This window comes from Pleuronectes platessa, chromosome 4, assembly GCF_947347685.1.
Source record: "Pleuronectes platessa chromosome 4, fPlePla1.1, whole genome shotgun sequence".
NCBI classification, from domain to species: Eukaryota; Metazoa; Chordata; class Actinopteri; order Pleuronectiformes; family Pleuronectidae; genus Pleuronectes; species Pleuronectes platessa.
Window position 1 is genome coordinate 5,650,296 of NC_070629.1, and position 144,179 is coordinate 5,794,474.

The following is a 144,179-nucleotide window of genomic DNA, read 5'->3' on the forward strand; positions in this document are numbered from 1 at the left end:
ACTGCTCATATGCCTAAAGACAGTATGCTACTTCTTTGCACTTTGTAAATAGTTTTCTAGTATTATTTGAATAGCTTGTGTGTGGCACCTTGTTTGTATGCAAAGTAGAGACTAAATAAGTCAACAAATGGGTGTAGAAACAGTTGTTTATTTACAATTGTAAAAGTCAGCATAACTGGTATCATCAGGGCCCAAGTTTGCCACGGGACACTGTCGTTCTGCCATGTAACCGCTCCCTCTGGTCTCAGAAAGAATTGCGAAAATTCATTCCTCACAGCCATAGAAATTCTGGTGCCACTCACCAGGCTGTACCGATCCTCCTGAGTCTGCATCAGAGAAACTGGGTGGGATGTAGCGCCTTCCGGGTGTGTTTGCCTCATCTGTATAGGCCAGGTAATTTTGTAGAACAACACAGGCCTTGACAACATCCCGAGCTTTGTCTGGCAGGAACTCAATTGCCCTGCCAAGAATCCTCCAACGTGCCGCCATGATCCCAAAGGCATTTTCAATGACCCTTCGGTTGAAAATCTGCTTCTCCCCGCTCAGATTTGCCCCTGATAATACAACAAAAAAATGCAGAGTGTTACTGAATAGAACATCATAGATAAGATACAACGTTCTGTCAAATCTATGCAATTCATTTATGGTTTGTGACATACCTGGAAATGGACGCATGATGTGGTTGTGCAGGGGAAAGGCAGCATCAGCAACAATGACGTGGGGGGGCATCGATCCTGGTCCCGGAAAGAAAAGCTGATAGCGGCAGGTTCATCTTGCTGTCGAGCAGCTGGGATCCGAATGCGCTCTGCTTATTAATGCCACCGTCGCTCTCCCGTCCATATCCCCCGACGTCCGCAATAGTGAAACGATACGTTGCCATCAGGCGAATACAGTGACCACCTTTATAATTGAAGTAGTCACTCCCGGCATGAGGTGGTACCTTGATGCTAACGTGCTTCCCGTCCAGGCTTCCTACACAGTTTGGGAAGTTCCAAAGTCGCCAAAAATCCGCTGCTACCGCTGTCCACTGGCTTGTTGAAGGACAGGGCAGGTAATCTGGCTGCAGAGCTTTCCACAACGCCTTGCAGACTTCGGACACAGTGCAGGACGCCAGTTTGTAGCTTGCCGCTACAGCCTGTTGGCTTCCACCAGAGGCTAAATCTCGTAGCGGCATCAATTGGCATGCTGTGTGTGCCACGATGCCGTATGTGTGGTTGCACACGATGACTAAGGTCATCGAATCTGCCAGCAGACATTCGAAAATACTGGAAGTGCATTTCTTCGTCCATATCCCTCAGCAGTCGAACAACTTATAGGAATTCCTCTGTAAATGAGGAAAAAAAAAACGCAAATGGTTGAATTACTGTATGATCAGTTGTTCCATGCGGCCACCGATCTGTGTCGTTGTGGAGAGCTTCCATAAACTTGGGCAAGGCTTTTTCGTGCTGCCCAACACGAGTTCCTTGGGATGAAAGCGCCTGTCTGAATTTCTCAGCATCTGAAGGGGTCCATTTTGGCCAGGTTATTCTGTTAGGATTTGTTGTTCAGTTGGACCCCAAAGCAGACGTTGACTGGTTTGTAGCAGTAATTTCTACTTAACTACTACTACTGGTGGCTGAGCTCGGTTCTGATTGACGCGTGAATAAAAGATGAGGAGTAGAGGTGAGTGCGCATTACTAACAATATCACATACTTCTGCTGTTATCAGCCTGCAGTAAAAACGGCAGTAAATAATTTTTTTCAAGCATATGGAGCAACAAGCAAGTATATGCAACAGCGTCCCAACATGTGTCGTCTTTATACAACATATGCTGAGAATCATAGAACTCAAGTTACTTCTCCACTTCAATGATTAATTTAATGTCATCCATGTTGAAGAACTTCTCCGCTGTTTGCTCCGTTAAATGTCGGGTGTCTTTTTATCTTTATCACTGCTTGTGTTGCTGTAGTGGTTGGGCAGAGGGGGACATTTAATAATGTGGTTGGTAAAAGTGGTAAAATTAAAACTCCAAGACAACAGAAGGTGAATACCAAGTATGGGATGCATATTTGATCATATAAAATATCGTTTAAAATCATTTTTCAGTGTGTTTCCTGTCGCGATACGATCGCTTCACGGCGCTAGGCAGCCGCGGCGCGGCAGCGTCCGGTGTGACCGACACAAAGGTTTAACATGGGAGTGGATGGGAGCCAGAGGCTTGGCGCTTACGCCACGCTTCGGCGTCCAGTGTGAACCCGGCGTAAGCCTTTCCCCTTGGGCTCCACCCTCAGCCTCTAAGTTTCCAGTTCAAAACACCTATGGACACAGTGTCACTCATTCACACACACTAATAAAGAAAGATAACAAAGGTTAATTTGGCTCCTACAGGGTTTATTTGCACGAAATCACAGATGAAGGCAGATATCCAAGGCGAAGCGAGGACGAAGCAGAGCGGCAGGGTCTAAGCATATGGAGGAAAATACACGGGTTAGTAATAATACGGGTTAGACACGAGGGCCGAGAGAATCTATGGAGCGTGCTCTACCGGACAAGATGCAATAATCTGGCAGCGTAGTGGTGAGCAGATCAGGCTTTTATTATGAAGATGATTAGTTGAAATGAGAGCAGGTGTGCCTCGTCAACTGCAGCGAGGGATCCTGCAAAGGGGGAGAGAAAGAACAAGCTAACAGAATCATAACATTGGTGACGTTAAAAATGATTACACAAACACAGGCTCTCGTGAACACAATGCCATCAAGTGTCTTGTAGCATGCGGAGGCAGATTTTGTATCTATCTGCATTCGTATGCTTATTGCTGTTGCAAATGTGGATTAGACCTTAAACGCCCACAAAAACAGTTTGTTTTGTGTGCAGAAAGGTTCGACCTGTATGTACTCGTTGGAATGTAAACACCGTATGCCAAATGGAGGACAGAGTAATGGCCTGGATATCTGTCCCAAAGGCTGTTCGGTGCCAGGCATTAGCTAAAGCACTCTGTGATTGAATGCAAAGACATGCATTTTTTTCTTAACACATAAAATAAGTTGGAGGAATAATTTGTTTTACCCATTGATGAATTTGGGGGCTACAGCTCCATATGCTCCCGTTAATTTTGAAAGTGGAAGCTCTTCCTTAAATGGAAAAGTTCTACTGTGTCCCTCTCCAGTGCTGGACACGCAGCGGGAAGGCAAAGGCTAACATGTAATGACACTTTTATCCAGAGGACATCTCGGGAGTGAGTTTCTCCCAGTGCTGTAATCTGTTCTTTATGTGTTGTGCTGGGGTTTTATAGTGTGTGGCTGCCTGAATGGCCACTATGTGCAGTGATCCATCTCAAGATTGGAAAAGAGAGCATAGCAAGCACAAAAAATTGAAGACAATACATGTAGGATCCTATTATGGACACTAAATCATACAGGATGTGTGCAGCAATGTGCATGTAAAGCTTTTAACTGGCATCCTTGTATGTGGAAAGCCAGCAGAAGGGCATCTGGCTCAACCAGAAGGACTTACACGTGCATAGTAGCCTGAGGAAGCCTGAAAACTGTTTGCTCCCTGTACCTCCTCTGTACTATATATATATATACCAGCTCCCTTCCTTTGTTCCTGTCAGTTTACCTTCCTGAGTGTTGGCTTCCATCCAACATTCTTTTATTAAGTCAAGTTTAGCACAAACCCTAAGTGGACTTTGAACAGATTTATCCTCATATGTATTAGATACCTCTACTCCATATCTGGCAATGCTGTAAAGACGTGTGTTATCAATCAGAATACAGAAGTTAGTTTCTGATGAAGTTTGCGTTGTTCAAGATGTGATCAAATTAAAGCTAATTTATTTAATGCAACAAGTGATAAGTCAATGTGTTTTTAAAATAAAAATCTACAAATGGGCAAAGACAATACTATACTATTGTTAAAAGAGAATAAGATGGGAAGGTAATATTTTATTGAACGTTATGTACTATATAACCTGTTAAAACAGCCTTAAAAATCGAATGACTGAAGACACCAATAGCTGATAAAAAAAATATATATAATGGTGTTATTTAAGTTCTCGAATCTGACTGAGAAGGGAAGCATCTAACTTTAGATACAGTATATATCTGAGATGATATAAGCCAAGAGTTTTATACATATGGATATGTGCTTCTGGCTGTTGAGATCACAGCAGGGTTTTTGGGAGGCACTCTGGGTTTTATAGACACTTCATTCACCAAAGCCTCAGGACAAACTAAAACATCTCTCTTGTCGTTTAATGAATGTGCCCGCTGGGCTTCATTCAATCTTGCGAGACTGAACTACACTAACATGTTACAACACTTTAGTGGTGCATGGCAATCACAAGCATATAAATGTGCCGTCTCTTTTTGGAGTTATGGACTCAAATTCCTGAATAAAAAAAATCTGAGGTAAAATGTAACTTGTGTATGTTCGTGTTTGATTTGCTCTTCTTCGGTTGCTGGTTTGGCTCTGTACTGGTTGTGGAAAGATAAATACTGTGGTAGTCTGCGGAGCCTGATTGTCAAGGCGCTGTTAAGTGAACCATCATCCTCCTGCAGCATAAATAACAGGGTGTAAGTTAATTGAATAAATAAAATCTCTGTTTAAATCAGATTGTTCTTACATATGTATATTGTGTGGTAGGTATATGATTGTCAGTGCTAGTTGGGGGCGACATTTACAGTTAGCAACGTGATTTAAATGCTTGGTGTGTGAATTGTATTTCATGCTGGTGAGCGTGGTTGTCATGAGCTTTAAGCCAAGCTTGTTCCTACTATGTGCATGGGCTACATGTGTAACATGCCCTGATAAGATCTGTTATGCAATATTAGCTGTAGCCTCTGGGATTAAATGTTAATATGTAGACATTCATTTAGTTTGGGATGTGGGCATTGACAGGGATTGGGGGCCTAGGATGGATCATAGGAGGCTCTATTGAAAAAGAATAACTCAGAACTTGTTTTAAAAAAAAAATATATATATATATATAAAATATAGTTCCAAATGGTTAGTTATGGATGAGTGTAGCATCTCAATGCTCTTCTGTGTTTGTTTTTAGTATTTAACTCTGTTTACTGCGACCCTACTCGGATTACTTTCACGACGGACGAGCTTCTTACCATCAGGGACACAACACCATCCGATTTATGTCCCAACTTTCTCGTCTCTTCCGTGGATTTACTGATCAAAGGTGCTGCGGTCTTCGGTCACTCGGAGAGGTAAGCGCGCTGGGGCTCTGGTGCGCTTCAGGGAGCGAGGGGTACGCTCACCTCTCCCAAGCATTCTCCTCTCCAATGTTCGTTCGCTGTGCAATAAGATGGACGAACTGCGCCTTCTCATCCGGACAAATAGAGACTTTTCCCTTTCTTCTGTCTTGTGTTTCACGGAATCGTGGCTGACCGAAACTACACCGGACTCCGCCGCAAAGCTGACCGGCTTCCAGCTGATACGCACAGACCGCAACCCGATCCTCTCACGCAAGGCAAAAGGCGGAGGGATTTGTTTTTATATAAACCATGGCTGGTGCAACGACGTGAAAGTAATTTTACACTCCTGTTCTCCGGATCTGCAGACCGTTCTACTCTCCCCGTGAATTCATCTCTTTTATCCTGGCTGGAGTTTACATCCCACCGCAAGCTGACGTGCGCGAGGCTCAACGACAACTCGCGGAGCAGAGAGAAGGAGAAAGAACACTTATTCCCCCGTTATTGTTCTTGTGGACTTTAATAAGGGGAACTTATCTCAGGAACTCCCAAAATACAAACAGTTAATCAAATGCCCGACCCGGGGGGACAATACTCTGGACCACTGTTACAGCACCATCAGCAAGGCGTATCATGCAGTTTCCCGCGCTGCCCTGGGTCTATCCGACCACGGCTTACAAACAGAAACTAAAACTTTCTAAACCTGCTTTGCTGAGATCAAAGGACTGGAGCAGCAGAGAAGCTGCGTGACTGCCTGGAAAACACTGACTGGGACATTTTAAAAACTGCTTCTAACAGCCTGGATGAATACACAGATGCTGTGACGTCCTTCTGTGAAGACCGATGTCATAACTCACCCTGGTGCGTGTCGGAATACAACGCCAAGCCCTGGTTCACAGCAAAGCTAAAATAGCTTCGTTTGGAGAAGGAGGTGGCCTTCAAGAGTGGGGACATGGATGGTTTCAGACTGGCTAAATACTTGTTTGCCAAGGACATTAAGGAGGCCAAACGACAGTATTCAAAGAAGCTGGAACAACAGTTTGCAGCCAACGACCCCCCCCCACAGGTATCACAACTCTTCTTCCCAGCCTGGACAAAGACACTGGCTCCATCTCCCCCCTTAAACACATCAATTCAGGAGAGAGATGTCACCAAGAGACTGAACCCCCGCAAGGCAGCTGGACCAGACGCTGTCTCCCCCTCCACACTGAGGCACTGTGCGGATCAGCTTTCTCCAGTGTTCACGGACATCTTCAACACCTCGCTGGCTGAATGTGTTGTACCCGCCTGCCTCAAAAAATCTGAAGTTTGCTGACGACACCACCCTAATTGGATTAATCTCCAATGGGGACGAGGCCGCCTACAGAGAGGAAGTTAACAGCCTGGCTTCCTGGTGCAGCCAGAACCACCTGGAGCTTAACGCTTTGCAAACTGTAGAGATGGTAACAGACTTCAGGAGGAGCCCAGCCCAAACCACCCCCCCCACCATGTTCGACTCCCCAGTTAAAACAGTGGAGTCTTGCAGATTCCTGGGGACGATCATTGAACAGGACATCACCTCCACCATCAAGAAGGTCCAGCAGAGGATGTTCTTCCTGCGGCAACTTAAAAAATTCAAAATGCCGCGGAAAGTTATGGTTGAGTTTTATACAGCCATCATTGAGTCCATCTATCACGTTCTGGTTTGCTGCCTCCACTGCCAAGGATAAGGGCAGACAGCAGCGGATCATTCGGTCAGCTGAGAAGGTCATCGGCTGTGACCTGCCGGCTCTCCTAGATCTGTTCCACTCAAGGACCAGTAAGAGAGCACGCAAGATCATAGCTGATCCTTCCCATCCCGGTCACCATCTTTTCCAGAGACTTCCGGGTCATTGTTGCGGGTGGAAATCAAAGGAGAGGAGACGTCGTTCAAAAGTTGAAATTAAGCAAGTTTATTCAGTGGTCACAGGTCAGGAAAACGCGGTGTCCAGCAATTGTACATGCATGGGTCTCTAATTCTACGCAGCAGGCTGCACAGGAAAAGAGTGCGCACATAGGTTATGTGACAGGGGTTCTTCTTGGATTGGTCAAAACTAGATGGAGGCCGCTGCATCTAGATGGGACAGTGCCTCATCCTCTTGGAATGTCGCGTGATGAAGATATCGTACGTGCACTCCGTTTTCGTGGTTACCAGAGGTCATAATGTTCCTGTCTCAAAGCAGCTGCCTTAGTGTGTTGTGGGGGAGAGATTTTAGGCGAAGTTCTGCTCATTATCTGCTGTTGGTGTTCTACTTTGTGTGTGTGTGAATTGAAACGGGAGCTGGGATGTGTTGACTGTTCTACAGAGTGTAATAAAGAGGTCAAAGGAATGTATGTGGTATATGTCAATACCATTAGGGCTAAAACCTTGACGCAAGGTTTTTGAACAGTTTTTTCCCCATGGCAGTGGGGCTCACAAACAAGCCCACTGCATAGCTATTTATCTTAACAAAATAAACTCTTTAAAGTGATGAAAATGAAATTATTCATCACTTTATAACATAATCCATATGACTCGCATCAAAATACAGAGTTCCAGCATATTGATCTGTCTGGGTGCTCAAAGTGTCACCATCAATGGAAAAACATTAAATGCAAAATATTTTTGCGATACGTGGAGATCTGATCATTTTGGCCTTATTCTATCAGCAGGCGGTGTTGGAAAGCGACAGTGATGAGGATTGCAACGCCGATGAACAAGCTGCTCCACTGGCAGAGAACACACCCACCCGCAAGTGTAAGAAGACTGGCACCACAGCCTTCATTCCCTCAGCCGGCCGAGTCTTGTGTCACTGGCTACACCAATGCAGCAGGCTGCCTTCACCCGCGGCGTGATTGAGGAGTCAGGTGGCAATTTGGCAAAGGTCTCCACATCCTACGCAACAGCAAACTGAGCGCACCGCCACACGCTGCAGGCCATCAGTGAGGAAAAGCCCGAGCAGTGGACACCAACTCCAATGTGCACCCTGCACTGGGACAGCAAGTTGACGCTGATGCTCACCAATGTGCGCCAGTTTGAGGAGCATCTGACAGTGGTGGTCGGAGATGCGGAGCAGCTCAAACTGCTTGGTTTACCAGCATACATGAAGGGAACTAACGAGCCATGCGAAATGATCATCGCCCGGCTGACATGCATGGTGCTGCAGAGATCAGGTTGTCAACATGGCATTTGACACCAACCTGTCAAACACTGGCAATCTCACAGCAGCCTGCATTGAGATTGTGAGGTCGACCACTGCTCTGGTCCGGGTGCCGGCAAAACATCGGCGACGTGCTTCTCAGCCACATTTTCACTGAGAGCACACCACCTCCAGGAGCACTGCACATGGCGCGGTGGATGGCCAAGCTGCTCTACACTCTCAAGCTGGCCTTCATGGAGCAGCACTTTGCGTTGCTTCCTCAGGTGACCATCACACCGTGGCAGCAGGTGCGGAAGATTAAGACGTTTGCCAACTTCATTACGCACATCTACGCAACGTGGTGGCTGACCTGTGACGTGGCCGTAGATGCCGCATGGGATGACCTCACACTCTACCAACACCTGTACGCCTACAAGTCTGTTGAAGAGTGCATTGCAGCATCAGTGATCAAGGCACTGGAGTGGCACCTATGGTTCCTGACAGGCGAGATGCTGCCCCTGGCACTCTTCAGCACCAAGGTGCCAGTTGGGGAGCGGGGCGCACTTGCAGATGCCATCTTGGAGCACAAGCCGGCGTACCTCACAGCTCCGTTTTGGCACTGGCTTCGGCAAGCCGAAGTTCACAACCCTCTCACCGACCACCAGCTGCACATCGAGCCAGTGTTTCTCTCACTGGATGTAGAGGATTGGGCTGCCAGTGAAGCATTCCAGATGGGTGCTGTGAATGTATGTGGCAGCAGCCAGGAGCGAGGAACACCTGCAGAATGTGTTACGGGCAGTTGAGTATGACCGCTCTTAAAAGCCAAATCTGCGCCACTGCAAGCGCAAGCTAGACTAGGACTCAATTTCAATGTTCTTCTTTTTGTTCTTAAATTAATACATGTTGTTCTATTGAAAATATATGTTCTCAAAAACAATTTCTTGCGTTTTTTTTTAATTGCCTAGGAAACCCCCCAAAACGGCCAATTTTCATATTTTTCACATGCTGTGTTCCACCTCTAAATCTCAATGAATTTCCCAAAACTTTGCAAAAGTAATTTTTATGTGTCTGAACAAAATGCCAACCCAGACGGATTGATATGTTGATTACATTTTAATTTGATCCTTACACTCAGCAAAACAACTAATAGTAATGATTTTTATACAAAGAGGCACACCTGCCATTTTACCGATCATTTTCGTTTTTTGGGAACTCTTTTTTTTCAAAACAAAAGTATAACATTTCTCATTCCGTTCACACCATTTCAAACCAATAGGGCATCTATTTTGCACAAAATTAACGCAGGATTCAGAATACATTCTAACAAAAAATGTACAATGAGAACTAGTTGATTTTCATCTTCTTGAACTGAACTTTGAGCTAGCTCTTGGAGTGTGAACTTCTCCTTCCCAGGATGCATTAATAAACATAGATATACTGACTAGCTCCTGCACAGAATACACATTTTTTTTAGGGGTTGATTTTTCTTTCTACACACAAATCAAGGTTGACAAGTGAAGACCTATAGTTTGCAGACTGATTACTGATGACTATGCATCCCAGTAACAATAGTGTAGAATGTTTGAATATTGCACTGCAGGAATTTATGGGCGTAATTATAGCTACTGATGGAGATTAATAAGTGGTGACACTTTAGAGCACAGTATGAGGACTTGCAAAAAAGTCTATTAAACATTAAATTGTCTAGTCTTAAACTGTCCATATGAGGATTACACTCATCCGACTGATGATTCACCACTGCCTCATCCCTGACAGTGGAAATCCCATTTGAGAGGCACTGTAGGGCAAATAGTGGCAGGATTTACAGCTGGTGATTTTGCGTAGGCCTTTTTATGGAATCCATCAAATCTCCCCTGGTCAGATCCAGCTTCCAGGAAGAAGAGTTGTCATTGAAAAAGGAGGCTGAGTGGAAGGTTGAAGTTGCAGCAAACTGTATTTCCAGTCCCTGTCCCACGTCTATCCTCTTCAGGCGTCAGATGCCTGCTCCAGTCCCTGCCCGACGTCCCTTGTTTTCCGGGGTCAGAGGTCCTTGCGTCGCCTGCTCCAGTCCCTGTCCTGCTCCGGAGGCTCCCGGCTGACGTCTCTCCTCTTCAGGCGTCAGAGGACCTTGCGGCACCTGCTCCAGTCCCTGTCCCGAGCTAGAGTTTCCCCGCTGGCTTCCCTCCTGTTCCGGCGTCAGAGGTCCTAGCAGCGCCTATTCTGGGTCCTGCTCCACGTCCAGGGCTGAGGTCTGCCCCCTGATCGGCCACGCAGCCGCCCACCGGAATTTATGTTTCCGGCCTCCGGGCCGTTGTCCCTGAACGGCCACGGAGCCGTCGGCCCGAGACCCTGGGCACGTCCCGGAGTCCTCCCTCCCGTCGCAGTTCACGTTTTGGACCGTCTGGGATCCAGTCCCAGGGTGGGGTGGGTACTCTGGCGTTTGGTGATTTCAGTGTCTGTGTTTTATTTTGTAGTCTCGTTTTCCTTGTGTGTTTTCAGCTTCTCGGGTGTGTCACTTCCTGACCTGGTGATTGTCCTCATTTGTTGCACCTGTGGCTAATTACCCCTTCCTTCCCTGTGTCTCTTTAAAAGCCTCTGTGTTCCCCTTTGTCGGTTCGTTACTCGTTTTCCCCTCCTGATCTTCTGTGTTCCCTGTGCGCCTTGCCGCTCAGCTTCTGCTCCCCTGTTTTTACCAGAGTAGTTCTTGTCATGATTCATCGCACACAAATGTAGACCAAACAAGCAACGTATTCCAAGTGGTTTCTTCCCTGGCCAGTGTCTCGGCTCTGAACCGTAGTTGGGAGCTCAGCTCACTGTCTTGCCGTTAATCAGGAGGAGGAGACGTTTCTTTACATGGAATGTGGCCACTTTATTTCTCGGATATACAGCAGGATCAACACTCATCACCTCTAGGTGGTCGTTCAATTCTTGTTATACACACACTTTGAGTGCCTTTTCCCACAATACCACAGTGCACTACAAACTTTCCTTAAAGGGGCAGGCCAAACCTGCAACACAAGACAACAGCTCTCGGTCTCATAAAAATGGCAAGTGAAAGCAGAGACTCAGCGACCACAATAATAAAAACATTTTAGGAATTGATACATATGAAGTACAGTTTTAGGCAAGGGGTAGTGATGGATAAAGTTCTTTCAAAAACAATTTAAGTCTCCCTTTCCACCTTAAAACTATGAAATGAACCGACACAGTATATGCCCTGACAATATAAAATATACTTTCCTCCATGTTAGCTAAATTATCTTATGTTTAAAAAAGGCATTACAATTGAAGCACAAGGATTATATCTGCAAAGAAAGAAACACTTGAACTCCCGGCAGCATTGTTGTTTACCTCTTGTATGTGAAATGAAAAGCTCCTAGTTCTAAGTGAGATACGATTCCTGATGAGGTTTGTGCTGATGGGTTATGAGGATGATGATGTAGCAGATGAGAATCAGTGATTGAAGTGTCTCTGGGCTGAATGAGACCAATGCTGCTCTTAGTCAATATCCACCACTCTATTCCTTTCAGTTGCTCTCACTCACACACAGACATACAGGTCTTTATTAAGTTGGGAGGACCACCACTTCCACTGCGAATGGAAGAGAAGAAAAGCAACTTCAAGGTTTGAGTTACTTTAGCATTGTAAGTATTGAGGATTAAGAACACGATTGGACAGTTAAAAACAATTACTACACAGGAGCAGAAGGACATGATAACAAAAGAAGTTTACCTGTCTACTTTGGCCTTATCTGAGGCTTTTGCAGATTTGTGCTTTGGACTTAAAATGACCGGTGCGTCTACAACGAAAGAAACTAATACATACAAATAGCTATGCTGACACCAATTTGAATCTTGAGCTATTTAAAGAGCCTTTTGGACCCCTTTCCTTAGGAGGACTATATTACTGGAGTGTGACTTTTTTATAGTTGTATAGCAAATCCTTGCCGCATGTATTTTTCTCTAACATAAGAGTTGAACGAAACATTTATTTCACATTTTTTTTTAATTCCACTACATAGTGATGAGTCCATCTCAGGTAAAGGGAACATACCAGTATTTTTTTTTATTAAAATGACACCTCATGATCTCTAAATAGATGCACTGAAGATAAACAGGACACCTGGGCAAACGGAAGAAAAACACACACTTTAGCAAAACAAGAACACCGAAAATCGCAAGGAACTCACTACCGAACTAGACGGAATTATCTGGCAGAGCAGTTGAGTCAAGACCAGGCTTTTATGGTGAGGTTAATGAGAGCAGGTGCGCCTTGTCTGCTGCAGAGGATAAGCCAGCCACAACCCCTGCCACACACAAACTGCAAGGGGAGACAGAACAAAGAAATACAACAAATTAACCCTAACCATCACAATCTTAAGTATTTTTTGTCAGTCAACACTTATTTATTTTAAATTCCGGCAGTTATTCTGATGGTCATATTTTACTTGTAGTTGAGTTTTTCATTTTCTTTTCAAAATAACAATTCTAGTGAAGTCCTGTTTTCTCTTTCCTTTAGAGCAGGGGTGTCCAAACCTTTTGTCCCGAGGGCCACATAAATAAAAAAATAAAAAGGACTGGGCAACTCACAATTTCTTCAAAAACAAAGTGGTATAAGTAAGTGCCATTTAAGTTATACTAAATTGTTAGTTTTTTTGGGATATTATATTTTGTCATTGATTGCGGGCCAATTAAAAATGGATGGACCGCAGTTTTGACACCCCTGCTTTAGAGCAAATTTGGTGGACGTTGAGTTGTCAACATTGGTCATAATTAATTATATTGACAGATATTGAACACGCCCACGACAGTTAATCCACAGGAGCAGGAAGACACAAGGATGTTTACCTTATCTTATCTGAGGGTTCTGCAGTGTCAATGTTTCTCCTACAACTGAAAAAACGTATTTTACCTTAGTATCATGTAGAATGTATGGTAAAAGCCTGTGAAACCGCAACAGTAAAAAAATATATTACTGTAGTAGGTTAAATTCTGCTAAACAAAGAAACAGTACACCACCTTGAAATTTACAGTTACAACATGTAGAAAACTTTTTTACTGTAATATACCCTTTTTGTTAAATGAATGAGAAAAAACCCTAATTTCAAAAGCATGTAATTTGTTTCAAATTAACGGTCTTATTCTATTTATATTCCATACGTTTCCGATAATTACCTTTTTAAAATTACAGAACAAAACCCTTCACCATTCAGCAAAAACACACCTTCATTACTACAGACAGGGGATGTTGAAAAGTTAAGTTGCTGGACGTTGTTCAACGTAAAACATAGCTTGTGTTAAAATGATACACAACAAAAAGGACACTTTAAAAATAAATTATGTCAAGGGTGACCAATAAATACAAAAGGTTTATCATGTAGCTTCATACACATTGTGGTAGTGGGGCATGGTCAGCGTCGGATGCAGGATGGAGGGTTGGGGTTCTGGGATCGGTGCCAGGGAGAGAGTCTAGTTGTACACAGGTGTTCCAGTTTTAACTAATGACTCTCCTCTTTATTAGCAGTAGCGCGCTGGGGATCGCCAGGAACCAGATCACTCCCGGACTCAGTAACTGAGAGACGCTAGTTGCTGTATGTTTGCTTGTTGACATGCATGTGTAAAGCGAATAAAGACAATTATTGAAGACACCTTCCTGATTCCCGTTGTTTCTCTGACGAGGAACTCATGGTAACACAGAGGCATTGTTACACTGGCGCCCAACCAGACTCATCATGGACCAAGAGCCGGACCAGAACCCGACGCAGCCGACGGGAGCACTCAGATTATTGGGGATGTCGCGGCCATGCAGCAGGAGCAGGCGGTCTTTAATAGGCCGTGGTCCACTCCCCGTTGGCAAGTATAAAACCCCACAAGATGTCGGGGGCGAACGACCCTCAGTCATTTCTTGAGATGTTTGAGGCAACGGCTGTGAATTCCAGATCCAAGGCAAAGTCAGTGCCACAGTCACTGACAATGGTAGCAATTTTGTTAAACCATTCAGTGAATATGGAGGGTGTGAAATGGAAGATGATATGGATAGCACAGATGATGTGCAGTTTGCTGTTGTCTCTTTTTTTGCCACCTCTCCAGCGGTGTGCCGCGCATACTTTGAATCTTGTTGCCACAACTGATCTTGACAAAGTTGCCTCATAGGGTGCTTCTCGAAAATTATACAGAAGTGCAATGTCAATCTGGAACAAGGCTCATCAGGTGCTGCTGAGCTCAGAGTATCACGCAATCGAGAAGTTAAGGAGGCTCAGTGAGAGTCAGCTCAATGGAATCTGTGACCATACTGCATCCTCAAGAGACAATGTTTCTAAAAGAGTACACAGCCATTCTGAAACCTCTTGCCCACTCAATTAACGTGCTACTTTGGATACATAGTTCCCACCATTCTTAGCCTAAAAGCCAAGTTAGCTGAAAAGTTGACAAGTGCAGTTCGCAACCCAAATCCTCTCAGCTGTTTATAAAAGCCATTGAAACTCGATTTGAGCAGGTTTGCGGTGGCTTGCTGATGAAAAGAGCAATGGTCCAAGAGACTCGTCTTCTTCACACAGAGCCTTCTGAGGATGCCGACGATCCAGAAGATGACAACTTCTTTACTTTTGAGAGACAGATAACAAGATAAGTTATTTGATTGCAGAGTTAAATCCAAGATCCAGACAAGTAATTGGCTTCATTGAAGATGTATCCAATCATCAGAGCCCTCTTCTTAAAGTACAATACTACTCTGCCATCAAGTGCTCCTGTCGTGCGTCATTTTAACCAGGGAGGACTTAATGACAGATAAGCAGGCTCTCCTGCTGCGGTACAACTGCACTTTACTTGGTTGTGTTGACATGTAGAGTAGGTGGGTCAAATATGTAGGTAGTTGGCTCAACACATACTGGTCCTTAGGTTCACAGGCATTGACAGCCTCATTATTCTTGTAAAACCAATTGTTATCTTTTTTCATTTGAGATTCGTATTAATGCACGTTTTGTCACCCTATTGTCACGGATATGGTGAGGACCCAAAAGCAGCACAGGCAGACGAAATACCAGTCGGTAATGACCTTTATTGTTCACTGCAGTCTTTAACAGTTCAAGCAGTGGCAGGGTGAAAAGTCTTTGCTCGCAGGAGCGAGCCTGGTGTCGCTGACTGAAGGTAAAGTCCACAGCTGATGGGTTACCTAACTGGCAGACAGGTCCAGTGGTGAGGAGACTCCGTCGGAGGATGTGGTCTGGTTCTGGACGTCTGGGTGAGGTTGCGTCGATGGAAGTCCCTGATGAGGGTGTGGTCCACGATGTTCGACCCAGGACCTTTCTTCAGGGCCGTAACCCTCCTAGTCCACCAAGTACTGGAATCCCCTCCCACGTCGGCGAGACTGCAGGATGCGACGGACAGTGTAGGAGGGACCTCCATCGATGAGGCGAGGAGGCGGTGGAGGCGGCGCGGCAGGGACCAGGGCGCTTTCTTGGACCGGTTTAACTTTGGAGACGTGAAACGTGGGATGAACCCGCATGGATCTAGGGAGTTTGAGCCTCTCTGCCACCGGGTTGACGATCTCCTGGATCTCGAACGGGCCGATGAAGCGAGGAGCCAGTTTCTAGGATTCCACCCGGAGGGGAATACCCGGGGTGGAGAGCCAAACCTTCTGACCCGGCTGGTAGTCTGGGGCCTTGGAGCGGTGGCGATTGGATGCCGCGGAGTAGCGGTCAGCAGCCCGGAGTAGAGCCGCCCTGGCTCGCGTCCAAGTCCTGCGACAACGGCGGATGAAGCTCTGGACAGAGGGGCAGGATGCTTCTTTCTCAAGTGCCGGAAAAAGCGGTGGCTGGAACCCATAGGCGCACTCAAAGGGGGAGAGACCGGTGGCCGAACTGGTCAAGGTATTGTGGGCGTATTCTACCCATAGAAGTTGCTCGGACCAGGAAGTAGGGTCTTGAGATGTCATGCAGCGTAGTGCCGTTTCCATCTCCTGATTCTTGCGTTCGGTCTGGCCGTTGGACTGGGGGTGGTACCCTGAGGACAGGCTGACGGTGGCTCCCAGGAGTGAGCAGAACTCCCTCCAGAACACTGAGGCGAACTGGGGACCCCGATCAGAGACCACGTCCACCGGGATGCCATGGAGACGGATGACGTGGAGAAGGAGTAGTTTAGCCGTCTCCTTGGCAGATGGAAGTTTGGGCAGGGGCACGAAATGTGCCATCTTGCTGAACCGATCTACCACCGTCAGGATAGTAGTGTTGCCGCTGGATGGTGGTAGACCGGTGACAAAGTCCAAAGAAATGTGCGACGATGAGGTACAGGCAGAGGATGTAGAAGACCGGCAGGGGCATGGTGAGCCGGCTTGTGCTGGTTGCAGGTGGGACAGGCATTGACGAAACCCCGACTGTCCTCATCCAGTGACGTCCACCAGAACCGGCGCTGCACGACGTCCTTGGTCCGTTGGATCCCTGGATGACAGGTAAGTTGAGTGCTGTGGGTCCATTGTAGAACCTCGGACCGGAGGTCAGGCGGGACGAACAGACGATTGGGAGGGCAAGCACTGGGTCCAGCCTGGTCTTGGGCGGCGGCCCTGACCCTCTCCTCTATCTCCCAGGTGAGTGTGGCCACCAGACGGGAAGAAGGCAGGATAGTGTCTGGGTCGGTCCTGTCCCCCTCCTCTTCCAAGAACCGACGGGACAGGGCGTCGGGCTTGACGTTGCGGGACCCCGGTCGATAGGAGAGGGAAAAGTTGAAGCGGGTCAGGAAGAGTGCCCATCGAGCCTGGCGGGAGTTCAGTCTCTTAGCGGACTGGAGGTTCTTATGGTCTGTCCATACCAGAAACGGCAGTTTAGTCCCCTCGAGCCAGTGTCGCCACTCCTCCAAAGCCAACTTGACGGCGAGGAGCTCTCGGTTCCCAATGTCGTAATTCCTCTCTGCCGGGGTCAAACGTCGGGAATAGAAGGCGCAGGGGTGCAACTTCTGGTCGGAGGCTGCTCTCTGGGACAAGATGGCCCCCACTCCTAAGTCGGAAGCGTCCGGCATTCGGAGGATGGGGGCCGAGGTGAATCGTGTTTTCAGGGCCTGAAAAGAGTCATTGGCGGCCGTGGACCACTGGAAACGTTGAAGATGCTTGCGGGAATCAGGGGTGGGCCAAGTGGTGACGGCAGAAACCTTGGCTGAGTCCATCTCCACACGACGTACCCCAGGAAGGAGACAGACGAGGCGTGAAACACACACTTCTCAGCCTTGACGAACAGGGAGGACCTTCTGGACGTGATGCACATGTTCCTCTCTGGAGCGGGAGAAGATCAGAATGTCATCCAGGTACACGAAGACGAACCTGTTGAGCATGTCCCTGAGCACGTCATTGAATGACGTGCTCAGGGACGTCATTCTGCAAGTTTTCAGGGTTTCCCCCAGAAAACTTGCTAAGCCTGGTGGTAGGGCCGCTAGAGAAGCCGACCGGCGGCCAACCGTGTTTTTGTAAAAAAAAAAAAGTTAAAAGTTGACAGGAATTTTGAAATTATGACAATTGTTATTGTAAGACATTTATTAACATTACATAATACAGTTTACAAACACAAAAATAATAAATAAAATAAAAATAAATATTATCAATTCGTTTTCAAGTAAAATCTAAAAAAACAAGCCATTTCTGGTCACATTTAAAAGTAAAATAAATTAACATAAATAAAAAGTGCAAACATGGCCAAGGGGGAACAGGGAACTCAGGGCCTGAAGAGGTATGCTGTGTGACCTCTTTTACTTCTTGCACAGGGTGCAGGTTGGATCACTGCAAGTGATCCGTCTCGGGTTCTGAAAGAACTCCTCCAGAGCCTTACTGTAGTCAAGATCAGCCACAGAGGGACCATTTATTTTTATACGGAGGCAGGCAGTTAGGCTTTTCCCCTGCAGCCTGTTCCTGAGGTCTTTGGGTTAAACTTTGGGTTAAAACGCTACTTCGATGTTTCCCATCGCGGCTCGCAGCAGGCTGCTCCGACGCGCTAACATCCGACGTGCTAATATCCGACATGCTAACATTCGAAATGCTGACATCCGACGCGCTAACATACGCGCTAACTAGCTCTGGCTCTGCTTCATCATCGAGCCGCGGCTCGGTCGGCTTGCTGCTCCCCCGACTCCGGAAAAAGAAAGAGTCCAAGGTTTTTTTACCCTTTCTCCGTGAAAGTTGTTGCGTGGTAGAGACAGGTCGTGTTTTGGAGGTTCAGGTGATGGGAAATACACCTGACCTCTTACCTTATGGGTTCACATACTGACCATAAGATGTCGCCATTACGGTTTCAACCGTATCACCAGATGCGGTTAAAAGCGCAATGCCGTCTTTGGTATCATGTTTCTGGTGCATAACATTTTTTTTTTTAATAAATAAACAAGCAACGCTTAGCCTGGCGGGGGGGGGGGAAGAAAAACCTGGCGTCCCGCCAGGCCTATAAAGCACTGGGGGAAACCCTGCATTCACCAGAGCCTGGAAGACAGCAGGGGCGTTGGTGAGGCCGAAGGGCATCACCAGGTACTCGTAGTGACCGGTGGGGGTATTGAACGCCGTCTTCCACTCGTCCCCCTCGCGGATCCGGACCAGGTGATAGGCGTTGCACAGGTCAAGCTTGGTGAATATGGTGGCCCCCTCTAGGAGCTCGAAAGCTGAGGAAATGAGAGGCAGGGGATACCGGTTCTTGATTGTCATGTCATTTAATCCACGATAATCAATGCAGGGGCGGAGTGTCTTGTCTTTCTTCTCAACGAAGAAGAAACCGGCTCCAGCCGAAGACGAGGAAGGGCGGATGATGCCCGCCGCTAGACCGTCATTGATGTATGTCTCCATCGCCCCCCTCTCAGGAACGGACAGGGAATACAGGCGTCCTCTGGGCGGCGTGGCACCGGGCTGGAGGTTGATGGCGCAGTCATAGGGCCGATGTGGGGGAAGGGAGGTTGCCTTGGCCTTACTGAAGACCTCCCTGAAGTCCAGATACTCAGCCGGGACCCCCAGCACATCGGTTGAAGAACTGGTCCCGGCAGAAGATCGTGGTGCGGCGGCTTGCTTGAGGCAGACCTGGTGACAGGAAGAACTCCACCCCAGGATCGCAATCAAGGTGTGGATTGTGACGTCGGAGCCATGGGAACCCCAGAAGGAGAGTGCAGGATGTGAAACTGGAGTGTTTCATGGTGGTTCCCGGAGATTAACATCCATATAGGCGCTGTCAGGTGGGTAACAGTTCCCAGACGTCGGCCATCCAGCGCGTTGGTGGAGACTGGAGCTGGCAGGGGAATCTGACCGACACCCAGCTGCAGAGCTATTAGACAATAAAATTGCACTTTCAGGGAGACTTGGGCCTAACACATTCAACCAGATAAGGCCTATTTAGTAAGCAGGATTTGATTGCCGCATTCCTACACTTATAAAATGCAAATTCAATGTGGAAGTAATCATTCTGAATACGTTACAGATTACATTTTTGGGAATGTATTCTGTCATGGAATACGTTTTGAAAGTATCCTTCCCAGCACTGGACACCAAGGACAAAATGAAGGTGCTCAGTGTACAGACAAACTTCAGCCCAGAGGAGGTAGAAACTCTTATAAAGTGCACCTACTACTCCCAACGTAAAGATGTAAACGACGGAAAAGATCTGCATTCTCTTTTGGAGGAGTGGCCATTTTTGTGTCATGATATTGGCATGACAGTCAACTTCAAAGAGCTCACTGGAGTATCATTGTGAGAGATTTTTATCTGTAGTGTAGAAAAGAAGGGAAAACGGCTTCTGGACTTCATGAGAACCATTTGTGCTGGCAAGTGGAAGCGGGTTTTGGTGGCGGTCACAAAGCTGGAAATTCTGAGAGGACAGTTAAAGGGATTCTCAGAAGATGTGAAGGATATGGTGCTCCTCCTTCTGGCCTATTTTGATGAAAACGAGGAAAACCTCTTCCACTACGTTGAAGAAACATGTCTGGTAAGTTGATATTCAGTTTTGTAAAGACACAAATTGAAAAAGAAAGTAATCGTTAGCTGCAGCACTGTAACATTTATTACATCTGGGAAGATAATGGTTTGTGTGCTCTCCCCCATATATATTTGCTTGCGGCTCCTGATAGACCTTAAGGCAGTTCATGCTGAGCATAGACCGCAGAGTTGTGAACGACCAAATCCCAACCTTATCTCTCTACCTCAACACGGACTTACTGCAGTTACACTTTTTATATTTAATTATTTATGTACAACAACGGTAACTTGGTTTTCTGTCTGTGTGTATTTTTATTTTGTTTTAACGTTTAATCTTACCAGAGATTTTGTGCTCTCCCCCATATATATTTGCTTGCGGCTCCTGATAGACCTTAAGGCAGTTCATGCTGAGCATAGACCGCAGAGTTGTGAACGACCAAATCCCAACCTTATAATCTCTCTACCTCAACACGGACTTACTGCAGTTACACTTTTTATATTTAATTATTTATGTACAACAACGGTAACTTGGTTTTCTGTCTGTGTGTATTTTTATTTTGTTTTAACGTTTAATCTTACCAGAGATTTTAGGTCTAATCCGGACAAGTTTTTATACATTTTTTACCAAATTACATTCATCCTGCTACGGAGCACCAGTGACTCTGTGCATCTATTTTAAGGACTGCTATTTATACAGAGGATACTTGTACTTTAAAGGACCACAACAGTGGTTTTGCACGTTTGATCCCTTTACTAACCAAATGTCTGCAAAAGCTTGAAAGAGTTTTTTTTCATTATTGTGGTAAAAACATTTTTAAACAACACTCAAATCTTCCTCTGGATCAAACTCAAAGATAAAGGTAAAATAGTTAAAATACATGTACTACACAGGGGGATTTTGGTTTAACTTTTTTGAATCAATGTAAATAGGCACTAACTGCCAGAAATAAGGTGAGTTTGCAGGTAACTCAACCCTCTTGAATAGTTTCTACCTCAGTTTGTATGGTTTGTCGAGTTTGCACAGGATTAATATGTGGAAATGACAAATGAGGTATTTGATACCTAGAAGAGTTGTTTTATTTATTCATTATTTATTTTTATTTTATTCAATCCCAAGAAGGCTGTGACTTAAAGTTACATTTTTTTGTAGATACACTGAGACAAAGTCTAAGTTCCAATCACTAAGGCATTGTACCAATTTTTTCCACAGAATTTTCAACTAGCTTGAAGAGTTTTGTCAAGAGGATCATTTGTGATGTGTACATTTTCAGAGTGTGCTTGTTCTATTTTGGACCAAAATAAACAAAGAAAACAATCTGAAGTTGCCATGATTTTACCGGCCCGGCCCACTTGAGAATAGATTTTCCTCCATGTGGCCCCTGAGCTAAAATGAGTTTGACACCCCTGATCTACACACAGGACTAGTATCACATCTGGTATTGTTCAATGTTACTCACGCCAGTAGGATGTGGACCAATAGGATGAGGTGGTGAAGACCCAAATAAACACTTCAACGTTAGTACACAGTCTCATTAAGTGACCTCGACATAGTTTCAGAAGTGATGTGTAGCTAAAGCAGGACAAGTAAAATGTAACCCATATTAATATCTCCCATATTATACATAAACTTGACATATATAAATATGCCTTAAATGTATACTAAATAGTCCAAATTAATGTTGCCCTCATTAAATAGTAATTACAGATAAATGTGAAATAAATAAGTGAAAATAGTGACACTTTCCCTTTAAGAGAATTGCCTCTGCGGAGGTGAGAGGAAGTAGAGGAACATAAGGGGGGGACGCAAAAAAAGGAGAAGTTTTGCTGCTGAAATCAAGTTTTAAAAAAAGATATGAGGACCTTAAAGCAATACCCAAAGTTTGTTTAAAAGTGCATTGCATAATACCTGAAGAGGTTCTGAGAGGAGGCACCTGTGTGTGTTGGAACGATAAACACGCAGCACAATAATAAATAAACAAAAATCGTATTCTTATTATTTACAGTTACTTTAAAAATGAATCCACAAAAACATTAGTAATTATTCACACACATGCACATTAGCAACCTCATACTCTGTTTGTGTGTCTTACTTAGCTAAAAACGGTCAAAATGCACACAACATCTGTTGCACTTATGCTAACCTCATGCCACTCCATGCCTACCACTGGAAGAATGGAGTTTAATCAGATGCATAACGGTATATAATTATCAATCCAACAAGTCAAAATGGTAACAAAACAACTAAGCAATCATATTTCAACGTTCAAGAGCATAAACAATCATTCCGTAACTGAAAAGGGAAGATATCAATAAAGATGCTCGGACACGATGTTTCCTCTTTGGCAGCTTCATTTAGAATGGCACCGTGGCCGAGAGCTCACCATCCGGCCTCTGCAGGTATGACTAATCAATCACCAAATGTCACCTCTCAAACAGGCTATACCAGTAGATCACAGATTAGCTCATCTGGCAGTTAGAAATCCTTATTCTCTTAACACAAAGGCTTTTATCTTTGTTAACCCTTTTTGTTTAAAACTTAAACATTTTTCACAGTACTCTGTTCTCATAGTCTTAACCCCTTTGTAAGACTATAAATGAATTCCATTTATTTTAATGTCACTATAACTTTTATTGCGCATTGAATTTATATCAATAATCAGCTTCCTAATTAAATCAATCTATCACATAGGGGCGTAGGTAAAAGTTCGGAAGAAGTGTTCGGTGAAGTTAGATGAGTGATAACGAGCAGGACCGGGAAGCAGCTAACTTTAGCATGCCGGCTAACGCTGCCAGTGCTACGTTTAACATCCAGCCGCCGGAGCCCTTTGATTTTCCAAGCATAACAACGGGACTAAATGGATTCGGAGATTTTAGAGATTCTGTCAATCAAGTAATATGTCTGCAAGCTCCGAAGACAACCAGGTGAAAACCTTGATATACTGCATGGGAGATGAAGCAGATGACGTCTTGAGTGGCTTAAAACTCTGTGCTACAGACCAGCATGAATACACAAAAGTGAGAGGCGGATTTTAGTCTCTTCATTGTTCATTGTATATGAGCGCGCATGTTTTTAACATGCGCAACAGGAGATAAATGAAACAGTCAACGTTTTGTAACGTAGATTACCGTTCATAGGTTTTTATTCCAACAGTTACTATAAACCGGTTTACATTTTTTCATAGTACAAATTTTGTACCAAAATGCCTAACCCTAACCATCAAAGACATATTAAGAGCTGGCGGGTTTCACACAATAAATCAGTTACCAAACTACTGTACAGTTTTTTAACCTGACCTACAACGACAATTCTCATCACAACACTCAAATCATAAAAAATTATTATATTACTGCAAATACGTTCACTGTTCCCATTTCATAAAGTCCTTATGTTGCCTGTTGTGCTGACACAGGTATCAGCCCCCTGTCGTGTGATTCGCCAAACATACAAAGCACCTGTCAGCTACGCCTCCTCCTCTTACCTGTGTGGAGGTTCTTAAAACAAACTGTAAAACTGAGCAACTAGTGTCTTCAAGTATGTAACTGTACAGAACTCATGTTAGAGCCTAAAATTGATCAGAAATATGAGTGTGGACGACACGAACATCCACAGCTACAAAGATTACAGCAGGATCGATCAGTAAATATTACTCCCATTATCTGCAGGACACAATTAAAGTTAAAGTATGTCATATCTGCTCCCGTTAATCGTTATATACTGTATGTGTTAAGAGCTAAAATGCAGGGTCAAGTAGAAACGTTTGTCTGTCAGGATATACATAAACATTCCTTGTAAGAAATCATTATTCCGGGACCAAATGACTAAAGTTAGAAGCTCTGTCAGCAATTTGTATGCTGCCAATAACGCCGGGTTCACACCGGACGCGTATGGCAAGCCGATTTGACATAAATTCGCTAGACTGGATATGTGTTGCAGATATCTGCAATTCAGTTTCGCCTAGTCAAAGAGAACATTTTGGATATCCGCAACTACATTCCTCCTATCCACAACTGTCATTTCAGATATCCACAAAGACATTCCTCCTAGGAGAAATTACGTCATTTTTGCCATTCATGTCTATGGGGTTTCTCATTACAGATATCTACAATTCAATTGCGGATATCCACTATGTGAATTACGGATATCTGCAACTGAATTGTAGATATCTGTAATTTGATTCTGACTAGTCATAATTCCAGTTCAAGATATCTTTAATTCACCTCAATTCAAGATATCTACATGTCCCTTTTCAGATATCTTAAATTAAGTTTTGACTAGGCGAAATTACATTGTAGATATCTCTAACTGGAGTTAAGACTAGTCAAAACGACGTTGTAGATATCTCAAACTGGAGTTAGGGATAGTCATCATTTAATTGTAGATATCTATTATCAGGTTATAGATATCTTGAAATTAATTTTGATTAGAGATATCTAAAGTTGTAGATATCTGTAACTTTCATTCCGCCTAGTCAAAATTGAATTACAGATATCTTAAATTAGAGTTTTGACTAGGCGAAATTACGTTTCAGATATCTGTAATGACAAATTATAGGACCGCCTCCCACTTTAGACGGGAGCGGAGCAGGTCGTTGTCGTTCATCATCATTCACACAATACACCTGTGTTCACTGATTACATCGGTCCACGGATCAGTTTAGTACCATGTCACAGCAGCCAGCAGTCGAGGGGGTCGGATTTTTAACCGTCTTTTTAACGCTGCAGCCCGTGCCAGGCAGGAGCTGGCAACGAGCAATGAGGATTCCCGATTACTTTCTTCAACGAGAAGACTATTTCGCCGGGAAGTTCCACGAGTTCGGGGTAAGTTTGGCCATTTGCTAGCTAGCAGAATTTCGGGGTAACGTTAGCTGTTAAATATGTTAACCTATCTTGTTTTTCCGGGTTGACTATCGTGCTTCGTTATCGTTACTATAAAGTTATTTGCAGCATAATTCACAGCCTCATACGTATTTAAGTGTAACGTTAATTCAGCTGCTACCTCAGGGATTCCCAATCTGGTACGTGAGCTGCTAACTTGCTAGCTGCTAGCAGGGGGGTCATCCCTATGTTCCCCGTTTTTTTTTAAAAAAGGCTCCTATGTTCCCCGCTTTTCCCAAAAAATGTGAGATGAAAAGGGCAATGTCGGAAAGGTGTTAAATTTACTTTTTAAATCTTATTTAATTACTGCACTTTGATAACATTTAATGCTGGTCTCTCGACTTTATCCTTATAATGTTGGACTTATTTGCACTACCACCATGACTGGCTATTGCTAGACCAAGCTCAACTGTAGCATGTGCAAAAGCTGCAGGGCGAAATCAAATCGCCGGAAGATTGGGCTGGGGGTTACACGAAGGGGAAACGCAGATATTTCCACGGGGTTTGGCCTCTAATTTACACAAACACTTTTTCTTCTTCTCTTTTTTTTTTAATCACAAAACTATTCTCAAAATGAGCGTCGGAATTACGGCATGGCACCATTATAAAAGGTATACACTACAGTAAGCGGTAATATGGTGAGCCGTTCCAAGAGATCCGGCTCACTAAAAAGAGCCGAAATTCCCATCCCTAATTCCCTGGTTGTTTTTATCATTGGTGTGACCAGAATTTGGCTGAGAGTACCCAAGCTCAAAGTGTGGTTGCAAATCGGGTAACAAATTTTGACATTAAAGAATCTATTATTTTAAATATGTGTAGGCCTATTTGATGGTGATTGGTGAGAAATGCCATTTTTGATGTTTTACTTTAGGCTCTTCAAGAATGGCAAGCAATACGTGCCCAGCAATATAATGACAATTTGTTGGTGGATCAGGAGAAGGTAAAATTTCCAAGTTGTCATTTTGTATGTTTTACATGATATTACAGAATGCATAAATAATTTTAATGTGGTCTTTTAATAGGAGAGGAAGAAACTAGCCTATCAGGCCTGTGAGGAAAGGCGTCAAAAGGTTTGTTTGTAATATTCGTTTGAATGAACTAGCCGAAGATTAATTTGAATTTTCTTTTTAATGAGAGCAATAACATTTCAGGCTATTGAAGCAAGACATCAGCGTCTATCTGCATGTGAGGTACCCTCTGATGGGGTGTTGATCAAATTTAAATATCCAGATGGACACCTCAACATGAGGAAATTCAGCTTGTGTGAGCCAATTCAGGTGATGTGTGTTCAGCTTGAGAAAATATCAAGTGTCGTCACAGTGGGTTGTCAAACGTCACTGGTGTAACACTGTTTCACATATTTTTAGACCTTGTTTGACTTTGTGGGACAAGATGAAGGTGCCAGTGAAATCTTTGTGGTACAAGAAGCCACATCATCAAGATCAATTGAGAGCAGTTCCGCCGGGTCAATAATTGATCATGGCATAAAACCATCCTCAACTCTTTACGTACTTTGGTTTTCAAATCACCATGTACAGGTAAATGTATATTGCATTGTATTTCCTGTCTCAAATGAAAAATTGTTTTGTTTTGTGCAAGCTCATGTATTGTGTATGTTTGTCTTCAGGAAATTCTCTCAGGTCAACAAAATGATGGAGCTCATGCCCTAAACCATACATCTCCTGGTCAGTCGTCGCTGTCTGAGCCCTCAACCCAGCAAAGTCTCTCTGTGCCCTCTCTCCAGTCTGAGCCCTCAACCCAGCCAAGTCTCTCTGTGACCTCCACCCACTCACTGCTGTTTGAGCCCTCTCTCCAGCCTCTGCCATCTGAGAACTCTATCCAGCCATCGCTCACTCTGATCTCACAACCGCAAGAAATCCTGACTGATGAAGAACCATCACTCCCTCCTTCACCTGTCCAGGAACCAATCATTGATCTTGATGAACAAGAGGAGACGGTTTCACAAAATCAGTCTCCTGTATCAACACATCACCTTAGAGGACCTGTGGATGAGTATGTGTTTCTCATTAACTTGACATTGATGTTTTTGGTGTATGTAAATATTACATTTTCTATACCATAAAAAGGACTAGCACTAAACCAAAGTCAGTGTGATGCTTATATCCTGTAACATTTAAGCAGGTGGTTAAAACTTAGAAAACATGGTACATATTTGGCATATGAATAAAATGTATGAACTTCTTTGGTTGCAGGATTGATCTACAGACCATATTGAAAAAACTGGTCAGCAAAGTAGATGACTGCTTCTCTCCAACAAGCAACCAAATAAATGTGTGCAGGGACAATGTTTTACCATGTAGCCTGCGGGCGTTTAAACGGAAGTCCTTCGACCCTGAAGCAAGACTGGATGTTGTCTTTGTGGATGAAGATGACAATGGTGAAGGGGCAGTTGACGAAGGCGGCCCGACCAGAGAGTACTTAAGGCTGTTGATGAGGGCCGTCCACCAATCAAACATCTTCGATGGACATGAGAAAGACCGGCAGTTGCGTCTTGATACGCAAGGTAAGGAAGCCCAAATTCTTGGGGCTGTCTTCATTCAACTGGCATAATTCTAGAAATGTATACACGGAAACCTATTTAAATTATTGCACTCCCTTATTTCTCCTGTCTTGATTTATTGTGTTCATTTTAGCTTTACAGAGTAAACTGTACACCTGGGTGGGGAAATGATAGCTGTGTGCATCATTCATGGAGGAGTTGGTCCGCATTTCTTCTCGGAAAGGCTTTTCCGGCAAATCTGTGGAATAGAAACGACCCCGGCCACGGTCGATGAAGTTGGCGACCATACTTTTAGGGAGCAGTTGATGAAAGTAAGAAGGAGAAAGGTGTTATACATTGAATGTACAGTCTACTGTGACACAGCCCTCCAGTTGCTTTCTATTAACTTTCTATTTATGAAATGCTTCCTTTCATAGTGTACAACTATTGACATGTAATTTATATAGGATAGGTGTCCTTGTAAGCCAAGTTTGGATTGTAGACTCCTGCACATTTTAATTATCCTTGTCTTTATGTGCCACTCACTATCTTTCATTCTGTCTTTTCTTTCTTTTTGTCTTTCTTTCTGTCGATTTGTCTTCTTTTTAGATACAGGATGCAACAACAGTCAGAGAGGCAAACAATGCAATAACAGAGGCAGCAGATAGTCTCAGTATTATAGGTGCCTTGAGACATGTGTCCAGCCTGGAAGAGAAGGACTACCTTGTCCAGTCAGCTGCTGACTTCTTTGTCAACGGCAGATTGGCGACTGCCCTGGACCAGTAAGTAATTGCCTCACCTGTCTTGTCTGTCCGAGAAATTAAACTCACTAGCCCAGGACAACTCACACTGTCACATGTTTTCATAGGTTTGCTGATGGGTTAAAAACCCTTGGATTACTCCAAGAGATGAGGGAGAATCCGGCCGTGTTCTTCAACTTCTTTGTCAATGAGGAAATTCCCCTTCAGGCGAAGGACCTGTGCAAGTTATTTGTTCCAGACTTCTCAGCGCAGGGCAGCAACCGGAGAAACCGAGACAATCTGCTTCTGGCGTGACTGGTTGATTGACATAGAAGGTATACTAATTATTCTACCAGTAACAATATTGTATGTGAAAACATTTGATTTATTTTAAATTAACTTTTCTCCAATTCTATCAAGGTGTGAAAGGCATCACTTAATCACCGTTTCACACCACTTTCTTGTGTTACAGAAGGAGAATGCAGTCCAGTCACCCTTGAGAGGGTTTTGGAATTTTCGTCTGGAGCCTCTGTAGTCCTTCCACTGGGATTTCCACACCCTCCTCAAATACAGTTCATTCATGAGGAGAACCGAATCTTCCCTGAAGCAAACACGTGTATTGTTACACTATGCCTGCCGCTGCACTCTTCTTATGAATGGTTTAAAAAACATATGATGGAGGGAATTTTGCAAGCGCCGACCTTTGGTCTTGCATAATGTTACCGTGGTTGTTTTTGAAATTGTTCAGTGCAGGTTGTTACAGGGCATGCCTCTATTGTTCCCAATTGTTTTCTACATTCTAGTTTTACAAGTGCTCTTTAACTTGGCACTTGTTGTTCTAATCACAACCCCATCACCAGATTTGTGCCCACCCTCTGCCACTCTGCCAATGCTGGGCCCACGACACAGGCCACAATGCCTGTTAGTTGGGCATCAACCACAGCTGCCATCAAGTGCCAAGTGCACTTGCACCTTCACTTTTAATGATGTGGTACTCTGTTAATGTTATGTCCAATTTCATGCACTTTTAAATATTTTCTATGTCCAAATCTTACAAGTGCTCCTTGCCTCTGTGGCACTTGTTGTTCTCTTTACTGTGGTCATCCCCACTTGCTGCACTCTCAATAAAGTGGTCAGTGCTACAATGATGCATTGTTGAGTGTATTTATATGCAGGGCCTATAATTTAACAAATCCTTTAAATCAGCATCCCAATAGCAGAAGGCCTAATAGACATAAGAATAAATGGCTTCTAGGCAGAATGGAAACATTCTCACACAAACATGGACTTTTGATCAATACTCGGACTAACAAGACTTTATCACTTTAGATCAAGCGTTTGCAATAATACACATTTGTTCCGTTTGTTTTGAAGACGTATGACCATGCATGATGCCAGCCTCTTGGGCACCTGTGGGCAGGACATGCAAATTAGTTAGACATCAAATGTATATTTATTTATTGTACAATGTTGACCAAGCACAATGGGAGCAGTAACGCAACTATACAGCCCATCCCCCTACACAGAGTAGCCTAAACAGAGTCAGGCAGGGCGTGTCGGCGCTTGTCAACCAACAATAGGCCTACAATATGACATGACAACACTTGTTGCTACTTCCAATGTCTTGACTGGCACACCCGGCATTAGCTACATCCTGGATAATGTATGCAACCAATAAAATGTCTCTGGGCTTGGAATTGGACTATACCTGATCAGTTTGCAAAATACTGACAATTGCAGTACAGCAAGCCTGATATTTAATCTTCAGATCAGAAAAGTGTTGGATTGCATTGTGCACAGATGTCTGTTGTTGCCGAGTGAGGATGAGTTGAGGTGGCTCTACCCTTACAGCTGGGAACTCTTCCTCGTCAAGTGTAGGCAGTGTTTGAATTCCGTACTGCGCTAGGATGGCCTCAATGTTTTGGTCGCTGTAGGGATTTTCCCCAAACACATTGTTGACAGCTGTGCTGTCTGTGGCAATATTTCTGAGCATGCCCTCTGTCCAGAGTTGAGTTGGTGTGCGATTATTTTCTGTTCTCAACGGATGGAGGTTCCAGGCCTGTCTAAACTGCTCCAGTCTTTTCTGGATCTCCGGAAGATAAACAATATGCAGTGATAGTCTGTGGACATCATTATCTGGGTTTAGAACCTCTGAATCCTCTAAGGAGTAGAACATATGGTAAAAGTGCTGCAACACATGCAAAAATACATCACGCCAAAGGCGTTCAATTCTCTGATTGTGAACTGATCGTCCGGTTATGAAACCTCTGTGTTCAAGTCCTTGAACTAGATGCATGAATAAAGCCAGGATGTTTTCACCACCATGGTCAGATCTAACTCTTGATGGTAGGGCGTAGAGGCAGGTTGCTTTCAAAAACTGAGAAAGCACTGTTGTGGAACGATTGTCTGTGCTGCAGCTGAGGTAAGTAATCAGACGGGAGTATCCATCAATTGCACCATGAGTGACAAAGCCCCATCTAGAAAGGTTGAAAAACAAATAAAATGATTACTTGAAATTATAATACTATTGACAGTAGTCTTGAAACAATATAGCTGTGAACTCCAGTTTTTCACTTGCTGAAGTTCTCTTCAAAATATAAAAGAATATATTGACAAGTCTGGTAGTAAGTATGACAAGTCTGGTAATAATAACCTTATCAGACGCATGTTCCCATCAATGTGCCACAAACTGTTGGGGTAAGGTACATGATAAACACGTCTCGCAACTGTCCGGCTCCATCTCCTTGCAGCAGCAGTAGGATTCACCCGTGTCAACATCTCACGCACTCTGGACCGTGTAACAAAGACACCCCGTGTGCGCAACAGGGCTCGAATAATCTGAAACACATTTAAGAAAAGATCTACATTTTCTTGATATTCAAAAAACAATGGCACACAAATGTGAATTAAATACAGGCTAAAAATAAAGGACACCAATTACCTCATTTCCAGAATTAGGATATTGGCCCTGAAGTTGCCTCACATGTTGTTCTAGTTCACCATCATCTATTGCAGGCCGCATACTTCTGACAGGTATACCCATCAACTTTGACTTCTTGTACAGAAATGATGAGGAACATCCAAGCATTTCAGCAGTTTTTGCAATTGTATTGCCTTGCGCCAGCAGAAATTCTATCTGTTCTCTGGTAACATCAATAGCTGGTCGGCCTGTTCTCCCTACAAAAAGAAAAAGTCAACAAGGTTTAAGTGTTGAGGCAGCATTGGACTGTTTATTAATTATAATTTAAAGTAGGCCTATATATCAGCATACCAATTCTCAAACATGCATTGAAATTGCATATTGTTAATGAATAGGCCAATAGGCTACCCTGGGTGTGGAGAGGCTTGAGGATTTGCAAAAATACTGTATTTATTGCTGTGACCAGTCAGTGGACATAACAGTAAGACCAATACATTTAATGATTGCTGAAATAAGCACATGGATCAGTGTGCGAAATACCCATCAATATTCGGGGGGTCCCCATCTCCCCCGATTGTTGCGCCATATCGATCTAAATTTTCTCATGCAGTAGGCCTATTACATTACAATATTTCATGGATGCAAGCCAAGATAATCAGTCTAATAGGCTACATGACAAACACATGCACACACTTAACAATTTTGCAATTTTGCAAACTGAAATAAACATTTGACAACGGTTTACAACGGTGAAAAATCATTAAAAACACTGAACGGGAGCAAGTGTGCGGACTTTCCACTCTTTTTCATTTTGATAGTTATTTTTGTCCAGTAGCAATTGTTTTTTATTTCTTTAGTGTGACTTCTCAACATTACATCTTCTGTTTGGCGCACATGGCTAATTTGCATACGCGCGCACAGGACTGGCTGGCTCCGCTTGGCAAAAAATAGAACATTTGTGAATAAATGTTTAAAATTCTGAATACTGGACATGGTGAGCTTAAACACATTGAAATTACCATTAGTGACAATAATATATATATATATATATATACGAAATTTGAGACCCCTCTCAAATTTTGCTTTTGAGGCTTTCAGGGGGTCTCATGGGATAGGGGATAGTCGGGGGGTGCCCAGCCCCCCCGACTACTATTATTTTTTATTGACCAATGTACAAAATCCATAACCACTCGGTTATCGGGTCACCCATGCAGGAGCGATAGAGCAAACTCCATGGCTCTGACCCATGCAACTTGTTTTTGTATTTTCACAAACAATCAGACGTGGTCTGAACCGTGCACCTGCATGTCCGTAGGAAACACTATCGCCACTATGTCGCCACAACTATTTTACGTAGCGAACTAATGCATATTATAGCCTAATATATGAATGCAGTGATAAACGGACACACCTGAACGAATGCGCCCGACAGAGAAACTTCGGTCTTCCCCAGCCTGGAAATGTGTGCCTACTAGATTTTTCAGTTCAGCCAAACTGCTTTTGAGTTCGTTGTTGGTCTCTGGTGATAGCAAATCTTCAATTCTTCCGAGATTTCTTTCACAGCTTTCAATCGAACGACGTTCTCTCTCTCCACAAATCCCGTGTGAGGGCTCGTTCAATTTCATGGCATTTTCTGGTGATTTTTTCGATTACAGCCAACGCCATATCTGCTCCTTTCTTATTCCCACTTCTTCTTTGATTATGGCGGCAAACGGAAATTACGTATTTCTAAAATTATCTAGAAATACGTAATCTATTATCTATTATCTAAAACGTCATGCCCAATAATTCGCACTCAAATGACGTTTGAGATATCTTTAACTTTAATTCTGCCTAGTCAAAACTGAATTACAGATATCTGCAATTGTCATTTAAGATGTGTGACGAGTTGAATGTCGTTTTCTGTGACATCATTGCAGATATCTGTAATTCAGTTTCGCCTAGTCAAAACTGAATTACAGATATCTTTATCTGTCGTTTCGACTAGTCACAATTACATAGATATCTTGAATGAAATTTCCAACTATTCAAAATGTAATTACGACTAGTCAGAAAGAAGTTGTTGATATCTACAATGTTAATTCCGGATAGTCAAACGTAGTTGATAAATGACAATTCGGCTTGCCATAGACGCGGAAGCGCTAATCCCTATCGCGCAGGCACTTGACTGTTCACACCGGACGCGGAAGCGCCGGGCAGCACTAATAATATCACCTGTTGATCCAGTAGTATAAAAGCATATACTTACTTTTTGCTCCAACATTAAGCAACAGCGTCCCAACATTTGTCTTTCTTGGTGTTGTCTTTATACAACAGGTTCCGAGGATCATACAACTCACTTGTACTTCTCCACTTATTATTATTAATTTAATGTCATCCATGTTGAAGAACTTCTCCGCTGTTTGCTCCGTTAAATGTCGGTTGTTGAGGGTAAATTACGTATTCTCCACTCAAGCCTATGTGGAGAATACGTAGCCCCCCCCTCTCTTTTTTATCTTTATGACTGCTTGTGTGGCTGTAGTGGATGGGCAGAGGGGGACATTTAATAATGTGGTTGGTAAAAGTGGTAAAATTAAAACTCCAAGACAACAGAAGGTGAATACAAAGTATGGGATGCATATTTGATCATTTATGTCATCAATATCGTTCAAAATAATTTTTCAGTGTGTTTCTTGTCGCGATACGCTTGCGTCAAGCGGAAAAAATAGACTCGTCGCCGAAACGATTGCTGCACGGCGCTAGGCAGCCGCGGTGTGACCAGCACAAAGGTTTAACATGGGAGTGGATGGGAGCCAGCTGTTTCTTTTAAATCAAATAAACATTTTGGACTCAGATTAATTCATTCCATCCCAGTCTCGAGGTTGTTGGAAAAATTTAGCACAACTTTCTCTGACTTTTGTACTGTCCTGTTTCAGAGACAAAGCCTTGTTTTTAATAGATCACGTACAAAACACATTGTTTATTTGTTGCATTCTGTTTAACTGCGAATTAATTATAAATACCAAATTATTTTTGTGTTTATAATTATAATCTGAGCAAAAATAGTCGATTGTCGATGCGTCTATGTTTTAAGCAGAACTACTGCCCCCACACAAGATTTTGGTCGCGAGTGGTGGCACGGTTTGAATCGTGATCATGCTACAGCTACACCAATAAGGTAGCTGCTTTTTGTCAAGAGAGTGGCAAGATGGCAGCCACCATGACTTCATTGAGCAGTACGGACAACGAAGAAAATACACCAGAGTGTAATAAATCGAAAAGCAAACAGTTATATGCATGTTACATGCATGTTACTTCAGTAAAGCAAGAGGAGGTAAATTATTTCACCACTACTCAATGGAATTCATGCAGGACAAGCCTACAAAAGTGGCTCGGGTTGAAGGGGCAGTCTCAGGACGTGGCTGAGAACTTCAAACACTGCGTTGATGTGGAGTTTGACTCTATTCCCGAGGATGCTGGTTTCCATCTCACGTGCTACCATAGATTCACAAATTCCATCGCAAAGGTGGAAAGACAAGAGAGAGACAAGAAGCTACAGAAGACCACAAGGACTTCTAGCAGCACAAGTCCAACAAGCTACAGATAACCACAAGGACTTCTAGCAGCACGAGTCCAACAAAGAAACTGCGAACCAGTTCAGGGGTCAAATTTATAACCGTTGCGTACGCACAAAACGGGCCTTGAAACGTGCGTTCGCCACTTGTCACGCCAAAGTTGGGATTTATAAAAACGAACTTGGCGGGAAAATTTGCGTATTTCTAAGCAAACTCTGACCCATGCATACAAACGTTTTGGAGACAGGAAAGTGGCGATGCAGACATGAGGTGTTGAATTGAAGCAGATTATTGATCCACTTCATCATTTACATTAAAACCAACACCTTAGTTTTGCTGACGCGACACATCTGCTCCACCCGAGCCTTTTAATTTAAAAATATATAAAACAACTTACAGCAAATTACGTTCATATTCTATTTGACAGTGGAGTTACAGAGCCGAGTCATTAATAGTTTTTAATAATATCTTCAGTACTTCTTTTCACTGCAGTGAACGTGCCACAGAGCGCACAGGAGATCACTTAAAGGGGACATATTATGCCCATTTCACCACATTTGATATGGTTCCTTGGGGTCTTAATGAAATGTCTAACATTTTTTGGTAAAAATACCACAAGGATCATTTAAAACAGCACCTTTTTACTCTGTCTAAAACAGCCCTCCTGAGATCAAGCTGTTTTGAGGGCCCCGCCCCCCTCTCAGCCCGCCCCCATCTTACCCCACCCCCTTCTCACCCCTCCCCCCTCTCATGGAGGTGTAGGACATAACGTTTTTTACCTCCATTAATTAGCCTGTGTGTTTGAATGTGTTCTCACTACAGAATGCATTCAACATCTATAGGGCAGATTATGGGCCTTTATGTCTAAGAGGAATAGAGCAGTAAGTTTTGTTTTTTTTATGCATGAGATATCATTCATTTCTGCAATACAAATATGACTGAGGAATAAAATACATAAATTACTCTTCCCTGTGTATTACTTTGCTAACTGCTCATCTTACACGTGTCAATTGTTAACATGTTACATATGAAACATTAAAAGCACACAACTGTTTCTATAAACTTTTATTGTCAGAAAGATTGCTAGAAAGAATGCCACAGAGCTTTTTAAAAATAGTTATTAAATGTACTGGCTGGGACAGAGGTAATAAATACAAAAAATACCAAGTATAATGAAAACATTGATTTCAAAAATACAATTTGTGCCATCAGTAGCCATACTGTAAACAAAGGAACACTTTATATTTGTCTGTCACCTTTATTCTCTAAATACAATGTAAACTTTGCTCAGCCGTTACAGGTGTTTGTCGTAGAGAAGCTTTGTGAGCTGGTGTTGAGGCCACCTGGGCCGGAGAATCAGGGTGGTCCTGCCCTCCTGCTCGGTGCTCCAGATACGCTGAGTGTTCCCTGATGCTCAGGGAAGTTATACAGGGTTCAGACCTGCCCTTGATTGAAACTCGACACATAGCTGGCTATAACTTCCTGCTTGTCAGGTTTCTCATACTAGGCAGAGAGATCCTCAGGTTTTGAGATCTTCAGCACCTCATTCACATATGGGGCCGGGTCCTGAAAAACCTCGTGAAAGATGAGGTCCAACAGGTTATCCACGTAATCTGTAATACAAATTGGGGGAAAAGTTGGACATTTTGCACTTTTTTGTATTTATTATTTTCTTTTTATAATTATATTATTCTATTTATCGTGAAGACGATAAATAAATGGTGAAGACCATTTAAAGACAGCAGTTAATTGATATGTTATTTATGTTTCACATTGTTTGGCTTTTAAATAGAGCCTGTAAGAATCACGGAAGGTTGCATCTGCTTTCACCGGCTTTTCTGTGCACTCGCCCTTCTTATATATTACATCTGTCCCCCGCCGACACACAGGACACACCTCAAACAGCTCCAGGAGGCAGTTTTCATAGATAATATATGTGGGTGTCTTATGAACAGGGTTGGAAGATTCCATTCTATTAGAACAACAAAGATTTCACCAAAAGGCTGCAACAGCTAAAAAAGTGTAGGATGGTAATCTATCTGATTATTGAAATGTTTAGATTAAATATTGAGTCACATCTTGTCCTCTCCCTCCTCCAAGCGAGGTCTCTTACAGCTGAGGTCCCAACACCAACATCAGTGCAGCACAGTTTTCTGTGTGCCTATGATAAAACAGACACAGTATCCATGGAGTCACAACAAATGAGATGCTGTTACAACTTTAACACGGAGACACAATCAATGACATGAAGAAGTAACTGAGGGTAAACCAACCTGTACTTTTGTAGTGAGGTCGCAGTGTTTTCATAGAAAGCTGCGTTCCATGTGTGCGCATCTGTGGTGGGTCCGTCTGGCATGCTACGTGATGTAGCCTAGCACCGTGAACAGATGTGCTTGCCTGAACACCAAAAGCAGCAATGTTATTCATGTTTGTACTACTGTCATGCATACAAGGATACAAGGGCACATTTCCCCAACTAGGGCTGGTAATGAATAATCGTTCTAGTCCCGCACATTATGACAACAACATACTCCGGTATCTTGAACGAGCGCCCGTAGCAGCAGCTGTAGCTGGAAGTTAGGTTCGTGAGTGTTGTGCTCTCCACGCTTTCTCCCCCTGCTCGCGTGTCCTCCCGTTAGTACTGTGCCGCTGATTTTTTTTCCCACGGCAGCACTGGGCTGGAAGTTCGCTACGGCCGACACTCGTAGCAGCTACTACAAACTTCCGTAGCTAACTTCAAGCTCCAGCAGCTACAACCGGAGCTCGTAGCAGCTACTACAAACATCCGTAGCTAACTTCAAGCTCCAGCAGCTACAACCAGAGCTCGTAGCAGCTTGACCGGGGTTCGTAGTAGCTCCTAAGGGGCTCGTAGTAGGTGCTACGGCCCCTCGAGCGGAGGGGGTGGGGGGGGGGGGGGGGGGGGAAGCGTGGAGAGCACAACACTCACGAACCTGCCATGTGATGCCACCGTTCACCGTGGACTCGCCAGCCATCCTCGATTAATGAAAACTCCTGTAAAGTCCCTACCTATCCCCCACCAATACATACTAGCCCCCCACCCCCTCACACACACGGCACAACATGCTAACGGCACTAGCCTCCACACAAAATGTCTAAAAGAAGCAAATACCAGAATTATAAAAAAAAAAATACTTACATTTCCCTCGTCTTCAGTATTGCCATGGAAAGATGGCACCGACCCTCTTTCAATAACAACCTTTTAGAGAATCCAGCGTTATATTGGCCCAGGTTGATAAAAAAGTCAGATTCAAAGTGGTGGCAGGAACGTTGCCATCATATATGAACTCAATCCATCTCAATCTTGTGTCTTCTGAAGCTGGAGTCACATGAAGACATGTTTGCAGCCGACCACCGATCCATGCTGCTGTTAGCTAATCCAAGGTTTTCCAAGGCTTGCAAGAATGAAATGGCGGATACCGGTGGACCGAGCTTATATAAAGTGGGAGGGTCCATCTAGGGGTGGGTCGAGTGGTAGTGGGGGAGTGCATAGAGCTATGGGGGAATGTACTAAATGGGCATTTTTCGACTATGACGTCTATTTCGGGGGAAATTCCATTGGACGCACTTTAGCACATAGTTTCTGAAATAGAGGAACCACAACAAATCGCGGGAGTGATTTTTTTCCAGAGTTTTTGGGACGGTAGACATGCCAGATACCCAAACTAATGTGTAGAAGCACTACAAAAGTGGAATTTTCATAATATGTCCCCTTTAAGAAATGAAGACACTTTCCCAAAAAAAAATCCCAGTTGAGGTAAGGATCCACTGATGTGAGGGAATCGGTCCGATTCTCTAAATAAATACTGCCTTGACAGTGGTGCGGGGTTCTGCGTGATGTGTGCATGTGAATGGAAGAAGCGAGGGTTCAGCGATTTCTGATCTCACACATTGCGTTATCCCCAGCATCAGCAGAGTGTCAGTGTATTTTCTTTATTAGTGACATCACTGCTGTCCCATGAAGTCACTCTTCATCCTCACTAACGGAACAGCTCGATGTCAGTGTCAGAAAGTTTCACCTCCTCTTCACATCGCTTGATGCCGTGCCTCCGTCAGGACTCACGGTGGAAACCCATTGGTCAGCGGCATGATTTAATGTTCGTGCCGTGCTTTGCATTGACCATTCATGGTTGACGGTGGGTGTGTGGAGGGCGGATTTGGAGGCAGATCCACGTACGAATGTTTCCAGGTGAACTGTGAACATTGCGTTCAGGTGTGCGTACGCACGGTTTTATAAATCGGAATTAGCTTTGGCCAACGCCATTTCTGGCTTTTGTGCGTACGCACACTTTTAGTAGGAATCCTACGCAATCCTTTATAAATCCGACCCCAGGGCTGCCAATCGCAAGCTCTGGCCCAGTCCTTCCTTCCTGTGCATAATTTGCCAAAAAAAGGAGAAGTTAATCAACCGAGCAGGCAATGACAAAGGGATCCTCTGTCAAAGGCTGAAACATTAACAGCAGGTAAACACAAACACACACACAGTGGTAGAGGTACAATTATGTGTGAGAGATATGTCAACAAACTCATTGAGCTATCCTTTTTGTTTCATTAAGGCCAATTGCAGAAAGCTGCCGAGTTGAAGGAAGACCAAAGTATTCTAATACATATAAAAGACACTGTGTGGCTCTGGAGGTGCAGTACCACAAAGGCTGTTACAATCAATAAACCAGGTTTTTGACGAGGCCTGAAAAACCAGAGAAAGAACAGTAAGTTATTTATTATATTGCATTTCAAGGAGCTACTAACTTAACATTATATAAGTAAACATTCAATCTGCATTCTGTTGTATGTGCACACAATCGCAACACTTATTCATGTCTTTACCTCTCAATCATATGTGTTTTAGGAATGAGCCCATGTTTGATGTCAGCTATAAGATATTCTGTGAGAGGATCATTCGCCACAGGCTGCTTGTCAACCAAGAGGTGCTGAGAATGGGCCAGCTGAGGAAGGCCTTTACTGAACTGGTGAAAGCAAATGAAGGTCTTGATGCTTCAAACCACAGGTAACTGCAATGCATTTTTCTCTCAAGTCTTATTATTTGTCATGTGCAAGGCCAGCTTTACACAAAATGTGTGTGACAGGCCTGTTTGGAGAAACAGTTTTCAAGTCTTGCTGTTTGCACAGACATGTACCAGTTGGCAACAAGGAGAACAGCTGATGTGCAGTGTGTGTCTGTGGTGTGATTTGTGATGTTGTGCCTTTCTTGGGCATCTTTGGTGTTAAATGTGCTGTATGGCAGATAGGTTCTAGCTTGTAATGTCTTGTACCACCTCCACCCCTCTCTGTTTTTGATGGTACTCCTGTGACTCTTAATTGTCACGGTTTTGTTGTGTTGCAGACAGGATATGTTGAAGAAGAGACTGACTCGTGGTGTTCCACATCCCAACCAAGCGCAACGTCTGCGAGCTGGATTTTGCATAGACTCTGTCAACAGATACACTCGTGGACATGCTACCTTATCCATCAGGTGGGGAAACCACACTGTTTAGTGAGTTGAGCCAGACAGACAGAGACTGAAAAAGGGACAACAAAGTGCCAAACAACACGAGGACACTATATACAGCAGTATCTTAGTGACACTCATGGCATGTCATGCCCATGGCCTCCAACTTCTGAAAATGTGAATGTCACTGAAGCACAAACTGTTGTTCCTCTTGCACTATACAATCTAGTTAGCTGGATCATAGGCGCCACTGAGGAGCCAACACTGGATCATTATGTCAACATTGCTGATGACTTGCATTTGAAAGTGTTGTCTGTCAAGACATTGTGTACCTTGCTTCCAGGGGCCGTAAGCAGACACCTGGATGACCAGAAATCCGGCCCCTGACAGTGTTTTGCATATAATACACTGCGGCTGCAAAAGTGCCAGTGAGACAGGCAGTTGTTCCTGTTTTTCTGCAGGACTGTGTTGCACAGACGCATGTCGTTGTTGTAATTGTAGAATGTGTAGATGCCAGACTGTGGAGCGGGATGAAACGATAACAGGGTTCACCTTACGGCCTATTAAGGGCTTTGCCTTTTCAGACTTCAGGTCTGAGTTCCATTGCCAACACTACCTTGCTTGTGTTTGCAACATAGACTGTATATATAGAGGGATGTAGTGTCCTTGACGTCACCCGTTGGTTTCTGAAGAGTGAAAATGAGGCTCGCAGTGGGCATTCACCCGGTGCCATTTTGCCAGTGCTGACTCCTAGTTCCTGGCTAACCAATAAATTGGCAAAGAGGAGGAGCGCGAGTGAAGACTGACAGCTGAGACACGCCCGTAGAGCTCACTGTAACAGCTTGCAATCTGGAGTGGGTTTTCTATTAGCAGGTAATATTCATGATGAACCTTGAATGTCATGTCCCCTAAAGTTACCAAGCTGATCCAATTCATTTTCTTTCAGGTTCAATATCTGACTCAATGAAGCCAGATGTTTCCTGAGCTGGGTTGATGTTTCAGGTCTCGTCGCCATACTTGTCGCTGCATACTTCCTGAAACAGTCTGAGGCATGGAAATGAGAATCTGAATTCTGTCTTGCAAAATCGTATTAATTGCTGTCCAAAATAAGGGCTCCCCCCCACACACACACACACACTTTTCAACGAGAACGTCAAGCGATTTACTCATCTCTGTAAGAAGCACAGACACTTTTCGACCCCTCTTCCCTCGGATCACCAACCAGGTTTACTCATAACTCAAATCCTATTTAAGTTTTGAACGACAGTGTCCTCGTTTGGCTCTGTCCCTGTAGGTCTGCAGAATGTTTTTTGCTGCCTCACCCTGCAGTCTTCGGTTGAAAAGAATGCACTCACTGAGAGTCCTGTATACTGTTGGGTTAAGTCCTTCCATGAGCTTCTCTTTGGCCTCCTCTTCTGTAGACTTCAAACATGTTTGACGCTTTATCACATCTTGTGGTATTATTTCTAATTTGTGATCAAGGGACTTGGCAGCAAATACAAATATCTCCAGCTCCCTCATCCTTTGACTAACATGAATATCTTTTGATGCATCACTCTCAAATCTCTCCAGCAGTCTCGCCAAATTCACATATCAATTGGTCACTTTTCGTTCCAAGAGACACCTTATCTATCATCATTCTGCAAACAATCTTTAAGCACCGTTTTGATGTCTGTATGGCAGAAGAGCTGAAGCAGCATTCTGAGCTGTTGACGCACTCTCATTTATGTCTCCATAAATCAAATTTTAAAAAAGCACACGTTGCAAGGTAAATAATCATCTGCGATTGCATTTTCTGTCGGCAGTTGTTACAACCCGGCTCGGTAGGAATGAGGTGGCAACGTAAAACCAGATGTTTTTGAAAGCTGTTTAAACCTGGTTTTAAGATTGCAGGACAACGCAAGAAATATTTATTAACAACAAAAAACAACAAGGTGCTATTTCGAATATAAAAACAAATATAACAAAGGGATGAATCTTAACAAGAGCTATTTTGAGTAAACCAAAACGAAACTCACTTATAACACAACAACAGTTTCAAATCAAAACTCATACATTTTCCAATAACACTTCCAGTCTGACTCAGTCAAAGTCAATTCAAACACGATCTCAGCTAGTTTGGCAAGCACACAGGACAAACATCTGCCCCGACCGATACAGCTGGACAGATTATATACGGCCTCCTTCCTTAAGTGCTTCTTGCTGATTAGTGTTTTGGGGTTGATGCTGCTCCAATTGGAATCCCCATCTTTGACACCCGGCCGTAAGGAGGACGAGCATCTGCAAGGCTTCCATGTGCACAGAGAGACACACACACACACAATACATACCAACACGGACAGGGGATGTCTGCAGCCGTAACAGCGTCCTATATGTAACTATAATTAACTCATTAATATTTGTCGGGGTTTCTTTGATTTTAGTAGATTACATAACTCTTGCCACACACACACACAGGTCTAATGTGTCCTGATTGACCCCTACTCTATGATCTATACCTGGAGTTCAGCCCAATTGACCTTTGCTTGTTTGTGTGTGTGTGTGTTGTGGTAGACAGAGAGGAACAAAGAGAGTGGGGGGACTTCAGCTGCAGAGAGGCTGAAGGAGGAGAACAAACAAGTTAAAGGTTAATCATGCTGACAGCATTCATAATTCTTCTTGTTTGTTTTTTTACAGTGAGACATGATGAAGGAGGCCATCTTTCACTGAGACTAGAAACCTAAAGGCTCAGTTAAATTACATATGTCAACTGTATTCGTCCAGGTCAATATATCTAAAATGTTAAAAAAAATGCACTGCATGATTTTACTGCTAGCAATATCAATCATTCATTCTGCCTCAGCATCATGTCTTTGGTACGGGTCAGGCAAAAGGACTTCAGCTACGTCCAATGCTCTCCCTCACTAAGGAATGAGGAAAAATCGTTAGCGTGTCAAATCCAGCCATGAATGAATCCAGATAGAATAGATCCAATAGATCATACATCATTGCGTCTGCATCCACTGGAGATTTCCCTGGGTACTGGGGTTTTGGTCATACACTTTCCCCTGTTTACTTGTTACAACCACTTCCACTTACTGGACTTGGCTTTGTAAGCCAGTCCTCCTGTTCCTCCCCTCAAATGACATTGATCTAGATCTTCTGCACTCCTTCACTGTCGAGACTCTTTTCCTGAGACATCCAGTAATTATGTACCTGGGGGCTGCATGCTTCTACTCACACGATGCATTCACTGAACTGAATTCATCCTACAGCTTTGTGGTGTCCTGTCATTTTAGTTTGTTAATTTCAGTCTCTTCTGTGTATTTTCTGTTTCCTGTTTTATTTTGTAGTATCTGTCCCTTGTGTGTGGTTGCTATCTTCACTTCCTTTCGGTGATTGTCTTCCCAGTCCTCATGTGTTTCACCTGTGGGTAATTGCTCCTGCCTTCCCTCTTGTGTCTATTTAAGCCTCTGTGTTCCCCAAGCCCTTTGTCGGGTTGTACTAGTTGTTTCTCCACACTTCGTGAGATATGGTTTGTCTGCTCCTGCTGTCTCGACCAGCTTCCTCGTTCCCCGTGCGCCTTGTGTTAGTGTTCCTGTTTTGTTTTTTGTCTTGTTAAAGACCTTTTTTTGTATATTAAAATCCCTTTTTGTTATAACCTCTACATCCTGGGTCCATCTCCTCCACCAAACCGTAACAAGCTTTGCTTGACTCCATGTGTGTCTTCTCATCATCAGAAGGATCCTCTCTGAACACAAACATTCATTTCCTTTTTTCCTAAACACTATGAAATATTTTCCATATCTCTTCTGTGATAGAGCAATTAAAATATGTAATAGCTCACTAAAAACTGATAACAGCCTGCAGTTAACTCTACCCCTTGCTATTGGCCCTTCCATTTTTACCCTGTTGCTGTCTTCTCGACCAGATTATCTTGAATTGTTTAATGCAATATTAAAAAGGTTATTTATTCATGTATTTGTAGAGTTAAGAAGCTGAAAGTCTTTGCCTCTCAATGATTAACTACAGTTTTCGATTAATACTGAGAAAAACAATCAAGGACAGCCTCCCTGATTGGCCACTTATCTAATCACTCTTGTATCCTTGTTTCGTTGCTTTCAATGTGCCTATCTATGCCCATTGGATTGAGGATCAGGAAAAAACATGATGTTAAGCTGGAGCGAATCAAACGTCTGCTGCAGGGACGATTATGAAAGAGAAAGGAGACACATTTTGGCTAAATAATGTTACAGTGTCTGCACCAAAAGCTTCTGATCTGTTTTTTTAATGTGCAGTATGTGGACAACATAAAATATATAGGCACTAGTAAAGAAGATATATTTAAGCCAAGGATGCTACAGGTGGTTACATAACAGGATGCTTGTATCATGATCCCTCCTGACCACTGTGGGAGGGATGCAGAACGAGAGAATCGGTCCTTTCTCAACCTGAAAGATCAAAGCCTATCTGCTGCAATCTGCCAGCAGGTCCTGGGAGATAAGGGTGGATGTGCATGGGAAGGAGTCTGCAGCTCATTGAGGTGGTGAACTCTATGTCCAGACTATTGTGGTCAACCAAAGACCATAAAATAAGTCTAGTTGAGCTGATGGTGCCATGAGATGAGGCACATGAAGAGAACTATGGCACCTGAGGGTAAGAACAATGGTAGGCATGGTTTGATCTGAAGAATGATCTTCTTGCTGGATAACAAGCGAACGGGAGCAGAAGGGCAGTGTTGTGGTTAATGGTTGAAATGTTGGTCTCCACATAAAGACATTCTCGCCATATCTGGAATGCTACAGTTATGTTGTGAGGTGACCACAGAAAGCTCTTCAACAGATATGTCATGAGTAAACAATTAGATACAATTCTCATGAATTTCTTTAAAACTCTTTAAACACAGAATTGCACAATTGGTTTATTTAGTGACATCTATGTTGGGAACTGTTGAGATATCTATGTTTCTCTGTATCTTGTGACTATATTTTACCTGTATCCTATGAATAATTTCAGCTGCATATTCCATATTAAGCTTATGCTACAACTGTTTCTTTTTGACTCAGACGCAGGGTTTGCACAACAGGCACGGGTGCTCAGGAAAGAGAGAGGACATGCCAGAACTAATACAGAGAGGTGCTTCATAAAACGTGGTGAGAAAAATATAGGAAATCCTCCTCTGTGTCTAATCTGCTGTGTCCGTCCGCTGTAGCAAACTCCCTGTTTGCCAAGGCCACAGTAGTGGGGCACCTGGTCGGTTGAATTTTCCCTTACAAGTGATGTGCTTGCAAAAAACTGCACTCTGAGGAAACAGTATACATCTGGCCAATAACTGAATTCCCTCAAAGAAAAAGACCTGCCTCTGTGCTGCACCCTGTGTCTTGATAAATACTGTGGACTTAAGATGTGTGTTCGCTTCTTCTTGAAATGATCCAGTGAACCTGGTGACGTGTCCGGCAGAACCCCAGAGACTCTCTGTAAGTATTGTTCTTATACAATAAACTTATTACTGTGAAACTTTTGAACATTGAATTTGTCTACTCATTGCCTTTCCCATCTGAACCTCAAATCAACGAACAGGACGCTGTCCGGTCGGGACCGGGCTCGACAGAACCATTGGTCAAGGTTAAGTTCAAAACTGACTCCCAGCACTGTGTTCAGAGAGAGACACTTCCGCCATAACTTAAGGGTGAAGTTCACTTCAAACTATTGTTACACATGGGCTCATGTTGTGCAACAAGAAACACGGAAGGCCACAAAGTTCTGCAGTTATAGTATTTTTTCTATAAAGAAAACTAGAAAGAAAACCTCCACGTGTCCATGTGGAGGTAGACCCGGTGAAGGAGAGACCAGAGACCAGTCTGCAGGCCTCTTAAGTATTGTTCAGCCCAGGTGTGCCTCATCCCTGCTGATCACTAGGGTCTGACTCCGCCTACAGGAGCCTGAAACACAAGCATAAGCACAGCTGACAACTCCAGGGTTTCACCTCAACCTCTCTACAATTATTCATCACATGCTGGTTACTGTGCTGCTGACTTCAGTGGGTTACAGTTTCCCTGTATGCCACTTGTGTGCATCAGTGCGTGGTGAACCACTGTCTGAATCTATTCAGTGAACCCATAATCAGCGTAAACATCCATGTGCTTTTGTTTGGTCCTTACCTTTAAGTTGTTGAACGCAAACGGGGACTTCAGTACGATTGTAATGAATCTTCCATTTTATGGCAGTAGCTAACAAACCAGTCGCCTCTGCACATATGTTGCATTTATCTGTTCAGTTAATAATAACATTTGTTAATCACAGAGGAGCCTCGATGCATATTAGCACTTCAAGATGCCTTTATACTATGTACATTAAAAAACAGTTTGCCAGAGATTCAGAAGGACTAAGAAAAAAAGGAAAAAATTATTTCATAAAAATAATGAATATATATGTTTGACAGCCACACACACCAAACGTCTTTCTTCTCAGCCTAAGCACTATGAAGTTTCAGATTGCTTCAAGCACTCCACCTTTGATGGCTATTGCTCCTTCTCCCCTGTCCTCGCCACCCAACGCCCGCTGTGTGTTCATGGCGATGCACACTAATGCTTTTAAATAGTGTTGGTCGAGAGATAGCCCACCTGGGTCAAGAGGATCTTTCATCTCATGTGGGGTGGAATAGAGGGAGCGAGCTCAGGCCCAGTGATGTGTAGTGTGTTCATATCTTCGCAAGCGCTGCATGGCGTCAGGTATGTCCAACGTACAGCGTTACTTTTGTCCATTCTACTACACAGACAGGGAAGCCTTCCTCTAATTAATTGTATTATCTTTACTTCCTGAACCCTTCTCATGCACCCTGTGCTCCGGATGCAGAGTGAGCTCCTGCACAATAAGTTTTTGATGATCCCAGTCACAGAAGGTTTCATCAGCTAAGCATGACGTACAAGCCTGGAGGCAGCTTAGAGGCAGGATCAGGTCTGTTTCTGTAAGTTCCCACTATGACACGGAGTTGTGGCGGCGTCAGAATGAGTGAAAGTGTTCATTAAACCCCCCGAATATCCCTAATACTCTCTCTTCCTGGCTGAACAGCCAGAGGAGGTGGTAAGATTATTTCATTTATTATTTTGCTCTCAACCTCCTCTTTTACGGGGCATTCTTATTATCTATTCTTATTTTTTATTTAAATATATTGACAACAATTACATAGATTAATCTGGAATTTGAAACATTGCGTCATATGGCCAATAAATATGATGTGTCCCTGAGAATGAATTGCTTGTTATCACCATGAAGCTGCAGTCATGATTTCGAGTACAATAGATTATCCATCCATCCTTCCATTCCTCACACCTTGTGGCACACAGTGGGGTTGGAGCCATCCCTACTAACAGTGGTGGGGTTCACTCTGGACAAGTTAACAGTCTATCACTGTGCATATAATGAAAAAACAACCATTTACGCTACTTGCAGATATCCATAAGTCATTCTATAATAAGGGTACGTTTCTTGACCATCGGTTATTATTGTCAATTTGACTAAATATTCTCTTCAAGCAATGATCAAATTGATGTTGGGGTACATTTTTCTTCCATTTAAAACAAAAAGTCAACAGGTTCCATTATTTATTTTACAGGAAATCTGTATACTATAGTTGAAATTTTTGTGCTGTCCGATTTATTAAATTTCAACTTTGGCTCTTGACATTACCACTAGGATAAATGTTTTGGAATATTATTTTCATCATTATGTTTGTAAAATAATCACTAAAACATGACAGGTTTATGCCAAAACTGTTTGACTTATTGATATACATTAAATTATTCACTTTGTGTGTCCGAGTAATCTCTGTCAACTATGTTAAAGAATTACAGAACCCATGTAACTCAGCAATGTTTTGCTCAAAAGTAAAATGTCCAGCACCATATGATATCACTTCAAATCTGAGGGGAATGTTGAATTCAGTGAGTTAAATTCGTGTTGAAGTAAACCTTGAAATGTTTTTTCTTACATTTAAAGAACTTACTATAATCAATCAAATTTTTGGCTGTAACGCTGTTTACCCCTGAAACTCCAAAGGTTTTTTGTGGATTCAAACCCCCACCCCATCAGCATGGTGGTGAGTCGATAATGAGTGCGTTTCAATTTTTCTGTGAACTATCCTTTTAAGTGTTGAAGAAATTAAGTTGAAAATACATTTTTAAATCATTATTAGAGGTTTCTCTTTATCTTCCTACGTGTCCTGTCAATTGTGTTATTCGTGTCAACTATTGTAACTTTGTCAACTGTGTTTTGTTAGATTTTTGAAAATGATCAAAAATTATGGGGACATGTCCAGAGAGAGAGGTCTTAGATAAGGATGTTGAATAACTCTAAATTCAGTTTAATGTGGATTTGTGTTGAAAAAAGCTTTATCCCTGGTGACAGCAACCCACAATATCTGTTATCCAGCGCAAAATTCATATTTTCAAATCAGTTAGACAACAATGGTTGACAAAATGATTAAAAAAGCTAATAGAGCTTAAGCTTGCCAAATGATGAATTTGGAACACTATGGGGGTATATTATGGGAACAACTAGATTTTTTTGCATAGAAGCACTCTTATTTCTTCACTTTTTGGCTTATATGAAATGTACACCTAATTATTGAATGACTCATCATGGGCAAATTGAGTGTTCATTCAACCAAAACCTGGCAGAGTACATATAGAGGAGCTGTGGAGTCCAGGGCATGTCTTAAGCAGCTTATGTCTTTGGACTGTGGGAGGAAGCTAAACATTAGCATGTTAGCATTGCCACAGAAGCACTAGTGTTTATAGTCTGTCATTTTTTAGCCTTCTTTTTATATTGTGTTTAACATGTCCATTGAAAGAAGAAGAATGTGTTGTTTCATCTTTCAAGTTTCTGCTGCCTACTGGGTAGAGCCCTAAATCTTTATAAAGTATGAAGGACCACTCACTCAATAACAAGACAATGACACAGGTTGTGTAGGACTAATGTTTACTAGAAAAAAAAGGAAAAAAAATTAACAAATTATAACTAATTGCGATACAATCACAATCCTTTGTTTGTAGTTCAGATACAATAAGTCGTCACCTTCAATTTAAGTTCCATCTTTAATTTCTATCCTAAGGAAGAACCCAAAAGCTCATCAAAGCTACCCAGATATATTTGTAATTTTTACTAGTATCAAAATCACCAGATACAGTAAAAGTAATTGCTTTCTACTGTTAACTAGTAAACAAGATTTTCTTTATCAATAACCTTATTGTAACATCAATCACTCGTACAGTCTTTATTGTCTGCTAGTCTGAGAAAGTTATTCAAAAATCCAATGCTCAGTTAGGTGACTTAGAAGTTGATGCAAAATGAAACAGACATTACATACACATATTATTGTCCTTTCTTCTGAAAATACAATCACAGCCCCCACTGGAGGTGTCAGGGTAATCAAAGCAGCATAATCCATCATCCTCATCAAACTCAAATCACACTTCCAACTGAGCCCTTGCAATCTTCATGGAAAGAACGTCAAAAGCAGCAGGGGGTTGCAACAATGCTTTTGAAAGCAAGGGGGAAGGTATTCACAGATCAATCTGTTGATTTGTATAATTGTTCTCAGGAAATGAAAAGGGCTGTTACAGCGAGACAAATCAAACTGTGTGTCGCTTGCTTGTTTAACTCGTGTACTGGATTATCCAAATATGAATACAAGACATCACGGAGGCCAAGATATCTGTGTAAACATGATATTTGGTTGTTATCTCAAAGTTGCCGGCAACCCACCAAAGATTGCCATGGCTGTTATAGCTTGACTCTCTGCAGGTCTCACTGCTTGACTCCTTCAGTGTTAGGAACATTATCTTACATGAGGTCTCCTGCTTCCTCCACAGCCCATGTGCACCATAAAGCAATATATTTTCTATTAAGAATTGGCATGAAGCGCAGAGGGGTTCAAATTAAATAATTAGCATTGAGCTATGGTTGCTCTCTGATTAAATGGAGTTTTAGCTTTTTCTCCATTTTAATCTCATTTTGGTTTTCATGTTTTACAGCACAGACATGAACTCCAAAGAATGTCCCCACAAGAGATTCTTGACATTCATTTCTGAGAACGCAGCAGGAGATTCTTGGCCTCAGACACATTCATAACAGCACAGAAATTTCTGGATCGTTCAGGGGAGGGTTGGGGCATCATGAGGAAGGACACATATCTATAAATTCCCCTGTGGAGATCACATATTTTTGTTTAAGCACATCAACCCCGGCGGGGCACGTTTTACCAAAAGCTCTTGATTCTCTAGGCGTCTTTCCAAGTTGACATCTTCGTCTGTGTTTTCTACATCTGTCACCTCTTTTTCATCCTGAGATGTTTGTATTCTTTTTGTCTGTTTTTTCGGTTTTGCATCCTTCGTGAGCTAGAAACATCATCAATGGGCCCTCTTGCAATGAATCGTCCAAATATTCTCCTGCTGCATTCTCATACTCGCTCATTATCTGCCATTTTTACTAGGGGGCTGGCCCGAGAAACTTTGAAGAAGGTCGGGAGCAGCAGACTCACATGCATTCTCACATACAGCCCCTCCGGATAATTAATTCCAGGAGATTACCGAGTTCAGTGTATGTCTCATAGGAGCGTGTAACACCTTATCCATAGCTTACATGTAGCCAAAAAAGAACAATAATATTAATTTATAATACTAATAATAACCTAACCAGTTGGTTAGAATTTAACAATGTTAAAATGTATATGTGACAGAAAAATCTAACAGAAACAATTAACTGATCTTTTTGCAGCATGGATTTACTACTTTACTAATGTAATGTACTAGTAAGCAAGCTGATGCTAACTATGCAGCTTATGAGCAGCTATCAATCATTTTACAACGCTCAGAGAGTCGAGTATCAATTGATCACAACCTCAAGGAGAATTCAATGAGCTTGATGAATCTCCCTTTTCTTTGTGAAGGAAACTCATTATAAACCCTTCAGGCTCGTGTCAATTCTGAGTGTAACTTGCTATTGAATCCAACACAGCAGCAGGATCAAATATATAGACTTAAGATGCACTTCCCACATTTGAGCAGGTGTGTTATTAGGCTTTGGGGGAAAGGCTTCACTTAAACTCAAGGCAGAGGAGGAAGGGGAGACAAACGAGTCTACGAGTGCTAGACTTAACTCCATTTGAATATTAAGGAGCCAAGCAGTGAACAAGCTGCATTCTGCTGCCTCAGTCTTCCATGTATTTCTCACTTTGTTTTTGTCCATCATCAGACAGCACTCATTAAAAATCTAAGGTATTACAGACTAAAAAATACCTTGAACAATGTACTCCATCCTGTACATTAAAGAAATGTACTAAAAACAGGACTCTATTGCTACGGAAAAAAGATTTGCAGATCGGCAGATGTTTTAACAAATACATATCTACATGAAGCAAAATCATAGAATGAACAACAATTTCTAAAGACAGATTGATTAAGTGAAGAGATAATTAAGCTGCCAAGACAGCAAATGTCATGAGCTACAGTCAGGATGTGATGTTTCTCATACACCTTTAAATGTTCTATGATTTTAACAGGAATGGACATTAAATTCCTTTTGAGGTTGTATCAAGACTGTTAACATGCAAGACCATCAGCAAGAATGTCTACTGACTGTGTGACAATGAATACAATTCATATAAAACGTAGATAAATTGTTCGAGGTGGAAATACTGGTACTAGTTCACACAATAATTTCAGCATTATATACATGATCAGATCACTAATTCCATCAGTAGAAAAACAACATACCTGCAAAGATTGTAAAACATTTTTGTTAGAAGTGTTCAACTGACAGGATCAGTGATATACCACGAACAGAAGATGCTAATTGGAAATAAATACTAAATTAGTTTTTGTAGTTGATGTAATTGATTCTCTATTCACTCGTACTCACTGATGGAATTACTGATGTGTAAATGTAACACATTTTATTGAGGCAATGAATTTAACTGGTGAAAATGTTTGCATTTACAGCAAACACCGAAAGTTTTTTATTATAACACTCACAACTATAAGTCATTAAAGACGGGAATTTCAAAATAAAGCTCTGATTCTAATATGAGCATGTCTCTCTGCACTTCAGGTAATTAAAGGTTCCGTGTGTGAAGTTTAGTGGCATCCAGTGGTGAGGGTGCAGATTGCAATTAACTGGAAACTCAGCCTCTCACCCTTCCCTTTTAAGTGTTGGAGAGCCCGTGATGACTTAATGTAAAAGACAAGAGTGTGGTTTGTCCATTGAGGGTTACTGTAGAAGAAACATGGTAGTCCAACATGGTGGACTCTGTGGTGAAGGACCCACTCACAATGTTGATATAAAGGGCCTATTCAGTAGTAACACAATGATTATTAGCTTAAGGTGATTATGCACTGATGCAAACATCATTATAAACATTATATAGAATTTCCGGCAAATTCTACACACTGGACCTTTAAAGTACCCGAATACTGTTTCAGAATTTACAGTGTGCTGGATGGAACAATGATACAAACAAGGAGTAGTTACTTATGCATAAAACTACTGCTACAACTGGGCAATATTAGTATTCCAACACATAAACATACCAGTGTTTCCAACACGTTTTGTGTTGACATAAGTAACCACTATGGTCTTACCTGTTTACAGTAATTACACCAAATTATCACAATCAATTTTACACAAGCTAGTTTGTGGCACGATACCTTGACAGCAGTATATACTGTATGTGTGAGCATTTTATGTGGCACAAGCATAAATCAAAATTTACAGTGATACACAAATATCTTAAATATAGAAAAACACGTCAGCTCACTTTCATGGTAGGAAGTAAATAATGCAAAGAGCAGCATCAATGTATCTGAGGAAAGTCAAGAATAGTCCATTTCATTTTATTCATCCACTTAAAGGGCTAGAGTTCATTAGAACAGTCCTCTTAAGACTAACAAACTTCAGAATTATTTAACAGAATGTTTTACCCACTCACTGGCAAAAAGGGCGGGGTTAAATGCCTCAGTATCTCCATTTTGGTTCACATTTTTCCTTACAGAGCCCATAAGTTCAATATGTTCATTCCACTGCAATGAACGCTTCTTCCAGTTCAAATGTTTCACATGGATCAGCAAGCATCACCACTGACAGACTTGAATGTACCGATAAGCAGCGAAAGTGCTCAGTCACGACACACAATGTGCAGGGAAGCTGGGATAAGCATTTAGGAGGTGTGTGTTAATAAATGACACATACTGTTGTCTGACTACACTGATAGTCCCTGAATCTTGATCTTGCAACCAAGTTAATGACAAAATGAAAAAGCAAAAAAGCCTAAACTTACAGTGGATTTTCCTTTATCCCCTATCTTTGCAAGGACATTGCGTGATGATGTAGCTATATGTTTATATACATGAATATAACAGAGGACATGGCCACCTCAGCACAATCTTGAAATGGTGCGATATAAATGCCACTTCTCCTTTTTGAAACTACACTTATCCAATGCCAGTAGTTAAGCAACAATATTTAGTGTTAGAAACATAAAATAAATTAATGCTAGATATTTAGCAATAGTGTGAGTATTTCGTAGCTATACAGTAAAATGCTTTAAACAAAAGAAAAAACAGGATTGTTTTCAGCAACTAGAGACAATGACAGAAATGCAGCATCAGGCTTATAGTGGCTTTGTTATAAGATGGGTGTTACAGTAGTTCAAGTCTGAAATAACTCAACAACAAGATAAGGTCATAAGAAAGGTTATAATTATTTCTCTCTGCCTGGTGAAGATTTTATTAAGGGCCCTGTCACAAGGGGTACTGCTCAACATGTGAAACTAGTCAGAATACATTACACTCTGCTTCTGCAAATTTGAACCTTAACTTCATTAAGTTAAAAAGTCTTAAAATTAAAATGTCCTCGTTTTTTAAAAATGGATATTAATACCAAACATGAGTGTTGACAATGAATGACCTTTGTCTTGTGATAATCAGCAAATCTGTTTTATAACACATAAACCAAAGTGAAGTGGTGAGGGGAAAGAAACACAACTCAGAGTTAAGTGTCACCTCTACCACGTCATTGCTACTTTGAAAACGTCAAACTAAGTCTTCAATAAGAAATTCTGATTCACTCCAAAAGATGAGAGTAAATGGAGAGTTGAAATAAAGTAAATATACAGTGCAGCATGTATGTTACTACTCCTTATAAAGACACTGCCGATGGTGTTATAGACTCCACCTGCAACCTCTTCACACACAAACACACTAAATAGTTTCAGTACCCCTGAACCGACAGCTCAAAAAGAAAAGCTGGTGTAGGCTCAGCCAGGTCAAACGTAATGTTGTCAAGTTCAGAAAGATGCACAGATACATCTGTGTGTTTGGCTACTGTTGACTTTACAGACTATGAAAATATAGGAAACCTCCACCCTCCATATGACATCCCTGACGGTCATGATGTCCCACTGGCGATGGCTTTGTGTGGAGTATGTAGGCATCAGATTCTGATCTACAGTATGTTGCAAACACTGAATACAATTCTTAGTATCAAAGAAGGGATTTAACCTGAGTTAATACAACAATCTGTACAAAAAATGCTAATACAGTTATTTGAAGTTTTAAAACAGTTGTGTTAAATAGATCTTATTAATTTGTCTAGATTTTCACATGACAAAGAGATGCTGGAAATCGATTCTCTGATGCTCTGCTAAGCACTTGTTTATTTACATATAAGCTATAATTCCCTTGCAGAAAACTTCCACACATGACAGAGAAAATACGTCTGTCCTATAGACCTGCATCTTAAAAGATTAGCTGAGGCAAAAGAGGCAAAACGTAACCAACTAAATAAATAAATCTGTCACCCTCTAAACTCAGAAGCGTGGAGTTCGTTCTGCTCTGTCGCTCTGCTATCACTATCGCTATGATCTCAGGAATCTAAACTCTAGTTAGTGTCTGATGACACATTTAGGATAGGATGATGAGTCCCTCGCTTCTCCTCCTTATTCTCGCCCCTTTCTTTCTCTTTTCTCAGAGAGATAGGCAGAATGGAAAATGGATAAGGGAGGAAAAAGCACACCACTGGCTGAATCTACAGGACCTCCATCACTTCAGAGGTGAAAAACAGAGCCAGCTGCGTTGCTGCTCATGCTCTGCCACAGAGCTGGTCTAGGTGCCTCTGAAGGGCCCTTCAGCTAAACGCCCTGTCACCGTACATCAGTAGGCTCAGACATGAGATAACCGGCCGACAGGCCAACAGAAAGTGGACGACGTCACAATAGGTCATCATAGTCCAGCAGCTTCGAGTGCCGACGGCTTTTCCACAGGCGGAACAGACGGAAATCAAAGTACATCTCGATCATCTCTTTGCCTGCAACAAAAAAACAAAACAAAACAAAAAAACAACAAAGTTAATTGTGCAAAATTGTAAAATACTGAAAAACCTGAGCTCATCTGTTCATGGTGGAACAATTCTCCAAATCCACAGCTCAGTTCAGACCACAATGTTTGAGCCACGTGTCCTACCTTGTTTGCGTTGTCTATTGTCTATATTGTATCTGTGTGTATGTGTTCTGACACCCTAATGCCTGGGCTGTCTGCCATCTCAGGGTAACCATCCATCTTGAGCAAATTAAGTTACTGCAGGCCTGATCGCTCAATGGTGATTGGATAAAAAAAACCTCCTCTTACACACGTGAAGTTGAAAGTCAATAAAAGAGATGTAATCCGTGATGTACATGTGTAATCCTTTAGGGTTGGGGGGCATGGCTCAGGTGATAGTTGGGTACTAAATCTCCATCTCCCCTAAACCCAGGCAGCATCAGAAAGAGCATTCAACATAAAATATATAAAAGATAAAAAATATACTCAACTGGCTGCAGTGATATTATTTTAAGTGTGATATAACTCATTACACCTTTTGTTCAAGATTTGTATGTTACGGGCATCAAACATGATTAATAAGGGTAATTGGAATGGGAATTGTCATCCTCAGACTTGCTGATATCACTGTAATCAGGGCAGGAGCAGGATCTGGGTCATGGAGGTGCAGTGATTGATTTTCTGTCAGGGTGTCATCAGTCATTGCTTGACAAATTTCTATATAAAACATTTTTTGCCAATTCAATCAATTTGTTCGCCATTAAAACTTCCACGAACGGTACCAACTTAAATTTTTACCCTATTGGTTTGGTTTGCACATAAAAAATGTGAGTATCAGTAAAACCCATGCGAGAATGTTCAGTCCAGAGAGATGTGTCAGGAGGGGTTACAAGAAAGTAAACACAGGAGGGATCGAGGTCAAATCCAGAATCTCAAAGTCTCACCCTCCAGAACAAATGTCTGACTGCACTGAGACGACACTGACTCACTGCAACTGCTTTGGGCCACACCTGAGAGAACATGTTGTGTTCACACCTTTTGTGTACCATCCTATCCACAGGAGTTTCCACGTTCACTGGCATGTGTGTGCTCATGCAAACAAGAAGCAGATTGTGTACTCTAGAGTTTGGGGAAGGGTTATTGACTGACGTTTTGAGTTCACCTCTGGCAGACGAGACAAGAACGGGTGACTGCATCATCATTTGAAGCGTATTGTTGGGGATGTAGCCGATGGCTAAAGGGTATGCATCAGATTTCCATCCTGGCTACAATACTTTGACTTCTTTTCTATCCCTGGTGTGTTCTTTTGTCACACAAAGTGACATGGTCAGTGTTACGGTGCACCCTGAAGTCCTGATGATCAACACTGAGAAGTCAGAGACTGCAGAATAGACGGTCGACATGGGGTTGACTTCTTCGATTACCTGGCTGTAGAGCAATTAACCTTCTTCAGTGACATAAAATATTGAACCAAAACAAGTTGAAGAGTGCTGTGAATTCAAATGAATACATCCATACATTAAAGGTCCCTTATCACAAATCTACTGTCATTCCTCTAGCTCTCCTTCAACAACTTAACTCCTCAGATTTATAAGTTAGTAATAGTTTAATTTGGTTTCTAACTCAAAACCAAATAACCAATAGGTGGCCAGCTACTGAATTGTCTTTCATGGAAATTGAGAATTCAGACATGTGAATTAAATATAAGTGCTGAATGCTTTTTTGCACTACATGTGCACATGTATGGTAAACAGGAACAAAGGTGAAGGTGAGCCAGAGTACGGTTAGTTCAATATGGGACACACGCGCGCACACACAGGTGATAATGACATTTTCATAATAAAATAACTAGCACAACATCAATAGATGTCAGACAAATGATTGATGAGGGATGCGTTGAAGGCTGCGCAAACTTCTCACGCCTGTATTTTCACTCCATAATATGCTTTCTTCATTGCTGAGCAGCATACTGGCATTGATTTATGTCCACTATTAACATTCAGTGGGTGTACCAGTGAGGCCAATGGTGCTAATTCAATATAAATACTACTGGATGTAGTTGTTGTTATGGAGCTTAGCGAAAGTTCAATAAGGAAGACTTAAACCCGCATACAGATCAGCTGACTGCAGGCGGTCCTAAATATTAGGAACGCCCACAGGAGGACTTAACCTGCATACTGGTCAGCTGATCGTCGGCGTTCACAAACATCCAATCAGGTCTGCGCGGGTTCCCGCAGCCAGTTATACAGCAGCTGTCAAACTTGAAAAATCCCTTCTCTTCTCTTCCTCAGCCAGCGTCAATGCAGTGACTCGTGACTCGCGTACAGCACGCTCCGTAAACCCTTATATATACTTGCTGATCATCATCATGTCGGATTCCCACAACGACGATCCCCTGGAGGTTTTTGATCCTAACACGGATCTGCTTCAGGAGATCGCCTCCAACTCCTCGGGCGGGCGGCGCAAGAGCCTTCACCTGGCCGAACGACATCCCGGATCTCGCACAAACGAGGCTGACCTTCTCATCGCCCAGCTACAGGATCACGGCATCATGCCAGCTCCAGGCCTGCTTCCTGCTCAGCTTCGCGAGCTAGCAGACTATGCATCTCTTGAACCCGGCCCCAGCTCCCACCCAGGGCACGCTCCATCTAACCCAGCCGACTTCTCCGCCGCGCCTGCCCGCGGGCGCAAAAGAACCAGGAAAGCGGCTTCATCCAAGGCCCCCGTGGCTAAGATAAGTAACATACCTACCCGATCTTGTGCGCCGGCACCCACTCCAGCTCCAGGTGACATGCTGACAACCACCCTGCAGTCCCTGGCCACAACCTTACAGAACATCGATAACCGGCTGGAGACGCTCGAAAACGCTGCACATTTCGCCTCATCCTCTACAAACATCAGCGCCCCGCAAATCTCCTTAGCACAAACAGCCACCCACACGTCCTCCCTACCCAGCGAAAACTCCCAACACACCTTGGCCTCAGCCTTCCCGACCCTGGAATAGGTAGGCCATACATCCCTCAGGCTGCTAACATTTCCGCACCCCTCCGATCAAAAATATTACAAGGCAAAGACATCAACCTAGTCGGCCTCATTCTGCCATCGCCAGAGTGCGACAAACAATTGCCACAGGAGAAAACCTAACTGCTGTGTTCAAAACCACTGATCCGCTTTTAATCAGAGATTTATCAATTGGACAATTCCTTATTGCCTTCGGCATCTTCCGTGACACCATATGCTCCGTCTACCCTGAACGGAGACAGGAATTAGACGCTTACCTGATGCTAATCGGCGACCTAAATTTAAGATACGGAAGGAAGATATTTCACCAATACCACAAAGCCGCACTGTACATAGCGCAATACAACACATGTCTGAACTGGTCCGAACTAGACATAGAATTGCTCCTCTTGGTCGCTGGAGGCGCTCAAGCAATTGCATGTTATTCCTGCGGAAATAGGGGTCACACGCACCTTTTCTGCCGTTTAACAACAAAATTTCCCGTCCATCCTCATCTCAGCACAACGACAACTCAGGCCATCAGGTGCACCATTTCAACCAGTCTGCAATATGCCATAAATTCAACTTTAATTTGTGTACTTTCCCCAACTGCCAACTTCTCCACATTTGTAGTTTCTGCAAAGACGCACATCCCAAGTCCGTCTGCCCCAGACGCCCGATTCCATTCCGGAACCCACCTCAGATGCAGAAACGTTGTGGTTCAAAGCTCTTTTGAACATTCATCCCTCCACACCAATTAACGTACAATATCTAGCGGCAGAATTGCGCTGCCATCCCGACTCTGTATTCGTGAACTATTTAATCACCGGACCTTCTCAGGGCTTCCAATCGGGGGTCCCGTCCTCTCCAACAGTTACATAAGTGGCAAAAAACTCCAGTCCACAATAAATGAACCAGGAATTGTTTCTCATTTGCTCGAGAAAGAAGTGGAAAACGGCTAAATCATCGGTCCCTTTAAATCATCTCCTTTCTCAGTGTTTCTCTCAAACCCCATAGGCATAGCCACATAGAAATATTCGGGGAAAAAGAGATTAATTATCGATCTCTCAGCCCCCCCGCTCCGGCCCCTTCGCAAGCATATATAGTACCATTCCAATAGAGCCATTTTCTCTCAATTAGGCCACAGTCGACCACGCAATCAAATTAATATAACTCACAGGGCAAGGAGCCTGGCTTTCAAAAGCAGACATCACTGACGCTTTTAAAATCATCCCCATACATCCTTCACAGTGGAATCTGTTTGGCATCCGATGAGAATCTAAATTCTACTTCGCGGTACGACTAACTTTTGGTGGTAGGAGTAGCCCAAGCATTTTTAACCACCTGTCCGAGGCGCTGTGCTGGATTCTGCTGAACAGAGTGAGATTTCCAACTGTTCTCCATCTCCCGGATGATTTTCTTCTGGTAGATCCTCCCCAAGACAGCTTAGGCGCGTCCCTCCTCAAATTGAAATGTTGTTTTCAATCCCTCGGTGTTCCCTTGTCAGATGAAAAAACAATAGGCCCGGATACCAGTCTGGAATTCCTGGGCATCACATTAAATTCCATTGAGATGAAAGCGTCCCTCCTATCAGAGAAATTACAGCGTATTCACGAAATCGCAAAAACATACAGCGACATAAAAAACATCACCAAGCAGCAGTAATTCCTCAAGGACACTCCTTTATCTCCCGTCTTCTGGACACAGCAACCTCCGTTCCGAATCTACAGATTAAAATATTGCTTGACGAAGGATGCCGATCCGACCTGCATTTCTGGTCTCATCTGCTCGACCACTGGAACGGCGTCATTTTTTTCTATGAAGACCTGGTTCATTCCTCCGATTCTTTACAGTTCTTCACGGATGCCGCCCCATCCAGGTTTTTTTGTTTTTTTTTGTTTTTTTCAAGGACAGTGGTTCGGTGGCCGCTGGCCTCCCTCCTTCCCAACACACAACTTATCATCCGCTTTATTGGAAATTTACCCCATTGCTGTGGCATGTCCCATCTGGAGACAGCATTGGGAATGCAAACGCATCTCGGTCCTCTGCGACAACCAAACGGTGGTGAATATAGTCAACAAAGGGCGGTCCTCATGTAAGATTATTATGCCGTTCATGAGAAGCATCACGTAGTCTGCCATTACACACAACTTCGTTATCACTGCACGTCATGTACCAGGGCATTTCAACACCCCAGCTGATTCTCTTTCCCGTTTTAATTTCCAGACATTCCGACGTCTCTGTCCAGATGCCTGCTCCAGCCCAATTCAAGTTCCTCCCCTCCATGTTCTTTCTCTCTATTAAAAGACAAACCCCTGTTAAAATACCTCGAATCAGCCAAGATCTACATGAGAAAAGGATGAGCCACATCTACTATATAAATGTACGATTTCGCCTGAAGGACTTTGTTCTGCATCTCTGTTCACATAACACCTAAACCTGTACATATAAATGTAGTGTGTGCATTAATCTGCTGCTGCATGGACGTCCGGCATTTCAAACCATCTTACATCTGAGGACTAGTAGCGGGAATTCAGTTCGGCGCCAGATGTCACAACTAGGGATGCACCGATTTATCGGCCGAACATCGGTAGCGGCCGATATTCGCCTCGTTTACTGATATCGGCTTATCGGTAATAAACTTGACTTTCACCGATATCATTGGCCGATGTTCATATCTGTGGTAAAACCGCTGGGCACGTGCCGCGGCTGGGGGAGCAGTCGCTCCGTCGCCCTCCTCTCCGCGCCGCCGGAGGCTCAGTGTGCGGCACCGGGAGGTCCTCATCCGGTGGCACCTCACGGCATCACTGGTGGGGGGGCTTTCTTTCTCTTGTACCGCGGGGCGGTGTCCATCGCCGGCGCGGAAGGCGGGCCGTTGGAGGGGACCGGGTACGCGGTCAGCGGCGGCCACTCTGGACGCGTGTCGGGCCCTTCTCGCGGATCACCTCAGCTACGGCGACCGCTGGGGGAACCCTGCGGTGCACCTCGGCTGGCGCCTAGCAGCTGACTGAGAACTGGTGCGGACCAGGGGAATCCGACTGTTTAATTAAAACAAGCATCGCGAAGGGCCACGGTGGGTGTTGACGCGATGTGATTTCTGCGCGACAAGTTGTGGATTCCTTACTCTTGAGAGGGTTAAGGACAGAGGATGTCACACTTAGGAAGTCCAATAGGACAATGATCATATATGGGCCATCCAAATAAACGATTGACTGATGAACCACCACCAGTGTCTAGACCCCGGGGGGTATTCCTGTACGACGCTCTGCTCCACCCCCTTCTAATCCTGATGACATCACACAAGGGTCTAAAATGCCAAAGACTATAAATATTCACATTCTACGTGCATTGTCAAAATAAACTTCGTTAAATTGAAAAATCAAGTCTCTCCTGATTGAATTGTGTGTGTGTGTGCATGCAGTGCAATGAGCATGAAGACAGCAGAAAACCACTAATATGGTGTGTGTGTGTGGTGCTCTCACCCTGTGCAGACAGCTCCAGCGGGGACTTGAATTCAACCGATGTGGGTCTCATCAGCCTCTTCAGAGTCTGAATAAGCTGAAGGGGAAAAGGTGAGCGAGAGAGAAACATACAAAGAGTGAAAAAAAAAGTGAGAGAATACTTAATTCCCCGAAGTAACATCAGGCGCTAGGAAATGAAAACCGACAAAGCAGCGATGATGTAGAGAGAGTGTCGGAGGGGGGCCCTGCAGCAATTTGATTCTGTTTATTCAGCGCTGCAGCTTAGTGCATATGAAAAAGGTCATCATGCCACTTGTAATACTGTAATAGCTCAGTATAAGTGAAAGCCACTCATGGTGATGTTTTCTGTCCATACAGACACATCTGTCTGAGTGGACCCATAGTAATGCAAAGACCAGGCAGAGCAGGGTCACAGAGGGAGGGAGCGCAGAGTAAAGTCTCCTCGCTCAATGCAGCTGCCTTCAAAGGCTGATACAGAAGTTTGTGTTCACCATTACAGGTGGTGAGGTAATTCATGATATACTGTAAGTAGGAACCTGAGTTTGAGCAACAAATAAAATGTACTCGTTAAAGGCTGCTGGTTCCCTCTGCTAAGATGCTCTCCACCTAAAACACCTTACTGGATATACAGTAGGACATATTTGAGCCATTTTCAGATATGAAATGCATAATGTTGCCTGCTTTACGCATATATTTGACAAAAGGCTTTTGCTCATCCACAGAAGTCTGGTTTGTAATGGCTCTTTTAAACATTAAAAATATCAGCCCTGTGAGATATCAGACACCGGTTGATGAGTGAGCCATGCTGCGGCCGGAGAGTAACAGTGAATTGGAAAGTAATGACCTATGAAAGAAAAGGGGTCTGAGGTCCCTGACAGGTGGGAAACTTGTTTTACAGTGATTAATGACTATGTGAGTGCAAAGGAGGCTCGAGTCCCTTCAAACACTATTTTATTAGTTATAAGAAACTGAATTTTAACAGCCTACTTTATCGTTTATTACACAGATTGAAAAGACATTAAGGCTTGTCTTACACTACTGCAGATACTTTTCACCTTCATTTTTAAGAAAAATCTTTCTCCACATGATTTTAGCTTTTCAAAATATTTCTGTCCCGACAAGAACACATAATGACAACGAACGCTCAAACAAGCATGACAGGCCAGTAAGTAACAATCAAGTTTTCATCAAAACTGGGTGAAACACCATAGAAGAATCCATGGCCAAGTAATATTTGTTGTTTCTGGTGCATGCTCATTGCACAAACCAACACTGTGCATGTGCGAAGGAGGTTGTGATATTTTCATTTTGTATTTGCACATGGATACACAAAAAACAGTTATAGAACATTTGTACTCCGGAAATCATTTGTCTTAGAGACTTAAGATGTGGTCGCAGGGCTCAAACCCAGAGGAAAAAGTTTGTTTTGCAAAATGTCTGTAACGTTGTTGACAGGGTTTAAGTCTCTCATTCACTCAAATGCTCTCCGTGAAATGCTTTAATGGAATTTCATTACTACAATAACTTCAGGACTGAGATCTTCAATTACTGTTTATTTTTAAGCCAATAGGGTTTTATAGAATATTGCTGCTCATACCTGCACTGCTTCTCTCCTTCATAATGGGTGTTCCCAATGCACAAGTCAGTAAATGAAATAATTGAAAACACCTTCATTCACCTATATTTGTTAATGCCAACCTTATTACAACCTATAACATCCAAAGTATCATCTAACACTATTTAGCTCGATGATTTAGCCTGACTTCAGAGGATGGAAGCTGGACGGGTGCAGATCCTTATAACCTCTAAAGATCCCTTCAGTGTTAATAGCTGAGTTGTTTTTTTAATAAGTGATGTGAAGTTTAACATCTGATTAAGACTTGATGTTACAGTGTGCATGTGTGAAGAGGCTTTACTTTGATCTTAGCAACAGTTTCAACACTTTCAAAAAGTAGAAAACCTTATAAACTGTATCTTAAAAACCTATTTTAGAGACAACATTAGCTGCTACCTCCTTGGAATATAAGTTGTCTGAAATAAGTTACTTTCTCTGCACTACCACCACCTCAGTGATAGCATCCAGGTCAACTAGCTCCTAGTACTAGGACCACAGAGGTCTGGGTGTCTGGATCTGTGCACCCAGCGGTAATAAGACACACAACGATTAATTATAGCATCATCACTGGCCCCCTATAAACCTCAAACATCAAACGTGACTCATGCTGGGTTTGGGACATGATCAGAACCTCTCTTGGCAGAGCCTCTGATACACTCTTTCATCCCAGTATGACATGTTCAGTGTTAAAATGCAGATTTGATAGATGGCAGCCCCTGAACTGGGACACTGCATGTTCAGCGTGTCTGTGCCCCTGAGTCACCGACTTCACTGTGTGCTCATGTACTTATTTATGGTCTTTACAAAGAGCTGTATGTTGGAAGGACAGAAGATGCAGACGTCAACTGTATCCTCAGATGACCTGCAGCAGGTTCCACACTTGTACTTGTGAATCTGGAAGTAAATCACGCTCGTTGAAACGTCTGCCTGTTTGTCCCCACACTCTCCCTGCCTCCTCCTCCTCCTCCCTCTTCTTCCACCTCTCTCCATCCATGCCTCTCACTCTCCCTGGGGTCTGGTCCAGTGCCAGCTGGTGTGCCATCACATATGGAGCCTTTGCAGCATTTCCAGGTTTCATCTCAAGCACACTGCTATGAATCTATCAGTACAAGAGGAAAGGGAAATGCTCTGAAGGTGGATCATTCGGTCTATTAATAGTGGCTTTCCAGCTGAGCTTGCAGGAGAGCACACAGACAGCAGCAGGGGGAAACATTGTTAAATGCAGCGAGTAAGCCCTTCCCTGTTCATATCCCTCCTCGTGCTACTTGTACTGAACCACTGTGGAGAAGATGCCAAATGTCACAGTGCCACAGTGCAACCACTAGGAGTTATGTGTATCTAGAACATAAAGGCCCAGGGCAAAAATCATTGTGTCTTTGTATTGCAATTCTTTCCAGCATTGTTAACTTAACTATAAACCAGCAAGCGGCCAACAAGATCTTAATTTACCTTTAATTTAAATTTTGCATCATGCTATGGGTCTCATAATAAATTTAGATTCTTCATACTATACTACACTATACGTTATACCTATTCATAAATATATTTAACCAGATTTGCCCAGGGAATAAATACCAGTTGTAATGCACTGACCTGTGTCTGTGTTGTGGTGTAAAGAGCAATATTTACAGCTTACCCACTTTTCTTTTTTCCTTCAGTGGTTATTTTGTGTTACTCATACAAATTGAACTATATAACTAAGATTTGAGACCTGAGAAAAGGGTATTTTTCTCACACACACAGCTGGTTATTTTTGTGCTGTGTTAATAGCAGCCTGCCAGCATTGTCCCCTGATCCTTCATTTCCCACAGCACACCACAGCTCTACAGTGGGAGTGTTTCATTCTGCTCCCACAAGCAAACAATGAGTGTATTAAATGTGTTTCTCGCTCCATCCTGAAAGCTTCACATATCATCTTCAGATTAATTCTAACACCTGGTTGTAAGTCCCATAAACAAATAAAAGCATCGTGAAGAATAATGAAGGGTTGTTGAGGCTTGTGATTTCTTCATCAAACTGTGATCCCCTCGTACTGTAGTAACTGTAATAAGAGGCAGCAATGTGGCAAAGTGTTTTCTTCAGCGTCAGGGCCAATCTGGGAGCCCTGAGGAGGAGGACCCCACATAAAGTGATTATAGAAATGTGAACTGGCTTAAACAATGCTATCAGGATTGGTGAAATTTGACCTGAACAATATTTACAGTTTAATTTGCTAATCCATTTAAATGCTTCTTTTTGGTTGTCATTGTTAAACACACAAGTAACAAAGATTATGTTATTTTCGAGATGAAATGACTTTACAGACAGTTAGGTCGAGGGAGCTGTGTCTCAATTCGGGGCCCTTATCCTTGCTGCATTTATAATCCATCTGTTAATACAGTTATTGGCCTACAATTTGTGAAACATTTATTTTCACAAGTTGCTTAATGAATATGGTAGAATATGATTTATAATATGATATTCTATGTATCCCTGAGACAGAGATGTGCTGCGGTCAGGTCGTCTCACTGGATGATAAAAACATTCTCATCTCATCTCATCGTCATCCGCTTATCCGGGGTCGGGTCGCGGGGGGAGCAGCTCAAGCAGGGGACCCCAGACTTCCCTTTCCCGGGCCACATTGACCAGCTCTGACGGGGGGATCCCGAGGCGTTTCCAGGCCAGTGTTGAGATATAATCTCTCCACCTAGTCCTGGGTCTTCCCCGAGGTCTCCTCCCCACTGGACGTGCCTGAAACACCTCCCAAGGGAGGCGCCCAGTGGGCATCCTTACCAGATGCCCGAACTACCTCAGCTGACTCCTTTCTAAGTAAAGGAGCAGCGGCTCTAATCCGAGTCCCTCACGGATGACTGAGCTTCTCACCCTATCCCTAAGGGAGACGCCAGCCACCCTTCTGAGAAAACTCATCTCGGCCGCTTGTACCCGCGATCTCGTCCTTTCGGTCATCACCCAGCCCTCATGACCATAGGTGAGGATAGGAACGAAGATCGACCGGTAGATCGAGAGCTTTGCCTTGCGGCTCAGCTCTCTTTTCGTTACAACGGTGCGGTAAAGCGAACGCAATACCGCCCCCGCTGCTCCGATTCTCCGGCCAATCTCACGCTCCATAGTACCCTCACTCGCGAACAAGACCCCGAGGTACTTGAACTCCTTCACTTGGGCTAAGGACTCATTTCCTACCCGGAGTAACATTCTATTTTCATGAATCCTGTGACTTATCTGTCACTCAAGCTTCCACTGCAGGGAACAGAAATAGCAGCAGATGAAAACATTGTATCTGTGTGCAGCAATAAGAAGACTTCTCCTTCCCCAATTAAACATAAAACAAACAGCCTGTCACATTAACAACATGTTAACATGTTTACAACTGCAGCCATCTGTTTTTCTCTAACTTCTGACGTCAGACAGTGGCTGGAGGCTCACAATTATTCAACGATTATATTTATATGAGTTGCCAATAGAATATTCCATTTATATTCCTGTTTACATGTTAGAGAGCAGAGTGTGATTATGACCCTGTCCCAATTCTTTTCCCCATGCTTACCCCTAGATATGAAGTTACCATCACTGGTAGTGTCCCCTCAAAACAGAGCCACAAGGGAGAGGGCAAGAAAATCTTCATCTTCAATCGTCATTAGCAGCTAACCAACGTTTAACAGTGACAATCTATATCAACAAACATTATTATATCAACAACTGTTATCAACCAATTATAATACTGATGAATCTGATAACTGCAGGAAAAACGGGAGCATTTAATGATGCAGTCAGCACGTTTAAATCGGTCCAGTCCATAGAAACTTTTCTAGGGACTGCAAACGTTTTAACAAGAGCAGGAAGGTTTTTTTCAAACTTCATATGCTGAACATGGGAGTAACGTTTGTTACTCGTTACTCTTTCACTCACTTTTCCTGATATGTCTGTCACAGTGATTCAAGGACATTTACATTTTCTACTGGATTAAAATAAAATACCGTGCTGGATTTTACAAAATATTTCATGGTTATTTTGCTAGATTTCCTATTCACATTTATTTACCCACAGCGGTGGGGTGTTATTTCACATCGTCCGTTCGCAAAGCATTCGTAAATTTCTGTCTATCCCTTTCAGGGGTTCTGAAAAAAACACAGTTGAAGCGGTGTTTGAATAGCTAGATGGCCTCTACCCCTGCATCACTGAGAAATGGGACAACACTATACCTTCATGGTCTCGTGCAAAACGAAAGGGGTCGCACCAAGTGGTAGTGCTAAGGGGTCATTGGGACAGGTTATAGGACTCCAGTCATTATGTCCAAAATATTCCACCACTTCTAAAAACCCAACTTCAAATAGTTTGATGTATGTATTGTACATCATTTTGAGTGTTTTCTCAAAAATGTTGCGACTCCTTTTATTTTTCCATCATGTTTACACACAGGGCATGTTCAAGTAAACCAGTTGTTAACTGCCGTATGTTGAAAACATATGACCTGATTCAGGGTAAACTAATCATATAATACTGTTTACATGGTGGTGTTTATTCAGACTATTGTTTTTATCAGGTTAATATCAAAATATTAGTGTCCCTTTGGGTGGTAAAAATATTATCCCAGTACCTAATTTGGCCCCTGGCCCCTGCAGTGGGAATGCACTGAGGTCCTGCAAAGGTCATAGGGGAAGTTGCTGTTTATCATATTGTGACTAAATGTGGTTTTTCTGCACAACATGCAGAATTTCTTTAATTGTGTGTGTTTTTTGTTTTTGCAGAACCATTTTTACACGGCCAAAATATTGTCAAATTGGTCAGTGTTTTGATTTCTGTATTATAATTATCTCCAGTCCTCACCTCACCCACCAATAACCAAGCATATTTGTTGTTTTGTTTTGTTTGTTTTTGCTAAATGTTTCATACTCTACACATTGTATTGCAGGGCCTGCTAGTTTCAGTGATGGTATATTCTGGTAATTGTTGGTTTAGTTATTTTTTCCCTGTAACACAAGCATTCAATATGCTTTAATTGTTCTTAACCCGGCACCTAGCTCTGATATTCTAGGACTATAATTTTATTCAGATTTTTGTAAGAGGCTGTCGGGAACCACATGGACTTTTACCACCAAAGTGTAGAAGAGAGTGAGGTATTGCAGTAAACAGCCATAAGAAGCCAGGTTAGTTTAGTGGTCCTAGATAGGGCAGAATGAGAACGTATGAATATTTTAGTGTGTTTCATGTCCATGGACATGTTCTGTATGTGTGTGTCTGCATATAGCAAGTGTTTATCGGTCTGTTGAGTTGGAGAGGTCGTGGCAGGAGCACTGGAGGTGGGAGGTGTGTGGGTGTGTATAGTGTAATTGCAGTGAGTGAGTGCGTGTGTGTGTGGCTTAATTGAGTGGGTGTCAAGGAGTCGATTTTCCTGCAATTCGAAGGTGCTGTGTGCGTCTGTGTGTGTGCGTGCCCTCTTCTTCACTGTCCTCCCCCCTGCCTGTGCTGTGTGACAGCCTGACAGCAGGGTGACATCTGCAGAAAGTGCTGGTAAGGTTAGAAATCTTGCTCCCAAGATTATGAAAAAACTGCTTGTCCTTTCATTATTTTAGCTAACCGATTCAAAAAGTGCTCTTGTGATGACCTCATTCGACTCTGCAATGTTCTGAGATATCAGGAGACAAAGCCAACAGATGTCTGAATGATTTATCTGCACAGAAGCATATGGCTGTGAGTGTGCATGTAACCATTAGTAAGCGTGCTGCATATGCAATCAGACACTTTAAGTAAACCTTTACACAGACCGGCAGAGTGCGGGGTCTGATCTGCTCTGGAGGCTCGTTACGGCTCAGAAGATAAAATCAACTGTACCTTTTCTCCATTAGCGCTCCCCAGCACATAGCAGCCCATGATATGGATGAGATTGGTCTCCGGGTTCAGTTTACTCATCAGCCTGCTGAGCCGACGCCAGAATCTGGTCACGTGGGAGAGGCGACACGTTAGAGGATAAACAACAAATAGGTAGGAGCAGCAGAGGAAGTGAAAAAAAAGTGAGGTAGTAAGAAGGAAATTCCATGATTGTCACAATGCAACATCTACTAACACAGATATCTTGGCTTTAGGGATTTTCACTAAATGCTTTTGTGCCAACTGTGATAACGTTGATATAATTCATTGAATTGTTTGTGAACGGGTCGTTTTATTAGATAAATTAACAGCTTTATTTCCTTTAATTGTCCCTTTCAAGAAGTGTCATAGACACACTCAAACTCGAAACTACATATTTAAAAGGTTTACTATGAAGAAAACTGGAATCTATGAATATGCCAATTTGGCTATCAGTCTCCCCAGACTTACAGCTCCATCTGCTGACAGGGAGCCTTTCCCAGCTACTGAGCTCCACCCACAAGCTGGGAGAATTTGTTTCTTAGGTTTGTGACATCACAAAACATCCATTTTTTTTAAGACTGCCATTTGTTCACTGCAGTATTAACATAAGACAACTCAGCCATGCTGACAGATCATTTGACACAAAATAAGTCTTTTATCATAAAAAGGCACAAGAGGAACATGTTTAAAAACTTCATCTTCACTGGAGGAGGATTTAACATTGCTGAAGTTTCCAATGGAGAGTGGCTGACAGGAATAGAAACAGGAAGTATTTGGTTTTAATATTTCTCATATCATATTTGATTTTAACATGATTAGCTGTACCTGTTATAATCTGTGTTTCCAAATTTTTCTGTTTAGTATCAGAACAAAATGAACAGAAAAGAAGAGTAGAAGAAGATGGTAGCCATCAGTGACGCTGTGCTACTGTGTTTATTTCCATCCCCAGATGTCTTGAGTAAGCTGAGGACTGAGGAGACGACTGGTTCCTATGCTTACTGGCTATTAGCTGCTAGGTCCCTAGCTGCTGCGACCTCACTGGTTTGGAGGAGTGTTGTGTTATTACACATTTCCAGACACATAGTTGTTGTCTGTGTATAGACAACACGATTTAATTTACACTTGTGGTCTATGTAGTAAACAACCTCAGAGGTTGCTTGGCTTAGTGGGTCACAATACGTCACCCAAAGGCCCAAAATGCATTTTAGTGGCAGGTGTGAATAGACCATTAGTCATTGTGATGCAATTACCAAGAACACAGGCCACTTTTTTTACTAAAACGTTTCCTGTGATGAGGTGATGTCTCCAGCCCTGTACCTACAGATAATTGGTCACACCTTCAAAACAAGAATAAAGTCTTACTGGATCATGTCTTCTTCCTTCTCCACCTTGGCAAAAGTGGCCACTTTATTCTTCAGCAGATACAAATGTCCTGGACCTCCCTGTGGAAAGGATTTAGTGTTACTATGGATTCAGGTTAGTGTAACAGTCTTTAATCTGTGAAATTCTAGTTCAACAATGAGATCCATCTTCCACCAGATAAACAACATTGAAGTCCTGGGTCCATTATTCCATGTGTAGAAGAATAGCCTCAATGTGACCTTTGATGTTGATTATAACAATATTCATTTAGGGCTATATTATTACAGGAATACTGGTTGGACCATACCCATCTTTGGCCTTTATTTTAATCTCAACTATACATTTGATTAGTTTTGTGGCTGCATCTTGCACAGTTATTATAGTGATAAAACATGTGATATATACAGCAGAATACGAAATACATTATGTTCTGCCTCCTGCATGCAGCACCATCCCTCGCGTGAAAACTCTGACCAGAGAATTTCCTGCTGCGTTAAGTTAAACTGTGGAGAAAGTCCGGACCCCATTGTCTGGACATTTTCCGGAGTTCTGGTCTGAAAACAGCTAAGGAAACTAAGTTTTGTATTGGGCCTGAAGTTTTATTAAAATCTGAATCAAACTGAATCCAACAACAATATTTGTCACAAAATATACGATAGAAATTCAATTATGCTCAATTATTGTTGTTGACACAGAAAAATAAACAAGATTTTTTTTTAATGGCTTAAATCCATTATAACTAGTTAAATTCTAACTTAAAGGAAACCTGTCACAATAGTTCTAGAGTCTGCCTCTGCTGTCACTCACCTGGCAGAAAATGAGCATGTTCCAGATTTTGCAGCCTTTCCTGTAAGCACTCAGCTTCTTCTCTATCTCCTCTGGAGACACACAGTCAGGGGAAGGGAGGGGGGAAGAGAGGTGTCACTTTTCACACTCAGCCATTATGGTGAGATACATAAAATAGCTGTCCCTTGAGTCTCTCGCCCTCACACACACACACACACTCAGTGTCAAAAACCATGAGTCATCTCTGCACTCCAACAAGCTCAAACATATCCCACCCTCATCTTTTCCACATTTACACTGGGAGAGTAATTTTCACTTGAGAGCTATAAAAACTAGGGCTGTTAAAATTAACACTCATTCAAGTTAAGCGAAGTTCAGTTTCCCTGGTCTCAGCTGCTCAGTGATCAGCGCCGCTGCGTCATGATCAGAGCAGAAGTTGCAGGTGGTTTGTACCGAGCTGGAGTTTCTGTGTCCTCCTCCACTCGGCTCACTTGAACTAATAAGCACTCTCCACTAGTTATCAGGACCTCATCAGTACATGAAGTCACTTGGTGTTTGTTTGAATCGCTCCAAAGTTTGTGAGGCTGCATTTAAACATCATGAAAATGACTCGTCAACATGTTGTGCTCAGTAGCACGAGACGTGATGTTCACAGTCAGGACTCAGTGTTAGATGAGTGGAGCGACACGCAGACATGATCCGACCCCATCGATTCATAACCAAACACATGACCATATCATCGTCACCTAAATCATCTCAGTAAAAAAAGTAACTATGAATGTGAACAAGTTCATATTCATCTGCATGAACTGAACTTGGAACTCATTATGTTTAAGTGTGAACTGGCTCAACACTGCTTCTACAGATGGGCCAAGATTCAGATTTCACATTTAATTGTGTAAAGGTTTGGTTGTTTGTTTGATTTTAAAAAAGAAAAGAAAAAGTTTTATTCAACCATCCTATATTTGCTGAAAAAAAAAAGAAGAGCAAAGGCTAAGATCACCCAATTGTTTAGGATAAAGGTTATCTTTGAGTTTGATTAAAACAAAAATCTGGCATTTAGAAATGGTGATTAAACCTGATTAATAGCAGCTACCCACAGCTACCCTGTGATTTCCCTTATTAAAATTTTAATGGTTTGACAGCCCTAAAAAAACACATGTCACACTCACCGAGGATGTCGTCAAATGAGGCGTGTTCGTGGTCCTGGAAAATTAAAACAGAATTCATAATAAAATAAAATGTATGCTCGATGCCCTATGACTGTAGTTCCCAATGTCCAGTTCAGAACCACATGGTAATAGGACAGGACAGGATTTTTAGCCTACATTCCACACCAATTCAACCAAAACTCCATATTGCACAGTCGACAGTTGTCATTTAATGATTAATGTGCCGCTATATTTGCTGGGAATTGGCATATTTGATGACAGTATTCACCACCTTGTGTGCAAATGTTCCACTAAAATAGCCCGCCCTGATGCTGTTTTTCTATTCTTTGGGTTTATTACCAAGATGACTATGATTAGTTATCCTCACTACAGACTCCAGTGACTCTATATATTACTTCGGAGAAACATAATTTCAAGTGGACTGAAGGTCGAACTTGACTGAATAAAGCCATCACTTACTAGGCTGTTGCTGGTTTGACTTATGATTGTCAAACTGGCCTGAACTTTGATGAACTTACTATCGTAACGTGTTATTTTCTTGACATTGAAATGTTAATAAATAGAAATTCTCATCAGCGTCAGTTGTACTGACGAGCTGAATTTAATGACAGTTGGGGAATATGGCAAAATACATTTTTTTAAGCTTGGGGATGATTTGTGGCCTAATGATTTTCTTCCAGCAAAATGCAGAAAAACATGAACATGACTGAGACAATGTATTTTTGAGGCTACACTACCTGCCAGGCAATCATCCTACATAATACAGGCCATCCCATACAGATCAGGGCTGTAAGGCTGAAGCCCTTCTGTGCAGAGACTCCTGAGAATAGTGATAGAATGTGCGAAGTCAATGTTGTATCTTTTTTTTTCATCCATCTAACAACTTTGCTTTGTGTTTATCTGCATCTAGTGAATGTACACGAATAAATACATAGCCCAGAGCACATCATGTAATAAAGCCACAATGTTGGTGTAAAGCTGTTGATTGCTGCTACTCACATAAAGAATGGGGATGATGGAGGGGTCATCCCTGCGGATGATGTTCGGAACATATTCAGCCTTTGGGACCTTGGAGGATATCAGCTGTGGAAAACAGGAAATAAGGAAAAAAGTCTTACTGCATAGGTGTAATGAACTTTATGGCTATGGGCCATGCTGAAAACAACAGTAACTTTTCACCATATTTAGCCCTAAAAGTTTTTTTAAATAGTGGTGTGTATTTTTAATGCCACTTTACTAAACAACCAAATTTACAGCAATATTTGTGAGCATCTAACATTTCAATTTAACACTAAGGTTTGACATTTATATAAATTGTTCTAACATTAAGATTTACATTTAACATTTATATTTAACCTTAACATTTTGATCTCACATTTAGATTCAAAACTTAAAATGTAGTATAAAGATTTAATATTGACATTAACTTCACTATATTATTCCATAAAAAATGGAAAACGTTACAAAACTTCACAAATTTTTGCTGTGAATCTGATTTAAAAAGTGAAATTTTTTCAATGTTTTGTAGCTAAATATGGTGAGAGGCTGCTGATCATCATGTGCAGCGTTACAATCGGCGAACCATTTTACAAAGAATGGTGTTCGACGTGACTCAATCAGCTTGAAATGTGACTGCCAGGATCCTCACCATGATTTTCGGTGGGATAAAGTCCTCGCCGTCACAGGCTGCTCTCTCCAACTCCCTCTCCTCCTCCCACTCAGCATCCTCATCCAGCCCTTCATCTAATGTCCCTGAGGAGGTCTGGAGATCACCACCTGGCTCACGCACACAGGAACAAAGGGCGAGATGAAAGGATAACACACAAATGAAATTAAAGAGGGTGCTCCATTTAAAAGCACTGCACCTGTTATTTCATTTTTTCCGGCAACAGTGGGGGGGAGGAACAGAGCATTTACAATCAGACGGCAGACGACACAAACCGACACAATAACACTCTCCTTATGCACTCAGCAAGATGCAGACAGCTACAACACAATGCACCAGGCGGTTGTACAACAGGACTGTGGACAGCTGTGTGGATGAACGGCAACAGCCATGTACAAGTACAGAGATTAGGAGAACACAAACAGGCTGCATGGAGATAAAGGTCACACAGTCTGTAAACAGATACACACACAGATACAAGTCACACAGTCACTACAATAAGAGCCTGTGCCTGTGTATATACCATTGTTTGCGTGTTTGTTGCACTCACTTGTTTTGTGTCTGAGTGCGTGCGTAAACATCACATAGTTGCAATTTTCTTCCAGTGTATGTGAGTATTTCCATGTGTATTTTTGAATAATGACATGCTATTTGTTTGTGTGTCTGCAGAAAAGAAGTTTGCATGTTGAATCAGTGTATGTGTGTGTGTGTTTTTCTTCATGTCTGCACTTGATTGAGAGGATGTCAACTCACTGTCTCTGGAGTCATGCAGTGAGTCAGGCTTGACAGGGGTGGGGTCACTCCATGAGCGGCTGAAGCTCTTGGCTCGGCGATCGGCGTAGGCTGATGGAGTTAGTGGGGGAGAGAGTCACTCATACACATGCACACACACACACTCCAGGAGCATAATTGACCCCAGAAATCAAGTGTTCTGTCCTGCTGCTCCAGTGATTGTGAAGAGCATTGCCACTTAACTGATACAAATGTCGCAGTTAGATAAATGACCTGATTATTTTGTTATAGCTTTTAGTTTGGTCAAACACGTTGTTTAAAATGTGCTTTATGAATAAAGTCGACATTAACATTGACATGGTTAAAACACAATGTCTGAAACAAGATAAAATGAATACAAAGACATTTCATTTATGATCCTGTCTGACAAAGCAAAGCAGCCAATTTAGAACCTGAAAGTAGTACATTTATAGTATTTACATCTAGGATATCATTGAAATTAAATTTGGCATAAAATCCTGTTTGATTATTTGGTTATGTATGAGCACATTATTGGCATTATTTGTGAAGCTTGGGAAAGAAGAGACATTTTATTGTGGCTCAAGACCAAGCTGTGAAGTAACTGATGGACAGTTGAAACAAATTAGATACAAATGGCATCTGAAGTTGCATGTGTACAAACACTATGATAAATTCCAGGGCAAAATCTGAGTGTGAACATATGGCACACACACCAGTCTGAACTCCAGTGCCGACTGAACTAATGACAAACAAGTATTTCAGGTAATTAAGTTTGATTCATAAACATAGTGTAACACAATATTCCTTAACATGCACAGTACTGTCGCTCCATGCATAAAGCATGATTAGATTCTGATAACCCTCCGATGTGATGATGGTTACACACTGTAGAGCATGAATGAATGGACACATAGTTACATCAGGGCACGCACATGCATACAGATCCGCTGAACACTTACTCTGCACCTTCATCCTGCGGCTGCCCACCATCCTCAGGTGTTTGCGGAAATTTCTTCAATTTTAAGATAAAGAGAAGAAGAAGAAGACACAGAGATATCAAGAATGGTGTCAAGGCGGCAGATGAATAGAAAACTGAGGCAGACGACGATTCCAGATCCTCTTCACAGATGTCAGTTGGTGCACAACACAAAGGATTATTAAAACATTATGGGAGGTTTGGCCACTATTTAACGATCAGGTAAGTGAACAGAAAACTCCTTTGCATATCAAGTCCTCAGGAACAGTAAATTTGGCTTATCTGTTACAGTATTGCAACTTCCATGTTAATTATGCAACATACATTGGCCAAAAAAGCATATTTTCCTTATGCAAGTATTGTAAAAAGAGCAGCTTTAAAACAAGGATTACATTATTTTTGTGAATTTAATATTTTTAATCAGTTGTCATGATTCTGTAGCTTGAAGTATTAACTATCAAAACACTGTTTTCTGGTCCGGACTTTAGGTTTCATGGATTTTTTAGTTTATGGACATTTGCCGTGTTTTTCTTGTTTTTCGATTTGTGTTTCTGTTTGGTTGTTAATTCTGAGCTCTCTGTTTCCTGTTTTATTTTGAAATAAATTCCTTTGTCCTGTTTTCCGCCTGTGTGTTCATCTGTACCTTGTCCTGTTGTGTTTCAACTGTGTCAAAGTATCCCTGCCTCCCTTGCGTAAATAAGTGTTTCCCTTTGTCTTGGTCAGTTTGTCTTGTTCCATATCAGTTGTGCTTCTCAGTCTTTCCTTGTTTCCTAGTGTTTCTCTGCATGTTGAGTTTTGAAGTTTTTTTTTTTTGGGGACAATGCTTTGCTCGTGGTAACTTTGCTTTCCAACGTATTGAACTTGGTTTGTATTAAAGGACTTTTTTGTTTTTATTTTTCACCTTAACCTGGCTCTTGCATTTGGGTCCTCCTGCTCTACACATCGCAACATCAGTTTGATGTGTATGATCTATTTGATACAGTAACATCTGGAAGGTCTGTGAAAGCTAAATGATGAATCAGTTTATCCCAGCCACTTTTGCAGGGAGCCAACAGGACATTGGCAAGGCTCTTCACATTACTGCAGAGAAAGCTAATTTAATTTATTGAACTTTGACCTGAGTTGTGCTGCTCCTTTGAGCAAAGCCAATCACTGGCAAGCACAGTTTGAACTGGAAGGACTTTATATCTTGTGCTGTTAATTTACAATAACAGACAAGACAAACAGAAAAAAAACGCTGGTCGAGCAATCTGCACACAGTAGCACCGCAGCAAACTCTGGCCTTTCTCTCTCACCACCACAATGGGAATTTCAGAGTAGTAAATTACCATATGAGGAATGCACAGTACCAGACTCTTGTTTTTCCTCTGTTATGTGCATACATCAGCAGATGCACATGCTCTTAACAAAAGCATCAACGTTTCTGATAAAGGAATGCTGATCAATAACGCAACCATCTGGCAATGCAAAATATTTCATTTGCTGCACTATAATACATTAATATCAATAATTGTCTACATGTGTCCTATAAGCTGCATTAATGGAAAACAAACAAAGAATCTGATTAAACAATTTGTTTTGTGCTGCATCTGGAATTACTTCCGAAGGCTATGTTTGCACAAACTCATTAAAAAGGAGCTGCCACATCTTTTGAATGAGCTGTGTGACCTCGTGGTCCAATTATGACGAAGCAAACTGACAGTTTCCAAGTTCCCAGTTAACAGTGTGTAAGCTGTTAGCTTGCTAGCTATAAGTGGGTTGCAGGGGGGTCGCAAAATTGTTGGTGGTTTAGACAATTTTTTTATATTTTATATAAGCAGAAGACGTTATCTTTTAGTCAGCAATGCACACATTCAGCAACAGACAATAATAAAAACATGAATGTATGAACCTGTGTATTATTTGAATAGCTTATTATTTAATGCAAAATAACAGGGTAGCTATGTTTATACATGGCACTAGGCCCAGTTTAATATAAAACACAATTTTATACAATAAATATAGTAAGGAGTCCCTGCTCCATCTCCCGATCAGTTTGGGGGTCCTTGGCCTGAAAAACGTTGAAGATCCCCGACCTAGATAACTGCCATTATGTCATGGTGTTTTTTGAGTGTCAGTGTTTTTTGAGTCATGTCTGATAGGTGTTACATACAAAAAAAAGAGTACGGAATTGTGAGATATACGGTCTACAGAGACAGTGGTTTTGGCACAAATTATTTTATTCTATATGCCTGCCCTGACATTTATTTTACAAAGTTAGGCCCCTGATAACAAACAAAGTCCAGTTTTTTCATCAAAGAGAATGCTTGTATGTATGACTCATGATCGGGCCCACTGGAGAAAAGGAGTGAGACAGGGAGAGAATTCTTAAGGAGAAACACATTGAAAGGAGAGAAAACAGAATACAGAAGCAGTTGTAAGTGATTCAAAAGTGGAACAACGTGAAGCCTAAAACACGGCTTTTTATTATTTATCAAAGCTTGTCTGACTGTTATGGTTCTAGGTCAACTGGCTTTGCAGTCCCTTTTTTCTGGTAACCTATCCCTGAATTCATCACATTTTAGGTGAAGCTAGGGGCATCTTTGTGTAGTTGATTCAAGGCCATTTGACAGATTGTCCACATCAAGATCAGTTTACTCACTACTGGGGGTACTAATCAGCCTGTGAAGACAGTTGTATAATGGCTTCCGATTGGCTGGTGCTCACGTCAGAGGCGATTACCGCAGTGATAAGGGGATAGCTCAGACTGGGCTTGGAGAGTATAAATCTATGTTAGTCTATGTTACAGACTCAGTTTAAAGGACACAGGGATGGATTTTCTAAAAAAGAGAAGCTATCAAGTTGCATAAGAGGATCGGCAGGTTATTGTTTGAGAAATACCACCTTTTCCTTTTTCTAAATTAAAATATAAAAACTGCACTGCAGATGTATGCCACCACTACATCATGTTTTTTTTCCCCCTCATTGAGAGTAAGGAAAACTAACCAAAACTGTTCTCAGGGGGAAAAAATATGAAAACCTCAGAGAGAGCTAATGTGAAACAGAAGTGCTATCAATGCTGCATAAATCAGTTCATCTTTAGGTCCAAGTGAATTTTTGTACAAAATGTATAGAGATTCCCTCAAGGCATTCTAGAGATATCATGTCCAAAGGAATGGGACAGACAGACAGAGAGAAAAACGACCTGAAGACATACTACTTCATGTCACTGGCTATAAAAAAATCTGTTTCTCCCCATTTCCCCATTATTATTGTGCAATTGTCTAAGTACACTTTTATTAGGCTGGGCAAAAAATAACGTTACAGATTCAATTGTTTCTGCACAATGTGAAAAATGTTTTAGAACCAGTGATTTTGTGATACACCAGCTCTAACTGTGTGTACTGTGTGCCGCTAGAAGCTCTCAGTTTAATTGTGGTTCAGGAGGAAGAACAGGTTGTCCATTAACCAGAATGTCTGCAGCTTGATCCCAGTCTCCCACATTCTGCAGGCCGAAGTGTCCTTGGGCAAGATGCTAAGCCCTGAATTACCGCTGAAAGCTGAGAAAGTGATGTATTAACTTGTATACGTGAATGGGTGAATATGGCAAAACTGTCAAACTCTTTGAATAGTCACCAATTATCCATTAAATCAATAAAGAATCATTAGGGAAATTGATATATAATCAGAGTAATAGGACTGATCAATAATGAACTAAATCTTTTCAATATGTTTACATAAACAACATAATCAAGCTAACATATTAAAGTCACTCAAACAGCAGCAATGTTGATCTAATTATCAGAGGAAACGCAAAGCACACAGCCTCCCACGTGCATACTGTTTGTCTGAAGCTATTTTGTATTCAGGGTTCATTTTAGAGGCATCCTTAGAAACACGGTTGACATGTCAGGGAAGATTGCAGGAGTAGTGAAGGCAGAGCCTGAAATAGTTGGATGACTCACAGAAGAGGGGGATCCGTCAGGCAGCCAGCCTTATATTTTCATACTGAGTGGCAAAAGCTTTGAAAAACACCTGTGCACCAAGGCAACAGTCACATTCATGTCGATTTAGAGAGTCCCACTCCACTCTCTAAACTGGGCAATGACCTTTTTTTAAAAGCTCTTCAAATAATAAAAATGGCTTTATTATTCAAACATGCAAAATTAGATTTGTGGAACTGAGATCTATCTTTCTGTTAATAATATTGCATCCTGACACAGCGTTCTACACAAGCTCAAACAACAAATGGCGTGTCAAATTTGTTGGTGTATTTGCGGCCTTCTGCCAAATATTGATTTGTTGACTTTTAGAGCAAGTCACAGTGCAGTGAGCTACGGCCCTGTATTGAAAGACACTACTTTTTCACGTCAGTGTGGAGTGAGGAACACAGATTAAACCTGCCACCCACAGCCTCCAGGATTCACTACACACACACACACACACACACACACACACACACACACACACACACACACACACACACACACACACACACACACACACACACACACACACACACAGTTACAAGTTGTTGATGGCCCAATAGCAGCAGTTGAGGGTAGTTGAGGGAAAAAATCATGAGGAGTTGTTTGTGTGTGTGAAGAGTCACTGTTTCAAAACGCTGAATCACTAAGAAAAAAGCAAAGAATGGGTCAAGAATGAGTCACTATGTGTTTGGCGATAACAGTAGAAGTGACAGGAAATTTGCCACCGAGCATGAGCTAAGTCCACCTGCTTTTGATGCTAAATTAATAAATAATTAATCAATTATGAGTTGATGATGTATCACTAAGTTATTTCTGTTGTGACGACCCTCTCAAGCAGGCCTCTCCCTGAAGAGTCTGATGGGGGGAGCCAGGTCATCAGGGAGATTCATCTCAGTCTGCCTCCCCCCTCCCCATTGGCTTCCACAATATTTGGTTTTGGTTGTACTTCCACATAAACATTTCCTGTACATTTCTTTCAACAAACTTATTTTTAAGTTAAACTCATGTGTGGCTTTGCCTACTTGTTCCAGCTATGAGCCAGGATGTGACATTTATTGTTTAATTCACATCTTGGGACCAATGTCCAACAGCCATTTTTTCAGTGGCAACACCGGGTGAACAAACAGAAAGGCAAAGTCATGGTGAGGGGAAAATAGTTACTTGCCTTATTTTAGCAGCTCTACCCACATTAAGAAAACCTGTAAATACTTGGAAATGTTGGTATCAAAGAGCTATATGATAACAAAACAGAAGGCGTCTGGGTCCTACACTCCTTCTAAGATGGAAGCACTGGGACTTGATGCTTTATACAGAAACTGAAACGCTCCGACCTTAGTGAAGTCCTGGTTGTGGCAGTATTTCAACTGTGCAGTAAAATGTTGAGAAATTTGTGGGCAAGATGAAGACTGTAAGCTGTGCAATAAAATAATGACACTATGAAAAAAAACTGCCACATGACTAAAAAACACTCAATAATTTGCCATACGGTTATTTCCTCCAGTTAAAAGTAAATGGCTTCAATGGTTACTCACAGTGTTTGAGTCAAAATAATAAGTTCCATCAAGAAAACAGTTCTAATGTATTCATACTGAATCTCTACAGAAAAACAAGACAAGGTGCAATGGAAAGCTTGAGAGCATTCCACTAACAGCAGGCCTGTGGCCCTACCACACTATTTAGAGCTAAGGTATATCTACAATATCAGCGCACACTATGAGGGAGAACTGGGAGATGGGGAGCTAAGCCAGGAAACTGTTTGAATGACACATGGGAGCTTACGCTGCGGAGTCCTTTAACAGGCTGTAATGGAAGGGGAGCCAGACAGGCCATATCACAGTATAGCTGTTGTGACAGACGACGTTAGAAATATGGAAACACTGTGGGCTGCATATTGAATATTTTTGGGAGCTGTTGTTCAAGTATTCAGCCCAGTTATTTTATTTACCCTGAAATGGATCATGGTTGCATATATAGTAGTAACAGGCAACTGTATTTGAAAGTGATAGAGCTTTTTCTCTTTCATTGTTTTATTTTGAGATGTTCATTTTGTAATTTTATCCTTATTTTATTATTTTTATTATTATAGTTGTCCTTGAATGTGTAATGCACTTGAATAAAATGGTAAATCCTGTATCGTGTATCTAATCAAATCAACAACAACAAAATATAATCCTAGCTAGTATAGGTACAATAAGGTTTTGTTGAATAATGCAATAAATACTCAACTAAAAGCCTTAACTAACATGTTGGCTGGCATTAACAAATACAGTAAATAGCAATAGAGACAGATTATGAGCAAGATTAAATTACCATCATAGAAATGTAATATTTCCTGCTGTTGCTTCAAAATAAAAGCCCACTGACACCATGAAGGAATTTCATTCACTGCAAGATTAGTGATTCATTATATTCATTGACAGTAGCTCATATAACATCAAATAAGCAAAGACGACAAAGTAAAAGGTTCTATCTGCATTTAGATAAGAAAAAGGCTCCAGTCACTGATTGAAAATATACATTACTAACAGACACCTACAGTCAAGGTTACAAATCCACCAAATGGTCCATTAAGAACGAAGAGATTTTAAGATTCTCTGATGTGATGTGTTTATTTTCTGTGTAATAGGGGAACTCGGACAGGGACAGTCTTGCACCACACAGGACAGGACAGGACAGCCAGGACACGGTACCTCTCCATCATGGTGGCTGCCTCCTGCTCTCTTTTCCGCCTCTTTTTCTCAGCAATGCCTCGGAATGCCCTGCCGGGACGTCAAAGCATTAAGTGGTTTTGTGGGGATATAAAGTTTTATGCTTTTGCTGCGCCTGACCTGATGCCAAAGAATTTTTGTCAGAACCCAAACTGACCCAAGGGGTAAATAACCTTCACAGAACTTACATGGTTAACCTAATAAATCATTTATATTATAGTCCTTATACTCTTGGTTAAGAGTTATGTATTTCTTTACACTTGGCCTGGCTTAAATGTCACAAAGCTGAGAGAAATTGACCAGACTTAGGTCCTTTGGGTCGAGTCGGGTTCGGGCATAAATACACAGTTCCAGTCAGGGAGGGATAGGGCCACAGTACAGGGGTTCAAGGTGAGAGGTCCATTGAGGTCCAACGGGGGTTAGTGTGGAGTTTGGTTTGCTTTGGTAAGTGGTTACAGTAGTTAGCGTAAGCAGCACAGGGGTGTTTTTACCCACCATTGTGGACATTGTAACGTACTACATACACACACACACACACACGCACACACAAACTAGGACCACAATGCAAGAAAAGACAATGAGGCGTTACCACAAAACCACCAATTCTCTCTATTCAATGTGAAGTAACTGTACCCTGAAGTCAATTATAAATTGAACATTTTTAAAATAGAATTTAACGTATTGCTTGTTTGACAGTTTGGATATCCATTATTTCTCATTCTGTCAGTATGTACGTTGGTCAACGTGGGCTAGCCGCTGCCAAAGGGGACAGTAATGGCTCTGACAGGATGTCAGACATAATGAGAATCATCGGTGACAGTTTATGTCTGAAAAGAAGTCATGTCCTGTAGTGTGGCTTTGACTGACAGACAGCTGATGAGCTCCAGGATGACAAACAGCGGGCTGAAGACTTTCCAGTAGTCCTTATCCAAACACTTCCATAGTTCTGCTGTGCACCTCTATAGCAATACTTTTGCCTCATGACCCCTTTCTCTATTCCTGTAGAAGTGACTCTCCCTTCATCCTCTCACTCCTTCCACCATCTGCCATCACCAAAAATAATTTTCTGAAAGCTCAGAGTTGTGACGCATCTGCTGATATTTCCAAACGTGTCAGACGCCATGGAAATGTTGATATTTCCAAAGAAATCCTGCAAGCTTTTTCTATTGTTAGCCTCTGTGGGTTCTAAATATCCTGTGTCGTAAGCAGCAGCTCCATTTCAAGACAGAAATAGTACAGACATCAACATGCACATGGCATGGTTGAAAATAGTCATACCAGCTAGATAAACTATCAATATCAATGTAAATTACATTACAGCTCTGGATTTTTAAATAATTTTAGCCATACCCTAACCTTAGTTATATTTAGTGCTAATCCAAATCCTACCCTGTGTACGTCTATATGCCAAGTACACACCTCTCTTCTACAACTTATAACACAAAAAGTTGCATAAATAATACATATATGAATCCACATTGTTCCTATTCATCAGCTACATCTGTGTATATCTTTAGATTCAGCAAGAAAATGGCTTGAAGCTGCGCTCTGACAGATAGGCTTTTCACGACCGTTGCATAAGTGTATGGCTTTAGGCAGGTGTTGCTTTGTGTTGGTGTTTAACATGAAAGAACCCTTTCAGAAAGGTACTTTATTACTGTAGCAATTTAATTTGATGACCTACTTGTGCAACCCACCGATGGAGATATTACAGTACAAACTGTGAATTCAGAGTTTGGGATTATCATATCTGTAATGTACTGTACATTCCCTACACTTTTGAATGTGTAGCTCCAAACACCCAGTCCAGAGGACACACTGTCAGGGGTAAAAGGACACAAAAGACTGAATAGAGCAAAGCCACATGAGGGGAAAGGATTCAAGACATGTTACTTAACTGACTGAGTGAGAGAAGGAGAGCAACGAGGAAGAACAGTGGGGGAGGTTCAAAAAGATACTCACGATATTCTTCAGCCATGGTTTGGAAAGCCGCCACATGGAGAGGAGAGGAAGAAGAGCAAACAAAATATAGGTTAGCAGCAGGGCTAGCCAGATACTCCACAGTGTCCACACACATATTTCCCACACTGCCTCATGTTCCATCTTTCAGTTTCAGTTGAGGACACTACGGGCCAAAACACTCACCTTGAGATGAGCAGTCCAGTGAATGTTTACTCAAAATATCAATGAGCAAGGATAGAAGTCTTATCAGGGCATGCACATCGGTATGGATGATGAAAAGAAGACAGGGATATAACACAGATGAAGATACAAACGTAACCTTTAAATCTAATCAAATGTCTCATTAGAGTCAGTTCATGTCAAGCGCTGCCCATTGACTAATCATTTGATCAGTTCTAAAGTACGCATGTAATCAGTCAAACTGCAGCAAATCATATTAGAGGTGCAAGCCAGCGGTTGGTCAGTAATTTTAATCAAAGGCCTGTGTCAGGACCATATATCAGTCTGACCCTATTAGAGACATGGAGAGATGAAAACAGATGGTAACAGACAAAGTGAGAAGAGATGCTGACATATGGAGAGAGAGAGAGAGAGAGAGAGAGAGAGAGCGTGGGAGAGATGATGAAAAAAATTGTAGTGGGTGAGCTTCGACTGTCTGAGGGTCATAATTAAAACATCTGGGTGATAGATAATAATTAGTTACAAAGAGTGGAGGGCACGTGTGGGTGTGCTGGTTAAGCATGTGAACTGTTTGGGTCAGCACACATTCTCTACTTAATAAATCTGCTCATAACCAAGATTATTCACAGAAGTATATAGGGGAAAATTTCAATGTGAAAACCCACAGTAAAGCACAAGTCACAGGCATTTTAACCATTGAACCATTTACAATTTGGGGAACTTTTTTCCCACCAAATTGACTGACCATACAGAGGAGCCTAAAAGGAAAAACTCAGCTGGACTATGTCCAACACTATCTATAACAAGTGGTACTGGCTTCTTATATCGGTGAAACCAGCAAGTGAGAAATATATGAAAGTCATTGCCATTTTTTTGTAGAACAACACATTTGAGATGAACAGTGCAAGTCCTTGAATAACAAGGCTGAACCTCATCCCTCCACAAGGTGACGGTTTAAGATACAGTAATGCACAGAGTGGGAGTGAGGGTGGATTTCCATGCCATACTCACGCCTGCATGGTGGTGGTGGCTGTCTGAAAGCTGAACATATTCTCTTTGGGGAACCAGCTATTAGGAGTGTCCTCTGTAAACATAAAACAAAAGAAGTGTGTCGTATCGAGCAGAGCATTCAAACACAGGCTTTACAATTAGCGGAGGAGGCTAGTGAATGCAGCTTGACAAGACAGTGTTGAATGGGGTAACCTCCTCCTTGTTTTACTGTTCTGGTGTAGACATTTTGTCAGAGGTTATGAACCACAAGGCTGTTGACATGAAAGATGGAGAATATTTGAACAGTTCCCTTCCCCACCCCGTTTCCCATCCCTCTTTCTTTACCCCGGTCATCACTTGAAGGTCTTTCCTCGCTGTACATTCTCTCCAGTTTCTTGCGGTGCTTCTCTCCATCCCGCGGTGAAGTATCCAGGTCAAGGGAGCGCTGACTTTGACATGGAGCCCGAATGCAGGTCACGCAGTCTGGGGTGTAGTCGTCCCGCGACCCCCCTCTTCTCATCCCCCAGTCTCGGATGTTGTTGGCGTTCCCCGAGCTCTGCAGTGGCTGAGATGATGCTGTCGGGCCTCCGTGATGCTGGTTGGCATGGTGATGGTTGCTGCGGTGGTGGCTACTACGATGATGGCTCCCGTGGGCAGCTGAGGCGGAGGGTTGGCTGGTGCAGGATGGGTTGTGGTTGGCATTGGCAGGAGTCTGTGATAGAGGTTGCTCCCTGGAGCTCTTAAGCACCTCCAGTTCCAGGCTCTCCTCACTGCCACGGCCCCCCAGGGTCATCCCTCCTTCCCTAGTGATCGTGTAAACTCTGGCCGGCTTGACCGTCACACTCCCCTCTGGACTTCTGGCAACTGGGGGATCCTCTGCAGAGAGGCTGCGCTCAACAGAGAGTCGACGTTTGGATGGTCCCAAAGGTGCTTGGGCCTGGAGGCTGTTGGCTAGAGGCTGACACTGGGGAGGAGCACTGAGATTTGATTGGCTGGATTGGTTGGGTTTTGCTACAGGGAAACAGCGGCTCTGGTGTGGCAGATTGTTGTTATGCAAGCGGCTAACGTCTGGAGAGTCACAGTCCTGGCCAGGGAAGGTGTCAGATAATAGATGATCTGGATTTAGAAGGAAATAATGAGAAAGCAAAAAAAGGTGATAGATCAAAAAGTTTATATCAATATTCCATTGTGTATCACATAAATACCTCAATTGAAACAAAAATTAAATGGAGAGATTGTTTGGGGATTTTTGTTAAATTGCCATTTGTGTGATAAATATTTAAGAGGAGCAAAGCTCTCAGGTATGTGAGAAGGAAAAATCCGAAAGATGGATGAGTGATAGAAAAGAGCAACAAGAAAAATTATGAAAGATTTAAAAATGGATAAATAAGTACAGAACATGAAGGGCTTCAACAGAAACAAAGGCCCTGTCATCCTGTATGGTCTTGGAAGATGGATGCTCCCTCTCACAGAGAAAGCAACTGCAATGCTGCAGGCTTGTAAATAAGTGTTGGCTCATGGGAAGTTTTTTTTTTGCTCTCTTTGCTGTGGATGAACAAGGAAAGGACATACTTGTGAGAGTGATATTGACAAAAACTGAGCAGAAAGCACATTTTTTCTGGATTTCAGTGAAATTGAAGATTTACTATTTTGGGTAGGGTTGTGTTTTTTAAAAGAGTAAAGCCTTTATTAAACTGAAAGAGGTCTGACAAATTCCATCCATGGGCCCTTAGGTGGTGATAAATACCTAGGTGGTGCTAGGAGCTTTTCAATACTTGTGGTGAACTACTGTACTGAGCGTGCACACTAGAATGTGGATACCCGAGTCTGTCAGGAACTAAGTTTGGACAAACACTGTGACATTATATGTGTGTTCAGATCTAGTCCGGTCAAGTTGCTGGGCTTGCCTTGATCTCTGGCTTACTAACTAATTGTCAGTAAACAAGTTAGTTTCTAATGCACAGAATTTCACAGTTCAGCAGAGCATTGACATTCAATAGTTGACAAGAGTCATTTAAAAACACATTGCTATTGGAATACTTCCTAAATATCTTGAATTGACGTTGAAGCAGGTACATCTACATTTTGCTCACAAAATAAATTTCATTTTGAGGATTTAGTGGAATAGAACATCTCCATCACAGAATAAACTTCTCTGAATCTCTGATACAATCAGAACTGCTTGTAGTTTTTCTTCCAATTGTGAGGATACGATGTATGCCAGGCCTGATTCTTTGGGGTAATATTTTCAACTAAGTCAGAGGAATTGCAAAATCTTTGCTTCCAATGTTGTTGTACTGGCTGGTGCAAGACTATACCAGACAGTGCTAGGGTTGGTCGCTAGATTCTATTTCCAGTGTGTGTGTTGGTGTCACCTACCTGCTCCGTTTCGGTTCTCTGGGTTGGTATTGGACAGGTATTCTCCAAATGCTCTGGCTGCTCTGTAGAGACACAACAATGAAGCAGTTCAGCCTCAACCACTAATGGGAAACACAGAAGTGGCTCAAAAAGAGGCATGGTCTAACAAATTTTTTAGCAAGATGTCTGAGCTTTTTAACTGTGAGGTCTCTTCATGGGTGACTGTCTATATACTGTATGTGCTACCAGCCAAGTAGATGGACACCAGTCTGTAAGAAGCTGCTTTTTTGTTGGCATTCTGAATCTATACTTAATAACAGTCGTCTCTCTCCAGGGTAACATGATGTTCTTATACAGTGACTGAAGGACTGGGAAACAGCTTGGGAGCTACAGCTTGTCTCCCCCTGCGCAGCTGATAGCCCCCCATAGGGGACTGTGACATTGCGTGTGCCAGCCATACTCAGGAAAAAGGCACATACTCAGGAATATAATGAAATCTTGCTTATTGGCAGGGACAGCAAAGAACTGGCATGGTGTGAAGCACCCAAGTGACAGACTGTGTCTAGGTACTGAAACATAATGTCATCTCCTACATGTAATTATCCTCAGATATTTCTCTCATCATTGCTGACATCAGCCTTTAACTGAACAGCAGAAACAAAAAGGGACATTTTCTCGACTAAAAACACACATTTATTTTTGGCATTGGTGGAAAGTGTAAACAAGGCGCCACTATATTAAAGCCGTATCTGCAATTGTAACTATGTCAAAGCCCTTCTAGATTGTTGCATTAAAAAGGCTCAATGTCGCAACTCTGAGAGAGGGAGCAGCTTTCAATGACTGTCATTAGCTCATGCACAGTGGTCCAAGCCCTGTGGTTCTGATGCATATAGACTCATCAATCCATAAAAAAAAAAATCACCTCTTAGCACATAATGGGATCAATCAATGCCATTGTAAGCTTTATACTGCATGATACAAGTGGGAAATTTGTATCATGCAGTACATTTCAACCCTTTAAGAAATGTGTATTCAGGATAAAAACTGCTCATGTTTTGTATGAAATGACACATTTCATTGACATTTCATGGAAGTGGCTAATTACCAAGGGAGCTGAATTTCCGATTCCATCTGACAGTGACTGATTGTATCGATACTCTTTATTGGTGCAATGTTAGTGTAGGCAGGAAGTTTTGTTACATTCTTTTAAGTCCAAACACTTCTGCCACCTTAGCAACATCCTCACTAAATGAAAGGCCTTAGGAGACTTCTACAGCATAGCAAATTCGGTCACACATTACTGAGGTAGACTGCCAGTTTACCACATGTACTTTTTAAATCTCACTCAGGCCTTTCAACAGATTTCCATCCATATACTTCATTTATATTTTTCCTGTGTATGTATTGGATCTTTAGTTTATGGAGTTTGATTTTTCTCTCTCCCATTTGCTATGGTTACACGGCAAATTTCCCCAAAGTGGTACTGATAAAGTATTATCTTATCTTGGCTTATTTGATCTTATCTTAGCTAAGCTAATCTTGAAAGGTGCTGGTGCTTTTAGTATTTCACAGCACCAGCTGGTTGGTCTATTTTTCTAGTCTTTCTTTCCAACACTTCAAGAGTGAAATACAAATTGAATGGCACATTAGGCCTTTCCATAAGCTGAATGCTGTAAAGAGACATCTTCAAACGCTAACAGTACATTACTTAAACTAGGTAGGTTTGCTGAAAAATGGGGGTGGGGCACTGAAGCTGTCTCAGTACAACATAATGAAACCCAATAGCTGGTTTATTCTCGATAGAAAATGAGAAAATTACTGTGGTTTATTTGTTCTCACTCAAAACCTAAGGAGAAATCGACTTTACTTCAACTTTAATTTGAATTATACATAGCTTGGCATAACTTAAGTGTGAAATAGTTTGTTACATAGTCAGATAAACATTTCTCCACCTGAAACACACACATTTTTACAATGAACAACATTTTTGCCATCTGCACGCACATACAATCTCCCACATCCTTAGAGTACGCATGGAGAACAGCATGCAGAAATAAACACAACACACTCAATATGCTCTCTACATGCACGCAGGGCTAAATCTCAGGGGGGCTGCAGTGAAATGGAATTGCAGTGTTGTTGCTGTAGCCTATATGCCTTCCTGCTGACGACACTCTAATTAAATATGAGACTGCACGTGCGGCAGCTCTCCCCGCGAAAAACTCCCTCCCAGCCTGGATGACGGGAGAAGCGGAGGAGGGAGGTCACAAGAAAGAAAATGCAATCATCTCTGATATATCTGCTTGACTCCTTGAACTCATTCCAATAAAGATTCCATATACTATGCTGAGAGGAGGGGATGTAGAAACGTTTTCTCAGTTCACAGAGGACAAATAGTCGCAGTGTCCCAAGCTAAAGGACTGGACTTGTATAGGCCAAACTTAAGGAATAAATCTTTTCACTTGCTATTTTACTGCACCACACAGTATTTCCCCTCATTCCCATCCTATAAAAGTAGAGTTCAGTGATAAGATAAAAGGCCTACCGCTAAAAACTGAAAAAGGTATAGTCTTAACAACAATATATTTATATTATATATTTAAAATGTATGGGGAATCTACATATGTCTCAGCTTAGCAAATGCACTAGACCATTCGTTTATGTTAGACATGTGGAGCCTGAGGCTTTACGATTTCTAAGCCTCCTCATACAAAAACATGACTTCATTATTCACCATCTGATCCCATTTATTATGACAGAATACTTCCAACATTTCCCCCCAGTAATATCAAGTTGACCACATAATTTGACTGAAAACTGACACAGCATAACTGGAACTAATAATTACTGATGATGTCTATCTAAGTGATTCAGTATATCATGCAAGTGCGTAATAGCAGGGCCTGGTATCCTACTGATTCAACACTCCTGCCCACCAGTCCCTGTCCCATTCAGGACCATATGGAATTTAATAAAAGGTATTCATTTGAGTTGTAATTACTATGATCACAAGAACGCTAATGTAAAACATTATCTTGTGGCCATGGCTGTCACCAGTGCTGGGGTTTAAAACAGGGATTGTGGTTATAACGAAATTTACCAAATTCTAGAGTAAACTTTATGCCAATACATAAGGGTTTTCAGATGACTGGCCTTGATCAGCCTAGTTTCTAAATGTATGATTTCAGAAACACAGACCACACAACACTTCGATGTTATTGGGTTTTAACACAATTACAAATCGCAGCTGAACTCTGCTGACCGCGATCCAGCCGTACGTAATCCTGCTGCTGCTGCTGCTGCTGTGAATATCTGCTCTGTGCTTCTGGACTGATTTTTTTTCTCCACTGCATGTTTTCAGCCATGTGACATGTGAGCAGGGAGAAGAAGAAACACTGTGACAAGAGGGAGATGTGTTTATAGGACTAAAATATAAAGTAAGGGTGGAGTGGGAAGTGGGATGACGGAGGGAGGAATAATAAGCGAAGCAAAGACTAATAAAATAAGAGGTGGAGGGAGGACAGAGAGGAGACAGATGATCCAGGAACAAGATGATTTCATCCTCTTATGGGCTGGTTATATGCCAGGCTTCTCCTCCTTCCTTCGCTCTATGTGTGAAGCGTGGAATGGCTCTATATATGAGGCACATATGAGGGATGTAGGGTATAGATGCCTGGGGAAATATTCACATCTAATGGCTCAGTGGTGAACGTTACAGAGCTGGAAGAACAAACAGAAGAGCCTCAGTCAGACAGACACAAGGATAAAGGTGTGCTGTGCTTTCTCGATGTTTGCGGAGTGTTCCTGTGAGTAAAATATTTTGTGCATACAGTACAACTTATTATTTCAACAGCTGCTTTAGGGTGTCATTTTGTTAATGTGTGTACTTTGAAATATTGAAAAAAGAGAGATGAATAGGAGGATTTTTCGAATGCATACAGCACAGATAAGCAATCTGTGTAGTTATTGTGTCTGTCGGTAACTGGAATGCACATCTTAAGAACCATTCATCTTATCTCTTTCATACTTGATATCTGTATTGTTAAGGGCCCAACAAAGTGCAGTGTCAAATTGGGTGCAATTCGGACATGTGATTCATTACTTTGAATAACCGGTAACCAGGCGACCAGTGCTCTGTAGCAGCAGCAGCTGGGACTCATCAATGGGAGTGACGTCGTCGATCAGGACATCAGTGTTCACGAGAAGGGGCTCGCTCACGACAGCCCAGCTGATCCTCCAGTCTTTGGGCTCTGTGAACTGATTCCAGCAACCGGCCTTTTAATTGATTTGGCTCAATTACTGCAGGTAGCTTTGCCAGGTTCGGAAATAAAGCTGCAGCCAGCATCACCACAGTCCAAGCAAACAGCACTATTGGTTAGAGAGGTAGAGAGGTTCTGGGTTCAAACATAACAGCTGGCCTGGGGCCCTTATTTGGGGGAAGTTCAAAAGTATGCAGGTTTATTGGATACTCTAGATTGACCATAGGTGTGTGATTGTGAGCATGACTTGTTGTTTGTCTATATTTGTTAGCCCTGCAAGACCCCGGCGAACTGTGGGTGTACTCACCCACTGTCGGCTTCGATTGGCTCAAGCTCCCTCATGGCAGGATAAGCAGTATAGAGGATTGATGGGTGGATGGATGGAATTTGTGCAGGGGGCATGGTCAAGGTAACACAGTGTTAATCTGCTCTTCATGATTCACAAGTGTAAAATATTATATGTTTGTGCTATAGTCTATGACAGGATGTGCTGTAATTCAGTACTGGTGCTGACTCTCTCATGACCAGTGTTGGGAGTAATGCGCTACAAAGTAACGCGTTACTGTAATTCCACAAGAAGTAACTAGTAACTGTAACTAAGTACTAATTTTCAGTAACTTGCCCAACTCTGCTCATGACCTCTTTAAGGTTCTTCAACCAATGAGGCCAGTGCTCAGATCTCCAAATCCACACCATCAGCGTTCTGCTCCTTTTCCTGTACCCCTTTTCCAGTGTGCTCTTGTGTTCAGCCTAGCTCACCTTCTTCTCTTCCTCAGTTCTCTTACTCTTTGACTATTTCTACTCTTTCAACATTTCCTTATCTTCACCCTTTCCTCTATCTGTCCCATCATCCTCTACTCCCTCATTCGTCATCTATTGATAGTCCTTCAAAAGAAGAAAATGACTAGTTGACACTTCAAACATCTAGTTCGACAATTATCCTCTTATCTTACTCTCTCTGTATGTCCTGCTGCGCCGTTATCAGGGAGTCCTGGCAGTACAATAACTGGATTTGGCTGACTGCCCGAGCTCCACACAATTCCAACCTCAGATGATTAAACGATTGGTAGATGCTGTTTTGGCAGCAGGAATGTTCATTTGCTAATCTGATGGAAGCTAAACAAGTCTGAATGAGGAGCTGCTTAATGAACACCAATCATATTCACACTTCTTTTTTATTTTGACCTGTTTTAGTTCAGAAAACTTTGTCCCTTGTAGAATCTTTATCAGGCTGAAACGGAAATAAGACCATCATGACTCAATAAGTCAGGTAGTTCGCCAGCTCTTTCAGTGATCAACCCAGAAAAGGACCAGGGGAACAAATAAAACTATAAATTAATCCTTTGCATCATTTGGGTGAAGAGTGCGATGATTTGACTGCTGTACTATGAGAGTATATGGCAACTGACTGTCATAAGGCTTTTATAGTGACTATGTAGAAAAATGTCTGGCTCCTAAACTGTTAAATGTTCCTCTATGTTCACTCTCTAAAAGAACAGCTGTTGTGAACTGGGTTTGTCTGAACATTCACCTGCTGCTGCTGCAGCTGGAAGCGTCACCATAAGCAGCTTCTTTCACATTACCTGCAGTCATATGACCCCTTATTAATAAACATGTTTTGATTAGTGCAAGTTCATATCAACAAGCAATGACAGAAACAATGTGCATATTTCTGTTTGGTATGCTGAGTAATTTCTGACTGGTGCTTGGGTTGCCATTAGGCTACTAGAGGTGTATATTGTGGCTGTACATAATGCTAATGTCAAGGTCAAAGTGCTATGCAATGCTTGTTCATTTGCAATTCCTATAAATGGTTAGCATATCCCTTTGGTTTTAATGTTATAATTATTGAGCATATATTACTTATTACCACAGTTGTATCAAACTGTGCACTGCCACTTGACTTAGCTAAGTGTAATGTACAGAAAATCAATTTCAAGGATCAGGGACTTTCACCAACAAGGAGAATCCATCCATCACACTGCTGCTTCGAAACGCACCACTGAAATGTGCAAAGCAATTTAAATTTGATTTGATGCTTTCTTTGAGTTTCCATCTATTTGTATTACTAACTTGTAGAAAAGCAAGTGCCTATGCACTTTTCTATCCACTACCATCCTGGGTAAGTTGCAGGTTAGAATAGACTTGTTTCATTGAAACATTTTGTGGTGCAAATTCTTAAGCCATTATACTACTGCAGAGGAAGAAGGCACAACCAGATGATAAAAGTGCCAAACAGACTTCAAGTGATGGAAAACCATGAATGTATTAACTCGTTGGAAAGCTTGGTGAGGGAGAGCATACAATGTCCACTTTTGTCTTAATTCAAAGGACGTTGCAGCCTTCTCATTGGTCCACATACAGTATGATGATGTTTTTATCTGCTGCCATTTTCATCTCTTCAAAAATGTGCATGAAAAAAAGTGGAAAGAAACACACACCAGAAATCAATGACATTAGATCTGTTTTATAGGCTTTTCAAATTGTAAGTGGAAATACTCAAAAAATCCACACAAAGGTATTTACAACAGATAGAGGTGGAAAAATGTTGACGTTTGAATGGCACTCTTTTAATTACCAAACTGGTGAATTAGCACAACATAAAGCTTTTCTCAATGAACCAACGCCTTGTATTTGCCTAACATCCATGGATGTAAAACTCCTGTATAAATATCGCTGCAAATATTTCATCTAAGCAATATATTATGGTAACTGATACAGCAGAAATAAAAAATAAGTCATCTTAGAAGTGAGGCAGTATCATCATAAAGTCTGTGGCTTTATGTTTCACTGTACCAGGCTGTAATGTGGGCACAGGCTCTGCACCGAACCCCGGCTGATGGAGGAGGTTTGTTCAAGTTTTGACCCTGCTGTGCACTCCATGTTCCATCCGCTCGCTGGGAGGTGATCAGCAATCCAGACCATAATTAGTCAGATCAATGAGGGAGTCATCAACAGGGCATCATTATAGCCGAGATACTTATTTGACATTAAAGCCCACAAAGATAAAAGAGTGGAGAAGAGATGGAATAAGGAGACAAGAGTACAGGAGGATGGGAGAGGACATGGACAGGATGGGTAGAAGGTAAAAAACAAAGGGAAAAGGGAGAGGGGGAGTATAAGTCTGGAATAAAAAGATAGGATCTATAATTGCAGATTATTTACACAACAATGATTTATAGTGTTAAAAATACCCAGGTGAAGGATGCAGAATGCTACATCTCACACATCTTCAAGCTTTAAATCCTGAGTTGCAAAAACGGAAGGACAGCACTCCTCACTTATAGAATTTTGACAACTTCAGCAACCAGAATGGGGAGTTAAGGAGTCTCACATCCTTTTGTATTATACGTGTTGCTCATAACACCGTATTGTCCCAATTGATCACTTTGCTCCCAAAACACAGGCTCCCTTGTGATTCCTAGAGTCTTTAAGAGTAGAATGTGAGGTAGAGCCTTCAGCTCCCAGGCTGCTCTCCTGTGGAACCAGCTCCCACTCTTGGCTCGGGAGGCAGGCACTATCTTTAGCTTTAAACTTCAAACTTTTTGATAAAGCCTACAGTTAGGGCTGGATCAGGTGGGTCCTGAACCCTTAGTACATGATGGGAGTTCTTCCAGTGGTCTAGACCTATAGCAGCATTACTGAGTTCCCCCCTTCTTTCTGTCTGTCTGCCGCCAAATTCCTTTATTTATCTTACTACATGTCACTAACTTTGCTCTCTCTCTCTCTCTCTCTCTCTCTCTCTCTCTCTCTCTCTCTCTCTCTCTCTCTCTCTCTCTCTCTCTCTCTCTCTCTCTCATTTCTGACTCAGGATTCAGACAACAACTATTATTATCGTAATTATTATTGTTATTATAATTAGTCCCCCCCGCTCTCTCTTTCCCTCTCTCCCCTTTTATCCACCCACCTCTCCTCTTCTCCCCATTTTTCCTTGCTCACCCCAACCTATTGAGGCCGATGGCCGCACCCATTGAGTCTGGTTCTGTTGGAGGTTTCTTCCAGTTAAAAGTGTTGCCAAAGTGTTGCCCATTGTGGGAACTATTGGGTTTCTCTATAATTGTTAAGGTCTTGACCTTCTATGTAAAGCGCCTTAAGACTGAATTGAATTGAAAAGCCTGCAAAAGAGCAACTGATGTTTTAACTGTTTTTTTACTGGTCAACACAAATCCCTTTATTAACATTCAGCTGAGAGTTCATATGCTAACACTGGTTAAAATGCAAGTTTTCATTTTGACTACCTTCATTACTTATCTTTTTAAGCTATATTTGACCTGTTTACATTTTTTTGTATTTTTTTAACAGACACTTCCAGTGCTTTAATTTCCTACTGTTTTACTGTATAAAATTTACAGCACAGTATTTGTCCATGATTTATGAATTTTGTTCTGGATTGTTGTAGATTTTCTTGATTTACAGACTTCTTGTTATAACATCGTAAAGGGGCCAGTATAACTGTATGCATGATGCAGTAATAAAACTTTAATCCATTCATTTATAATTGATTGGTTGGTCACATGCAAAAGGAAGGACAAGCAAAGCAGCAGAACAGATTATGTGACCTGCTGTAGATTTATAACACCAGTTAGGTCTGTGTCTATTGTTATCTATCTGTCCGGTTGCTGCCTGTCTAGCTGTACACTATAGGAAGGTTGGCTAATAAAAGGCTGACTTCATTAAGAGACAATTGCTCCGCTATCACTGAACAAAGGCCATGAGTCATGTAATTACCCATATTTCTCAAGAGAATGTAAGAAGGTTCATCAATGGGCGCTCGAGCGGAAAAAACCCGACGTCAAGTATCTCATCACATGACAGACAAGAGACAAGGAGGAGGCAGGATAATTGCTCATGCAGAAGCAGCTTCTGGGTGAGATGGAGTGACACCCTTATAAGGTTTTTTATTGGATATTGGCTTGTGCATTATTATTTACTCTTTTCTACTTAATTAGATTGCGCAGTACTAGACGCAGTATACAAGACTACGGCAATTACAGGTCAGTATCCATTAGGCCAAGGGCACAGTGTGGGCGGAGCTTTATTGATATTAGTGAAGGTTACCAGAGGTCATTCTTCATGACTGTTGACAACACAGACTAAGAGCGACATCAATCTCTGGTATCTTGGGGGTTTTCCCATAAAAACACCCCCCTGATAGTTCCTTGACAAATTACATGAGATTCGACCATTCGATTGCTCCCTTTGATGACATCTCAGCTCTTTTACAGCCATAGTTACATCGATGCTCTTTTTTTCACCGAATTCTTGTTTACTTTCTACAGTAGTTACAACTACTTTCTACACAATCTGTCTTTGGGTCACCCCCAGACCCTAACAGGAGGGACCTCTCCCTCTGCTCGACACTTTCCCAGACCTTCAGAATGGGGCTTGTTTGTTAGGATTCACTGGGATTAGACTTTTAGTTTACATTCCCCTGGCCATTAGAGTGTACAGATCCTGGCCACTCCAATGGCCAGGGGAAAGGCACACCACTGCCCTACTATTCCGCTTATGCTTTAGTAGTCCTACAGTTCAAGTACTTTCTCTTGCAATAATTGGCCAAGATGGTGATGGAGACACTTCACTGTACTTTATACACTGTACTAACCAGTCACTGCACTGTACACACACCCACTGTAAATACTGTTAGAAATAGTGGCCGTCATGCTCTAGGACTGTTTTGCTATGAAACTGGTGCATTGCACAAAGGAATAAGGAGGAACCAAGAGGATTATCTCAGAATTCATAAGGACAACATCAAAGCATCGCTAGGAAAGTACTAGAAGCATTTGGGCACAAACTGACCACAATGCTATGGCTAAATGAAGCTAAAGTTAAGCTTTTGGAGGCTTTCCGAGTTCCTGAAAACACAGACTGCTTTTGAAAGGGCAAGACCATGTCCCTTAGGTGTGTTAAGACTGGCCTCAACACTGTACAATTACATAGTAAATCTATGCAAAAACATCAATAGCTAAGCAAATTTGCTTTTAAATTCTCCACACATGACTGAGAAGCAGAGGTGTAAAAAGTACTGAAATATTGTACTCACGTAAAAGTACCTTTACTTTGATGAAATTTTACTTAAGTAAAAGTACCCATCTAAAAATCTACTCAAGTAAAAGTAAAAAGTAGTTCATTCAAAATATACTTTAAGTAAAAGTTACTTAGTTACTTCCAACTACTTGATGGGGGACACTCCCATACAGTGCAAAAAAGTTCAAAGGGTCATAAATCCAATCCAAAAACAGTTATTTTTAATTATAGGAGAATCTTTACAAATATAAATTCAATGACATTAAACATGTCAAACATTTAACATGTTAACACAACATTTAAGAACTTTTGGGAGGACATGTCATGACATGAACCATATGGCAGCTAAATTAAAAAGTTAAAATGCCGCTGTCCCACTGTATATTTAAATTTTTGGTTAAACTTTGGTCCACCTTTAGAGCACTAGTCTACAAACTTCTTGTTGAGTTTGAGCATTATATAGCTGTTGCCTCTGTTACCGCTAATTTTGCCTGTTTATTTATTCATACCCTGCAAACAAAAGACACAACAAATCTAAGTTTTGATTTATTTTATTTTGAAAAGGCACTTCCTGAAAATACGTAAAAGATCGCTACTGGCAGGTGTGCCGTGCTGTTGTAATGAACGTGTTCTTTTGAACTCGTTCCTGGACAACACTGTCTACCAATGCAGTGAGAATTGCCTTGCGCCTTGAACTACGTTATTTTTTTTACTCAGTAACGGAAGTAATATCCAATGTAGCGAAGTACAATACTTCAGTCAAAATCTACTTAAGTAAAAGTAAAATGACCCATTTAAAAAACTACTCAAAAACAGTAATGTGGGTAAATGTAATTTGTTACTTTACACCTCTGCTGAGAAGTAAAGGAGTACAAACTTATTGTGGAGCCCAGTGGGCACCTGCGATTGGACAATACATATTTTCTGTCCAGACAGACAGTGTAGATGGCTTAACGAAAAATCTGCAAAGCAGGAGGACTACCAGCTATGTACTGTATATGTTATTTGATTCCAGCTGATGATTGTACTCTAGTATGAATCAAGTTAGACAAGCATTGGCTGGCTTCTTTAGTTAGTTAGTCAATTTACCAGTTATATGAGGAATGCTGCCTCATGGCATCCCTCTCTCCCATTCTTACCTTGCAGTGTTACGATGTGCCGTATAGAGTAATTCAACTTTATGATTATAAGTAGGGATGCACCGATATGGAAATTCTTGGCCGATACCGATATTTAAAATAAAAATCTGGCCGATAGCCGATACCGATGTTTGTTTATTTTCTTTTTGTTGTTATTCATTCACCCTTTTGTGCCAGAAAAATAATTAAATCATTATTTAAAAAGCACTATTTAAAAAATGTTCAGCCCTTCATCACTCTTATCTTTTAATGACACAAATTGAATCAGATTTATGAAACAATCTTTGATTTAACTAAACTTTATTTAACAGAGACATATAATGACCATTTTTCCGCAAGTTGAAATGGTTCCTTGGGATCTTAATGAAATGACTGTAACATATTTTGGTCAAAATACCACAAGGATTATTTAAAACAGCACTTTTCACCCTGTCTAAAACAGCCCTGTTAAAGTATCATTATAGAGAACGCTCTTGTCATTGTTTTACGGTAGCAGTATTGCCCGTTTATTAGAGGTGTTACGGCTTCTGTGTGTATGACGTATGTTGTCAGTTCCCTTGTTACCTGTGCATGAGACGGATGAATAGAGCCGATGCACATGAGAATAAAATACTTAAACAGATGCTACGTTCATACTTTTTACACCAAGTTACACTGCGTGAGTCAAGATAACTTAACAAGCCCTCCTCAGTTTTACCTGTTTTTAGTGTCGGGCAGAAATCACATCGCGTCAACACCCCCCGTGGCCCTTCGCGATGCTTGTTTTAATTAAATAGTCGGATTCCCCTGGTCCGCACCAGTTCTCAGTCAGCTGCTAGGCGCCAGCCGGAGGGTTCCCCCAGCGGTCGCCGTAGCTGAGGTGATCCGCGAGAAGGGCCCGACACGCGTCCAGAGTCGCCGCCGCCGACCGCCGTACCCGGTCCCCTCCAACGGCCCGCCTTCCGTGCCGGCGATGGACACCGCCCCGCGGTCCAAGAGAAAGAAAGCCCCCGCACCAGCGACGCCGTTAGGCGCCACCGGATTAGGACCTCCCGGTGCCGCACACTGAGCCTCTGGCTGTGGAGAGGAGGGCGACGGAGCGACTGCTTCCCCAGCTGCGACACGTGCCCAGCGGTTTTACAACAAATATGAACATCGGCCAAAGATATCGGTGAAAGTCAAGTTTATTACCGATAAGCCGATATCAGTAAACGAGGCGAATATCGGCCGCTACCGATGTTCGGCCGATAAATCGGTGCATCCCTAATTATAAGTATGTATCAGCACTGTTGGTTCAAACATCATGTGTCATATTTAGCCTTCAAAGCCTCATGTATAATTTTCCAACTGTGATTCTGACTTGTTTTTTTCAGAGTGGTGACCCAGATGTTTTTTAGCTAATAGCCACAGTGGACCATGACTGCAGCTAATCTGTGCAGCGATGAGGACAGGCTCGCTGCTGGTCGCACCGTCCTGTGGGAAAGAGGCCATGAAATCCCATTTTCACTGAAGTGGAAACTATTAAGACCTGAAAACCGTTGTGCTGTGCAGCTCATTTCAGAGGTGACTCAAACATTTTTGAAATATTAATGGTGACGTTATCTATCAAGTGGCTAATCAAAACAGACGGCCTGTTTTTGGTGTGCTGTCATATAGAGATCTCTCAGAAACAGGACAGGGAGATAGTGTGAGACAATACTTTGTGCTCGATGCACTCAGAGATCCTGTGAGGATTAAGCCCTTTTTACTGAAAACTTTGATTCTAAGAGCAATCGTCAGGGTATAAAAAATAACCTGTGTCAAAACTGTTCCTATTAGCAACACAATGGACCAAGATCTAATGTTGATACAGCTTGGCTGTTCTACTTTAAGTAACATCATGTTCGCATTTCTCCTTAGTCAGGCTGACACTAAAAATAACCTACAAAATTGGTTATATCTACATCATTTTTTCACACATTGATTTATTATATATATCAACCTACTTTTTGCCCTTTAGAGTTTTCAAGGCATCAGGGTCTGAACCTCCTCACACACCGTTCTGTCTGCCGAATTGATGAGCTTGGTTTGCTTTTCTCTGAAGCTTTATTTTCTGGACTACACATCTCAACTTCCTCCCACTATCCAGAAATGAAGCCAAAGTATATCGGATCGAGATGCTGCCATCTCACACATTTGGAGCCAGAGTCTGCACAGGAGCCAAGGCAGTGGTTCTCGAGCAAGCTTGACACAGTTTAATCCGTCAATCATGATGTTTAACAATGTTGATATCATCGAATAACTCATTAAAATAAGACATACTGAAAAAAAAATGGGGTTACACTGCCTACACTGACAGGAACTGCTGAGATTTACTTTTAGACTTTGTCCAATCCACTAACATGGGGGATGAGGGCCTTATGCCCCAGCCATACACACACAATGAGTGGCTCAGTAAAGAGTTTAAAAAGTGGAGCGATTTAATTCTTGTTTTTTCTTCATCAACATCAGCAAGTACAGGCGAAGATGAGCCTGCCCCTGGCCCCCCGGCCCCAAGTCCTAGAAGCCCATCTGCCTCCCCTGCCCCGTTGATTTTCTCACTTGTGGAACTTTGTGTAGTTATGTTGGCACTTAAAATAATACCTGAGAACCCAACCAGTGTAACCTTTGTCAACCCAAACGTCTATGACCCATTGTGAAGGTAAAGATCTTTGCAGTGTTTTCAAGTAAAATAGTGAAAGTATTAACTCTCCCAGGATCAGGGTGAAGCAGAGTGAACAGGAAAACAGGATCCTATTAATCACACCTCCAGTATAATCCCTTAATGGCCTTACTATCATACTCACCCAAAAACAAAGACATGCTATTAGATTTGTTTGATGCGTTGGCTCACTCGCTGTACAACAGATGAACTCAGATCTCCTAGCAGGATGGAGAAACATTACTAATCCCGGCTCAGCTCAGACGGAGCGGCTGGGATTCAGGGGAAGCGCTTATTCTTCACCGAAAGCCATTATACTCCTTGTCAACTAGAGTGTGGCTTGTGATTACTGATAAAAGAGGGAAGTACATACAAGCCTTGGCTGCAGTCCACATGCCACGTCTGGGAGGCTGGCCGCGATCGGAGTGATTTATGGGGAGTTGAGGTGTGAAAAAAGCAAGCGAGGCGGAGAGAGGGAGGCGATAAAACACACAAACAGCACGAGGAAGACGCAGACAAATAGAGTTGGCGAATGTGTGCATAAGTCAGCGTGGTGCTGAGTGTGTAAGTGAGATGGAAAGGCGCTGTGTGTTTTAAGCATATGTGCCTTTATTACACTGCACACTAGCTGAGATATCATGTAGCGCTGGAGAGTGCTTCATTTGTCTGCAGCCTGGCCTCTGAGGGTCGGTGAGGTGGGCGACACCGAGGGCATCTCCCACCGGGAAACATTCGTCATCCTCGCAGCCTTGGGAACCGATTAATACACTGATCCGACAACCATGACACAAAGACCTTTCATTACATGACGCACACATTCAAAGTTAAATGTCATTATTAGTCATGAGTCCAAGACAGTCTATCTGGAAGCGGGTGACCATCTCATTAAAGCAAAGGGAATACACACTGTGTATACTCCATGTCCTGTATGTGACTATTCGTCTATTTAATTGGTGTGGAGAATTAATACGTATTTTCTTTCTCATTTTCTTCAATGTTTTCTACGTTTTGCCGTAAAGAACACTGTGTCCTCCTCTGTAAGAACTGTGCTGTACAAATTGAGATTGATGATATGCAGCATTCAGCTTTGCAATAAAATGTGAAACGGGTACAGAAAAGAAAAGAAATTCTTGATTTGATAATTGTAAAGCAATGACTCCAAATCTAAAGTGTTAAGAAAAAACTTTGACGTTACAATAAGTATATGTATTAAGGTCAAAGTCATATAATTTTAGTTTTGTCTTCAATTACATTCAGTGTAAATAATGCTAAATATGATAGACTCAAATTTCATCAGAGGGACTTATATATGCCTACAAGACAGATGACTTCCCTAAGATGCACATACTATTAAAAAAGGGCAGCCAGTTAAACGGCTTCAGGTTCAAAACTTCTAGAAATGTTATTACGGCATAACGAGCGGCTGAGGGTGGGAGGTTTTTCTTCATTCAGTCGAATCTCATATATTAATAATGTTTAGTAAAAATGAGCAGACATTCATTTCCAGACAGAAAATAATTGAATTAAATTGGACAATGAAAATAACAATAGGAACAATTTAGAAAAAAAAGAGAGAAAATAAGCTAGAAGCCAAAGTGAAACTTTAAATGGAGCAGAGTAACCTGCGCTCCCCCTGAAACCAGCCGAACTCACAGAAGAGTCACGACCTCATGAGAATTCATTATTTTACTTTGCACCGTCAGTTCACCTTAAAGTTCACCTTAATATGTGCATCCAGTAGTAATTCGTGTAAAATCCTCCATCAGAGAATCGGTATTAGTTAAAAGGCACCCTGCTCTTCTCCTGCCCCTCCCGGCTTCAGAGCACCACAGACCCCGGGCACACTCACCTAACTTTCGCGGCCACGGAAGATATCGCATCACTCCTCAGATTCTTCCTTTTTGACACCGCAGTTCCCATGCTGAAGTGGACACGACCCCGGGGAGAACACGCACACCATTCCACAGACTGGTCGACGACGTGGAAACGAAGCAAACGAGAGAAAAATCACCGAATGGGCTCGAATAAAAAATCATCACTGTCCGACAAGTCGCGTCTGTGATAATTTCATGTTTGCCAGCATCATGTCTGCCGGTTAAAGAGAGAAAAGGCGGACGAGCTGAGCGGAGAGCGCTGCAGCTCCGCTGGCGGATGGAGGGAGAGTGGATGAGGCGCGCTGCGCTCTGAGCGCCTCATCCAGCGGAGGCTTCCAGAAGGAAACAGACCATAAAAGGAAGAGCGGGTAACAGATCATACCTGTTCCACTGCACACGTTTTCATTTAAAAGCACGCTGAATAACTTTAATAATGGCACTGATCATTTCACCTGAAGTTAAAAAATATTAATTGATCCAGAGCCTCCCTAATTTTGAATCATTAATATCAAACATGTTAGAAATTGGCTCCGAGAGAAACCCACGAGATGAGAGGGAAGCGTCACCAACCGGATGTTGTTTACTTGTAGCTGAGACTAAAAACAACAATACTTTTCCAACTCACCTCCAGCTTGCTCAGCCATCTACATTTATGCTTCTTTTTGTTTTTAACTGAATAACAAGACACAGGCGCGTGCTGCCAGCTGACTGTATCCTCCTTCATGTTGAGGATTTTTTAAATCATGCAAATATCCCACACACCATTTCAGAAGGTGACGTTAAGGCACCCTAACCCAGCCGCCATAAAGAACAGAAGAAGAAGACAAATCATGCAAGTTTCTGTGAAATCCCAAGTCTCAGCACTCACCACTGTGAAATTGTTTGCTACAAACTGCAGGTTTCACATTCTGGCCAAACCGTCTATTTCGTTCTGACGTTTACAATATTAATAAAACGGTAGAATCAGTCATTATGTCTGTGGTCTACCACTAAAATCTGTTAAGAGTTAAAAATCCTCTAGTGTGCAAAAGGCCTTGGACATTTTATCAAGTCCATGAATGTCAACTTTCTGATAGCACCAGTAGGAGTCAGATCACCATCATCGTCATCATGACTCGATTACCATCTAACCCATTTTGACTGACTTTAGTACCGTTCTTAATTTAGTGAAATCACATAAGTCCCAAGATAGCTTCCACTGACAGCAACCCTACCAGAGATTGAATCATCCAAGGTAACTGAGAATAGTTATGTGGGTGGCCAAGCTTTTATTTGCAAACTAATCAGTGTCTGTATCTTTTAGATTAGGAATATGGAAGTGAATTTTTCTGAATAGTAAAGGACTAGAAGTATAAAGTAGCTAGTACATCACAAATGTAACTTGACTGCATGTACGTTTCCATCACTATTGTAAGGTTACATTGAAGACGTTATTTCAAATATGAATTTGAATAAGGTTTCTCTACTTTTGGAACATGAACATTCTGGTTTGGTCTCGTTTTATATCTTGTGGCCTCTGGTGGCAGCACTAAGTGTCTGAGAAGCTTCTCGGAAGCAGGTTGGCATGTGTGACAGAAGTATTCACCGTCTTTGAGAATCACATTTTTTCAATATGCCAATACCTTAACTATTATTCTGCACTTTAATAATTGGGAAGTTTCGATTGGGTATAAATCGTTTAAGAATATTCCTGCTGTTTGGACTCTCTGAATAAATGAATACGAGATGCCCAGGTACCACACCGCACAAACGTAAAGCACAGTAAACACAATGAGGATCGTATTTCATACCCAGTCCCATCAAGGCGTCTATTGACCTGAGAATCATGCAGAATATTGTTTTGCTTTTCAGGGAAACAAAATCAATATAAAACCAATATTCAATTCCAGGAAAAAGCAACAATTCTTTTAGCCACAATATAACCAAAACACTGTTGTGATTATGAAACATATATAATCAACATAGTACAGGCCAGTGATCAAAGATTTTGTGGGTGAATCATTATCCTAAATATAAAGATAAAGCCCATAATGTCTCTGCTGGGCACAGAAGACCTGGCAGTGTAAAAAAAAAAGAATACCTTTGATGAGATTCTCCTGCTGGAACATATTCCAGCTCTGCAAATAACGACAGGGTCAGGTCCGTTGGTACAACATAAGGCGCAGAGGTCTGAAAAAAAAAATTCAAATAAAGAGGGATAACCGAGCAGGAATGACATCTGAACATCAGGGTCGGGAAGGACATGATCACAACTGAGGAAAATTAATTACCAGGTTCACAGTCACAGAGAAATCCATCAGAAACTGCTGAAAACCTCTGCTGGTTTTTACAGCAGCAAGCTATGAGTGAGTGTATGATAAGAACAGAATAAGGGACAGCACGAATACTGTCTGTCATCACAGCTATAGAAACATTTAATTAATTTAACTCACCTTTTCATCTTTAAATATTATTATAGTAGGATTCACACAAACTCTAACACACATATAGTGTCTCCTCTAAGTAAGTGACAAAAGAGATAATTTATCATTGCTTTCCAAATGGAGCAATGCGATTGACCCAATGTCTCTATCATTGGGGTTGAGGGACATTGGCTAAGGGTAAGATTGTGGATAAAAAAAAAAACAGGTAAAAACTTTGGAAGCTATTTGGCTTGGCCTTGCGGATTTGCATTTTTTTTAATGTCTTGGGTGATATCTCAGTGATGAAACCATACCACACCACAGCCTCTCTCCTCTAGGGCATCTGCAGCGTTGTCAGCCAGTGTTAACACCACGTTAACTCAGCAGAACACCGGTTTCCACTTTTGGAAACATTGAAGCTGAGAGTATCAGAACGGACCGGGTATCCTGAGAGCATCAGAGTCCCACTTATTAAAGCTTTAATGGCCACAGATTATTTTTAAAGACTGTTAAAGTCCAACACCGATATTTTGCTGGGCATCCTTAACAACACAGGAGTCCTTTTCTTATCAGATTGAATCCATTCAGCTCAGTAATGTTTGAAAAGTCTCACAGAGCTGTGTGGTGATATTGTTTTATTACATACACCCAATGAACAATTCTTATGTCAATGGATGGACGACCTTCTTAAAATGTGATATCTAGTTCTTCTTGACACAGCCATATAAGTCATCATAGTCACACCCCCTTTTTACTTTCCATCCAAAATGTACTACAAAATACCTTTGGTTCGTGATCACTTAGTATAAATAGGATATGCTGCTTTAGGCATTTCATTAAATAATTACTTCCATCATTCTCAGAAAAAAGTGCAACCATCATGTATGCTTGATGGTAATATTAGCATGTTTAAGAAAGACACCACTGCAGTAATGCTAATGCTCGCATTTATTCATGTAAAGGCTTTGGACCGTCCTCACAAGTTTTGTCTACAAACGTAACTGCCGTGTTTAAATCACTAAAGTGCTGTAAATTGGAGCTTTCTCCTCGGGTTTCCAGTCTCATCTGAAGAGGATAGACGGACGCAAACATGTCTTATTCACTGATGCTGCTACCACGATAATAATCAAGTCAGACCCCACACTCGTAAAGTCATCTGGGGAGAGAGGTCCTGCACATCTATAAATATTGCTTTTAGTAGCTCGACTTCAAAGTGGAATTAAGCAAAGCAACCGAGCTGACCTCCATGAATCAGGGTCATATCGACTACTTGCTTCACTGATATATGCATATGAGAGACCACAACCCTCAAATCCACATCTATCACTTCACCCTTCCCTCACTCTATATCTCCTGCTGTCCTCTCTCTTTATCTTGCCTAAATCCCCCTCTTTGTTCTTCTCTCACTCCGCCTTTCCTCCTCTTCCTCCTCCTCCTGCAGCACGTGAGACCAGTCAGGCAGAGGTTAGCAGAGCACGTTAACAAAGTGACTGTATGAATTTTTAAGCAGCCATCTCTTTTTTTTTGCTGCTAGTGTGTGGCTCCAATGCCCATCCAAAGAGACAGTTCTTTAATACCCAGGCGCACATGCAAAACACACATCATGTGTGACACAAACAGACAGAAACCACTCTGATGCTGCAGGATAGATGTGTCTCAGGCAGAGGAAATATTAGCAGAGACAGTGAAGGATATCTTTACATATATATTGCAGATGAGGATGAAATAATTTGCAGCAACAGTGGCATTGCACGCACATGCGACCAAAACACGTCTAATGTATGCAGAAAGAATAGATAAGGAAACAGTATTGCTTATCAAAGTGAGATGCAATTTTTGTCTGAGAGGATGTAAATGTGAGTGGCACTTACATGCATTTTTCACAGGTTGATAAATGGCAGCATAATACTGCTGATCAGCTACTACTGATATAGCCCATACCACCCACGGATATGTAGAGCAATGAGGAGGGAGGTGAAGCTGACAGACTCACAAAGAATATGCTGTATGTACATTAGCACTCATATTTAGGGAGGGAGAGGAGAGAAAACTGTCCACCTCAGAGCACTTAATTGCCTGAGGTGGAACCACCAGGCTTAATATATTCAATTCTCAATTGGCTGTCCATGGTGCAAACTTCACCTATATATGACCTAAAGTATCTGATTGGGAAAGGTTGTTAGGGGCAGTAAACATCCTGGAGGCTGTCCAGCCTGGGAGGCTAAAAAAATGCAGCTTTCCAGGCAGTGTAGCCTGAGGCCAACTGCCTTCACTTCTTCCAGTAAAATCGTATGAATAGCGTTGATCAGTCCTTCAGTAAATATGAAATAAATCAACATGCATTCAATTTTTTATCAATGTACAGCAAAGTTCTATTAATATTCACTGCCTAGTGAGCTTGTTGACTCCAATAATAATATGATGATGATTTTCATAAAGTCGATCCAAGCATGCTTTTTACAGAAAGAAAATAGCACCTTGGAGATCAGCCATTTCCAAGTTGGAAGAAATCAGAAATGTATAGCAGCAGCACAGTGGTCCCAAGTGGTCCCAGTGTAACATTGTGTATGGGCTCAATTAGCCATGGGTAGATTGTGAAATTCCATCCATTAGTCCCATCTGATCATGTGGATTCAATACAGATACAGAAAAGACAAAGCAAAGAGACTTAAAAGGATAGTTCACCCCAAGATTCAAATTCACTCATTCACGTTGGCACACACCGCACATGAGCTCTCGCCCAAGGGCACTCATAGGGTGTGCGGTGGCATTTCGCTAATACCGGTAGCAGACATTTCGGCTTAAAAACATGGTGTAATCGACATTGTTTTGAGTCCAACTTGAATGTCGGGGCTAATACTTGGATGACTCTTTGTTTTGTGGACTCAAACACTTCCCCCACCTCTCCATCAGCTCAATAGTGAGAAGATAATGAGTGAATTTTCATTTTTCAGAGATCTGTTCCTTTCAGGCTCTAATGTATTCAGAAACAGATGGAGTCTTTTGTCCATAGTCTTTGTTCCTTTCATCCGTATTCATGCACCTCTTATGAAAACTTACAGGTACAGGTGAAACAGACAAAGCATTACCATTGCTAATTGTGGGGGCTAGTGTCACCAATAGTTCAAGCTAGACAACCGTAGGACACGAGTAAGACATTTCAACAATGGCAGAACTTTTTGAGGAGAGACTTTGCAAGTTGGTAAGAAAGAACAGTCATCTCTATGATATAATTTCACCAAGGCACAAGGACAAACAGCTGCTTGTGCACAAAGTAAGTAGGTTGTTAGGTAGATTATTGATCCCGAGGTATATTTAAATATATCACTTTTCAGATACAAACCTCATAGTATCAACATCAGCAAGAAACCATCAACATTTGTACAATATTTTGTTGAGATATTTAACAGTACAACTAAGCAATAACTAAGAGAGGAAGATAGAAAAACTTAAGTATTTACTATAAGATATTTAAGATCTTACCAAATGAATGCCAATCAATGCTAGAGCAGTTGACATAATGTATTTCACTTAAAGCCAAAGATGTAAAACTGTTGTGCTGAGCTACGAAAAAAGCCAGGGGATCTGTACGTGTAGGATTCACACTCTGGGTTTCCACACATGTCTGTACAACATTTCAAGTAAATCAACTTGGTAGGTGAGACGATTTTTCAGTCCAGACAAATGGACTAGATGGTGGACTTGCATCCTACAGAAAGACTTGACTGACTGATCATTGAACATTGCCAACAGCATTAATAAAATCTACATTGGTGATACTCAATCTGGGGTTTCCTCCACCCTCAGTGTTCAAAAGAGTTGCTGGCAATTGCAAGATGGTTGTGGGGGGAAATATAGAATATATATTTAAGATATATGAAAGTATTTTAAACTGGGAACTTTTTACATTGACTTGTCTGCACCAGTGACAAGATCTGCTTTATAATAGATGTTACAAAGTGTGAAAGTCTGTGATGTATTAAGTACTTCATTTGTAAATGATTACTTCCTGATCAGGTCAGAGAGGGATTTGAGTCACCTACTCATTTGAGAAAAATTGAAATCATATTGGTCATGTGCACCAGCGTTATTGGAGTGATGGGTCACAACTTGAAAAGTTTGAGAACCACTGGTCTTTATGACACTGTATGCAGATATATGCATTTGACCACTAAGAGCGACCCAAGATATCGGTGAAACCACTTAAAGGGATAGTTTGGATGATCTGAAGTGGTGTTGTATGAACTACTTATCCGAGGTTAGTTTACTACCAAAATAAATTATATAAAATATATACTAATATTTTTCATCATTTTATTTTCATTCTTTGTCACCATCAACCATTAGACTTCTGCATTACTACACATAAACACAATGCAGATCAGCTTTTCGCATCATAAATCCAGCATTTCTTTGGAGATGATTGATAAAAGAAAAATAGCAACCATGTAGTTCACAGTGAAGACAAGAGGGAACTTTGATGAACCAGAGTAGACAGAAGCAGAACTTTGCAGATAGAGGCTGACCAGGGAAAAAGAAAAAGCATTGGAAGCTGGAGGTTGAACTGGTGCACAAGAGAGAGGCCAAGCTACCTGAGAGTTCTGATGTTTGAACTGTAAGCCCAAGCACATGGAGCCAGAGAGTTCCTACTGACACCAACTTCTGGATGTTTCTGAATCAGAGGATGTCAGTGCCTTTCATTTCAAACTACATCACCAACCTTAGATTAATTCTTATACAAACATGCATGTTATGTGTTGCAAAGCAGGACCCAAATGCAGGCACAGAAACCAAGGCTGGTGAAGGTGAATTTAATAAAGAAACTAGAAGAAATAGACCAACGCCTGGTCCACACTGGCTGTATGTGCAGTGCCTGACCACTGACCTGCTGCCTCTCACAAGCATCTGTTGTTCTTTTACTTTGAAACAAGCACAGGTAGTGTTTCAAATATGTATGTTGTTACATATCCGACAGAGAGACATTGAAACTGAGATAAAATATAATTATCACTGTCTACTTTGCCTGAAGCGCATGCAGTCCGCAGAGAAAATAGATGAGACTCTGACTCACTAGCTCAAGCGCCTGAGACACGCTGCTCACACAGACAGTGTTGCTGGTCTGACTTGTTCACATGAGAGCCTAAATGAATAGCAAGATATTTGGTGACGCACACGCACCACTCACGCAGACGGTTTGGCCCGGGTGTCAAAGAAAATTACAATTTCGAGGTAAACTTTACAACAGGATATGGATGGAGATAATACTTTGAGAAAAGTAGGTGTTTTTATTTTAACATTTCAAAAATAGACTATAGCCGTTTTCAGAAATGCCCTGCGGAGGAAGTTGGGATAATGTTTTTCAGACTTTCTCTGAAGATTTCTCTTTCACACATGACCAATTCAGCAGGGAATTCTTTAGTACATAACAACCAGGAAATCTTTGGAGCATTCAGGTGACGGAAGCTGCAGCAGGTGGAGGAAGGATGTAACATAAATTCTGCTGTGGAGATCATGTGTGTTTTGTGTACATCACATCAACCTTATCAACAAAAGCTTTATCATTGTTAGAAGCATCAGCAGTATACTCCCACTTGCTCACCGTCTCGTGCTGTGCTCTCGCATAAGATCCTCCAGACTTTCACTGGACTTTATACTAGGGGGCTTCAAGAAATCCGGAAATGTCCAGTGACTCAGACTGACACCCCTCCAGAGAAAGTCCGGAGGATCTGCAGAGTTCAGTGCCCTTTTGAAAGCAGCTTAAAGTTAGCAAGTGGAGTTCTTCCTTTCTACAGCTCAAGCTTCCTACCACCTTCTAAAGACAGGTTAGTGAATGTTTGTTTCTATGTGTCTGCGCTGCAATAGGCTGGAGACCTGTTCTGGTTTTACCACCTCTCATCTAATCTCAGGAAGGATTGGCTCCAGCCCTCCCTCTAGTGGGTATGTAGAATGCATGGGCATGGGCGTGGGCGGCTGTGGCTGAGTGGTAGAGTGGTCGTCCTCCAACCTGAAGGTTGGCAGTTCGATCCCCAGTCTGACCCATCTGCATGCTGAAGTGTCCTTGGGCAAGATGCTGAACCCCGAATGGCCCCCCATAGAATAACTAAGTGCTGCGAATAGATGCACTGTGTGAATGTGTGTGTGAATGGGTGAATGTAGAACTGTACTGTAAAGCGCTTTGAGTGGTCATCAAGACTAGAAAAGCTCTATATAAATACAAAAGCCAAAGCCAAAAGCCATGGATGGAGGGAGTTGTTAAACTGATGAACAATAAAACATCCCACTGCTCTTTGCCGTACGAAGGAGTTTTACAGCCTCACTTGCTTATGGTGGCCAATCTTAGCACATGTCTTTGATCTATATATTACTTTAAAATGTACTTTACCGAGGTGCTGAAGCTGATTTAAAGACTTTACCTGTGGCGTTCTGAGTCCACATGTTAGTATATTATTGTAATGATTAGTGCAGTGGTTGTTCTAAACCAGCAGGTTTGGAATGGACTCTTCTTTTCTGGAGCAACATCAGAATTATTCCTCTTCATTAGTGAGTCCTCTTCAAACAGTTTTACAATACTGTCACTGTTTATTGTTTGTGTGTTGGGATGTGGTTTACGATTTTGACCCAGGGATTGACCCAGTCATCGACAAATGCTGTAGTTTGTCCGAGGACGTAAAAGAAGACATGTTCAACTCAGACGGAAGGCATCGCGCCTAAACCCCAGCTACAGAGGGCTGTTTGCTTTTTATCACATCTTTTTTTTAATATTGAAAATCTCACATTTTCAAATTGTCCCAATTTCAAGACTGCACTTCCTTGGACTTCCTCATTAACAATACACATACCAAGTGTGAAGATGGGCTCTGGAGGGGCTCTCAAAGCATTTGCATTCCACAGACAGGCAGACGGAAAGACATCTGTGGGATTGGTAGTTAGGTGAGGCAGTGCAATCAGCTTTCAAAACCAGCAGTGTTAGAGTCCATAGCCTGGTGCAATGTAACCTTGATGTCACCTTCAGACCATTTTCAAGTACAACCACCCTATAGTGCGTCAGGATTTTGGACAATGATATAACCCAATTAACTTCCATACCAATTAAGCTAGCAAATACAGCTAACTAAACTCCAGTATTAACAGCTTCATAAATGACTCAGCTAATATATAGAAAGTTATGTACTTTATGTGGTTCCACTTCTTTCAATACCAAATTGTTCCCTATATGTTAATCAGTAAAACAAAATGTTTTTGTTTTTAAACAGTACACTTATTATATGTAAGGTTTGTATGTTCTTTTTTTTGCCTCCTTCCAGTCTCCCTTTTACCCTCTTATCTCTAAATCAGGATTTGTGCTGTTTTTTTTCTCTAATGAAAACATTTTTTCACTAGGAATCATATCAGCACTAAAAACAATTGCATCTAATATCTCATACAAGCTATAACAACAGGAATTAACCTAGACAATTTTATATATATATATATATATATATATATGTGTGGAAATGTATCGCTCAGGGGAGTAAGCAATCACATCCTTGTGGTTATGTGCCCATGTACAACACCCTCCCATGATAAAACATGTTTATAGCTGTGATATACCATGCTGTCATGGGGCTGTACAGGGTTGTAAAATGCAATGGTCACAGGACATTGGACAGAAAAGTGTTTGTGAATGTACAGACTGTTTATGGGAAAACAGGGCAGCACTGGAAATAAAACCAGAAAAACATTCTGTCCTGCAAAAATACAGAATTAGGTCATTTATCCACTGGTGCGGCAAAAAACAAATATATTTCTTTAAAATAAATTCACCAGATCTGCAAAAAAGTCATTTTAAGTGTCCATAGTTGAGTGATCGTCCCCTTTTCTGATGTCAATGTCCAACATCAGTTGCTTATACATTCTTAATATAAACTGGACCGTTCAAACTTTACAAATTTGTTTTTTTCTAATGTTTTGCATTAAACAAGGACAAATCACATCACCTCATAACATTTATTCACAATATAGTGATGAGTAAGCTGGTTTATACTGTAAAGAATTATTTCATTGTTTTGTTCTTTCAAATCTATATTCCCTCACAGACTTTTTTAGTTATTTCCTCGAAAGCCTTTTTCTCATCTTATATAGAGCAGCTGAAAGTAACTGTTGTATTCCTTAGAAGGAGCATTTACAGCAGGACTTGCAAACACGTTTTTGTGTCTATGTTTTAAGGTGCAATGGACCTTAAGTTTTACATCATTACAGCACATGATGCCTTAATTTATGCTGCCAGAGGCCACACAACCATTTAGTTATTGATTCACTCTGATGCTTTTTAGGAACAAACATGAATTACGGTATCACTTTAGCCAGAACCAATAGAACAGAGGCAGTCATGCACATGGTTAACCCAGCTACAGTGCCTTGCATAAGTATTCACCCCCTTTGGACTTTTCTACATTTTGTCATGGTATAACCACAGATTAAAATTTATTTCATCGTGAGTTTATGTAATGGACCAACACAAAATAGTGCATCATTTGGAAGTGGGGGGAAATATTACATGGATTTCACAATTATTTACAAATAAAAATCTGAAAAGTGTTGAGTGCATATGTATTCACCCCCTTTACTGTGAAACCCCTAACAAAGATCTGGTGCGACCAATTGCATTCACAAGTCACATTTGCAAGTCACATAATTAGTAAATAGGGTCCACCTGTCTGCAATTTAATCTCAGTATAAATACACCTGTTCTGTGACGGACTCAGAGTTTGTTGGAGATCATTACTGAACAAACAGCATCATGAAGACCAAGGAGCTCACCAAACAGGTCAGGGATAAAGTTGTGGAGAAATATGAAGCAGGGTTAGGTTATAAAAAAATATCCAGAGCTTTGAACATCTCTCTGAGCACCATAAAATCCATCATAAGAAAATGGAAAGAATATGGCACAACCGCAAACCTACCAAGAGGAGGCCGTCCACCCAAACTGAAGAGTCGGACAAGGAGAAAATTAATCAGAGAAGCAACCAGGAGGCCCATGGTTACTCTGGAGGAGTTGCAGAGATCCACAGCTGAGGTGGGAGAATCTGTCCACAGGACAACTATTAGTCGTCTACTCCACAAATCTGGCCTTTATGGAAGAGTGGCAAGAAGAAAGCCATTGTTGAAAGGGATCCATAAAAAATCCCGTTTGGAGTTTGCCAGAAGCCATGTGGGAGACACAGCAAACATGTGGAAGAAGGTGCTCTGGTCAGATGAGACCAAAATTGAACTTTTTGGCCTCAATGCAAAACGCTATGTGTGGCGAAAACCCAACACTGCCCATCACCCTGAGCACACCATCCCAACAGTGAAACATGGTGGTGGTAGCATCATGCTGTGGGGATGCTTCTCTTCAGCAGGTACAGGGAAACTGGTCAGAATAGAGGGAAAGATGGATGGAGCCAAATACAGGGAAATCCTTGAAGAAAATCTGACGCAGTCTGCAAAAGACTCGAGACTGGGGCGGAGGTTCATCTTCCAGCAGGACAATGACCCTAAACATACAGCCATAGCTACAAAGGAATGGTTTGGATTAAAGAATGTTAATGTCTTAAAATGGCCCAGTCAAAGCCCAGACCTCAATCCAATAGAGAATCAATGGCAAGACTTGAAGATTGCGGTTCACAGACGGTCTCCATCCAATCTGACTGAGCTTCATCTTTTTTGCCAAGAAGAATGGACAAACCTTTCCATCTCTAGATGTGCAAAGCTGGTAGAGACATACCCCAAAAGACTTGCAGCTGTAATTGCAGCGAAAGGGGGTTCTACCAAATATTGACACAGGGGGGTGAATACTTATGCACCCAACAGATGTCAACTTTTTTGTTCTCATTATTGTTTGTGTCACAATAAAATTTATTTTGCACCTCCAAAGTACTATGCATGTTTTGTTGATCAAACGGGAAAAAGTTTATTTAAGTCTATTTGAATTCCAGTTAGTAACAGTACATAATGGGAAAAAGTCCAAGGGGGGTGAATACTTATGCAAGGCACTGTACATAGACACACACAGGTGTAAGGAGGCGGTCTGATGCTTGTAGCACTGTGTGTGGTAATTTTATATACAATAGCTATTCAATATGGTGAGATGTATGAATTTTCTTCAGACTGTACAATACCTCAGGCTTATCAGATGGATGCATAGTGAATCATTTGTGTCATTGATCTGTGGCTCAGAGCAGGTTTTCTCCTTTACCAGTGTTTTCCTACATTTTCTTCAGTCATGGCATAATTGGAACTATTATACTTTTTCCTACTATCAGAGGTAAATATAATGTTACAATGTTGTATATTCATATTAAACGTGGTCAGAGTTTCCAAAAATTGACTAAATACATATCAGAGTAATCTATATGAACCTCAGGGGAACACAGCTACACCTTTTTCTGGTTGTGAAGTAAAGTTACATTGGTTTACCTTTCCTAAATAAAAACTACCAAGCACCACCAGCCTTTGTAGTCTGTGTTGATTTAGCTCTAGATTTCCATCAGAGTTTTCTTACTTTTTCATCATAAGCTTGAATCAGCCATTAGTGGTTGTGCCTTACATTTTAGGGCCGACGTCAATTATTAGTTTCCCTCGCAACTATTGTCTCAGGCCAAAATAACACAGCTTACAGAGGCCCTATGGCCAAATCAGATTTCAAAGTCAGGAAAAAAACAAAGTGATAAAGCAACAGAGCTCTAAAGGTAATTTACATGCTCCCATGTATGTAGGAAGTTTGAATTATATTTGCAACTGCATTGAATTATGAATTCAAAAGGATTTTTGAAATTGAATCTAGATGTTTATTTTTTTATATTATTTGGTGTACCAATCACAAAAATTTGTTCTATTTCATTCTAGGTATTATATATACATCTCCACCTCAATTCTGCAATCTTTATACATTGTTTATTTTGTATTTCTTTGTCCAATACGATTTCAGTTTGCTTTAGAATCATTAAGAGTCTGCCTACATCCTCTAATATTACTCGGAAATGCAAATTAGATATCCAAAAGTCACATGTTTAGATTTTTCTATCCAATTGGTCGATTCAGAGTGGAGACCTTCATTCACAAGTCATTTATTCTCATTAGATCAAACCATGACTTTTTCTCCCTCTCAAACGTTTTGGAAAACAAGGAAGAAAAAGTCTCCCCCTCCATCCTGCTGAAGGATCCATGCCACTGCTGCTGTGCTGTATTTTGATCTACACATTAAAGATGCTTTTATATTTGGGCTCATTACAATTCTGACCTTGCTCAAGGACACAGAGTCCGATCCAATTCGCTAAGCTGCTCAGAGGCGAACATTAAAAGCAGTCATTTAAATACTGTACACCCTCCCATAATGCGGTGTCTCCCAGTCGAGCCAACACCTCCTGATGATAGATTTGGCCCCACTGACTTCCCTGATGCTACTAACACCACACCTTGTATCCACTTAAGAGTCAGGGCGAGCTTTGGGATTGAAGGACAGGATGGTGAGATGTGGGGGAGGAATTGTGAGTCTGGAAGAGCGACACATGCTCATGCAGACAAAACCTGAGATCCACCCAACCGCTGGGCACTGCTCTATTCAGTTTGGCTGGGATAAATTGGATATGCCTTCTGGCAGGCCTGGAAGACAGTGTGCCATCAATGTCAACGCAGCAATCAAATCCATATATCGCTCCCTCTCTCTCTCTGTCTCTCCCTCTCTCTCTCTTTTACTCACACAAACACGTCCTCGCACTGTCTCTTTCCATTATAACTTTTTAACTCTCTCCTCCTCACAGTATTCTACGCTGAAAGACACACACACACAAACCTTAGACTTTTCCTCACACGCGCTCAGGTCCTCTCCACACTGAATCTGGGTTACGACCATAAATTTGGTACATTTGAATATATATTATTATTATTATATATTATACTATCATCTAGAAGTGACATTTAGTTTGACTGGAAACATGCCCTTGAATTACCCAGTAAAGCTATTTTTACTGTTATATTATACAGTGAATTCGCTGACTTGTTAAGGCCATTGTTTGCACTGTGCCTGCAGCCTCTCTCTGTCTCAGCTTCTGACGGATGTTGCCAGGAGAATTAGGCAGGCCTCCCATTAGCAAGTATTGAGTCTCATCCTGTTTGTCTCAAGAAATACAGACTAGATCATCTTGACCTAAATATCCACCATACTGAGGCTGCCAGCAAAAAACTGATGTGTGTCCCCATCAGTGCTGTATCAAGAATAATGAGGAGAGATACCAATTAATGTTTGTTATAAATGTTTAGGATCAGATCTTGTGGTGATTGTCACAGAGTCTTGGGGGATGCATATAAAGGGAAATATGCAATGAATATCACATAGGCCAAGTAAAAATAAAAAAAATTGATGTTTAATTAGCTGTATTGTCAACAATTCAGAGGGAAAATTCACTTTGACACTTGTACATGTACTTGTATATTTCCCAGCACAAATTCATTAATAACACAGTGGTTATGTCATAAGCTGCTTTCAGACATGCACTGAACTCTGCAGTCTGGACGGGAGTTATTTGTGAATGCAAATGTCCAATTGAGAAACACCGCAGTCTCCTCATCTGTCCTCCTAGTATAATGTCCATAGAAATCCAGGAGAAGTCAAAAACGCAAGATGGCCGCATCCGTGTCCAGAATAATCTTTGCTTCATTGATCTTTCAATACAGTCTATGACACTACTACTAATACGTTATAAATATACAATGTGTGGTGTTGCACTAGTCAGACTGTAGGTCAGCACCATAGAAGACAAGCAAACTACAGTATGTAATACTTGCAAGGTTGGAGTAATATGAGGAGGATTCCATTTCAAATCCTTCGACACCACGAATTTGATCACTCATATGAAGAACTGTCATCCAGAGATTCACAGACAGTATCAGGAGCAAGCAAGCAGGTGGTCTAAAACTTGAACAGCAGGTGGGAGCAAACATGATGGCATGTTTGTTTGGAAAAAAACAAAAGAAAATGTACACGTCTTGGTTCATGACAATGCTCAAAATATGAAGAAGGCAATGCACAAGTGTGGTAATAAAAGCCTGGGCTACATGGCTCATACACTGCAGCTAGCAGTAAACAATGGATTGTTAAGCCAGTGAAGCATCCCTGATTGTGTGGCTATTGGAAGGAAAATAATTGTAGGAACTCTCAAACTACCACCTCTCGACTGAGAGACATACAGAAGGAGTTGGGCATGAAAACCAAGAAGTCGCAACCAGATGGATTAGCCTATTTCTTATGATGAAAGTCTGGGGGGTGCACTTGGTGTTATTGGGCAGAACATGAGCTTCAGTGGAACCTCGTTGAAACCACACTTCTTGCTCCATTTGAACGAGAGAGCTAAGCTCACACCTGTTTACTAATGTTGAGGTGATTCCTTCTGTTGTGGCACTGAAACCAGTGATGGGCAATGCATTTGAAACAGATAGTGGAGTCCGCAAAGCAAAGAGCACACTGCTAGAAGCTGTGAACGACCGATTTGAACGCATGCACTCTCTGAGCAGCTGTACTTGTGAAGATCTTAGACCCAGGCTATGAAGAGGTTATCTAAATCAGACAACATTTTTCCTATTGGTACGTCCCAAAACAGAACAAACAAACAAACCAAATAGAGCTAAAGGGCCAAGTGCTGCATGACACATCCAGCAACAAGCAAATCCAACACCTGTCACAAACAACCGTCCTTCGCTTCAGTTTAAACTATAAAAGGAAGAACTGCTTCTAATTTATAAAAATATCTAGAATTAAATCTGAAATCACAGGCAGGAAAGCATGTCCAGATATGGACCTGCAATCATTAGCTGTGTTTGTGATGCATACACAAACACACACACAAACACATACACACACACACACACACACATACACACAGGTTTACGTAGCGATCCTAATTAGGACTTTGCATTGATTTCCATTCATTGTGGAGAGCCTGACATAACCTTAACAATGATCAATTCATGCTTAACCCTACAATTATCCACACCTAGGCTTTCTTCCTAATGCTGGTGAAAAGATCAGTGTTTATGCTGGAAGCGGTCTTAAAGAAGTAACAAACATGAGTGTACACACACACAAACACACATTTTCATATTAGTCCATACATCAATTTCAATGTCAGCTTTGTTTTTCTTTCATCACTCTTAATGTTTCTGTGTGTTTTGTGTTGTTGTTGCGAATATGTCATTTTTCACATCGCAAAAGCAATTATGACTATTTACGCTTTGGTATTTGTATTTTCTTTTTTGGCTCACATCTTTGTGAACCCAAACCATACCATACTATTTCCATGCATATAGTCAAGTTTTTTTTCTCTCAAAAAAGATCCCTCTCTAAAGAAACACCAGAACCTGAGAGCACCCCAGATTTTTGTTCCATCAGATGGATTGACATCATTTTTATGATGAGTCTGAGATCAATGCTTTAATGTGAGATTGCTGAGTGAGATACATGGCATTAGCCTAATTAGTATTGGCAGGTGACTAACTGACTTCTGTGGTAAAAAGTGAAGGATGTACAATAAGCTGATTATTTGTGACTCGATACAAAACAAACTGAACTGTTTATTAAGGAAGCTCAATAATAACAATCATACAGCAGCATGGCTTGAGGTGGTTTGTGCATCATTTGGTGGAATTCTGAAATGCAATTACTGAATGGATGATACTAGAGAAATCCCCTGACTTTTCTATATAATCACCATGATCTTAACATTTTTGTTTTAATAAAATGTCCTCACAGCTGTTAGATTAGCAACATGCATTCACATCCTCCTCCTATCCTCCTTTGACTTTTCATTTAGGAAAAAAGTGTCTTTAAAGTTTATGATAAATACACTAAAAGACATGTACTATGGAAAATGAATGATCAATGATAAAAAAAAGATTCTTACACCATCCAACACTGTGATTTAAATTGTTTTACTGTAATGCTGAATAGTGTCTAAGTGTGAATAAGTACAGATCCTTTTTGTATATTGTGAGTTACTTGAGTGTTTTTTTAGTATTACTTGGTATTCATTCTTTCAATGAATTTATTTGTCATGATTTAGCATTAAAACTGTGTTCCCTTTTATTAATTTAAAAGGCTAATTCCTCTTCAAGTCATGTACTAATGCATGTATCCTCAATTTGCATTGTTGAATACATGCCAAGAATGAAGCTGTAACTTAGCTTGTGATGATTTGTCCTAAAACAGGCGACTTCATTTCATAAATCTTTCAGACAAAACAACCTCTGAAGAAATGGTGGGAAGTTTTTCACTTTAGCTGTTTATTATATGTGACTAGAATAATGCTCCATTAACACCGGATATTTAGAGGGTATGTTTCTATTAAACTCAACAGCAAACCATAATATTGTTTATTCAACTTCATCTCTGATCGCTAACATGGAGGAGGTGAGGTTTATGATCAATACTGCAGCCACCCACCAAAGTGTCTTGGCTCCCCTTTGGAGAGTCATTATTTAGTCTTAGCTCAGACAAGCTGACTCACAGCAGAACGGTGGGCATCTTAACAGAGTACGGGTTTGAAAAAGCAAGGAGGGAAAATGACACGGTAGGAAAATAAACTTTTAAAGTACATGGAATTGTTGTGTTTAATATAATATTATATTATATTATATTAAATTATTTAAGATATATATAACAGGTAAGTAAGTAAACAAATGAATAAAATAAATAATATTGTATGTCATTTGAATATAATATAATAATAAACATTTTATAATTAACATGCATTTCTAAAGTGTTGAGGTGTGATGCCAGACCAGAGCGCCCCCCATCCGGTCCCCCAGCAGCTTATAGAGTGATCCATCCAATATATGAAGTAGTTCAAATGGGCTCCACCTTGAAAAGCTTTTGATCACGCATTTTGTTAATAATTCTTCTTTTCTTTCATTTTTAAATGTTTTGTGTTGCAGGACTTACATTTTTGTTAAAAAGAGCTAAATACATCTTTTACTACTGCCAACACCAAGATGCAGATGAGGATCAAGGGAGGACTGGGGTCATCAAATCCTTTAATCTGCTCTTGACTTCCTGTTGAAAGATCAGCAGCAGTGGATTTATCACAGTTTATTTTAATCAAAGAAGCACCTACAGGGGGTTGATAGGAGCAGCTCAGCCTAAACATACTGTACATGTGCACATGTACATGAACTCAAACTGGCTTCTGCTGCAAGTGATGATCAAATAAAATGAAAATAATATCAATTAGTGCAGGCTTTGGAGCCTAGTCCCCACTATTTACAGCTTATCAGCTGCTGAGGGGAATTCAAAACCTGATAAATGATGGTTTCATCAATTCTTTATTCAGGTATGTGTTCAACATCCCTGCAGCACAGGAGGGGAGGAGCACAGATGCTATTACTCGATCATGTTGAATCAAAACAGAATGTGTCACAGCAGCTGCTCGCTGTCTTTCATCACTCTGCAGCCTCTCTGTGAAATGTTGCAGTGATGCTAAACCTGCGTGTCAGGTGCTGCATCATAATTAACTGGACACCAGTCAGAAGGTGTGAGAGCCTGTGGTGATGGTGGCAATGCGTGTAGTTCACATGTTCGTAATGCTGGTTTTAGTTGCATGTGGCACAAGAGGGTGAGCACAACAAGAGAACCCGACTCCCCCCCCCAAAGCTCTCGAAGCATCAGTAAGATCTGTACGTTTATCTGCTCCCTGATTTGAGTTCTTCTTCCACAACAGCATTAACATGAACAAAGAAGCGGCACCAGAAAGCTCATCTGTGCGTGATGTTTCTTTTTTTTTGCAGTGATGCAGATACTGTGAACTTTACTTTTACTTTACTCAGCAGTTAAAGGTTCAGTGTGTAGAATGTAGTGAGATCTAGTTGCATGTTGCAGCTGAATACCCCTCACCTCACCCCCCCCCCCTTCCAAACCTGATGGAGAACCTGTGGTAGCCTTTAGTTGTCATAAAAACTCAAAAGGTGTTTAGTTTGTCCAGTTTGGACGACTGTAATAAGATGGTGGACTCCGTAGAAAGTATCGGCTCTGGATATGAATGTAAAGTATTTAAATATAAAAGGCCCATTGTAGGGAAAGGAAAAAAAACGTACAATTCAGATGAAACACACTAGTAAAAACATCACTAAGATTATTTTATATTCAATTACTGTCAATAGATCCCTTTCACATAAATCTAACACAATGGACCATTAATTTAGCTCAATAAAAACCGGAATATTTAAAATGTCTATCGTGAAAGTCATGTTGGTCTGATGATAAGGAAATCGTAATGAACATGATCTATTGCTGGAGGTTATATTTGGGGTTTTGTCAAATAAATAAAACACAAAAGGAAATGCAAAAGCACACCATGATTTCAATAAAAACACAAATTGACACATGTTTATATAAGATCCAATCTGTCTAGAAAAGGCTATCTTTCAAGCTCCTATTTTAAGCTCTTATTTTAAGATACTAAATTCCTCCTCATTGCAGTTTAAACCTCACAGTGCTCAGCATTGTAGTTTTTTTTGCTTGAGCCAAGTCAGCAGGGATGCAGACTTGTAGAAAGTGTGCAGAACGGGATCAGGACATCAGTGACAGAGCCCTCGAACATTCAGTCCTCAAGGACTTAGAAAATGCCAAACTCTGTGTGCGAGTGAGTATGTGGAGCCATTGGAACAGAAACTTCATCAGCTTCTCAGCATCACTTTTTCTTTTCCAAATCACATGTGACTGAGCAAACTAATCAAAGGCTTGGACGACTCAGACTAAGATAAATGTGAGGAGCTACAATCAGCAGATTAATGGAAGTGTTCCACATTTGCTGTTAAAATATTCAAACTTTAAAAAATGTATATATGTAAAAATTATATATATATTAGTAAACTACTACTAATATAAAATGTAGGTGATACTGTGGTTTAGCTCCGGCTGTCATCAGCACTTGCCGCCTGTGCTGGTGGTCCAAATGTCTCAGGGTGACCATGTCCTGACAGACAGGAAACTCAGGTGGCAAGAGTTAGAAGTCTTACATAATACGACATTTATGCTGAAAAGACGAGTCGTAGCTAAAAGCTAGACAATGTGGATAGTTTAGCTAAAGCAGGCTCATTATTATGTCATATGTGTGTGTCCATGTGTGGATAGGGCTAGGCGTGTCTTAGCCTCGCCTAGCATTGCGTTCTTCAGCCAAAACTTACATACAGACTTACAACCTACATACAGTGTACAGCGGTTCAAAAATTGTTCCCCCATCCTCTGTCCATGATCACACACACACACGGACACACAGCTAACTGATTTTAACATTGTATCCGATCAGTCCTGAATTCCTTCATCTATTCACCAGCCTTCTGTGACCTTGGCTCCACATACTACCACTTAGTTGTGTTGTTGCTATAATGCATTTTGATATGAAGTATACTGTATGTGATTTAAATTGAATCCAGTGCAGTGCTGCTTGTTAAAACTTGAAGATAAAAATGACAACATTCGAGTCAACTTCAAACAGAATTCCAATCCACCAAGCCAAGATGATCCTCTCCGCTTATTAATTATCCATAACTTATCTGTAATTAGCAGAGAGATTATTCACACTACAAACAACTTGTATTCCTCACATCATTGCTTCCTCTCTAAATAAAACTCCAGTGCTGTTCCAAATATTGTTGCTGTTCAAAGACAGAAGCCTCTTATCTTGAGCTTCAGAGATCATCGAGGGCTACACAAGAGACTGCACACTCAGAAGACCAACGTCTGAAGTGTTTTCTTGTTTTCTAATAGACCAGTGATCAGCCATCGGCTAAACTCTCCCTGCATCTAGAGAATGAGACAACCTATTACTATGTAAATCCTGCGGAATTACCATACATCCACTGATGTCCTGCTGCAACCTGCACCAATAGCAGACCTTAATAATCCTCCACTAACCATGCAGTATATGTTCCCTCTGCTTTCTAAGTATGTCTGTACAGTTTTATCTTCATGGCAGAGCACAGACTGCTGCCTCCCATCCGAGTGAATCGACTCTGTTGTCGTTATAAAGCAGTTTTTAATACAATTCGGCCTCGTTTACAACTCATTCAGACACAGATTCAACATGTAAAAGAATATATTCACATTTCGTGAAAGAAAGTCACTTTCTTGCTGAGAGTTATGTGTGAGATGATTGATATCGCTCTCACGTCTGTATGATTAAAATGAGGCTACAGAGTCACCTCTTGCATTCAAAACATGGCTCCAGGTGATCTGACAGCAAATCGAAGCCATTTCACCTTGCAGATATGTTCAAATGGCGTCTGATTCCTAACAACAGGATCAGGGCATCACTGCATCGCTTTCAAAACGTGATAAAATGTATCAATTGGTCAAATCACAAGACTTAAAGCTGAAGGCTAAAACCAAGAACAATATCAAGTTTACATCCTTTCTCAAGGTCCATGCATCAAAAATACATGGACCGCGGAAGAAAATGATTGGTTAGTACCAATAAATACAGGCTGTGGAAAATAAGCACTACCCTATAGTATTGTGAAGTGTATATGATGCTGAGAATTTATTATACACTGTAGTAAATAAGTTACGGCTGATTGACAGCAGAGCAGCATCAGCTACACATTGCAAAAGCAAAGACGGCTGAACCGGGCGACCGCGGCTTGAGTAGGTCATCCTTACAGCCAGAGAAGACATGTAACAACTAAAACAGATTATAGTGAAATAGTCCTCCAATAAGTAAGCGATCAAAATCAAAATACAGATGTTATTGCAATGAGAAGAAGAGAGAAGAATAAATAAGAATCATTTTTTATAGTGACAATTCATTTAAAGCAGGTTGCTAGGGGGACGGAGAGCGAACAGGTCCTTCCTGTTGAGAAGCGTGCCTCGTCTCCACATGCCTCATGTCTTGGGGGAGCGGCTGGCACAGTTTCCCCACAACAGTACATAAGCATGTGTGCTGAAGCCAGAGCGAATCACAGCTTCCGCTGTGCACTGACCTACCTGTCCGTGTGACCTGATTTGTTTTACGGGGAAAATGGAGAAAAAACCAGGAGGAGCGAAGGAAGCGCTGCAGTTGGGATGAAAAACACCAGATTTAAAAGATCATTTGAAAACATCACAAACACAGCTTAAATAAATAATGTGTCCAAGTGGAGGGTAGTGGATGTATAGGAGGAGAGTATGGAGCTTTCTTTACGTCGTGTGTACAGCAAATGTGTGAAAGTGTGTTGGCTGTCACTACCAAACATTACATGTGACCTGCAGTATATTTTAATACAAGCAAGCAGACAAGGTTGCCGGTGCAGTGAACGATTTTCTCTTGAGCCTGATGTCAACAGTTACCTGGCACCAGGCTGAAGCAGTTTTCTTACTTTGCTGCGCAAGGCTTCCACCTTAAGTACCATTCATGCTCTGCAGGCAGACTGTTTCAAGCTTTTTTACACTATACACAATTCATACATATATGTTGCTAAATGGACTGCTACGAAAACTACATTTTGATTGTGTATCGATGCACATTGACAATATATTATCTATCTATCCAAAATCAGCATTGCAGCATTGCGAAAAATACTATATTACAGGTCAGGCTTAGACCCTTTTTTGAATCCCATTTAAATTAGTTTTTTTCAGCAAAATATATCACATTAAAAATAAGGAACTTTGTGTATCAAAGTAAAAGTTAAAGTTCTGCAGAATAAATATTTACCTTAATGTGTGAAGCAGTAGAAGAAGCATATCATGACAAGAATACCTCAAAATTATACTCAAGCACAGCACTGGTAAAGGCAACTGGACATGAAGCCAGAGTAAAGGCTCCATAATAATTAATATAAATTTCACACAGGCAGGACAGGAATCTGAATAATCCAATCCAACATAAAAATATAAGGATCTCTTAGAAATTACTCCTTTTTTCCATCTAAAGTAGAAAATTCAATTGAGTGTTTTTTTGTATATTTTGTTAAACTCACTGCTAATCTTTTATAGTTATTAGATGAAGTGGGCCACAGATTTGGGTCACTGTGGATTGGGCGTTGCTACTACTCATGAGTGATCAGTTATGATCAAACGAGCAGAATACTCTCCTGCTGTTTACCTGTTTATTTCATTGACCTCATTACGTCCACTGTGTGGTCTGAGCCACCGTCCTCCTGGCTCTCCTCCAGGACTTCCTGTTCTGCTCGGATTCAATCAGTGTAATGCTGCACTGTTTGATCTCATCACAGGAGGGAGAGCACGCCTCCTTATCATCATCAGCTGGAGGGATGGGATGAAGCAGGAAATGCAGACACTCAGTCAAAACAACAGATAGCCTTCATCTTTTAGGCAGATTTTACACTCGCATGATCAGATAAGTCAACACTGAAAAGCAAATTAGTGTATGAATTAACATTACATGCCACAGTAGTGACCTCTTACCCTGTGAAGCACAACCTATATCTCCTTGTGCTGCATTCACACCAAATATTATTATCTGTGAAGAATAGAAACAGGTCGTTTGATGCTCCCCTGATATGGTGGTTTGTCTCTTGTTCTTCAAATCCATCATATTGAGCTTTTCGAGCAAGCTGGGAAAAAATCGATGAAGGTTGTAGTTGTTAACACACTAACCAGACAAAACAGACTCATGGTGGCACCTATGCAACAATGTCAATCAGTTCCTAGAGACTGAAGGCTGACGAGCTAAACACAGGAGGTATCAATCTGAACTAATTACAACAGCATAGACCTGAAAACTTATTTAAATTACAATGCTCAAAAAATTTGATATCAATCTGTCCATTTAGATTGTGAATCAATTTCAATCAAAATCAAGACAACCCCCCAAGAAGGTGATGGTTTTACATGTGTTGGCCACAGCTCTCTCCTCCTCCTTCCTGATTGATTCTTCCCTAGCTTTGTATTCTGCTAGTGTCCTTGTCACTGCTGGTAGCATGAGGCGGCACCTGCAGCCCCAATCAGGTTGCACAGGTAGTCCAGCTCCTGCAGGATTGCACATCCATACGAGCGGTCACAAGAAGGTTTTCTGTGTCTCCCAGCACAGTCTCAAGAGCATGGAGGAGATACCAGGAGACAGGCAGTTACACAAGGAGACAGGGCTGTAGAAGGGCATCAACCCAGAAGCAGGGCTGATATCTGGAACAGGAGGAACACTGCCAGAGCCTTACAAAATGACCTCCAGTAGGCCACTGGTGTGCATGTCTCTGTCCAAACTGTCAGAAACAGACTCCATGAGGGCCCGATGCCCCGTTCCCTTCACAGATGAGAGCAGGTTCACACAGAGCACATGTGACAGGCGTGAAAGGAAATCTGCACAGTCCTTCATGTCATAGCCACGGTGCCCTGATTGCTGTAAAGTACCGGGATGAAATCCTCAGAGCGATTGCCAGACCTCACACGGGCCCCGGGTTCCTCCTGATGCAGGACAATGCCTGGCCTCATGTGGCCAGAGTGTGTAGGCAGTTCCTGGATGACGAAGGCTTTGACACCATTGACTGACCTAAATCCAATTTAGCACCTATGGGACAGTGTGTATTGTGTATTCGATGATGCCAAGTACCACCATAGACTGTCCAGGTGACCTTCATTTTGTTGAGCAGTGTAAGTCCTCTAAGTCATCCTTTAAAAAAATGAAGTATGACTGACTGAAATAGTCCGCTTTATAAATACTGAGTATCTTCCCAAAACCTGCGTGTTGGTAGCTCTTTTAGAAAAATTGTATTTGTGTTAAAGCCAGATTATTCTTTCGCGTGATGAACAACAGATTACGATTGGCCAAGTGGTCATTGACTCGGACTCCGTCATCATCATCCTTCAAGTGATGCTAGCAGATCATATCAGGTGGACTGCTCCCGGATTAGGACCTGATTTCTTCTGTGATTATTTACGTGAACTTAGTCTGAACATGTAGTTTTGCGTTGCACAATTTAGCCATGCTATAGTGATATGCGATGGTATATTAGTTAGTCCTGAAGCCAATTGTCCGAACTCCTTTCTACATTCTACAATACGCTGCATTCAGACAGTTACATAATTTCAGCAGTTTATGTGGAAATGTCTAAATCAACAAGCGTCTGTAGAATTGTTTTCCACTTAAATGTTGGAGGAAGTGAAAATGATATGTTTTTTTCCTCTTTACTCAAGAGCAGGGTCTATATAAACTCAGTGCTGCTGTCCATTCTCTGCCAGGTGGTCAGTTCACCACAGTGCTACACATGCTAAGGCCGATTTAGTGTCTGTATTCTTGGAGTCCTGCTGAGTTATTGTGTGGTTATTTAATTTTTTCCTCTGTGTCTTCAAGTTCTACTCACCTGCAGCCACTACTGCCTGCCCCAAAACTCACCCGCCTAAAAAAACTCACCTTTCTTTGCTCACCTCTCCACCTTCACTCTGTTGGACTCTCGGGATTCTCTTTGGTCAATTATAGTAAATGTGATTAACATTCAATGTGGTCTGTGCCTGGCTCCAAATTCAGACACCATGACAGATATTACTTGGACAGATGTCCTGTGTTTCAGCTTCAGCTCTTCTCGCGCTCAAGCTGCTTCTGTGCCCGCATGAAGTGTCTGCTCTCCGAGATGTAAATCTACAGCACTCACAACCAGGAGGGGAACATTTATTTGGCCAACACTACAGCTGACATTCTGTTGTTTTGGGAATTTGTCAGACTTGCATCACAAAAACTACAAAAATAATCTGTGGTGTAATCTGAAAGCAGATGTTTCGTGTTCACACAACAGCAGCGTGAAGATGAATATAGGATGAATATAGCTCAAGCGTTTTTTCTCTGTTGACCAGGTGAGTTTCTGATGGGGTTTAGCCCTCCCAGTTTTTCTGTTAATCTTTTAGAATAATTATTGGCCACGATGAAGGGACAGTCTTTAAAATTTTAATGGCCCCATTTACTTTTATTGGCCCCATTTAAGGTGGATAGAAATTCTCCCGCAGTCATTACTGGTGTTATTTCCCTTCAGTACATTTCTCCCTGTCCCAGCTGTGCTACAAGATTAAGAGATATGCGTCAAACATGTCAGATATAAAATGTCACTGTGCAACAACACACTTTGAGTCTGGTCTAGGGCGAAGGGTGTGGGGGTGTTTGTGAAAACATCTCAGGAGAAATCAGCAGGGACATCGATCAGGCCTGATATCACAACACACAGGGACTTTGTTGATTTTGTTGCTGTGACATAGATATAAATCCAGCCACAAGCGGCCTATCAGGGGAAGCTTTCAAATAATCAGCGTCATTATCAAGTCCTCCACTCTGCCTCAGGCCTTAACTGCTTCCTGCAACATGATCTCAAAGAGTGGAAGGTCACTGCAAATTGCAGGTCTATCATCTAATATACTGGAGTAGACTGGGTAGTATTAAAAGACATGCTACATTGATTAGCCATGCATATTTATTGTCTATGCTAGAAATTTATTCCAGAATTAGACCGTTTTGTCAGATACACGGTTTCCAGCCCAAAAACTGTTAAAAACCCAATCAAACACATACATAACCACCAACAATATTTCATCAGTATTTGGTAAGTATACATCGGCAGAGTTAGCATACGTACAAAGTTCCTATAGAGACACCAGTAGCCAGCCATCCAGCAGGGGCTGAATTAATGGCTGTCTTTCCATCCACCACAGCAAACCTCCAGACAATGTAACACTGCTTTCACATTATATGTCTCATTTGGCGGAAAACAACCTTTCATGAGAAAGAAGCCCCTGAATGACAATGTTGTTCATATTTTACAACATTGACTCAGCAGACTACATGTAACACTCCCCATGGCAGACATTAGCTATGAAGTCGTCTTTGGAAGCTAAAGATCAGCTCTACTGATGCGTTCTAAAAATAAGACTTGCTTTCACAAAAAGAAATATCACAAAAACAGAAATGACTGAATCATCATTTGTGGTTAATTGTGCAGAGTCAAAAAAACTCACGTTTAACTTACTTATTTTTCAATTGCTAGAACAAATTACGTTATTAGGTTTAACTTGATGTCTAAATGACCAGTGTTCTATGACCAGTTATATAACTGTACTTTTGATCAAACTTGGCTGTAGCAAAGGAAATACCAATCCTCAGTTGTAACCCTATATGAACAAAAGACATACATACATACAGGGGTGCACAAACAATAGGCTTGACAATGAGAAAGTCACTCACATACACACTAATGAGCAGTTACAGGAAATGTAGCATTCACTCGAGCATGTCAGAACTTGAGGCAGTATTGTTTATCAAATAGTATCAAAGCTGTAGTACATTCTAATAAACGAATCCTTCCACTGCAATACTGCTTCTGTGTGTTTTTCATTAGAGCTCCCTTCAACATATGGCACCCAACGTGGGGCTGGTAGAGGGACGCCTGCAGACTGCATCCTGGGTCAACACTGGAAAGTGGCCGGATATAAGGTACGAAAATTGATTATTCAATTTACAGTCTCACCCAGACCCAGGAGCAGGGAGTTGCGTCTAACACTTTCCAGAAAAGAACCTTAATATTTTGTATGAATCGGCTGATAGTTGAGAGAGGCTTGCAGGGGAAACCCTACAAATAACTAAGGGTAAAATAATGATCAAGGTTTTTTTGGGGAGACTTTCTCTACCTCTAGTTTGTTCAACATTTTATTTAAGTCCAATATACCAGGGAGATGAGGTGTCGACATTATCCATATCACATTTGATGGTCTGTCACCTCATATGCCATAATTAAAAGTGATAATGAGCAGCCATCCTCTTGATTTATTCCTGGTCGAAGAGATAGCAGTTTCTTCCGCTGGCTAACTTTAGTTTTATACAAGTTTATAGTCAAGTTTATACAGGGAAAAGCAACATGTTACCATGCAGAAAGTCACTGTACATTGCAGATATCATTTATTGAATCCCTGTTTTTACTGGTAACCCAGTCCATGTCGACTGAAGCGGCAAAAGACAGGGATGGTGATACACAGACAGATACACTGTGAATAAAGAAAAATATAGTTCAGTGTCAAACAGCAAAAATATATTAAAGATAAGACAATCAGAGAAAGAATATAATCTACATTATTCTAGGGGTAAAGTATAAGTAATCAAGCAGTTATACTAGTTTACAGAACAGAATTAGTCACTGGGTAAAGACAAAACTCAAAACCTATGTGCCTAGAAACATTTCTCCAAATTAATTCTAATTTCTCAACTGTGTTTATAAAGATGGATTGGACAGTAACTGCTGAGACAGGATGTACTGGGATGTATGAAATATTAAGTTCAGTACGTCTCAAAGTTTAAATCAGGTCTTATAATGACGAGAGGAATGTATGGCTGAATGAACTGTACCTGTATGATAAACATAGTGACAACACCAGCGGCTGTGTTCAGATAGTTTCTTGCAAACCAGTCCTTCAATTTGAGGAGACAACCCTGAAAGACAAAATTCGCACAGTTATTCTTAATTTATATCGCTTTAAAAAAGGTTTGCCATCCGGCTGGAATCCCATAGTTCAGAAAAGATGCAGAGTCCGTCGATGTGAATGTGAGATTGAATAGTTGTTTGTCTCTATATGTTGGCCCTGTAATACAATGGTGACCCGTCCTTGCCTCTGGAGGACAACTTAGAGACTGGAGTCAGATACACCCAACTTCGTGTGGTGGAGGTGACCATATGAGGTAATGCCAAAGAATAGAATATGCAAATTGAGTATACTATAGAGAGATATTCTGTATATTTGATGTGTGCTGCAAAGACTGGTGTGGGTCCCCTGTATCTATGGCCTGCAGCACCACAAGAACATCGATGGGGAGTTAATGGCTAGAGAGCAGGAAGCTTGAGGGGGCTGCATGCACACACCCCTCAGTGATCATTTTCAAACAGATAGCACCAGCAGCAAATAGTGTGTTGAAGGCTGAACAGATGTTATTCTGGCTTAGTGAGAAGCAGCCATCAGGATAGAAGGAAGAGGTGTTTTTTTCTCTCTTTTCTAATAGCAGTTGCAAATGTATTTCTCAAATAACTAAGTATAGCCTGGCTCAAAGCTCATACTCAAAGAGCTCATACTCAAGTTTGTCGGTACAGGGCGTTAGACGGGGTGTGGGTTACCTCTTGCCAGTTGATTTGGATGGGGCTGCTGCAGGGGTCCTTGACACAACAGGAGGTTGGGATATTCCCCTTCCAGTCAGACACACCATGAACTCCACAGCACTTAAACTGTACATACAACACACCTCAATGGAATGAAATATTTTATTTTGACAGGGCAAAGTGAATGACTAAAACTCCTAATGACTAAAAGACCATGACAGAGATGTAGTGAATCATTTACCAGGTCCTGCACAGCGTCAAAATCCTCTTTAATGGTCGTGTTTGCCTCTGGACTGGTCTGTCTGTAGATCTCCAGGCTGTGCATCAGGTCTCTCTCAAAGTATGAGTCAATCTGCACAACAGAGACAGGATATACGTTATTACCTGTGATGTGCTGCTGCCTGATGGACTTCTGAGACAATGGCCTCCGGGTTTGACAGCAGCATGTTGCAGAGTGACCAGAGGCAGTGTGTGCAAAGCCAGAGTACCATGAGCAGTGTCGACTCGTAGGCCTCTGTCATGAAGCTCATCACAGTTTGACTTATTCTTCTGAGATATAGCACTGACTGATTGGGATAAAAACAGTAAGTGCAGGGAGGGCATCACCACTCTGATGCTTTTCCCTGCCTAATGTACAGAGTCAGTGATGAAAAATTAACAACCTTGAATGTCAGTAAAAGCTTGTCTGAGAATGCCTCCAGTGGTTTTGCCAGTGAATTCCATCCACCAGAGCCATGTCGCTGGTTGGTTATCAACTCCAATCGGTGATATACAGTCGACCACACTGTTTTAGGTCGTAGTGTGGACATTACTGTATCAATCAAAGCAGTACCTAAAAATAAAGCTATATAAATGTATTTTTCTATAGGCTGTACATACATGAAATCCCTCCTACCTCTCTGCTATAGACGAAGAACACACAGGCCATGGCCAGCTCCACCAGCAGCAGAAGAAACAGCAGGAAGAAAAACTGAAATCAAATCAGGTTCAAACGTGAGTGAGTTTGATTAATCTGTGCTGTCGATTAGTATTTAAACTTGAGTTTGGCAACGCAGACACTATATCTCCATTTTCATGTTTAATCTTTATTTTTGTTGCCATAGTAGGACTAGTTGAGTGAGATTTTCATTGGACGGTGCCACTCCTGTTTTTACTGTGCATATGACAAGAATCTGGAGTCTGGAGTAACATTCAGCCTTATTTACAATAATCAGGCGAATATCATTTCGATGCAATAAAGTTAAAAGCTTACTTATAGACACATTGATGAGCTAATGACTTGTTTCATACTCACACTGATGAGCATGCAGCGGTTCTCCTTCATGCCTCCCAGCACGCCTATAAAACACACACACGTAACGATGGTGCCAGTGACCACCAGAGTGTTGGCGGGGTAGATGGGCCAGAAGGTGGTGACGAGGGAGGCGAACCTGGAGTTCATCATCTGGTATTCTCCGAAAGCCACCACGAAGGCACCGCACAGCTCCAGCACAGAGGAGAGAGAAGACACCTCGCACCATCATTCTGGATTAACATACTCACACTGGGATTCTACACTAGAGGCCAGGTTGACCATGAATCCATACCACTGAGGGTTTCAATTCTAATCCGGATTCATTTCATTTCCACAAGACAAGATCTTTTAACCATTCAGCCAGGATATCATGCCCTCTGCAGCTTTTACTCAAGAGACGTAATATATTAAATCACAGAAGTCCCTTTTAAAGGTGTTCAAGATCTTTACCTGTGACACCAAAGTTCTCTTCAACATTAAAGGTAAAATCAAATAATTTAGTTTATAATAACAGAAGTGAAATCAGAATATAATATTTTATACATAATAAACAAGTATCCTTATTGGGTTAGTATAAAAAAATCTGAAAAACAATATCCGAATTGACAGCTCACATTAAGGACTTTACATTAAGCCGTAAGGTGAACCCTGTTATTGTTTCATTCCGCTCCACAGTCTGGCATCTACACAATCTTTAGCTCATAAAAAAGATCGAGTCGTGCTAAGCTACCAAACAAAAGTTCGTACATCCTTTGCTTTAAGGTGGCATGACAGCAGTTTGTCAGTGTTACGGCTGCAGTGCACACAGGTCCTCGCCCACCTACCCAGCAGAGAAAGTGGAGAGCGATCAACAGAGTCTTCAGGCAGTTTACACAGGAGCGATCCATCTTCCCTGATGATCCTCCACTGTCAGAGGAGATTTGGAATCTGAAAGAGAAGATAGGTGGACGTGATGTTTATTAAAACACAGTGTAAAGCACAGTGAGGATGATAGACTTGTTAAAAACAAGGGGGACTGCTGCTCCTCTTGGTGGCAGTGTTTACAGGACACCACTGTTTGATATGAAAACACTCAGCCATGAGGCACAATGGACACTTGTGACCTATTCCGACTCCAGTTAATCATTATTACCCTGCTCTTATCTCCACTTGGACCATTTTACAAATTTGGACCTGAATATCCAAGAATGTTTCATTTAAGCAGCTGGTCATTAACAGTTTACATTCTCTGAAGTCATCTTAAATATTCAGTTCATTTCATAGTTTGATTTAATGTCAGTTGTAAGTTTGAGAATCTATATTTCTCTAATTTTATAATAAACTCATACAGCTCATTTAAAACATAACAAAGCCTTAATGCATTATTGATATTGGATAACACATTGGAAGTCACGCTGAAATGATTTCCTTGTCTTAGTTTTTTTGTGTTGATCTTCACAAATACAGCCGGTGTTTACACTCTTATACAGACATTTATAAATTCTTACTGTCATTACAGTGAGTAACTCCTGAAACCCATTTACCCATGATATAGAAAAATGTGCGGAATATCCTGAGGACTTACCTTAACCACACCGGATCTTACAATACTTCAATGACACATGCTGTGGGCAGTATTTTGGTGCTGTCCCCACCATTCCCAGTGTTCAGTGACGACAGACAGGTATGAGGAGGAAGAGAAATAAAAGGGAGGAGGACAGACAACTTAGAGCTCCGTCTATCAACAGTGAAGAGGAGGGGCGTCCACCCCTGGCAGTAGCCGAGTCAGTGTCAGGAACCAAATATCAACATGAACTTCTTACACCAGTTCGTCCAACTCCTTCCCTTCCTCCGGTTGAACACTCAAGCATTTTTAACACATTACTAAAATAAGTTCTAAAAACACATGTTGAGCATGTATGAATGAGTGTAGACTGATGGAGAAAATGGCCATTTGATGCATTTACAATTAAATCTGCAACTGGATAAATTGAAGGCTCTAAATCTGACTCCGCTGTACACATCCAGTACACAATCAGTCTACAGCTTTTTGAAACTAATCTAGTCCTGCTCTGAATCCTCCTTTATGAAGGTTAAAATGTTCAGTTTGTGTTTAAACAGTTTTACATTCAACTGTATGGCCTTTTGAAGAATGTATAGTTGTATCTGCTGTTGTGTAACTGCACTGCATTGCAGCGCACACACAGGTTTAAAAGCTTTATTTTACCCTTTAACCTGAACCATGACGAGGGCCTAATCCTAACCTTAACCAGGACCTCAGGAAGGACGTTTTGCATCATTAGGACCAGGCTTTGGTCCCAATGTGGTCAACTGGTCCTGAGAATATCCATGTTTAAGTTGCATGTACGTGCACACACTCTTTATGAGGACACTGATTGACGCCCCCTTTCTCCTTAGCCTAAACCTCATAACTATATACCTACCCCCCATTTACAAAGGTAAAACTTTGACTTAAGTCTAACCTAGACTTAATTCTGGCTTAAACCCTGGAAACAACTCAAGATGTTCAGACGGGACTGGCAACAATGTCCTCAGATTCAAACTGGTCACATCTGAGACATCAAGATGATGTGTCTGTACATCCTAACATCTAAAGCATGTATAAATACATGAGATATTTACTGCGGACAAAGAAAAAATAAGGAAACATTACAACATGAGATAAATCACAGAAACGTTTACTGAAAAAAATTCAAACAGGAGCAAAAACAATAAATGATCTTCACTTACAGTTTGTCTAAAGCAAGTGTTTTGATTTTACAAATTAGGATTTGCTGAACATTACTATTTAAATAATTACAGCCGTTTGCCACAATGTTGGCTCATATATTAAATCATTGGGACAAACAGCTTGACATTGATAAGATAATTAAAAAAACCTACACAGACAATTAGAGGAAACGTGAAACAACAGTCTGCAGTGCTTCAAGAGGCAGGTAGTGGAGCTTTAACATGAACATGACATTAGCTACTGATTGATATGCTTTCAAACAGCAAACAGCAGGAACCAAAACGAGATATGCAAGAACAAACAATACAACAAACAAGATCCCAGAGGTGTTGCTGGGTGTCGAATAAAGCAAAAGGTCACAGAGGAAAAAGAGGCTCTGCATTCTTCAAGCACATAGACTGTCAGACCAGCATGTATCAACTCTACATCGGGGTCCCTGAAGAATGAAGAATCATTTTAATTGAAGAATAGATTAATAACAAAAAATCTACTGAAGATGGAGTGCCTTCATTTCATTCCCCATGATTATCTACAATATTCATTAATCAGCCAGACCTGAGGGATCTTGTTTTTTGTGCTTCTACCTGCCTCAATAAAGAGAAGCAGTTCTCTCAGCTGGAGTTCTGCAGCACCTCCTCCCTCCTTTCTACATAAGTACATGGAAATCTCCCTACATGTTAACACTCTTACAAACATGTTGCTGTAAATAAGAACTCGCTTTATTTGAAAGCTTCACTAAGCAGCTGCCTCCTTGTATCTGCATCTAGTGCTAATGTCAGTCAGTGACATTAGTGGCTGTTGTGCTGGTGCTCTGTTTTAACCTGTTGAGTGAACTTTAGATTTATAAGTGCATTTGCAATTCCAGGGAGATTTTCACACTCGACAGTAGTTTTGCACTTTCTTCTTCATTTTTTTTTTTTATACTCCTCTAAGTGAACATGATCATTTTGCTTAGAAGAATCACACAAAACTGATGGAGAAGTGTTGATGTATCTTTTAGCTTAAAACACAGGAACTGATACCGGACTCGGTTTGCCTTATAGTGTAGTCGGCATCATCCTGTGACTCAACCATGACTAACACCACAACTACTCATATACAAAAATGAAAACCACTAAAGCTGATGTTCAAGTCATTCTGCAGCAGGACACATTTTCTTTTCTGTTCTTTTTTTAATGGGAGGAAATTTGAAATCTGCAGATTTAAGGGAGACATATTGTGCAAATGTTCAGGTTCATGATTTTTATTTGAAAAGGTTTACATGCTCTAATGTTCACTTTACTCCTACTGTCAGTTACTACAGGTCCTCTTTTCAGATTCTGTCCAGTGTTAGCGCCTGTCTCTTAAGGACCCCCAACCCCCCCAGGTAAACACACAAAACGTCACCGTTAACACATTACAATGAATTGCCTCGAGCAATTTAAGTGACAGTTGAGCTTGAAGGCTCCTGGTCTGTAAATAAATGGGAGGTTGTGGAGTCAGACAGAAGTGAGCTAAGACATCTGCAACCCAAACGTCATCTCTGACTGAGGCTCCAGGTCTGAAGTGACTCCCGGCTCCGACTGTACACAGGCTGTTTTCATGGCAGACACTTTGACATGTCATAGCAAGAAAGCAAAATGAATGACGCCTGAATTCCATTTAGCTCCTTCAGTGTCAGGGTCCTGGTATTGTGCATGTTGCCACAGTGTCACACTGTCATGCTTTTAACAGAGCCGCTATCTGTTCAGTCACTCCTGAACTTTACCTGCTGTAAGTCAAAATGGCTGCCGTGAAAAAGGCCTGTTTGGAACGTGCCCAGTGGATGTGGCTGTGTCACCTCTCTGCATGTCCACACACAACATTACCAGTGCTGCTTTGGGCTTTTGTTCAAATCAACACATCACTGCCTGTTAATGACACAAATATTTATAATTATTTTGCCTGTACTTTACTAATTGTGATGACTTTAGGTAGCACCCTGTCCCTTCTCCAGATCTTCAGGGAAACCTGTTCAGCAATGGAACTGATTCGACCTCTAGATGATATTTTCCATTAGTTTGACTTCAGTCGGACTTTCAATGGATGTATAAATGTGTGGACACGTTGATCTGTAAAGATGTGTTCTCTTACGTGGCTGCACCACTGTCACTGTGCCTGACTGCAGTTGACCTGATGCTCCGCCCTGATTACAGAAACAAAGCTCCTCATTTACACAACAGTGAAGAAACAGATCCCAGTAACCAGCTCACTCATTTGTCTGTACAGCAGTGGTGAGGGAGCTGCAGTGTGACAGCGCTGCAGCCATTGGACACCAAGTGTAAGGCACGAGCTTGTATTGCATCGTTTGAACAGATAAATCACAGGCTACACTTCTAGACACTAAACAGCATTCATATTCACTTTACTCTAACACAACAACATGATCCTGCATATGGCTATCAAATTCACAGTGCATTCCAGATTTAAATTCTAAAGCAACATAATGAATGAATTAGTTCATAACATATTGAAATAGTTTGATGAGAAGTGGATACAATTCAGTGCAACAGATAAAGTTAGGGATTTTCTAAAAGACAGTGGTGACAAGTATTTCTTAGCTCAAGCTACAACGGCAGCTAAGAAGTGTTAGTTACTTTAGAGAGTGATTGAAAACAAATCATCTGAGAGGAAATTAAGGGGACAACTGCAGAAGCTAGGCACTTAAACAGCACTGGTAACTCTGATGGCTCTATTAATGTACAATTGTGAGGTGTCATTGGTCGTACATTTAAAAAACAGCTGGGTTAAACCCAATTGTCACACGAGCTGAACAAAGTGCGTTGCCTGGCTTTTATAAGGTGCTCTCAAAGCATGGAGGGGCTCAGTGCAGCTTCATCGGTGCAGCAAGAATCTGCAGTGTTCCACTGGTTGACTGGTCTTCACAGCAGCTACGAGTCGGATTAAAGCTGCACGCTGGCAGCACCAAGTGGCAGTAATAGGTAACTACACTTCTGTACCAAAAAAAAACTATTAAATGGTGACAGTAAACACAGCATCTGATTTTGTAGAGGATTTACACATTTTTGTTCGGCTGAAATCTACAGTGTGTCAGTAAGTGCAATGGGGTTCTTCAACCCACTGTGCTTTAAGTTGAGATTAACATATTTTAACTTTTTTTACCAGGTCAGCTTTATCTTGTCCATCTTCCACTACATTAAAGTTGTTTTCAGACATGATTTCAGGAAGAACTCTGGAGTATTTGGGTGTGGACATTCTCCAGAGGTTACCTTTCACTTGCACAACGTAGCAAGAGATTCTCTGCTCAGAAATGTTCACAGCAGCAACAAATCCTCTGCAGGATTCAGGTGAGGGGTGGAGCAGCAGACAGAGGCATGACATAACATGTTCATTCTGCTGCAGGGGTCACAGGTTTTTGTTAACAGCACGTCAACATTGGCTCCGATCACAAAATCTCCCTTGACATGTGTCTTCTACGAGTATACCACTGTTTTCATCCGGAAATATTTGTGTTGTTATTATAATATAGTTTTTTGCTTCTGTTGCATGTCAGAAGCGTTAGCAACCTCCCCCCCCCCCCTTGCTCATAGTGAATCCTGGGGAATCTCAAGCTGTTTTCATTCATTAGCTCCTCTGAGCCATGCGGAGAAAGACCACAGAAACCCCAGGGGCTCTCACTCGGACAATCGCCTTCACACATTCACCTTCCTCCGGAGAAATTTCAGAGAATCTCCAGAGCTCATTACATGTCTGAAAGCAGCTTTAAAGAATAATCTACAGCTGGCTTACCTGTTCATGATCTCTTCACCTGTACATCTCGGCTAATTTCTGTTTCTGTTTCTGGGCTTCAGACCCACGAGGCTGTTCACTCATTGTTCATTTGATTGTATGGTTTCAGTAAGCTTCTGGCATTGTTGTCATGTATGTTGATAAAGCAACAAACATTCTGAAAACCTATCACACGAATCATTGCTCCATGATCAATAGAAGCGTTTACGTCTCTTTTCTTTCCAGCGTCCGTAGAGCACCAGTCCTATCACAGCCAGCACACCCAGGCCCAGGATGGAGAAGAGGAGGGTCAAGAAGAACTGGACTCTGCTCATCCCTTCCTCCTGGATAACAACTGCAAAGACAGAGGATGAAAGATTGATTATCAAACAGACCACACCAAGTGTCAGGTTCAGCTCATACAACCACTTCATGATGAGGAGTTTTATAATTTGAAGCTTTGTTTTGTCACTTTAGGTTTTTAAAATATTGACTATTTAACATTTATCGATGCAAGTTTGATATTATTGAAAAATTCCTTTAAACAGAGTTGTTCAAAATATGAGTATTAGTTTTTTTCTTGTTATTACCAGTTTTGTTTTAAGAAACCTCTCGTCATATTAAACTATATTTATTGATGTACCTTTTCAAAAAATCCACACACTTCATTAAAACAAACTTGCCTTGTTATAACACAAGTTGCTATGTTTTCTAAAAATAAAAACATTGCTATAATGAGAAGAAGAACCAATCAGTGCCGAAAACAGAAATATTGTTATCGACAACAGCAAGGAAATTTTACACCTGATCATCAAAATGGTCCAGTCATTATTGGGACGAGACATCAACATCCATCTCTAAACTGTAGTAGCCTATCAGCTGCTGTTTTCTAGGGCTAAAGTGAACACTGAAATACAAAGCTCCTTAAAGAGCATCGAAAAGACATGGAAACAGAAAAAAGACATACAGAGCCCAAAACGCTCATCTTTCCAGTATGTGGAGTATCATTGAACAAGTCACCCATAATATGAGGGAGCTGAGGCAAGGTAGTGCTGTGTCTACCTTGAAACTGTTCCATGTTGTCAACTCTGGGAATGATGACTTCCTCCTCCTCCTCCAGCTCCTTCTCCTCCTCTGGAGTCCTCTCTACTGTCAGCTGGTACAGCTTCATGGAGATGAGGTCATGGTTATCTACAGCAACACAAGTCAGCACGGTTTCAGTTACAAACACTTGAAGAAAGCCTTCATTCAAAAGCACTAGTGCCATTTCACTGCAGCAATGAAGTGAAAAAAAAAAAACTCTGCTTGGTGTGATAATCTGCAGGAAGTACTTATCTGCAGTCTGCAGGTGTGTGTGCCCGTCTCTATAGCTCACAAAAACTGATGATCACACGTATATAGATATTAATCAATGATGTTATATCATGAATTCAAATCTATCCGGTCACTTCGTCCCTTGATGTCCTGACTGTGCGTGGCTCTTGTTGATTGTAGCAGATGAACTACATGCACATGTTTAAATACTTGCCTCATAAACTCTTAAGTAAATCAACAAATTTCATATTTCAATCATATTTTAAATAATTTGTATAGTCTGGGTGACTTAACTGTGCAGCATGTTATAATGTGCAATGGAAGCATAGCGTCTGAAGTCACAAGATGCCAAAAGCAACATGTGACAGTTTCACTTTACATTATTGACTACATCTATTAGAAAGTTAAAAACCAAACATTTCCCTACTCAGAAGACGCATCATACAGCGACCTGACGTTAACTTTATGTATCTTTCAAATGTTGCCCCTTTTTTCACAGGGATCTTCTTTCTGCACATTCTGCAGACACCGTGGACATTTTTGTTCTGAGCTCTTATAAAACCACATGACCACACTTACTCGAAGTGGTCTTATCCGAAGACTGTAAAACCTCAGTTATACAATCTGGTTTACGCTGCTTTCCATCATGTTTTCACTGAGACAAAACAAACCCAAGTTATATACTGCATCTGCATCTGGGAGACTATTGCTAATGTAGATTAATGCTGGAGTTTATCAAAGCGCAGTTTTAATAATAAATCAAATTTGAACTGTTGCGAAATTGATTGTGGTAATTGTTTCATCCCTACTTGCGATGAATCTTCATACCTGATAAGTCTCCAGTGGCAGAGGAGGCTCCAAAGAAGTATCCTGTAGGTAGCCGCAGCCCTGTGATGTCAGCACAGTGTTTCCATTCCTGCTTACCTTCTGCATCCATCATGAGCTGGAGGGAAAAGGAAGAGTCAGCATGAATCAATGATGAACACTGATGCTAGGAATTGTCTTTAGTGACTTTCATAGAATTTTCTACATTATCAGTGTGGCTGTTTTGGATTATAACATGACTATGTAACATTTAACGACAAATGCCCCGTAGCTCAGACTGCATAAAACCACACAGAACATTTGTATAGAGCCTGAAGATACAACTCACAGACACTTCGCATCCAATCTGAGAGTTTGAGATATAA

The 144,179-nt window shown here is 41.6% G+C and overlaps 3 protein-coding genes and 2 long non-coding RNA genes across 6 annotated transcripts in view; 1 reads left to right on the plus strand and 4 right to left on the minus strand.

The window, feature by feature from the left end:
* Positions 1-26,141: 26,141 nt before the first annotated feature.
* Positions 26,142-27,007, plus strand: LOC128439061 (uncharacterized). Its single transcript, XR_008338418.1, has 4 exons — positions 26,142-26,191; positions 26,273-26,398; positions 26,489-26,659; positions 26,749-27,007. It is a non-coding gene; the product is annotated as an uncharacterized LOC128439061 (long non-coding RNA).
* Positions 27,008-36,906: 9,899 nt separating this feature from the next.
* Positions 36,907-38,031, minus strand: LOC128438977 (uncharacterized). 2 transcript variants are annotated; one of them, XR_008338400.1, is made up of 3 exons: positions 37,993-38,031; positions 37,109-37,232; positions 36,907-36,996 (listed from the first exon to the last, which is right to left on the minus strand). It is a non-coding gene; the product is annotated as an uncharacterized LOC128438977 (long non-coding RNA). The 2 variants fall into 2 exon arrangements; XR_008338401.1 differs by lacking the exon at positions 37,993-38,031 and adding an exon at positions 37,367-37,560.
* Positions 38,032-55,543: 17,512 nt separating this feature from the next.
* nsmfb (NMDA receptor synaptonuclear signaling and neuronal migration factor b) lies at positions 55,544-104,484 on the minus strand. The gene is made up of 16 exons (XM_053421408.1): positions 104,414-104,484; positions 88,499-88,560; positions 86,465-87,235; positions 86,141-86,213; positions 84,950-84,955; positions 82,970-83,038; positions 76,295-76,347; positions 75,336-75,425; positions 74,565-74,692; positions 73,916-73,999; positions 72,917-72,950; positions 71,766-71,836; positions 70,959-71,038; positions 69,579-69,681; positions 62,135-62,210; positions 55,544-55,641 (listed from the first exon to the last, which is right to left on the minus strand). The coding sequence occupies exons 1-16, from the start codon at positions 104,482-104,484 to the stop codon at positions 55,544-55,546; spliced, it is 1,869 nt and encodes a 622-aa protein (XP_053277383.1).
* Positions 104,485-131,225: 26,741 nt separating this feature from the next.
* Positions 131,226-136,921, minus strand: LOC128438199 (leukocyte surface antigen CD53). Its single transcript, XM_053420664.1, has 8 exons — positions 136,762-136,921; positions 136,022-136,124; positions 135,198-135,386; positions 134,799-134,873; positions 134,145-134,255; positions 133,922-134,029; positions 133,162-133,245; positions 131,226-132,803 (listed from the first exon to the last, which is right to left on the minus strand). The coding sequence occupies exons 2-8, from the start codon at positions 136,082-136,084 to the stop codon at positions 132,735-132,737; spliced, it is 699 nt and encodes a 232-aa protein (XP_053276639.1). The 5' UTR covers positions 136,085-136,124; positions 136,762-136,921; the 3' UTR covers positions 131,226-132,734.
* A 938-nt stretch (positions 136,922-137,859) lies between these two features.
* The window catches only part of lman2lb (lectin, mannose-binding 2-like b), an 11,280-nt gene continuing 4,960 nt past the window's right edge, over positions 137,860-144,179 (minus strand). The window contains exons 6-8 of the mRNA XM_053420413.1: positions 143,818-143,932; positions 142,738-142,866; positions 137,860-142,030 (exon numbers count right to left, since the gene is read on the minus strand). Of these exons, the coding sequence (XP_053276388.1) occupies positions 141,888-142,030; positions 142,738-142,866; positions 143,818-143,932 (387 nt within the window). The 3' untranslated portion in view covers positions 137,860-141,887. The remainder of the gene's footprint in view (positions 142,031-142,737; positions 142,867-143,817; positions 143,933-144,179) is intronic.

Excerpts from the sequence above, each read along its gene's own strand:
- LOC128438199 (XM_053420664.1), bottom strand. The coding sequence starts at position 136,084 with ATGGATCGCTCCTGTGTAAACTGCCTGAAGACTCTGTTGATCGCTCTC. Across the intron at positions 134,256-134,798 it reads TCTTCGTCTATAGCAGAGAG|ATTGACTCATACTTTGAGAG; the intron begins GTAGGAGGGATT and ends TCTGTTGTGCAG. Across the intron at positions 134,030-134,144 it reads TTGACGCTGTGCAGGACCTG|TTTAAGTGCTGTGGAGTTCA; the intron begins GTAAATGATTCA and ends TTGTATGTACAG.
- nsmfb (XM_053421408.1), bottom strand. The coding sequence starts at position 104,484 with ATGGGAACTGCGGTGTCAAAAAGGAAGAATCTGAGGAGTGATGCGATA. Across the intron at positions 87,236-88,498 it reads AGAGAACCGAAACGGAGCAG|ATCATCTATTATCTGACACC; the intron begins GTAGGTGACACC and ends TTCTAAATCCAG. Across the intron at positions 74,000-74,564 it reads TTATCCCACCGAAAATCATG|CTGATATCCTCCAAGGTCCC; the intron begins GTGAGGATCCTG and ends TGTTTTCCACAG.